The following is a 144179-nucleotide window of genomic DNA, read 5'->3' as shown; positions in this document are numbered from 1 at the left end:
AATATTTCATTCAGAGTCTACCATAAATTGTTCATGAGGAGGGTGACAAAGGGGTCCTTTCCTTTCACTTTACATGCGGCATCGTCAATTGAATCAGCGCCAGGTTTTGGAAAGACTGACTTTTTTCTTTTATTCAGAACAGCATTAGTAGTAAGAACAGTTCTGAATTCGGAGTTGGAATTGTATTCTATTATCTGTCTGCTCCTTTATGAATGTCTAACAGTTTAGCTAAAATTTCCAGTCCAGAAAATATTGCAGAGGGAGGGAAGGGATCCCAGAACCTCTCTCTGGCAGGTTCAATTTGGTTTTCCTCTTTCTATAAAAAGAACTCCAACAATTTAAGATTGACCATATTAAAACCATTTCCCTTTGTTTTCTTTTTTTCTTTGTTGCTTGTCAATTCTTTTTATATTTTTCTTTTTCCTCTAAAGGAATTCCTACAACCTTCTAAATCATCTGCTTATGATTTTGAAATTTAGGGTTTTTAAAAAATGTTTTTGTTTGTTTGTATGAGAGAGTATAGCAACATAATGGCAAAAAAGTAGTTATTCTTTATACTACCTAAGAAAGGTTGCAATACATATATCATGGAGACTAAAAGTAGTGTACTGATGACTCAGGTAAATTTTTTGTCCAAGAGTATGGGAATTTCATTCTCTGAGTAACTTTGTGGGTCAAGCTCCTGGCCCAAAAAGAACCCAATAATTTTTAAATTATCCCTAATAGAAAATATTTGCATAGGTATAGACCGTAATGGTATACAAATTCAAGAGAATTTCGTATTTTGGTCACTACAGTTTTGTATACAGCACTTAACCAGAAACTACATGAACTTTATTACTAAACAGAGAGAGCAGTAAACTAAGCAAACCATTAAATAAACTGCTACAAAAAATATAAATAAACACATTGAAGGCATAATGTGCACAACCTGATATTCTAAATATTTGCATTGTACAATTAGGTTATATGTTTTGATTACCTCATGTACATTTTAAACTTATGATTACTAAAACACTTCATTTGAAAACAACAATAGGAGAAATCTGCATGCTGGGAGGAAGTTATTATTAAAATAAATGCCCACATGGAAAAATCCAGCATAAGGGTGACTTGTACTGTTTTTGCTCTATCTCTTGAGGTAAACCTAATGCTCAAACTCTCTTTTGAAAAATCATCTCCTAGTCTTAAGCTTTAGCCACATTTTGTGACCATTTGCTCCCTTAATGCTGTCCAATGAGTGAAAGTTTTGCATAAAAATATGGAGACTTTATCATATTTGACTTTACACCATTGATTGTATGTGAGAAAGCAGGAAATGAAGACACATTTGACATGTTGGGACAGCAGTCTATGCAGCCCAGAATGAAATAAAATGCTCTTGCCATTGAAACAACAATACTCCTGTGACCAGTTGGGAATCTGGAAAAGTACAACGTGCCTTAGGTGTATTATGAGATAAAGTAACAGCAACATTTTCAATGTTGTCTCTATAGTAAAATTCTTTGTAAAGTATAATTGAATAAGATAATTTTTGCTTTGTGTGTTCTGCAGTTTGGTTAAATAACACTGGTTTCTTTATAATATACTGTTGAAATTTTGGTTACTGGACTATAATAATGGCAGTTACATAAGGGCAAACTTTGATGCTAGCTCATCTGTATACAAATCACTGTGCATATAACAGATGTGCTGATAGTCAGGAAGCAATTATATAACTTCCTTGAAGCCTGTCAGTGGTTGGTTACTATACATCTATTATTAAGTTCATGCCTCCATATAGCCCAGTGATAAACACATGTGAGATTTTATAAAAAGTAGATCATCAAAAAGTGTATCTGGCCAAATACAAAAGTTCATTAAAGAAACAAAAAGTGAAAATACTAGAAATAAAAAATAACTTGAACATAATGGAAATGGAATCACAGAAAAAATAATGGATGTTGGAAATGCTGCCAATACTCCAGTTCCAAAGATGCTAACCTTTACCATGAGAATTTAGTCAAGGTGAACTTGTCAGCCACCAAAATAAGGAAGGTTGCAGTAACAAAGTTATGAAGATGTTCCAGAGATTGTGAAGCTGGGTGGGGGGGGTGTAAAACACTGAGGGAACTCTTAGAGATATTTTGTGACATTTAAGCTCTAAGGATAAAATTTTTAAAGCTGATCTAAACTTAGAAATTAGTATAACAATTCACTCAAGGTATTGGAAAGATAACATACTGCACTGCAAGTTATATAATGAGAAGACAAGCTTTGCTACAACCTATGAGTGGCAAATTTTTAAAAAGTACTTTAAGGCTAAGTATTTGTAATATTTAAGTTACAGCAAACAAAATGAATACTAATTTTACTGATAAGCTATTAAGTGTGAGCCACTTCACCTTTCACCAACATTTTCAATAAAAATGGAAACAAATTCATAAAGTTCATATGAAACAATAAAAGACCCTGAATAATCAAATTAATCTGGAGTAAAAAAGGAAAAAGACTGAAACATCCTGCTACCTGATTCCAAGCATACTAAAACCTACGCTAATTTAAAATAGCCTGGTTGTGACATAAAAACACACATACAGACCAAAGGAACAGAATGAAGTTCCCCAAAATAAATGTATGTATATATAGACAATTGATTTTTGCCAAGAACACACAAGAAAGAAAGGATGGTCTCTTTAATAAATAGTGTCAGGAAAATTCAGGATACACACACAGAAGAAGGAAATTGGACTCTCCTCTCATACCATATGCAAAAATCATCTCAAAATGAATTAAAGTATTAAGAGTTAGAGATAACATGATTTCATCTTTTAAAATATGAGGGTAATATTCAGATAAATTTTTGAAGTCATAGGGGATTTTGGTTAAAAACAGACCATGAGTTCTAGAAGTTGCCACAATCAGGAATAGACAGACCTTTGGAGATATATATATATATATATATATAAAGGAATATATGTATAAGATGGAAAATGGTAAAGGAGTTACATTTCTGTTGTGATGATGAGGTTAAAGAAGCATGTTCTTTGAATTGATTGACAATCAGTTATGTTAATAATCTATTGATGATTAGTTCTATTTTATAATTTCTCCTCTGAATTGAACTTTTAGTCACTCTACAAGATAAATTATTCACTGTTGTTTTAGGAAATCATAGAGGGGTATCTTTGCAAGTGTAAGTTAGGCCATGTAGAGCACCATGGAAGATTTCCTTATTTAGTGTTTGACCTAAGGCGAGAAAGAGCTATGTTGCAAAGAATCGAGAACAATGTAATATGTGCTTATGACTGTATGGAATGTGGGCAAGTCTTCCAACTCAAATAAATTTCTCACATTTACTTTTTGGTTTAAGCATTTTATATCATAAAATATATTTAAAATTAAAACATGCATAGATAGAAATTACCAATTTATGTTCAAAATTTATTTGAAGTTTTCGCTATTACTAAAAAAACAAAATTATTAAATGCAGCATTTCCTATTGTGTTAGGGATGAATAGGGCTTTGGTGTACTCTCTTCTTACTCCACACTTGCCCCATCTGAATAGAACCAAATTAAAAAATTCTAACATAAACTTCTAATTTCCCAAATTGATCAAATGACTGAGCAGTGGGTGCCAGAATTAGTTAAAAGTTTGGATTTTCTTTGTTTTCTTTTGTTTTGTTTTTTGGCCCTTTTGTAAACGAATGTGTTTTTGCCTTCCAATAACTTACCTTTGTCTTATGCAGTAATCAATAAAGGATGTCATTAACCAATAGTAAGGATATCTTCTTGTTCATTTATATATGGTATGGGTTCTTAATTGCACACTAGAAAATAAGATAGAGTTCAGTATTTAAATATTAATAAAAATCATTAGTTGTTAATTATTAGAATTTATCTACACATTTATTTGGACAAATACATTAATGAATAAACCCAGAGCAAATGTAAAGTGGCAATTCTGTGAAGTTTCACAGAACACGTGATTCCCATCCTATTTTGGATGATCAATCTATAAGTTTCCTGATATAATAAAAATTAAGGGCTAAAACTCTAAGGATTTGAATAAATCAACACGTTTAGTTTTATTTTAGGATATAATTGGTAGTTACTAAAGTTTCCTGAGAATAGTACAATGTAAGTTAAACGCCACTTCTTTTAACGGAGTGAAACAAATAGAAGAAAACTTGACTGTATTTTGTTTACTGTATTTTATATGTTAAAGTACTCTTTAAAGAAAGAGATTTTATGAATGAAATATATTAATTTTGGTTGGCATAGATACAGTTATTAACTCAACTCCATTTGGTTCTTTGTGTAGCTCCTCTTTTTCATAAATTTATAAATCAGAAGTTATATTCAATAATATAATGAAATGTATTCTAAGTTACATAGCTTCCATAGTCACAAAAACAATAATATTTTATTCTATTTTATTATATCAACTTTGTTGACATTTGTTTACTTTACCTTTAGTACCAACCTTTCTTCAAGGCTCCAGGAGATATTCATTTATAAAAATTAATTTTTTAATTTAAATTAAATGGTGTTAATTTTGGATGCCATCCTTCAGCAGTATAGCCAAAATCAACCACTCAACATATTGATCAGATAAGAAATACTTCACATTTATATATATTTCATACTTTTATTTTGTGTATCAAATGTTCATAACTGATTTTTTATTTAATCAAAAGTAAAACTTATGAATTTGATATATATTCTTATATTACATTCCCAATGAATAATTTTTCATTCACTTTTAATGAAACCTTTAAACATTGTCACTTTGGGTCTACATTAACAAATGTTGCTTTAAGAAGGAACTATTCAAAATGATAAATACATCCATTATTAAAGATATCATTATGACTACCACTTTTATTAATTTTAGAAGATTCTCTCCAAATTTTGTAATGGATGTTTCAAATTAGCATCTTCTAATGTGTGATTCTGTGACTATTGCTATGACCTGAATGTTGGTGTGCTCCTTAAATTGTTTAAACCTGTCCCCAGTGTGGTAGCGTTAAGACCTGGTCCTTTACGAAGTGCTTAGATTATGAAGGTGCTGCCTTTGTAAATATGATTAGTATCTTTGAAAAAGAGGTTGAAAGGAATTTCCTCATCTCCCACCCTTTCCCTAAGTGAAGCTACAAAGAGAAAGCTCACCTTAGAAGCAGAGAATGGAGCCTTTGCCAGACACCAACTCTGCTGTCATCCTGATCCTAAGTTTCCTAGCCAAGAATGTGAAAAATAAAATTTTATTGTTTGTAAATTATTTAACCTGAGATAGTTTGTGATAGCATCCCAAATGGACTAAGATGGAGAGTAATAAAAGTTTCTATACATTTGCCTTATTATCAGACAATATTTTTTCACCAAAATAAATCACATTAGGACTGTATTCTACAATGGTGATTTAGTAATATTGTGATATTACCAAGAATTTTATCTGACTTTGAATATCTTATACCTAGTATTCATAATGTGCTTTGTGTTTCAGACTCATATATTTAAACTCAGCTTGTATAGTTATTTTATAAATTAAAAAAAAAACCTAAGGCCTTGTTAATTAATTTGACAAAGGTAATTTAGTTAATAAATGATGAGATAAACATCTATTCAGTCTTCTGTGTACAGTTTTATTTAGTTTTCTAAATTCCAAGCTTTACTATTTGCCTCACTGTCTCCAACTAAATGTTCACATGTTGCTACTTAAATTAACATTTTTGAAATGATTTGGAAACGTCTTCTTATGTAAGCCAACAATTAAAATAACATTTCCTAATTAAAGAGATAAATACTCCTTTAGAAGTATGAAAATACAAAAATATGGAAAGAAGAAAATCATCCACATTAGCCAAACTAATTTGTACAGTGTTAACATTTTGAAAAGCAATCTTCAAATATTTGTCTATGTTTGTGTCTTAATCCATTTTACGCTGCTGTAACAGAATACTTCTTACTTACAAAAAACAGAGATGTATTCCTCACAGTTCTGGAGGCTGGGAAGTCAAAGGATGAGGCTCCATATCTTGCAAGGGCCTTCTCATCACATCTTTCCAACGATAAAGGTGGAGGGTGGAGGTCAAGAGAACACATTCATACGAGAGAGAGGGAACAAGAGAGACAGAGAGACAGAGAGGGAATGAATGAGCCAAAGAAGTGGACAAACTGGCTTTTATAAAGAGCCCATTCCTGCTAGAATGACATCAGTACATTCATGAGGGCAGAGCTCTCTTAACGGTCTTCATCACCTCTAAACTGTCTCCACTCTCAACACGGTTGCATTGAGGATTACGTTTCCCACACATGAACTTTGAGAGACACACCTTCAAACCATAAGCAGGTTTTACTAGTAATAGATGTTGGCTGAAAATATTTGCAAGTGGTTTTAGTTTTCTAGGAGTGTTATAATGAAAGAACACTCAGTGAGTGGCTAAATCAAGAGAAATTTATTGTGTCATAGTCCTGGACTAGAAGTTCAACAGCAAGGTATCAACAAGTTCATGCTTCCTCTGATGGCACTGTGGAAATATCTGTTTCAGTCTCATCTACTAGCACCTGGTATTTCTTGAGCTTTTGGTAGCATAACTCCAATATTCACATGACATCTTATTTGTCTATGTCCATATTTCTCCTATTGTTAAGGACAGCAGTCACAGTGAGTTAGGCAGCCAGTCTGAATGCCTTAATCTTAACTAAGCACATTTGTAATGATCCTATTTCCAAACAAGGCCAGAGTTTGAGGTATTGTAGATTAAGACGATAACATACAAATTTTTTTGAAAGGGGACACAAATACACAACCAGTGTGTATTGTGCAAATTTCTGGAAGTGTGCATATTTTTGGTTGATAATAGAAGGTCTCCCTCTAAATGTTAAAAACTATACAATATATACATATGTATATACATTTTCCAATATCATCCCATTAATATAAGGATATTTAGTGGTTGCTATGTATTATATTATACACCTCCATGACGTCTCTAAAAATGAATGAAAGTAAATTTAAAGTCCTAATTTAGCTATAGAAGGGATATTAAAGTGGTAAAGCAGGAGGAAAATTAAGAAAAAGTCTTGTAATATACTTTCATTATTTAGGGAGAACACAGATAGTACATAACTTTGAAATTTAGTACAATATGTATATTTGAAAGTATAAATATATGTTAGATTTTTAGAGTAGCCACTAGAAAAAACATAGATAGGATGAAGCAAATAATGTGTAGCAACCTAAAAATGATTAAAAGAACCAAACCAGTTAATACGTTAATACATTACACTATGAATGTCTTTACTTTTATTTTTCCAGCATTACATTAATGGATACTCTTCTCACGAAGGTGCTATTATCTCTTATTCACTGTATATTCTGGTTGCTCTAATTACTTCTATTCCCTCAGTTGTTAATTATTCCCTTGGTTGCATTTAATTCTTATTTTTTTATGATATGGTTTCCCTTAAATGATCAGTGCTTTCAATTGTTTTATCTCCCCCAGTAGATAAAATGGCAAAGTAGACTTTGTATATAATGTTTCCTTTTTGGTTCCTAAATGCAGATGTTCATTAAAATGCTTGACCTATATCTATGGGAGAGAGGCTGCAACACACAGTGTCTCCATTTTTTGTTTTCTCTTTGAGTGCTATTGTTCACCTCTAATTACCCTCCTTTAACCAATAAAATAAAAATACCCTAAAAATTATTTATGGATCTATAAGCCAATGTAAACTACAGACTACAAATCTTGGAAATTTTGAAATATTTTTAAATGTGCACAGTTTATCAGAAAAATGAAGTTATATACATTATATTTATTTGCAGAGTGTATTCCTAAATGATATAATAGTTAGAGAGGTAGAATATATTTTTGATTTACAGAAAAGTTCAATTACCCATAGAACTCCCTTTTATCCATAATGTACATTTGTTTGTCACTGAGTAATGCCAGCCTGTCTATTTGATGTTGAACTATCTCTAACCAAGGCATCATTTCAACAGAATGTGTGAGTCTTGTAGTAAAAAGTCAAATTTAAAGATTTGCTTTATATTTGCTTCAAAAAATTATGAAAAAAATTAAAATGCAATAAAGCCTTTTCAATACTTACCTTCTTCCCGTGAGGGTCTTTAGCCTCAGTCCTATAGCTCTTCCCCACAGCCTCCACGCTGAATCCCAAGCCCACAAGCAGTCTTACACATGCCCTTAGCCAGGAGACACAAGTATCCTGACCTTAACATTATCCAGTGGATCTTGAAAGTAAGTCATTTAATAAGATCATCTTTTACTGTGAAACCAGACTCAGAGTCCAGTGGCCCAGAGAAGAATCCGAGAAATTAACAAAGCCCTGGAGTGGTAGAAATGTCAACATTTTTAAATCTCATATCCAGGGCTATCATCTTAGCCAAGGATCTTAGTAAAAGTCTGATCATTTCTCATTTTTTATTCTCTAGTTTTATTTTTGCCTCTTCAGTCTCATGTTTTGTCTAAACAAATTTCATTTCCTTCTTCATGATTCTTTAACCAACTACGTATCCTAACAATTTAGTTATTTTTAATGTATATGTCCTATGAACATTTTATTGGGGGTTTTATACCATACAAAACAAAATTAAAGATGCCATTACTGAAGTTTAATAAGCATTAGTTTAGTCTTCGCAGTAGGAATTTCAGTTTCTTAATGACAAGGTCCATAGCTTACAACCCCAACCATTGTGCATTCAGCAATTCTTTTTATTTTTTTATTTTTTTTGTAGAGACAGAGTCTCACTGTACCGCCCTCAGTAGAGTGCCATGATGTCACAGGACTAACAGCAACCTCCAACTCTTGGGCTTCCGTGATTCTCCTGCCTCAGCCTCCTGAGCAGCTGGGACTATAGCGCCTGCCACAACAGCCGGCTATTTTTTTGTTGCAGTTTGGCCGGGGCTGGGTTTGAACCTGCCACCCTCAGTATATGGGGCTGGCACCCTACTCACTGAGCCACAGGGACCACCCCACTCAGCAATTCTTAATGTTAATATTGAACTGTTCAATAAGTATTCATTGATTAATTAGTTAAAGCATTTGAGAGAATATTATCTTGTTCCAGATATGCTTAAAAACAATCACTCACATTTCATATCTCATAAACCCTCATTTCCATTTAAAATTTGAACATTGCATTTATTTTGTTCTAATAAATATGTAAAAGCTCAGTTAAGTGGTTACTTTTGTATAATTGTTCAATATTAGATTAAAAATATTTTATCTTGTGCTTGATCCACATCTTTAAGGCTGCTTAGAAAAAGGGCAAAGCATCAATTAGCAGGGGCCTGCACAGCTTGGAAAATATTTTTTAAAAGATGCTTTGAGCTCCCACCTTTAAAAAAAAAAAAGAAAGAAAAAAAGTTAATGAAGCCATTCCTAAGAAAAACCTAGGGAATGTACGAGAGAAAAAAGCATAGGAAAAGAAAAATAGAATATGACTTGCCAAATTAGTAACTTAATCACTCAGGTAGGCAACTAATCCTTCATGGGCCAGAAATACCATGGGGTCTTACAAAGCTTATGCACAAATAGATTTCTGCAATGTCTTTTCTTTCTCCTTAGAAGAATAAACAGCTAAAGTAAAAAGCCTAATAAGAATTCACCTAAGACACTTTATCCTAGACCAGGCTGCGTTTAATAGAACACACTGTCTATAAAAGCTCTAGGCGATATATTAGAGAATATATCTAAGTCAGGTCTTGATGTCCAAAGGAAACAGCTGAGGCAAATTCAGAGACCTTTTAGCAAACATTCCAATAACTCGAAAGTACATGATACATCTAAGTCATAGATAATTATAATTTGTTACTTTAAATGACAAAAGCCACTTTCATAGATTTTTTTAAAATCCTATATATAATTTTGAGAAGGGTGCAGTGCTCAAGTCCTCAGACCATGCCAGACAGATGTAGATTAAAATAGCAAGAAGATTGGCACTCAGTATTTCCATCATAGTATAATGCTTGAGTCCCTGATTGGGCTTCTGTTTAATATTCTACTGTGTCGCATCACAAAGACAGCTTGTTAACTCCCTGCTTTTCAGGGCGTTGATGTTCTCTATGCACCCTGGAGCACTGTGGCCACCAAAGGAAGAATTTAGACTCTGATGTGGCACGGGCTCCTACCCTAATCCATTCCCACTCCACAAGATCATATATGTCCTTGTATTGACCTATCAGGCTTTTAGCTTTTGCACTTGAAGAGTTTTGAGGCTTAAAGAAAATGACAATTTAGCTCATGTGTGCTATTATTATATCGATATCATTAATAACTATAATTTATTGAACAATACCTGTGTATTAGGCCACAGGTTAAGTGTTTTCTATGTATTACATATTTTAATATTTTGATAGTAACCTAAATGTTAAAATCTCCATTTAATAAATTATGACACTGGCATGTAAAAGATTAAATAATTTGGCCAAAGTTATAAGGCTAGTAAGTAATGTAGAGTGATTAATTAGGTTAAATTTTTAATAAATTATTATTTTTATTTTTTATTTCAGATTAATATGAGAGTACAAATGATTAGGTTACATTGTTTGCATTTGTGAGGTAACGCCCCTGTTGTAGTTGTGTCCCTTACCCTAATAAATTACTTATTCTGCTTACAAAAATGTAAAACCAGCTAGTTTGGGCTGCTATAATGAAAGCACTGGGTGCTTTTATTATATAGTACACAGGGTGGCTAAAACAACATTTACTTGTCACATTTCTGGAGGCTGGGAAGTTCAAGGTCAAGGTGCCAGAATATCCAGTGTCTGCTAAGGGCTCACTTTGGGGTATGCACGTGGCTGTCTTTTCACTGCATCAACGCTTAGAGAAGAGCAGTGAAAAAAAAAAACAAGCTCTGTCCTCCCCATTCTTACAAATGCACTGATCCCTTTCATGACTCTTCTATCCTCTTAATTTGGAGGCCTTACCTCCGAATATCATAACACTAGAGTTTAGGCTTCCTTATGTGAATTTCAGGGGAACACAAACATTTAGTCCATAGAGCTGAGGTACTGCTCATCTAGATTTTTTTTTTATTGTGCACTACGGTGGCAACTTGTTTTTCCCAATAGTTGCTGTTCTGCATGGCAAACACAGTCTTTAGGTCCTTTGGTTTCTCCAATAACTTACCCTTTCATCTTATTTCCCACCTTTCTCTGAGATCATTGAGTACTTGCTGACTTTTTGTCCACTTAAGGCATTATTCATTATTACCAGGAATAAATCCCTGTTGTAACTAATCCTGGAGCATTTGACATAATTATCTAATAACTGCTGAAATTCATAGCACCCATCTTTCAATATGGTGGTCTCTCCAGGCCTCTAGTTTTACCTCAGTTAAAGATGTTCTTATCTCCTTGAAGGATTCTACCCTTTCACATCACACGCACAACCCTATATGTACCTCTCAAAATAAAACTTGAAGATAAAATATTCTACACATTTGGATTATATTGTTCTAAATGTACTCACCAAAATTTGAAGCTCTGTATTGCTTGCTACTTCCCCACAGGTTTAAATAAAAAGGACAGATAAACAGAGGGAAGGGTATAAAACTGATGGCTAATAGCTTCCAACTGATTCAATCTAATAGTAGCTTTCTGAGGCATTCAATATTGCTGATCACTTTGAAATTCTTTTTCTTTTCCAGATTAAAATATAAGGGTACATACAATTAGGTTACATTGTTTGTGTTTGTAAGCTAAGTTGTGGTTGAGTCCTTCATCCAGGTGGTGTGCCATATACCTCTACATGGTACCTGTTAGGTGAGAACTAAAGAATCTCCTTCGTCCTTCACCCCTTTCTTGAATTTAAGTGTGTTTTCTCTTGTGTGGGCCTGTAGTTGTTCATCTAAACTTTCAAATTAGTATTGAGTACATGGGATGCTTCCTTTTCCATTCTTAGGATACTTTCCTGGGGAAAACCTCCAAATTCATCCAGATAAATACAAATTATGCTAAGTCCCCATTTTTCTCAGTGACTGACTTTGAAATTCTCATAAACTTCCTGCCTTGGATTCCATGGCTTTGAGACACTTTAGGAGTTTCCCTTTCAAATAACTTTATCAAAACTTTGCTGCTTCAACCCTTGGTCATTCCCCTTCTATTTGTTCCTAAGAGTGCCCTTTATCTACCATTTCATTTTCTTTTCTTCTACAGAACTCTCAAGGGAATCTCATCTATTAGCGAGTCTTGGCCTAGCAACTTTGGTGTTTATGGCCCCTATTTCTCCTCTTACCAGAACTCCCCATGCTCCAGCCATACTGTTCCTCTTTCCATGCATGGAACTTGCCTGGTTCAGGTTCTACTATTTTGGCTTTCTAGTAGCTGTCTATAATATTTTCCTAGTGCTGCTTAACATTCCCACACACACAGTGTCTTACAACACCACCCATGCCTTTGCTCTCAATTCTACAGGTCAGAAGTCCAGCCCTGTTTGTTAGGCTCTTTGTTCAGGATATTAAAAGGTTGAAATGAAGGTAATGGTCTGTGTTCTCTTTAGAAAGCTTGAGTAAATGAGGCCTAAGAAGAATATAAAGCTCATACAGGTTGTAGGCAGAATCTAGTTCTTTACGGCTCTAGGCCCAAAGTCCCCATTTCTCTGTTAGTTCTCACCCGGGGCCACTCTAAACCTTTACAGGTTGCCCACATTCATCTACACATGGCTCCTATCTTCCAATCCAATAGTGGTACATGGAATCCTTCTCTTGATTTAATCTCTCAATTTCTTTTTATCATATATTTTGGATTCAGATTTAGAAGGTGCATGTGATCAGGCCAGTCCTGCCTGAATAATTCACCTTAGTTCACTCAACTGTGCCATGAAATAAACCTGATTATAAAAGGAAAATCTATCATATTTGTATCCCCAGGGTTATGCAGAGCATATGCATAAGGGGCCAGGGTCTGGTGGTCATTTTCAATTTTCCTTACCATATTATTTTATTTTTAATGAGTTTTTTCCAGTTACTCACTCAGCTTGGATCTCTGATTAAAAGTAGTTATCTCAGAAAGAGGAGATGAGTTCTTGACCCTCAGTCAAAATGCCCTCCCTGCCTGTCACTCTAACAAGTTACTTATTTAACCACAGAATTCGAATTACTTCAGATTTCATCTCATATTTATATTTTCATTTGTATATTTATCAATTTAATTTTATTAAGATCAGAGGAAGATATCTATCAAAACTGGTGTAGCTGTATTCCTAGTACAGGGAATGATGATAAACATTCAATAAAGCCTTGCTCACCAAATAGGCAATACCCAAACTTAACATTTAGGGAAGAAAATTCTGTCCTGAACTATAAGCCAATATTTCCACCTGCTTCCTGGATAAATCTACCCATGGTTCTTCATCAGCCTCCTATATAATCTGTAAGAATATAAGTTATTATATATATCTGCAATATCTTTCCTTATATGACCTACATTACATAGTTTTGTTAGTGGCATGAGAATCCTTCCTGACACTTAGCCATGAAGAATGGCAGGAAAACAAAGAGCAACCTAGAAACAATTAAAATTTTATATAATCTATTGACACAAAACCTCATTTTTCATAAGTGCTGGAAATTCTAATTTTTTCTAATTTTAGAAATACTATGAGACACAGTTTAGACACTGAGTTGCCCCACACTACCTCTTGAGTTAGTTCCAAATGTTAAAAATGAATGTTACTCTCTCAACACAGCAGTTAAATAGAAGACTTGAAAATAGCCTCTGTATGCCATTACTGAAAAATCTTAATGCAGCTATGCTTAAGGCGTACGATTTAGTCATTTTATAAATGCTATTTAACTTTAGAATTCCAGTGAAATAATACTTTTTAAACAAAGTGGTTGTGAAAAAAGGAAATCATGGAAGGAGGAGGTGCTAAAAACAGGGGAGGGAAATGTAAAATAAAATTAGGAAACATACGCAGTCACCCCACCACATAGAGACTTCCCAGTTAAGGACAGACCACATATGGGACAGTGGTCTCATAGATTATAACGGTTAAGCCCTATCTGATTCCTGCTATTTATGCTTTATAGCATTATTTTACTATAAATCTCCACTGTTTAGGTAAATTTAGATACACACATACTCAGCATTGGGATAGAATTACCTCTGGCATTCAGTACATACTGTGACATACTGTGCAGGTTTTCTGCCTAGGAGCCATAGGCCTTCTGGGTGTGCAGAAGGATATACCATCTAGGTTTGTTCGAACTGCTACAAAACAACCTAACCATGCATTTCCCAGACTACATCCCATCATTAAGTATTGTAGAACTGTATGCAATTTTTTTTCAGTGTTCAATAGATGGCCACAACTTTTTCAAATTAATTTCTTATAATAATATAATAAAAGTTAGATTCTCAACAACTTACAGAGGTATATTACTTTTAATTTATAAAATAGTATATAATTATCTCTATATACATAAATATGGCTACATATTCATAATATGCATGTCCCTCCCTTGATGCAAAAGGAATTTCTTTTATAAATAGTTTCTTTTATAAATAGTTAAGGTTTTCAAACTTTTGACTCAGACTTTGAATTCTGGATTTATCTTAAATTTAACAAAGTTAAATTGTCTGTTTAAAAGGTTAATAAAATCATTCTAAAAATCTATTAATTAGCTGGAATCCCACCACTCAATGCTTCATTTCCCTCTTTTTCTCCTTTCCTCTTCATTTAACTTGCTTTTGTGCATTTCAATTGTTTATATTAGTTTTAGTCACAGTATAGCTCTTACTAAAGGTACTTTATAATGCCACAGTTTCTTGACCATGCACAATTTCCAGAGAATAAAACTTTAGAAAGTAAAGCCACAACACAATGAACACCTAAGCACACGACTCACTGATGAGGTTTCAACTTGTTCATCAACTTCCGCTTTACCTTTTTCTCTGTATAACCTGAAAAAGCAATTTTCCATTTCTAATCTTTGCACATAGCCATGCATCAATGATTTGCTCTTTATGCCACAGTAAAAATAGATGCTCACTCCTCTTATTTGTGCAAAAGCACAAAATCCATAGCTAATCCCTTAACCTTAGAACTCTAAAATTATTTTTCATCTTCTCTGTATGTACCTCTGTCTAGGTACATCTCCATCTTTTTGTACCACAACTGCCTGTTTATTCTACAGGGATCTCAGCCTACAAATCACTGTAGGTTATGTCATGAGAATAATGGTCATAAAGAACATATAGCTTTGGTCTGATAAACATATCATCAGCCAAGCATATTTTGAATTGTTCTACAAAGGTTTTCTGACTTATTCTCAGTGCATTTATACATTAAACAATAATCAAAAACTGGAATGGTGATTGTAAGTTATTCTAAAATTACACATGGAATCACAAAGGGGAGAAGTCCCCCTTGCTGATTTCTATAACTAGCTGAAAAACTGAGAGGCACTACTAATTCATTCTTCCTGAAACGAAAATACAAACTAGTGGGGTTTCAAGATAGATACTTCAGCATCATCTACTAATTATTCTTCTTATTATTAAATCATAAAGAAGTAGATCATGTATACATTAATTCATTTATGGGGTACAGTGTGCTGATTTCATATACAGTTTGGAATGCTTACATCGTACTGATTAATGTATCCCTCACCTCATTCACTGAATTATTGTGGTAAGACATGTATACTCTATACTTAATAGATTTGACAAGTACCCTTGCAATATGCACCATAGGGTGTGATCCCACCTTTCACCCTCCCTCGATCTGACCTCTCCCCTCCCCTCCTTCCCTCCTTCATTCTGGGCCATAGTTGTGATCTACCCTTCATATGAAAATGTGAGTGATTGTAAATTGATTTCATAATAGTACTGAATACATTCGATATTTTTTCCTCCATTCTTGAGACACTTTACTAAGTAGAATATGTTCCAGCTCCATCCATATAAACATAAAAGAGGTAAAGTCTCCATCTTTTTTTAAGGCTGCATTATATTCCATGGTATACATATACCACAATTTATTAATCCATTCATGGGTCGTTGGGCACTTGGGCTTCTTCCATGACTTGATTATTATCAATTGAGCTGCAATGCATGGTCTATTAATTATTTTACTTTTAGGATAATTCTTCATAGTAAGATTGGGACAGAGGAAACTGAAGACCTGATTTCTAAGAAGCTCCACTTGCTCAAATTCCTAAACTTCCATCCAGTGAGATGCAGGTTCACTAATTTGTTTTAAGGATTATGTCTTTTAAAGTCTCTTGTTAAGTTTCAATCAATTCCCAGAATGTGATTGTTAGATCACATTGCAGGACCATTAGGGAGTAGATGGCAGGAGAGACCAGATGAAAGAGTAAACCCCAACTATCTCACTTGCTGAAGGTGGGCTACCACAGAGAAATATGCCATGTGACCTCTATTGTGTATCAGGTTTATCATTTGGTCAAGTTCCAAGAAAAGTATACATGCCTATTAATACTACTTACTAGTGGCTTGGTAAGATCCATTCCTATAACTTAAGAAGGATAGGAGCAGTGCCTGTGGCTCAAAGAGTAGGGCACTGGCCCCAGATACCAGAGATGGCAGGTTCAAACCCTGGCCCTGGCCAAAAACCCCCCACAAATCTTAAGAAGAGTGGTTAATGAATTTTAAGCTTAAAGGAAAACTGCAAGGTGGCTTAAAACTTACAAATCTTTGTAATGAATATTATTATGTATGAGGCAGTACAAGGCTATGTCATAAGTGAGAGATCTGTGTGATACAAACTTATATTAAAACTGTTATCAAAATTATTATGTAGACAATTTTTGCTGAATTACTTTATTTCTTTTCTATGTAGTTTTCTAAATGATAAAAGCTAGGATAATAATGTAACTAGATATTTCAAATAAAAACAAACTTAGACCTAAGTAAGGAGAAATTTTATTTCAAAACACTATTTTAACAGAAGGAATGCTCTAACCACAAGATTTACAATCATATCAAAATTAAATAGAAAATGTCCTTATTTGTAGGAACATGCAAACAGAGCTACCAGAAACTCTGTTGGTTAAGGCAACAAGAAGTGGGGTGAGCAGAAACATGGCTGGGGTGTTTTAATAGAAAATATTCCTCTGCAGAAGAGAATATTTGAAAAGCACTTTTATAGAGAGTAGAATATTCCATACATTAGTGCTTTTTTAAACTTAGGGGAAAGCTAAAACGTCCAAGGCTCTATGAGGAGGAGACTGATTTGTTTGGTCAAGATAATTACTGAGTAAATAATGAACGATTGTCAGCATTTTGTTTGGTAACATGAAAGTCTAAATGAAATGTAAGTTTGCTGCATAAGCTTAGCTGGCTATTGTTACACAATGACTTTGAAATCATAGGCGTATAAGAATATTGACACAACTAAAAACGTAAAGTTAAAAAATAGGATTGTGAGGCTGTCATTTTTGTTGTTTGTATTTTTTTCTGGTATTTTATGCACAGAATTAAAGTTCCTCATTCTTATAGCACAGGAATGCTGATTTAGTTGAACTGACTATAGAATAATCAAAAGAAAAAAATATCAAAATTATTTTAAATACCTGACTTAAATATGACATAGAGCCTATGTAACAATGACTTCCATATGTATTGTGGAAACAGAGCCTTTAGTCCATAAAAATATGATTCCTTTTTAGGGCAACATGTGAGACATGATATTAACTGTGTCCTTGTCTAAATATCATGAGTTTTCTCAATGTTTAGATATGTTATAACATATAACATATCTAAACATTGAGAAAACTCATGATATTTAGACATGGATATTTAGAAATATCTTGATGTTTAGATATTTAGAAAACTCATGATATTTAGACATAGATATTTAGAAATATCTTCATGTTTAAAATGAAGCTTTCGAAAGTTACATATTTAGATGAAAGATTGGCTTTCCTTTTCTGAGTAAATGTTAACTATCCATACTTCCGTTCTGCGCTCCATAGTACCTTAAAAACAAAACAATTATTATCTTCTACCATGTTTATGTAGTAATGACCTTCTAAATGAAACATTATAGATGTAAGAGGATATAAATTATTTAAAATTTTCAAGAGCAACACTGAAAAGAGAAAATAAATATACATAGCAAATATATAGAGGAAGTATAATAGTAAAAAAAACAAAGCAGGAGGTGTGAGCCGGGATGGAGATAAGATGGCTGACTGAAGCCAGCTTTCCACAAAGGCTCCCATCCAGAAGGAGAGTTAAAGGACAGAAATTTAGCAAGTAACCTGGTGGATTAGAACTGCACCAAGAGAGAAGGTTGAAGAACACACATCAACCCCTCTGAGGCGACCACAAGGATACAAACAAAAGGTACAAAATCCATCACCAAGCAGATGGGAGTCCCCTCACCCATGAGAACAGCTTGAAGTGCCCCACAAACAAACGAGCAGAGTTCAAAGGTCCTCCCACTACATCCCATGGGAGAGACCCTATAAAAACTGGACCTAACTCCCCTACTAGGGTGCCACGGCATTCTCCTGCCATGCATGAAACTGTATAAAACTGTATATATTCTCTACCTGCAACTCTGAGCTCCCAGCACTCCCCTCCACTCTCAGTCTGAGGTCTGGAGGCCTGTCCCTCAGGAGTACAGATTCTTGGGTGATTTCTCGAGGAGTATGGACAGGGCCTAAACTGCAGCTGGTCAGTGATGACTCTACAGCATGGGAGCGAGGAGAGGATGGTCGGCTGAGAGGGAACCACACAAGAGCGGCGGTGCCCGGAGGCGCAGAACAGCAGCCATCTTTTGGCAAAAACAGGGCTCAGTCCCAGATATTCTGAAGCCCCACCCACTGTCTCCCTGGGCAACCAGAGGAGGCTGGGAATCTACTCAGGTGGGAACCACCATGGAACAGATCTGGGATGTAAATGCAGGCCCTGTGAATAAAGGGTTCGCCTGAGGCGGAACCAGCCTGCGGGGAGCACGGGGACTAGAAACGCATGCGCAGAGCCGGGAAGTTCCCAGGGCAAGGCTGACCCAGAGGTCTGCTTTACTGAGCCTAAGACACACCCGACCCTCAGGGAATCATCAACCTATAGACAAAGGAAGACAGGTGGCTATAACTGACAGCTAACCGAATACAAACCTGCAGGAGCAAATACAGGGCCTGAGGTGCAGGCTCTGGGAACTCAAAACAGCTTCTCTTCTGCAGGAGAATTTAGCAGGGACAGAAACAAATTCCCACAAAGTTGTTCTGTTCTGTTCTGTCAGTAACATCAATCAGGGGCGGGGCTGAACTAAGTGAACACCCTCCAGCCTCCATCAAGCACCCGAAGTTTTCAGACCTCACCTCCCCCTGCTAGATAGAGGCAGAGTGCAGCAGCCTGCCTGAGCAGAAATAGATTTCCTTGTATTTAGGCAGGTGCAAACCCCTGGAGTATCTGTTCACTACAGGCAACAGAGTCACAGCCATGCGGGGGTATCAGTGACTGTGTGTGACAGAGGTGCAAGGTGGGGAAGGAGGCATCAACCTTCCCAGACTGATCTATTTGCTGGGTGGGTCCTCCTGACTCCGCAGAGAACTGGAGCAAGCCATATCTGAGTAGTCACCAGACCCCTGAGATCCAGTCGCCAGAGACCTTTTAAATTCTCCCACCAGAGACAGGTGCTGACTGAAACAATTGATTTTGACTATTTGAACTGAGCCAATCAGGTGGTGCCCTGGCTGTGTGGCTGTAGGAAGGTTTGATTTTCCTTTTCCAATTGTTGCCTGTGGGGGGTGGGGTGACTTAATTGCTGGTATTTCTCCACAGCTGAGACTTCAACCCAGAGTAACTGTTCCACTAGGGTCAAATGGAGACCAGCTAAAAACAAGACAGAACCACTTAGCCCCACCACACCAAACAGGGCCCCAGTTTCTCAGGCCATAGCACTGTACAGGTCCTCGACAAAGCTCCAGGGGAAAAATCAAATGGTGTGAAACAATCATGGGGTGGAATCAGTGGAAAAACTCTGGTGATATGAATAACCAGAGTAGATCAACCCCCCAAGGAAAGATATGGCAGATGTAACTGAAGATCCCATTCATAAATAGCTGGCCGAAATGTCAGAAATCAAATCCAGAATTTGGATTGCAAACAAGATTAATAGAATGGAGGAAAACATGGAATTAGAAATTTGAGGAGGAATTCAAAAGTCAGGATTAGAAATTTGAGGAGAAATTCAAAAGTTGTCTCAAGAATTTAATGAATTGAAAGACAAAATCACCAAAGATTTAGATGCACTGAAGCAAGAATTTATAGCCCTCAAAGATCTGAAAAATCCAGTAGAAGCCCTCAGTAACAGAGCAGAGCAAGCAGAAGAAAGGATTTCTGACATTGAAGACAAAGCCTTTGAACGTGCCCAAACTCTCGAAGAGGAAGAGAAATGGAGAGCATAAACAGATCATTCTCTCCGAGAGCTCTGGGATAATTCGAAGAAGGCTAATATCCACCTCATTGGAATCCCTGAAAGTGATGAAGTGGCCTCGCAAGGCACAGAGGTCCTTCTCCATGAAATTATGAAAGAGAATTTTCCAGACATGCCAAGAGATTCTGAAATTCAGGTAGCAGACAGTTTCAGAACCCCAGCATGACTCAATCCCAATAAGACATCCGCCAGGCATATCATAATTAACTTCACTAAAGTTAATATGAAGGAGAAAATTCTGAAAGCAACCAGATGTAAGAAATCCATTACCTACAAAGGGAAGAATATTAGAATGACTTCAGATCTCTCTGCTGAAACTTTTCAAGCCAGAAGAGGGTGGTCATCGACTTTCAATCTACTAAAGCAAAATAACATTCAACCCCATATCCTGTATCCAGCTAAACTGAGTTTCATTTATGATGGAGAAATTAAATACTTTAATGACATTCATATGTTGAAGAAATTTAACATAACCAAACCAGCTCTTCAGGATATTTTCAGACCTATACTCCATAATGACCAGCCCAATCCTCTACCACAAAAGTAAACTCACTCAGAAACTTTTGATCAAACTCCAACTTCCACAGTGGCAAAAAGATTAAAAATGTCCACTAGACTTTCAAAAAACTCGATACCCAAGATTTTACCAGACTTGTCCATATTCTCCATTAATGTGAACTGCTTAAACTGTCCTCTAAAGAGGCACAGGTTAGCTGACTGTATACAAAAACTCAGGCCAGATATTTGCTGCATACAAGAGTCACATCTAACCTTAACAGATAAATATAGACTCAGGGTGAAAGGATGGTTGTCCATGTTTCAGACAAATGGTAATCAGAAAAAAGCAGGTGTTGCACTTCTATTTGCAGATACAATAGGCTTTAAGCCAACAAAAGTAAGGAAGGATAAGAATGGTCACTCATATTTGTTAAGGTTAATACTCAATATGATGAGATTTCAATTATTAATATCTATGCACCAAACCTGAATGCACCTCAATTTATAAGAGAAACTCTAACAGAAATGAGCAACTTGATTTCCTCTAGCTCCATAATAGTCAGAGATTTCAACACTCCATTGACAGTGTTGGATAGATCCTACAATAAGAAACTGAGCAAAGAAATTTTAGATTGAAACCTAACCATCCAACACTTGGATTTAACAGATATCTACAGAACATCTCATCCCCAAAAAACTGAATACACATACTTCTCATCAGCCCATGGAACATACTCCAAAATCAATCACATCTTAGGTCACAAGTCTAACCTCAGTAAATTTAAAGGAATAGAAATTATTCCATGCATCTTCTTGGACCACCATGGAATAAAAGTTGAACTCAGTAACAACAGGAATCTACATACTCATAGAAAAACATGGAAGTTAAATAACCTTATGCTGAATGATAGCTGGGTCAGAGATGAAATTAAGAAGGAAATTGCCAAATTTTTGTAACAAAACAACAATGAAGACATGACTTATCAGAACCTCTGGTATACCGCAAAGGCAGTCCTAAGAGGGAAATTTATAACACTGCAAGCCTTCCTCAAGAGAACAGAAAGAGAGGAAATTAACAACTTAATGGGACATCTCAAGCAACTAGAAAAGGAAGAACATTCCAACCCCAAACCCAGTATAAGAAAAGAAATTAGCAAAATTATAGCAGAATTAAATGAAATTGAAAACAAAAGAATTATACAACAGATCAATAAATCAAAAAGTTGGTTTTTTGAACAGGTCAATAAAATAGATAAACTTTTGGCCAACCTAATCAGGAAAAAAAGAGTAAAATCTCTAATCTCATCAATCAGAATAGACAAAGATGAAATAACAAGACTCCTCAGAAATTCAAAAAATCCTTAATGAATATTACAAGAAACTTTATTCTCAGAAATATGAAAATCTGAAGGAAATTGACCAACACTTGGAAGCACATCACCTTCCAGGACTTAGCCAGAATCAAGTGGAAATGTTGAACAGGCCCATATCAAGTTCTGAAATAGATCAACCACACAACATCTCCCTAAAAAGAAAAGCCCAAGACCAGATGGCTTCACATCAGAATTCTACCAAACCTTTAAAGAGGAATTAGTATCTATATTACTCAACCTGTTCCAAAATGTAGAAAAAGAAGGAAGACTACCCAACATGTAGAAAAAGAAGGAAGATTACCCAACACGTTCTATGAAGCAAACATCACCCTATGCCCAAACCAGGGAAAGACCCAAGAAAAGAAAATTATAGACCAATATCAGTAATGAATATAGATGCAAAAATATTCAACAAGATCCTAACAAACAGAATCCAGCAACACATCAAACAAATTATACATCATGACCAAGTCGGTTTTATCCCAGGGTCTCAAGGCTGGTTCAATATATGTAAATCTATAAGTTATAATTCAGCCCATAAACCAATTAAGAACCAAAGACCATATGATTCTCTCAATTGATGCCGAAAAAGATGCTTTTGATAATATCCAGCATCCCTTCATGATCAGAACACTTAAGAAAATTGTTGTAGAAGGGATATTTCTTAAACTGATAGAGGCCATCTACAGCAAACCACAGCCAATATCGTATTGAATGGAGTTAAATTGAAATCATTTCCACTCAGATCAGGAACCAGACAAGGCTGCCCATTGTCTCCACTGCTCTTTAACATTGTGATGGAAGTTTAAGCCACCACAATTAGAGAAGAAAAGGTGATCAAGAGTATCCATATAGGGTCAGAAGAGATCAAACTTTTGCTCTTCGCAGTTGATATGATTGTATATGTGGAAAACACCAGGGATTCTACTACAAAACTTTTAGAAGTGATCAAGGAATATAGCAGCGTCTCAGGTTACAAAATCAACATTCATAAATTGGTAGCCTTTTTATATGCCAACAATAGTCAAGCTGAAAAAACAGTTAAGGACTCTATTCTGTTTACAGTAGTGCCAATGAAGATGAAATATTTGGGAGTTTATCTAACAAAGGATGTGAAAGATCTCTATAAAAAAAAACTATGAAACTCTAAGAAAAGAAATAGCTGAAAATGTTAACAAATGGCTGGGAAGAATCAACATTGTTAAAATGTCCATACTACCCAAAGCAATATACAATTTTAATGCAATCCCTATTAAAGCTCCACTGTCATACTTTAAAGATCTTGAAAAAATAATACTTCATCTTATATGGAATCAGAAAAAACCTTGAATAGCCAAAACATTACTCAGAAATAAAAACAAAGCAGGAAGAATCACGCTATAAGACCTCAGACTATACTAAAAATCGATAGTGATCAAAATGGCATGGTACTGGCACAAAAACATAGAAGTAGATGTCTGGAACGGAATAGAGAACCAAGAGATGAATCCAGCTACTTACCGTTATCTGATCTTTGACAAGCCAATTAAAAACATTCAGTAGGAAAAAGATTCCCTATTTAACAAATGGTGCTGGGTGAACTGGCTGGCAACCTGTGTTAGACTGAAACTGGATCCACACCATTCACCATTAACTAAGTAGACTCTCACTGGATTAAAGATTTAAACTTAAGACATGAAACTATAAAAATACTGGAAGAAAGTGCAGGGAAAACCCTTGAAGAAATCAGTCTGGGCTAGTATTTTATGATGAGGACCCCCCCGAGCAATTGAAGCAGTTTCCAAAATACACCACTGGGACCTGATCAAACTGAAAAGCTTCTGCACAGCCAAGAACACAGTAGGTAAAGCAAGCAAACAGCCCTCAGAATGAGAGATGATATTTGCAGGTTATGTCTCCGACAAAGGTTTAATAACCTGAATCCACAGAGAACTCAAACACATACACAAGAGAAGAACAAGTGATCCCATCGCAGGCTGGGCAAGGGACTTGAAGAGAAACTTCTCTGAAGAAGACAGGTGCACAGCCTACAGACATATGAAAAAATGCTCATCATCTTTAATCATCAGAGAAATGCCAGTCAAAACTACTTTGAGATATCATCTAAGTCCAGTAAGATTAGCCCATATCACAAAATCCCAAGACCAGAAATGTTGGTGTGGATGTGGAGAAAAGGGAACGCTTATACACTGCTGGTGGGAATGCAAATTAATGCATTCCTTTTGGAAAGATGTTTGGAGAACTCATAGAAATCTAAAAATAAATCTGCCATTCAATCCTACAATTCCTCTACTAGGTATATACCTAGAAGACCAAAAATCACATTATAACAAGGATATTTGTACCAGAATGTTTATTGCAGCCCAATTCATAATTGCTAAGTCATGGAAAAAGCCCAAGTGCCCATTGATCCATGAATGGATTAATAAAGTGTGGTATATGTACACCATGGAATATTATGCAGCCTTAAAGAACAATGGAGACTTTACCTCTTTCATGTTTACATGGATGGAACTGGAACATATTCTTCTTAGTACAGTATCTCAAGAATGGAAGAAAAAGTATCCAATGTACTCAGCCCTACTATGAAACTAATTTATGCCTTTCACATGAAAGCTATAACCCAATTATAACCTAAGAATAGGGGGAAGGTGGAAAGGGAGGGGAGGGAGGGGGGAGGTGGACTGAGGGAGGGTGATTGGTGGGATTACACCTGCGGTGTGGTGCATCTTACAAGGGTATATGTAAAACTTAGTAAATGTAGAGTGTAAATGTCTTAACACAAAAACTAAGAAAATGCCAGGAAGGCTATGTTAACCAGTGTGATAAAAATTTGTCAAACAGTCTATAAAACCAGTGTATGGTGCCCCATGATCTCATTAATGTACACAGCTATGATTTAATAATAAAAAAAAATTAAAAAAGAAAAAAACTACAACATAGAAAAAAATAATAAATAAATAAACAAAGCATTCTTCCTTGCAAATTTATAATTGGAATATACTTGCTTCTTAGCGAAAATGAAGTTCTAAATACTTAAGGATACTACATGGCAAATTCAATAGTTAAAATTGAGTGTTCTTCAAATGAGTGTTATTAGTTCAGTATTGAAAACATTGTTAAAAATATGCTTTGTATGACTTTTCCGGATTACCGCCAAAACTCAGCTTGTAAACTCCACTGGTGCACTGGTGCAAAAACAAGTCACTACTCTTGAGTTGCTATCTCTTAAAAACTGGGTCTACGGAAATGAGATGACATTGTATAATATTGGAACTCTCCATCTGCCAAGTTATAGGAACTTATTTAAATTGCTAATTGGAAAGTTTTATGGATTCCTGGTTTTATCAGTTACAAGGCCATGTTTTAGAGCTCAAAGCTATTTTTGCATTTACCATTTTCTTCAGAAACAGAAAAGGACAAAAATATTCTCCTATCATAGAACCACCACAATAATACCAAGAGAAAGGAAAGCTCAAAAGGATATATTAAACAGGTTTCCACTAATAGGAAGAGAAGTTATGGAAGAAGATAATTGGTTTAAAAAAAAAAAAAAAAACATATATATATATGTTTTGCATTTGGGAAAAGCCAAATGTTCCCTGGAGAACTTTTAATAAAGAGTGTATTAGTTAAAATCTAATTTTTAAGCAATTGCATATTGACCTTGCAAAGGTCTCCTTTTTAAAAGTTTTTTTTTCAAATGTCTCCTTTTAATACGAGTTTTTTCATTAAAAAGTTTAGATATGTAAAAAGAAAATCAAAGTATTAGGAACACCCCTCAACTCCTTATGCAAATTAGAAGGTAAGAGCTTCAGGCACCTATGAACTAAACTCACAGATCACCCATTAAGGAATTTCCAGCTAAACTCCCCAAAGCAAGGATATGCAGATTGTACCTGTGTCTAGCAACTAAAACTAAAGTCTACCCAGTTCCACACTAATAATGAATTACAAGTTAATCTTTACAGATAACAGAACTGACAAAACAGGATCAGACATTTTCCACCTGCCTGGGGACAGCTACATAATTTATGCTTCCTTCATTCCTATTTTCCCTTTTAACATTGCCCTTATTCTATGTAAAATATAGATTTCTTGGGCCTCACAAGAATATAACCACTTTGCCTCATCAGCCACTCCCAAGCCTTTTAACTTTCTCTCTATATGCATTGAAGTGCTGAAAGTTCAAATTTCCCCTTAGGAACAATAGCCACGGCTTGTTTGTAGTTTGTGTTATCTCAAGATCATCTTCAAAATCTTAGCGTAATAAACCTCCATTGATTGAGGTTTTTGTCTCAATCAAACATGAGTTAAAAGACAATTCCCTGATAAATTTACTCAGCATAAAAGATTGAAATTACAAATAGAGTGAAATTAGGAAATTAAATATATCACTGTTATTTTTATATTTTATGTAAATATAAAAATATTTTATATTTTATATTAAATATTTATATTTTATATTAATTTTTTAATATAAAATTATCATAGATCACAAAATTATTATAAATTTATGTTAAAGGTAAAGATAAGCTGTCAAGATAATTTAATGTGTGCAGCTAAATAGTACTAAAGCATTAAACTACTAATATTCAACATAGTAATGTTTAAATCTGGTATATTTCACACACCTTTTAAATGTGATCATTTTAGAGATTGCGAATTTGGAAAAATATGAACTAATAGATGAAAAATGCAGGATACAAATCGGATATTTTTTTAACTATTTATTAAAATTTTATGTATGGAAAAGTATAAGAAAACAAAGGCCTTCATACATTAATAGCAGCAAGCATTAGTGATTTTCTTTTTATATATTGTCTTTATTTTTTAAATAATTTTAAATTAGTGCACATATTTTCAAATTTGTATTAGACATAGGAGGATAGAAGGTAACCAGGTGCCTAAGACATTGGTCTGCAGAGTCTGACAGCCTTAGTTCAAGCAATGCTATCAGAGTGGACACTATTAATGGTCACAGATACCTTGTCTTCCTTCCAGGCATTCACAATACCACAGTTTTCAGTGTTCTGAGGCTATTTGACTAACTCTGGAAAATGAAATATATGAGGACATAACATGTGTTACTCATGGGGGAGAACACAGAACTGAAAATATGCTCTTTCTTTCCATTCAGTGGTAAAGCCTACTGTGTGTTGAGAAGGTGGGTCCTCTGTCAGCTTTGTGCATGAATAACCATGTGGAACAGAACTTTCTAGAAACATGCATTGAATTTGTTACATAACTGAGAATCCAATCTTTGTTGTTGTAAGGTAATGATTTTTGGAGGTTGTTTGCCACATCAGTTTAAGCTTAAATTATACTTTCTAATAGAGCAATTGGTAATGATAAATGTGCTACTTTTGCTAATAAAATTTAAAATAGGTACTACTGGTGAAGGATCCTGGCTATATAAGTAACTTGCTTTCACCAAACCTTAGCTTTCTCACACTTAAAATGATGCTAAAATAGTGTATTATTTATACTATTGTTACAGCCCAACCAGGGTCATCACCAACTGTTCAAGAGGAAGCCAATACTCTGTGATGGCAGGTGTTACGACAGAGAAAGAAGTTAATATTACAGGCAGCATACAAGGAGATGGGAAGAAGTTCTCTAACCCTTCTGTTGTTTGGCAGGCAGAAGTCTAGGCAATGGGGTCTGTTAATTGGTTGGGTTCAGGGAAGAACCTAGAAATGGTCTTCTTTCCCGAGATGGTTCTTGGGTAGGGGTAGCAATATCAATTGGTGTGTCAGCTATTCCACTGGAATGCAAGGTTTAGAAGTTTTATTTCAACAGCTAGCCTTAAGTCTCACAAGGGTGATGTTATATATTGGAGCAATGAAGAAAGCCATAAGTATTATGATCCTTAACTATAAGAAGGGAGCAGTAAGCAATTATAGAGTTAGAGCACAAGGGCTGGTTTTATATACACATATCTGTCTGTGTATGTGTATTTGTGTGTGTGTGTGTGTGTGTGTGTTTCCACTATGACAATTTCCATGTTTGGCATTTCCTTTATTAATTTTATAAAGGGTGGTTTCACTATTATGAAATTCAAATGACATGCAGAACATTTAAGCATTCTATAAATTTTCACAATTATTTGTAAATTCAGCATCTTGAAATATTTGAGTTTGGCTAAAATTTAGTTTTCTGGGAATACGATGAAAGATTTTGAGTTCAGTAATTGAATAAGATGAGGCTGAAGGTATACAGACAAAGACCAAAATGTTACTACATTCGACTATACCGAGAAGTGATGTGCTATTTGGAATCCTGTTTGTCATGGGTTTTACCACCTGAATTTTCATTTCACCTGGCGTGAGGGAAAGAGCCAAGCCCATGTCTTAGCCTAATAAGACAGGTCATGGATTACATCAGAACTGGATAAAATAGCTTAAATGATAGTACCCAGAGTGATCAAATGAGCCCAAGTCTTTCTATGAAGTCATGAGTTCAGGCTAAATTGACAAAATATAAGCACATTTTCAAAAAGACAAGAGAACCAACACAAATGAATGATAGACCCAACAGAAGGGACACAGCCAGAGTTTAGAAGTAAGCAAGAACATATCCAGAACAAAAGATGAAGGACCCATGATGACTTACACACAGGGCACCTAGCGTATTTTCTTCACTTACATACCTGGATGCCAGTGTATGCAAGACCATTTCATTATACTTCTAGTGAGAGGGCGTTCATGCCATGTCTTTATGTAAAGTTCCCACTACTCTACAACTGAAATGGTACCTGTAAAGCCTTAGTAGATATGTGTGGAAATTCTATGTTCATTTTAAAATATTCTAAATACATACATATGAATTGAAAATAAAATATGATATTATTTAATAAGCCAATTTAAATAGACACAGATTGATACATACATAAAATAGACAAGTCAATAAAAATTCTCAAAAATTTTAGATATAATAATCTTATTTTACTTTTTCTGAGCAAGGAAAACTGGGAAGAAATAGTTTATAGTCCTTATCTTTGAAATTAAAATTGTTGACACTGAGGTGGAATACATGTTAACTTAAAAGAATAAGTAGAATTGTAATCCTGTAAACCCATCACTGTAATCCCATCACTTTAGGAGGACAGGGATTGGAGACTAGCCTAGGCAACACAGCCATACTCTGTCTCTTTAATTAAAAAAAAAAAAAATATATATATATATATATAGATAGATAGATAGATAGATAGATATAGATATATAGATATATATAGCGGCTCAGTGCCCATAGCTCAGTGGTTAGGGCACTGGCCACATACTCTGGGGTTGGTGGGCTCAAACCTGGCCTGGGCCTGCTAAACAACAATGACAACTACAACAACAACAACAACAACAACAAAATAGCCAGGCATAGTTGTGGCAGGCATCTATAGTGGGCACCTGCAGTCCCAGCTATTTGGGAGGCTGAGGCAAGAGATTGGCTTAAACCCAAGACTTTGAGGTTGCTGTGAGCTGTGACACCACAGCATTCTACCGAAGGTGACATAGTGAGACCCTGTCTCAAAAAAAAAAAAAAAAAAGATAATTTGGCTTGTTGCCCACAGCACAGTGGTAATAGTGCTGACCACCTGTACTGAGGTTGCAGGTTCGAGCCTGGCCAGGGCCAGCTAAGCAACAATGACAACTGCAACAAGAAAATAGCTGGGCATTGTGGTGGGCACCTGTGGTCCCAGCTACTTGGGAGGCTGAGGCAAGAAAATGGCTTAAGCCCAGGAGTTTGAGGTTGTTGTAAGCTGTGATGCCACACACTCTACCTAGGGCAACATAGTGAGACTCTGTCTCAAAAAAAATAATAAAAATAGCTATGTTCCAATGAAGAATAAGAAGGAACACATGCATCATCCTTCAAATTAAAAAAATGAAATAAACACATAAGTCAGTTGAAAGAGACTAGATTAAGGATAAAGGCTATAAGAGACCTGATTACTGGATTTACAAAAGGCTACAGGGTCAGACAATACAGGATATGTTATAAAATTGGAACTGTTATCAAATTTGTTTTTTTTTTGTAGAGACAGAGTCTCACTTTATGGCCCTCGGTAGAGTGCCGTGGCCTCACACAGCTCACAGCAACCTCCAACTCCTGGGCTTAAGTGATTCTCTTGCCTCAGCCTCCCGAGTAGCTGGGACTACAGGTGCCCGCCACAACACCCGGCTATTTTTCGGTTGTAGTTTGGCTGGGGCCGGGTTTGAACCCACCACCCTCAGTATATGGGGCCGGCGCCCTACCAAATGAGCCACAGGCGCCGCCCAGTACTGTTATCAAATTTAAATAATAAATGGACTCTGAGGCCAGGTGGGACAGTGTAAGGTACATGAGAAAAAAAGTAGGATACAGATAAATTAAGTAACTGAAAATGCCAACAGACCTAGAAAAAGAATCAAGCTGAAGCCACCACAGTAGATTATCATCTATAAACTATGCCCTAGACCTGAGTTCACTTTTTAATGACCACTGATATTTTATTTGCATAAGCCACCACTATCTCACCTCAATTCATGAAGTCTAAGATTGCAGTTTGACTCTTTCACCCTATCCTGACTCTCTCCAATCCATTTTCCACACGTTGACTACAGAATCATTTTAAAGGCAAACTTAGATTCCAATTTAAGATAATAGATTGGTAACACACATGCTTAGATTTTATTCTTTCTGAAACTGTACTAAGATAAAGCAAAATATTTAAAAACTTCACATCAAATAAGAAAAGGTATTTCAGTGAATACACTATTTCAAAAACAAAATATACCATTTCGAAGACAAAATAAAATTCAAAACATTTCATACTAGTCAAGGTTCTCCAGATGGGGGTGTGTGTGTGTGTATGTGTACGTGTGATTTATTATAGGGAATTGGCCATCACTATTAGGGATTGTGTGAGCCCAAAATCTGTAGTGTGGGCTGACAGCCTTGATTCCCAGAAGAGCTTCTTGTGAAGGTAGTTTCCTGGAGAACTTTCTCTTGCTTCTGGAGACTGTGTTGTTGTCATTGCTGTGTGTGTTGTCGTGGTTGTTCTATGCATCCCTCTTAATGCAACCCCTACTATACACAGCAATCTACTTTACCTAACATTCACAAATCTAAATGTTAGTCTCCAAAAACTCTGGCAAAAAGGACACCTAAAATTAACTATCAGTCATGATAGATAAAAATATACATTGGTATATGAATAAAAACAGAGGACCTAGCAATCTATTCCTCATGGAGATCCTTACAGCTCATGAAGAAAATATGAAGAAATTGAAATCTATATTTGAAAAAGTGAGAAATGGGGGAAAATCAGGTGTATTTATAAAAAATTAGGTACATGAGGGCAATGGCTGTTTCCCTTTCTTTCTCACAGCTAATGTACAGAAAATTCAGCTACCAGGTATTTTATATCCCAGGCAATATAGAAAACAAAACAAAAATATATGCACATGTATCATGGTAAAGATTTTTGTTTTCATTACTAGTAAGATTTATTAATAACGGAACTTACCAAATAGTAGAAATATTTAAGATCAGAAGAGATCAACTGTTGTTATGGATTTGAAGAGCTCTCAAATGATGAGTTTTCTGATCACTCACCTAATAACAGGCCTGACGTTAATGAACACAGCCCCACTCACAGAGATTGCAGGAGCTGTAGTGTACGTTTTAAAAGGGCACCCCAAGATCGACATGCAGAACATCTGCAAAATAGCAGTCAGCCACCTCAATAAACAACAACAGAAATTAGAAGGGAAAAAAATGAAATCTTTCAAGGAGCAGATTGGAAATATTAAAGATGCAAGTTATATGCGTCTGAGTTATGAAATATAAGGTAAAAACAGTGTACACATTGAGAATCAGTGCAATATACAGTCATCTAAGTAAAAAGAGCTTTCAAAATAAACAAAATCACCAAAGGAAGGCAGAGAATTGAGGAAGAAGAAATAGCACAGCATTTTTCAATTCTTCGTGTTTTGAGCATTCTTACAAGAGGAGTTGGCAAGAGATTCTAATGATAAAAGAGAAATGGCACCAAAAAAAAAAAAAGAGAGAGAAAGAAAGAAAAAGTAATAGCACCTAAAAAGTCCGAAGACTCAGATTGCCTTTTAATCAATGACATGACTAATGGTGCAAGGTGATGGAATCCGATGAGGAAAGACTTAACAGTTCCTCAGTTAGTGGCATGAATGAATCTGAATGCCACAGACACATTTTCAGCCATTTGCAGTGAAAGCATAATGAGGTAGGGGTACGAATGTGTGTAAAGTTTAATGTCTCAGGTTAACATCCTGTAATCTCTTCCTTAGGGCATTCTGTGAAGCTATGCTCCTGCTGACTGAGAAATAAGCAGAATGGGAAGAAGACAATATACGGGGCATTGGATCCAGGCCAGAAACTGTGCCCAGCCAAGAGAGCAGCACCTATGCAGAGTGGACAGAACTCTCTGGAAAGGACGAAGCTTGGATAAGAGGACATTATACAGACCAGGTAACAGATGACTATTCAACATGATACAGAGAAATCGAGAGCAAAATAATGAAAGCAATTGAAGCACCATGAATGTTTTTTAAAAAGATATTCAAAAAGAAAATATAACCCTGTATTTTTGTCCCTTTAAACAATGAATATTTAGATCTTCATTGTAACTTAAACTTAGTCATTGCTCATAGATAAAGCAAAACTATTTTAAGTAAGGTTCTGTATCTGAAAAACAAGATTATTATCTTTTAAATTACATTTGGTAAAATATAGATGTCAGATGGGGGACGATCAAATAAGTAGCAGGGGAGAAGAGAGGAAAGGAAGAGTTAATGAGAAGTATGGAAATTCAAGATATAGTTTCTATAATTCCAAAAATGGGAAGTAGATTGTAAATTATTGAGAGAGTCAAAGATAACCAATAGAGAACAAATTGTAAAGAGAAGGAAGTTAGAAAGTAGATAATATAAGTTAGCTAATTTATTATTATTAATTGATAATTTTTTAAATAAACATACATCAAATTATAGTATTCACTGTGGTGGTTTTGTAATGTTCAGGTTGGCTGTGTTGAATTACATTATCCAGAATTTCATTCTTATATGCTATTTATAGTGGATCACAGAGACCTTGGGACATTTGGAGGGATGAAGGGAAAGAAAGATCAGCTGTCCTATAGTTCATACACATTCTGGTGGGTCTGCCACATGAAATCCTTGGCATGAGACAACAGCTAGCCCAAAACTGCTCTGTCTAATCCTGGAACTTTCTTCAGCGTTTCTGAGTCCTGGGTGGGGTTGTGTGCGTTGGAGCCTCGTGATAGAGCAGCCCCACCTACTACAGAACATCCACACCACCGAGTTAGGGGCATTAAGAACAGACATGATTTCAGACTGTCCTCATTCACTCCAGATCCTGCTGTGGGATTCAGCTGACTCTCACATGCTCCATGTATCCGCACATCTTTCCTTACGCAGGGCATGCCCTCCGGACTTCAGACTCCTACATCAGACCTGAATGTGTAGCCTTGCAGAGACTGCTTAACCAACATCAAATTTTCACAAGGCCAAGTTCTGCAGCAAATCAATGCATGTATATTTTTACGTATCTCCAAGTGATTCTTCTTATTTGAATGAACCTGACTGACACATAAATAAAATAATTCAGAAGTATAATTATAACTAAATATTATGATACCTATAATTTACTTCTAGATAAACACTAGGGAATTACATACGTCTTAGTTTGTTTCAGCTATTATATGGAGCAGTTATTTGCCCTAAAATTAATAATTAATCTCTACTTATAATCCATATTCCAAAATGGCAATTTAACATTTAATTAGAATGGTGTTAGAAACATGTTCTTCTTGGTGAAATCAGATACAGTCAAGATATTTGCTAGAGCTAAAATATTTTGTAAAATACAACCTTTTCATGATAAATAGGGTGTGGAACTCAGGTGAGGAGGAGTCTACCCTTTGTCTTTTAGAATGTGCTGAAGACTTGATACGTGTATTGTGTTTAAACAAAATTTTAAAGAATTTGTTTTCCGTGATGTTGAACATAAAATTATCGAACTTTTTTTTATATATTAGTGGCTTTTAACTTTGGCTGATTTTTTTCTTCCAGGGGCCAATTGGAAACATCTGGAGATTTGGAGTTGCCAAGTCTGGGGGCCTAGGAAGAAACACATCTATTAGGAGAAACTAAGGAGGCTGCTGAAGGGGCTGCCTTGCATGGCTCAGGCTCCCACAACAAAGAATTATTCATCATAAACTTTTTCATTAAAGTGCAATGAGAGCACATACAACAACAGTGATTTGGTACTTATTTTTAACTTTAAGTATGAGATCAATGAATTTTCTTTCTTTGGGTTTGCTAATAAGTGTCTAGCTTATACCTACCCATATGAGAAATGAGGGTATGAGTATGAACAAGAAACAGATGAAATGGTGTTGACATTGACAATCATCAAGGAAATGTAATAGAAACCACACTGTGTTATCATTTTACACTCAACAGAATGGCTCTAATTAACTAAGTCACAGAATCTACTGCTGGTGAGAATGTTGAGAAATTGGAATTCACATGCAGCTGTGGGAAAATGAACATGTGCTTAAAAAATAGTCAAGAAGTTCAAAGATAATTAACTAGTTCTGTAGTGGAAAGAACCCATAGATCTACTATCAATAGAAAACCCATATGAATAGTGTTATATTCACATAAAGAACAAAATTCAGGAGTGAAAAAGCACAAAAGGACAGGTGGTTCCTACGAACATAAATAGCAAGCTAAAGATTTAGAAAACAGATGAAACGATACCACATTTTGGGAAAATTCCAGGGGTCTGTATGCATGCAAAAACAGACTAACCTATGTCGACAGAAATCAGCGTGTTTATAAAAACTGACAAGGAAAGGGAAGGCCTATTCTGCCTGTTCGTAATACTCTACAGCTTGATCTAGAAGGTAGTAATAAAGTACATTTAACTTTTAACATTTTCAGGTTGCAAGCTTTATTGTATTAATGCTCCATATTGGTGAGACATGATTGAACAATGAAGCTAACTCCACTTAATTGCAGCTCCAGCCAAAGACCCAACTCCATTGATTTAGTTTTGTCATTAAAGTTCTTTTCTTCTTTTGCTAGTTAAGATTCATCACCTATATTCATCATGGACACGGAATTCTATCGTGTGAGAAAACACAGGCATCAATAACTGAGTGATCCAAATGATACGCTAAATACCACTATGTTTTCAGAAATTTTTTATATTTTCCTTTTTATGTATGACAAGTACCATACATAACACTGTGATTAATGTAACATGTATTTAAAAGGAGTCTACTATAGACAGTCTTTAACCATTGGTTAATGGGCAGTTATTGCTTAAAGATGCATGTAACATGGGTGCACCTTACTGTAAATGGAGTCTTAGGTTTGTGAAAAAAACTATATGTTGTAAATAACCATTACCAGATATTTATTATCTACCTACTTTACGTACTCTGCTAGGCAAGATAAACATTAATGACCAAGATATGAAAAATTTCATCAAAGGATTATATCTGTCATGTGACAAACAAGCACTGCACTGATTAAGTTAGATAATACATGGGCGTGATCATCTCTATTAAGATGTGCTTATTCCGGGCTTTACTTAAAACTTACTAATTTTCTTTGAAGCTTATTCTGTGCTAGGCATCCATGGAGTAGATAGTGACGTTGTATAAAACAGAGTCTGTATGATGCATGAAAACAAAGGCTGGCAGTTCTACAGGATCTCAATATACAAAGATGATCACTAGAATGGAAATGAGGTTAGTTTGGGTGATGAAGACATGATTAGATGAGCAAGAGGTTTACTAAGGAAAGGAAGAAATACAAGATAGAAAGAATCTCAGACTGCAGTTCATGTCCAGGAAAGTTCAGATATTCTGGTGGGGAATCCTTGAGCCAATGCTTCTCATTGGAGGAGGCCTGCCTCTTGAATAAAGGGGTAAGCACTGGAGTACCCATCATGCTCGGCACTGACTGGAAGCAGGCAGCAGGTGGTAAATCCACGGCAAGATGCTGGTGAGTCTAGAATGGACCCCCTGTCAAGGACATTCCTCACAGCAGGAAATCTGCACAGCACAGTCTCATTTTCACTCTGCATAAGAATTGTATGATTCTTCTGCTAAAAACATTTCAATGTCATTAGGCTCAAGATGAAAGTCAAATTCTTTAGAATAATTTCAAAAGTTCTATGGGAACAGACTCTTGTTTTCTTGTTTATCAAGTTTCTCATTTTTCCCAGGATCTTTCCATTTTATCAAAATAGTACGTTTCTTCAAAATAGGCCTTGGCTTCCCAAAGCCATTTCCACTTACTGAAATAACTTCCTTATTTTTTCCTGACCAATTAAAAAGAATATATGAGTTTTTAGATACGTTTACTTCTTTGGAGATTTCAATCACTAACCAAAACTGAATTAGGTATGACTTCACTGTTAGTCTCTTAAACCCTGTTATGTACTTTGTAATGTTGCTTATAATGATATATTGTAGCTGCTATTTGTTTTTCTTTCTCCATAAAAAGCATCCTATCTTGTTCAGTGGTGAATTCCTATATGCTATTGTAGTGCCTTGGCATGTATTTATTAATAGTACATCTTTATTGACTATATGAATATATTGATTAAATAAGTAATATGAAGCTAGTTAAGTTAGTATTTTTCTAGTGGATTAATTTGTTTTTTGAAAATTGTCCTTATTGGATATTCAAAGTGTAACTTAAGTATAATAAAATCCCTTCATTAGATGTGAAACATTCTTTCCTGTATGGCTAATAGTCTTACATAGAATTGGAGAACTCCTATATAAGGTGAGCATATGTCCCAACTTATTCAGGAAATCTCTGAATTACACTTGTTATCTTTGTTTATTTTAAGAAAAAGTAAATAACTACTTTTGTTACAGACAATGTACATGGGAAAGAGTGGCACAAAAATTATAATTCAAATTTTACACTGACAATATGTAGTCCCTGTATAAATAAAACATTCTTCTAATTTTCCAAAATATAAAGGAAAATGTTGAGAAGAGAAAAAGTAGTAATTATTAAAATAAAGAATTGACAGTTGGAATGTCATAGAAAGAAAAAAAATGAGCACATCTAATCCTTAAACTTTCAGAATTGAAGAATTCAACTTGAAAAGGAGTTATTTTACCACCTGTGAAACTGGTGAAGATTAAAGCATTAGGCACTCCCCAGGGAAGGCGGCCGAGGTCACCACACTTGCCTTGCTCTTCTGTGAAGAAGGCATCAAGCAGAGCAAAAGAGGCACTTAATCACTGGCCACGTGCAAAGTGTGGTAATTAATATTAACTATTGACTCTTTCAGTTTGAGACTGGCTTAGTTTGGACAAAAATTGTAGTGACTCTGCCATGTATAACTTTGAACTAGACACTTCTGGCACCTATATTTAAGGATAGGGATAACTAAATTGACTTTAGGCAAGTTACGTGTTAATATAGGAAACTGATAAAATCCTTCATAGGAAGGAAGACAAGATCCCACAGTGAAAACTAAAAGTATAGTCTTAATAATACATTCTTTTTTTTTATTTTTATTTTATTTATTTATTTATTTATTTTTTTATTGTTGGGGATTCATTGAGGGTACAATAAGCTAGGTTACACTGATTGCAATTGTTAGGTAAAGTCCCTCTTTGGAAAGATGTTTGGAGAACACTTAGAGATCTAAAAATAGATCTGCCATTCAATCCTATAATTCCTCTACTAGGTATATACCCAGAAGACCAAAAATCACATTATAACAAAGATATTTGTACCAGAATGTTTATTGTAGCCCAATTCATAATTGCTAAGTCATGGAAAAAGCCCAAGTGCCCATCGATCCACGAATGGATTAATAAATTGTGGTATATGTACACCATGGAATACTATGCAGCCTTGAAGAAAGATGGAGACGTTACCTCTTTCACATGAAAGCTATAACCCAGTTATAACCTAAGAATAGGGGGAAGGGGGAGAGGGAGGGGAGGGAGGGGGGAGGATGGGCAGAGGGAGAGTGATTGGTGGGATTACACCTGCGGTTCATCTTACAAGGGCACATGTGAAACTTAGTAAATGTAGGATATAAATGTCTTAACACAATAACTAAGAAAATGCCAGGAAGGCTATGTTAACCAGTGTGATGAAAATGTGTCAAATGGTCTATAAAACCACTGTATGGTGCCCCATGATGGCATTAATCTACACAACTATGATTTAATAAGAAAAAAAGAAAAATAATAATGATTATGGAAAAAAGATCATAGTTCTAAGGAGGGTGCGATATGCACTATAACTAGATTTAAATGCTTAAAAATGTGTTCTGCAATCTTTGGAAACAAATAAAAAACACTCCCTAAAAAATATTGTACTATATTTAATGATAATTTAATGAGCTTAAATATTAATCACAGATGTTTTATGTAATATTATATTTATATTTTCATAGAGGAACTTTTAAATTCTGTTACATTTTGTGAAGAGAAGTGATATTATAGGGTAGCATCTGGACAAAAGGTATTCTTTCTTAATTCAAGAAGACTCTTATGCTTAAGTAGAATTACTGCAGCCTTTTAGCCCAACGAGGGCCTTTGTGAATCAAAGAAACATTTCTCTACTAGGAAAAATATGAGTCTTACTGATACTCATCATTAAGTAGTCTTAAAAATATGCTCACAGAAAAAAAAAATCAACACAAAGCTTGGGTTAGAAAAAAGAAGACTTAAAAATTCAGCACAGAACAATATGAAAGTATTCAAGCGTGTATGCACTTAAACTACTGATTCTATGTTGTGAGACTCTAGGGAAGAAGAGAGAGTTGTTGACTGGTAATAATGTGCTAGTGAATATTGTATAATATTGTGCTTAACAGCATGAACTTTGAATGCAGACACTGGAATTGAATTCAAGTTTTATAAGGGCATCTACTCATGTACTTTATAGGTATTAAGAGAACTATTATTTGTAAAGTGCTTGAACATCTGCATGGAGCACAGGGTTTATAAGTGCTGTTACTGCTGTTGCACTTACTAGTGAGATAAAACACCAGGTTCAGCTTGCTTTATGAGTAGTGAGTAAAAGAGATAGGCAAACATAAATCTGCTAGGATGGATTAGTGTAATTCCAGAGTTACATTCTGTATAGCTCTTACCAATCAGGGCAGTGATGGCTGCTTAATAGATGATCCATTGCTACCAATGTAAATGACTTAGATCTGTGAGTGTACTTGATGGTCTTTTATTTTCCATATCATTCCAGTTATTCTATTAACTTAAAGAACAAATAAAATAGTTTACAGTAAAGTCCCATGATTCGGTTTCATTGGCAATTTTATTTTATTTTCCTGCTAATAAAAAGAAACACTTTTAGTTTATTATTTGTGTAACCGTGGTTTGACAGAAGAGCCTAAAGTAGTGGTCATGGTGAATTACTCACTTCCAAAATGAGATAAAACAAGCGAGTACATTGACAAGAAGAAATCATTCAATCTGTCAGGAAAAAACAGGATTATTTAAAGTTGTAATATTATACACGCACATACATACACACATGTATATGTATATTTTCATTGGTGGTTCAGTTTTCTTGAAGAAGAGAAAATGAAAAATAAATTAAAAACCTACCAGCTGTTCAAGAGGCTGAGGCATGGATTTTGCTTGAGTCATGGAGTCCCGGGAGGCAGGGAGCTATTTCAGCCTAGGCGACTCAGTGAGACACTGTTAAAAAAAAAAAAAAAATTCTTAGCTTAAAACAGAAGACAACTTATTACTCCATTGGCTTTGATATTAAAATGTTTAATTTTTTTTTTATTTTTTATCTTTTTGCATTTTTTGGATGGGGCCAGGTTTGAACCTGCCACCTCCGGTATATGGGGCTGGTGCCCTACTCACTGAGCCACAGGCGTCACCCTGAAATAATCAATTTTATAATATGAATACACAACGTTAGTTGTATATTCTACCAAATTTAATAGGCTTTATTTCCAAATAGCATATCACAATTGCATGAGATAAATACAGGGCATCCCAAAAGTCACCCATAAAGTCATACATAAAAAGTTACCATGCTTAAGAAAAATTGAAAATTGTAGCTAAAAGTACCTTTATATTCAAAATAGTCATTACAAAATTTTACAAAGAGGTGGCCAGCACATAGAAAATGTTTTGTAAATATTTTGTAGTGACGATTTTGTACATAAAGGTACATTTAGCTACCAGGGCTACTTTATGAGCAACTTTTGGGATACCCTATATGTCTACATATTGTTACTCTTTTACAGACCACACAATTACTAATAAAAAATAAAATGCTTTGGAAGCCATTCTGTTATATTGCAACTCATGCAATTCACACTGAAAATCTCTGGAGGTGTGAGTGCTTTCCACATGTGCTTCGAAACATAAAAATGGCATCAATGTTGACTGATTCTACACTGTCATCTGCTGGGATAACATTAATTTGATGTTGAATTCATCTTATTACTGATCACAAATTACTTTAAGTAGTTATAAGGCATTTCTTATTCCAAATAAGAAGCTTATTGTAACCTTCATAAAAGCAAGCTCTTTTATGTTATGTATTCCTTGATTATTAAATCCAAAGACTAGCCAGGTCTACCTTTGAAAAACCTGTTACATAGTATTTCTCTCTGTTTCCTCTTCTTGACTAAAGTACAAACTTCAACAGGTCAAAAAGGCCCTGAATTCAGGTTACTTATCTGAATTCTTTTCCTCTTTTGGTTCAGTCATTATTCAATATCCTGTTCATTTTTGTTCCTTTTAAGATGTTATAGCTATTTCAAATTACTGTTTTATGAATAAGAATTCTTCCAAAATATCAAGTGTCTATAAACAAAATTATACATTTTTGCCATATATATGTAACTACCATGGGTCATTGCGAAATTTTCTCTAGTATTGCACTAATATGTAAAATTATTGAAAACACTGTGGATGAGTAGTGGAGTGTAAAGGGATTTTTATTTACTGGTGGCCTTAAAATGGATAGAGAACAATTTATATGTTCATATATATGTGTATACATTTGTACACATGTGTGCGTATGTATGCACAGAGATAACATATATTTACATTTCTTTTTCATTTTGGAGACATATTCCACAATTGGGAATGTATCATACAGACATAATCATAGATGCAAACAAATAAATCAAAAACAGTATTCATATTTAATATTAAAGCATGGATTATAGTCAGCCTACAAACTGTTAACAGCTCTTACAAAATATAGTTAGAATATTTCATTTGTCATGAACAGTCTATGAAAATAATCCAGGATGAAAAACTCCACTTTCAGTGTGACCTCTAACTTACTAAAAACAAAAAGGAGAAAAATAAAGAAGAAAAAAAAATGACAACACAATTTACAGAAGTTATACATGGAAAGAAATAAAGTAAAATCGTACCAGTGATTTGGTTGAGTAGTGGGAGATATTTCACTATTTTATTTTGTTTTGTAAGTGTTCTGAAATGTCCACATATTACAAAATAAATCAAATAAAAAAACAAACATACTAACATTAGAATTTTAAACATTAAAGAAAAAAATTTTTTTTTTATTTCACATTTTATTCTCATTACATTGGATTGGGAGAAGGAAGGAGCTGTGCGCAATGTACAGATTGTGCTGTTTTTTTGTCTTTCAGATAGACAGGGATCCAGGTTCCAACCTTCTCTAGGTTCAGGATCTGTGTTAATTACAGGTGGACCACTGCTGCTGGGAGATGGGGATACTGGAGTAATGCAGAGAGAGGCATTGAGCTGACCATGGCAAGTTCATGTTCCAGGGCTGCCATCTGGGTGCCTGAGGATCCTCCCTGTAGATCACATGTGGAGGAGCCCACAGCGGCCAATTGAGAGAAACAGGCATGCCAGAGGCCTGGGGCTGGTACTTAGGAGGCAGGAGGTCAGCCATATCTGCATAGGGAGGATCTGAAAAGATGCTGGCCTTCCATCTGCGTCCCAGAATCCTGTGTAGGGCCTCTCCATAAGGACACGGCAAGGGTTTACTCCTGGGCCTGTTATTGGCCTCGCAATTAGTGTAGTATAAATCTTGCAAACTTATCATCATCAGGAGACATTCCTGCCAGCTTTTGTTTATGCCCCTCTGCTTGAGATGCTTGGCAACCTCTCTAGATACTATGTGATGCTTCTTCACTTTGAAGTACACTTCACATTCATGACATTCCCATTCTTGCAGGAAACTCCAGATTTCCCAGTCACTCCATGGTTTAATTAACTGGTCTGACAGTTTTTCTTGTTTCTTGGTTTCTTTTTTTCTTTACTTCCTGAACTCTGTTTTTAGTCTTTTATCTCACTTTCTCCATTTTCACTCCAAATTCTCTCCTAGGACTCTTCACGCTGCAGCTACAGAACCTAATCCCGGGATGACGGAGAACTAACATTTACTCTTCTCTAATGGAATCCAGGAGTCAGGAGATGTCCAAGCATGGAAATGTGTTTGCTCCTCTCTGCTTCTGGTGTATCTGGTATATCTCAACATTTAGAAAATTTAATAGCTGCATTTTATAATATAAATATATCAAAATCTTTTCCCAAAATAATTTGAAAGGAAAAATTTTCCAAATGAATGGCATGTTACATTATTCATATAGCAAATAATGTCAATTTGTACTCTAATTCTTTCCAGACAAAGACCAAAGTAGATATCAAATTAATGTCCCAAATGCCCATAATCTCCCCCATTCTTATCGCTTTCTCTTGCCCCCATGGTCTGTAGGTGGCACTCTATCTCTGATGCTCGGTGAACACTTCTGCACTCACTTTCCTGTGCTTACAATTCGTATTTTTCTTTTTAGCAGGTCCTTTCCCATCCTCATATGTTTTATTAAAGTCTCACTCATTTTTAAGGCCCCAATCTATGTTTCCATTTGGATAACATCTGTGATTTTTATGTAAAAAAAAAAAAAAAATTCAACCACCTTTTCATTCCAAGACAGTCTGTTAATAATAACTTGTTACACTCTCAAGTCCAATATACATTTCTAATTTTGAAGTTTTCAGGGCAGAGATAATTTTTTATAGCTACTTGTGTCCATTAGGCAATTTTTCACCCAATCATAGATATAAGCAAAGCACTTTTAAATTAAATACATTATATCACATCGAACTTGTGGCCCTCCAATAGTTGACTCTAGTTTTATTCCTTCTAATATGCTATATTTAGGAACGTGGCCCCTGATCAGAATTCCTAATCATTGCCAAGGATTAGTGTTATGTACATGAAACAATAAATCATAATGAAAATCCAAAAATCAGATCCATGATTGAAAGTTCTTTTCTTATTCCTTGTAGATTTGCCTTAAGCATTCAACCTTAAATAACCATTTTCTCCAAAGAAGATCTTTATAATTTATTGTTGTAATTAATTTTCCCAGTATAAAGGCTTATCAATAATTTTTTTAAAAAAATTGTTATTAACTTGCACCTTTTCTAAAACTAGAACTTCCAATATCAAGATAAAGAAATAGATTTTGAATTTATACTCTCATCTCTCGAATAACCCATATTCAGAAGTTTATTAAGAAAAACAGTTTAAAATTATTTTTAAATAACTTTGTCTCATAAAGGTCAGAAACTTAAATGTAAGTTTTGATTCTGTGAAAATAATTCTCCCAGGCAGAGTCTGAGCTCATCTAGCCAGGTCACGTCATAATTTTTATGAGCTTTCATTGTCAATAGCATCAATAAAGCCTGAAATTTTGCCTATCCTGTGAGTATAATTTGTACAGAATATCTTCACTTTTATCAAAATGTTGGAATCTCTGAATACTCCTCCTCTCCCTCTTCAGGGACAACTTTTAATTGTCTCTCAGGTACAATAATTCACTGGTAAATAACTCCTCTCAATGCATGAAAACGCCCGTTTTTCCATTTATCCCTGAATTTATTCTTGAATGTGCACTCTCGAACTTTATAACTCTGTCTTATAAAAGAATAACAAATGGCATCAATTCTATTCTTGAATAGGGCAGCTACCTCATACAAAGCTTCATTAAAAAAATTCATAAATATATACAGCATTTTGCCTGCTATGTTTATTTGTGTATTATCAGTGCCTAGGTCAGGTCTTGACATATATAAGCACACAACCGTTACCGACTGCACTGTTGTTTTTTTTAATTCAGAAACAAATCCAATATGACTTCTCACTACTCAGGGACAATAAGTAGACTACTTTAGACTAAGTGAGAGTGCCCAACTTCATTCATTCATTTGTTGCTTGTATTCTCACCTTGGCGAGCCTCTAATCCTCAGGAACAGATCCAAGTTGAACATATCCATTAAAAGAAATGAATGTCTTTACCTGACCCAAGAAGGAAGGAAGAAGATGAAAGTTAATGTGCATGTGACCCCAGAAAGCCAAAAACAGATAAGTGTTGGGCCAGGCTTTTCCAGACATTTTTAAGTCAAAACACAATGGCATAGATGTTTCTTGAGTAACACTGCCCCAGTCAACTATGGTGTCTTGATCATAAAGCTCATTCTAGCTTATGTTCATCTGTAGCCTAAGCTGCATTAGATTCCTTCTTCTGGAGTCTGAGTAAAGGGAATTAAGGAAAAAAAAGGCCTATCTGTATTTTTTTTTATATTATAAAGAAACATCCCTTAGATTGGATTAAGACCACCACATCAAAAATGTTAGGAGTATAATAAAATATTAGGCAAGATGTAAAAGATATAAAATTGGACTGTGTTGACTTCTTTCTTTTGTGAAATTCTCTTTAATAATATATTTTGGTTTGTGATTCTATAGAATCAGTTACATTGCCAGACACTGTTAATATTTGGAAAACTCAAAACATTCTGTGAATGTTATTATTTGGGTTATTTAGCCTCAGTAAGTTGCACTTTAGTGCTTAAAATAATGCTGATCTCCTACTACAATGTGCTTCCCATTCTCAAAACTACTAGTTCTGATAGAATTATAGCACAGGGAGATCCATAATTGTTCATCTCTTTAATGTAACTGCCATAAGAACTGCCATTCTCAGACCATCAGGAGGATAGCTTGAGAACACACAGGCCTTGTTGGGTCTGTATAGTTAGTTACTTAGATACATATCACCACTCTATATTTTACTCAGGTTTCGAAAATATGAGGAGGCTTGTGAAAGACGGGTAAAAATTGCTGGACAAGCATTAGCACAATAAAGCTTAGCTCAACATATTACCATTAGCCAAGTTTACATTCAACAGAAATTCATTAATTGGAATGAAGAAAGAGTATTACAAAATGAAAACTAATAAAGTCCAAAGTTAGCACTGAAATGCCATAAATCTTCAAAAACAAAATTGCCATTAAATTATAGGAAATAGAGAAACAAATTCAGCCTAAACACAATGGAAATATAAGACTTCAACCTGCCTTTAACAATTCATGTTTTAGAATGTTCCTAAAAATGAGACACGTGGCTAAAGAATGGGATATTTGACTAATAAAGTGTGTTTTAAAAATAAATTATATTTTACATTTCCGCTCAAGTACTAAAAAATTTTAAACTCCTTTCCAAATTCCAAACTCCCCGTCAAATCCTCACAGAACATTTAAAAATATTCTGCAAAGGAAATCTCAATAAAATGTCAAAAGTACCAAATACAAGCTACATTGCCTGATCCAAACAAATGAAAGTGTTAAAAATCATGAAATACAAAGAAAGCAAACAAAACAGAAATAGAAAGTAAAAAGTAGGAGAAAATTGATTGAAAATAATATCAACATAGAAATCACAAAAATTTCTAGACATCTGTTCTCATGCCAAACAAGTTAACAGAATTGTATTAATCGTCCACTATAAGAATATAAATACAATATGAAAGCAAAATATACAAAAGCTGAAAAAGTTAATTAAGAAACAAAAATTGAATAGAATAATAAATGCATAAGAAATAATTCTGTGTAAGAAGAATATATTCTACGGCTGGGTGTAGTGCTACCAAGTAGGGCTACAAAGACTCTATCTCAAAAAAAAAAAAAAAAAAAGAAAAGAAAGAAAAATGAAAGAAAGAAAAGAAAAAAAGAATACATTCTAAAAAATTAAAGCAGGGAGAAGCCATATGGGTACTGAAATAGAAACAAGAAAAGTCATAACAGATGCATAGTATATTGAAAAAGTCAGAGTGCTTTTTAAAACTTACACAAATAATTTAAACATTAGGTAAACTATAAAGTACAAATTTTGAAAGTGCTGTTATGTTCTGGAAAACACACAGTTAAATGTCCTGAATTATATTTGCAAAACTGTAAGAGTTGTACCATTAATAAAATTAACTAGCTTTTACTGAAGGCCAAACATTCTAAGTTAAGAGTAGACGAGCTTACACAGACTATAGCATTTGATTCTGATCAAATTTTCATGAAGAAGGTAAGTGATTTTTTCAACTTATAATAAAGGAAATAATTAATTATAATGTAAATATAAAATGTCAGAAGAAACCTTTGCCATTTATTATTTTAATAAGCCAGTATAATTTTACCATTAATAGAAACTCTGTTTGCATGTGAAATAAAAACCTAATATTCACTTCTGGTCAATTTAGATCAGAAAATGAAGATATTTCCTTAGCAATAAAAAAAAAAAAGCAATCAAAAATCTAACAGCATGCATGACACTGGTGAAAATCTGGATGTATTCCCAATGAAGTCAGTAAGGGAAAATACTTTTTATTTAATATTGTTCTAGGATTAAATAAAAAATTATGAACATCGAGAGAACATAAACTTATATTATTTATAAGTGGTACAACAATATTTTAAAAGAAAGTCCAAATGACTAACCTGAAAACTCATTAATAACAATATTATATTCGAGTAAGAAAAGTGCTAATGCAACTAATGAATACAAGATATCAGTGTTTCTCTATACAAATAATCATTTATAAAATATAATGGGAGCAAATACTCTATTTAAAAAAGAACAACCCCGTCTCTCACATTTTCTCCATCGTGAGAGGGACCCACTTCCAACTCTGTCTGCAAGTGCTCTAAACTTTCTCTCTGTTCTTCCCATGACCAGTAGAAAAGGGCCATACTCTCTGGAGAGGCCAATTGAAGACTTGCAACCAATTTCAAAAGGAGAAGGTATTTATAGCCCTGCAGACATTTGCCTCTCTGTCTCTCTTTACTTTTTCTCCTTCATGAGAGGGACCCACGTCCAACTCTCTTTAGAAGCACTCTAAACTTTCTCTTTGTTATTCTTAAATAAAGTCTTTCTTTGTTACCGTCCCTAAAAATAATAATTAAACAAATAAAAATGTTAACCAATTAATTTTAAGACAAGAAGAACCATTAGGAAATATTTAGTACATGTAAGAAGATACTTGTACAATTTTAAGTTGTATATTGGTTATCTACTGTGGCAAAACAAATTACTACAAACTTCATGACTCAAAATAATACACATTTATTATTTCACAGTTTGTATGGATTAAGAATCACAGCATAACCTCTGCTTTACCAATTTGCAACCAATTTGTTGACATGGGTTGCAGTGTCATTTCAAGTTTAAGGGGAAAGTCCATTTTTGAACTTACTTTGTGTTGACAGAATTCAGTTCCTTGAGGGTGTGACACTGAAAGACTCAATGTTTTATAAGCTATGGGGCCAGAGTTTGTACTGAATACTTCACCACAAAGGGCTGGGCCTCTACATAAAATATTCTGTATTATAATTGGCTTCATCCAACCCAGCGAAGGAGGAGAGGGTCTTTTAGCAAGAACATTACAATCTTACATAACATAATCATGGAAGTGCCATCCCATCACCTGTAATACACACATATTCCAGAAGTTAGAAGTAAATTACAAGTACCTCTCATGCTAAATGAAGTATCTTATCATTTTCCACCAGATTTAATACACAATATTTAAACGATGCTTTGTGAGTTAAAATACTAAACATTTGGCAGTGTTCATTCTCTTAAACTCTCTACCAATTGTATAGATTGTATAGATTAGATATCAATTAAAGTTTCTATATCTTGACGATTGAGAAATTTTACACTAGTTTTTCTAGAAATTAAGCATGCAAGAAGAATCAGAAAATTATCAGGTTAAAGAAAAACAATAGGAGAATAAAGGAATTAGTTATTAAAACATATAGTAATATTAGCCAAAAAAAATAAATTTAAAACTTTATCACTAGAGAGAAATAAATAATCAATATATAGTCCCAAATATGTATTATAATTTATGTATCAACATAAATTCCAAATTATTAAAGTCATACATTAGAATTATGATAGGGAAACAGAAAAAAGCCTGGTTAAATAATTTTATAGATTTGAAATATGGTGGGCTCTCAAAAGGTTGACCTAAAGCCAGAAGATCTTAAAGTAAAACTCTGAAAAAAAAGTCCATAATGTTCTTTAAACTTTTAATTTATTCTTAATTATTTCATAAAAATACACTTAACATTTTAGAAAAATAATAAATTAGGTGAAATATTTACAGAAAATATGGTAAACCACTAACCAGACTTAATAAAAAAATTATTTATGTTAAAGATGCTAAAACTCATAATTTAAGACAAACTATACAAACATAAATGGCTTTACTTGACAAGTCATTAAAATAACATGACTTCTAGTCAAACAGCAGTCCCCAACCTTTTTGGCATAGGAACTGATTGAATGTAAGATGAATTTGCCCGCAGAGAGGTGGAGAGGTGGGCAGAGCCCTAGGGGTGATGTGAGCAGTGGGAGGAGCTGTGAATACAGATGAAGCTGCTTGGCTGGAGGGCCCACCGCTCACCTCCTGCTGTGCCACTTGGTTAATGAATATTAAGGAAGAAAGACTTTATTTTCAGGGATCATTTCTATAGTTTGTTACTAAATTGCATAGGAGACAATATTTCCACAGACAGAAAGGTAGAGGGAAAGGGGAGTTAGGGGAATGGGAAAAGAGGTGGGGGGTTGAGGAATGGGGGAAGGCATATCTCTGGGGTCCGGGGATTGGAAACCACAGTATTACAAGACTCTTATCTCAGGCCATATAGTGAAATGTATTAAAGACTAAAACATAAGACCTGATACCATAAAACTACTCAAAGAAAACATGGGGAAAATGCTTCATGATACTGGTCTGGGCAAAGATTTTTTTTTTTTAATATGACCTCAAAAGCATAGGTAACAAAAAGAAAGCAAAAATAGACAAATGATATTTCACCAAACTGAAACTTTCCTCTTCTGGACAGCAGAGGAAACAGTCAAGGGTGAAGAGTATACCTAAGGAATGAGAAGAAACATTTGCAAAACTCAACTGATAAGAGGTTAATATCCAAAATACATAAGGAACTCAATGCAATAGCACAAAAACAAGTAAACTGATTTAAAAATGAGCAACGGACCTGGATAGACAATTCTCAGAAAAGGTCAAATAGCCAACAGATTTATGAAAAAACATTCAACATCACTAATGGTTAGGGAATGGAAAGCAAAACCACAATGGGATATCACCTCATCCCACTTAGTAGGTCTATTATAAAACACAAAAAAATAACAAATGCTGACATGGAAGGGGTGGAAAGGAAAGCCTTATAAACTGTTGGTGAGAATGCAAATTAGTACAGCCATTTGGAAAACAGTATAGAGCTTTCTCAAAGAAATAAAAATAGAACCTGAATATGATCCAGCAGCCCCACTATTTAGGAACACATCCAGAGAAAGTTAAAACAGTATGTGACACCTGGCGCCGTGGCTCACACCTGTAATTCTAACACTCCGGGCGGCCTAAGCTGGTGGATTGCCTGAGCTGAGGAGTTTGAGACCAGCCTGAGCAAGAGCAAGACCCAGTCTCTACCAAAAATAGAAAAACTAGCCGGGCTTAGTGGCCCATAGTAGTTCCAGCTATTTGGGAGCTGAGGCAAGAGGATTGCTGGAGCACAAGCATTTGAGGTTTCTGTGAGCTATGATGACTCCATGACACTCAACCCAGGGCAATGGAGTGAGACTCGGTCTCAAAAAAGAAAGAAAAAGAAATGTATGCCACAGAGATATGTGTGTTCCCATGTTCACTGCAGCACTATTGATAACATTCAAGAGATATAATCTGTTTATCAGAAATGAATGAATATATATAGCATATTTTCTTTATTCATTCGTTCATATACACATACAGTGGAATACTACCTCCTTAAGAAAAAAAGTGTCATTTGAAACAACATGGATTAACCTGGAGAACATTACGCTAAGTGAAGTAAGGCAGTCACAGGATCACAAGTACTGTGTGAGCTCATGTCAATGTGAGATCTGAAAATAGCTAGCTCATAGAAACAGGGAATAGAATGGTGAGTATGGTGGGGTGAGGTGGGAATGTGTAGTTAGTGGTGCAGCAAGCGAAGATGCTGGTCAAAGCACAAAGAAATTTCAGTTAGGCCAGGGAAATAAGTTCAGGAGATCTATTGTACAATATGCTAATTATAGTTCATAAGAACGTATTGCATACTTGAAAATTACTGAGAGATCTTTTGTTCTCACCATAAATGAACATGTGAGGTAATGCATAGGATAATTAGCTTTACTTAGCATTCCACAATATGCATATATTTCAGACCATGTTGTACATCATAAATACATACAATTTTATCTGCCAATTAAAAAATAAATAGGTAAAATTTACTATACGTAAAGCAAATCAAAAGTAAGCACCTTTCATTGTTCAAAATGTACAATTTTCTGCTACTAAATTGTAATTCGATGATTTTTCTACTGTGCTATACTTATCACTACGTAGGGGCCCAAAAGCTCCCGGGGAGCTAAAAGCAGATGTGGAAGCCTATGCTTGACAGCCTGTTAAAATCAGTAAAATACAGGTCCATTTAATCTTTAAACTGGTGCAATCTTATAGAAAAAAGTCGACAAGATTTCTGCAAGGAAGTGTGCCTCATACCTCTTGAGTACTTGAATTGATATACTATAATAATTCGGAGTTGAAATAAAGACTAAAGGTTTGTAGGGTTTTTTTTTTTTTCTTAGAAAAGAGTATAAGAATGTATTTCTTGATCATCTATATTTTTCAGGTTTTTATATTTGTGGCCTTACAGACCGTGGAGGGACTTTCCCCTCCACTTAGAATCAGCTAATTCCTAGAGGTAGGAAAGGACTCACCTGCAAACTTGACTTTTGTATGCAAATACCAAGCCAGAACCTCACCACCGACCTCTATCACATTTTCCTATTGAGGCCCACTATTCCTCTGGGTTAATTATGCTATGGTAAGATTTCAGACAACTAGAACCAGCTCCTGTGTCCCAGAACTTACTGGAATTACTCAAACCAGCCAATCCTAAATCTGTTTCCCCCGCTTTGTGTGTTCCTTTCTGTGAAACCACAATGACAAATCTTACCTGTTTTTTCCCCTTGTTCCCTCTTTCTCCTGACCAACACCAGTACTTCGCCATAGTACAGTGCTATGCCCTTTTCTCTGGGGATCTGTGTACATAATAAACTACCTTTTCAATTACAGGAGTCTCCTTATCTGCTGGCCCAGATTAATATCTGAATCTATTAATAAAACCTGCATTTTAAACAAGGGGCTTCAGTAAAAGACTACCTAGAGTAGAAAACAGATCTCTGAGATAGGCATAAAAATTATATACATAAGAAATTGCCTTGGTGTCAAGTAATAAACTTAGAAAGGTGTGAAATATACAAATAAGAGCTTTTCAGGGAAAAGCATAATATTTCTCTTCAAGGAAGATTTTAAAACAAATAATATGCAATAATAATATTCAGTACTCTCTTTTAGGAAAAAAAGTCAAACTAATTGTGCAAATATTAAGAAGATATTGAGATGAGTGGACAGAAGGTTGAAATATAATGAGTTTAAGATAAATACATATAATGAGTTTAAGATATATGCACATATGGCCAGGCACGGTGGCTCATGGCTATAACCCCGGCCCTTGGGAGGCAGAGGCGGGTGGATTGTGGAGCTTACAGGTTTGAAACCACCCTAAGCCAAAGTGAGAACTTGTCTCTGAAAATAGCCGGGCATTGTGGCGGGTGCCTGTAGTCCCAGCTGCTTGGGAGGCTGAGGCAAGAGAATCGCTTAAGCTCAGGAGTTGGAGGTTGATGTGAGCTATGACAGCATCGCACTCTACCAAGGGTGACAAAGTGAGACTCTGTCTCACAAAAAAAAAGGAAAGAAAGAAAAAGAAAAGAAAAGATATATGCATATCAGTGTTTGGACCATAATACAATTGTTATTAATGTACACAGTAATAATTGGCATAGAACATTTTTAAAACAGGATTATAGGAGTGCACTTTTGTAATATGAAAGGATTATGAAGGAGTGTTTATAATTGCTAATTGATTTAATCTCTGTATACATATTGAGTGCCTGTTTCCTCCATTACACTATTCTAAAATCTAATGATGCAAAATTAATAAATATAATCTTTGTCTTTAAAGTCCCTGAATCTAGTGACAAACACAGCCGAAGAATAGAAAATTAAAAAAAAAAAAAAATTCTGCATGATAAGAGCATATGATAAGTGCAAAAATGGGCATTTTTTACTTTTTAAATTGAAGTTATATCCAAACATAGGAAGCTATAGGCTTATGTAAGCCTGTTTCTATCTCAAACTTGTGTCATTACTTCACTTGGAAACAATTATGTGTTTGTACGTCATATATTCTAGTATTACACTGGTATTCTAAACCTTTATGTAATTATGATCATTTAATAGTGTATAAATTTACTTTTAAATTATCAACAGAATGATCATTTTCCATAATACAATGGCAAATTCATTCTTGTATCAATTTAGTTATTCTTTCTAAGTAAATTTATACACTTTCTATTATGTAGCATTTTTCTACGGTCTAGCTAGGTAATTATAAATTATTTTAAACAGTCTGGTTTTGTGAAGTAATCTGAATATAAATAAGCGCTGTTTACCATTACCACTAGGCAGATAAAAAGTTTCTAAAAAATATCAAACCTACAGTGTGAAAATAATAGAGAAATTATTAAAATAAGTAGAAATAATAAATTATTATTTATTAATAATAAATAACTGCCTTTTAAAATATGATACTTCAGAACTCATAAGTAAATCTTTTCAATTAGAAAATGGAATCTTAAGTTAGGGACCACAGTATATAATAAAGTACAAAAATCTCACTGGACACAGGCCAAGTAGGGATTGGAAATATGTAAAATCTGCTGAGTTTCAGTGTGATATAATTTTAGTTAGATTGGAAAAGGCACTAAAATTCCAGTTAACAAATAAATTTATTTATTTATTTATTTTTATTTATTTTTTGAAACAGATTCTCACTTTGTTGCCCTCAGTAGAGTGTCGTGGCGTCACACAACTCACAGCAACCTCCAACTCCTGGGCTTAGGCGATTCTCTTGCCTCAGCCTCCCGAGTAGCTGGGACTACAGGTGCCCGCCACAACGCCTGGTTGTTGTTGTTGCAGTTTGGCCAGGGCTGGGTTCGAACCCACCACCCTTGGTATATGGGGCTGGCTCCCTACCCACTGAGCCACAGGCGCCGCCCCACATAAATTTATTTTGTAATGAGCAAAAGATTAATTTCAAATGGATAATCACTGATCAGAGAAACTATGATGTGAGGTAAACAACAGATGAGGACAAACCCCCAAAGCAGGATGTTTTTCCAGAGATTGGACTTAAATGCTTTCCTGTCCCAGCTTCAGAATGAAGCATAAACTTTGTGGTGATTTGTTATATGGAATTAAAGGGATTACAGTTTGGGAGTTTCAATTAACCAAATCCAATCTAAGCAAAAAAAAACCCCAAAGTTACAATAATACGAAGATTATAAGGTGGCCCTCAAAATAAAAGGATATAAATAATAGAAACAAAAAGATAATTTCTATAGGTACCTGAGAATTAGTTCCAGAATGAATTAGCTGTGGTTAATTTATATTTAAATTCTGTAAAGAGAAAATGTCATCGTTTAAATTTAAACCAAATGTTCACTCTTTACTCAATTAAAGGTAGATTTGGTAGACCCATGATCAACATTGTGTTAAATCTGAAGAAGTAGAAAAAAATGCAGTGTGGTGCACTCAATTTATCTTTCCTCTCTTTCATGTTTTAAATAATTATACTACTATATTTTTGCTTGTTCAATAGCAAACCAACCTGAAAGCAACTTCAAACCAAATTCTATTGATTATTCTTTGCAAATTTTAACACTACGCCTGATGTAAGATTTTCAGAGGAACACTATGATAGGCAAAACCAAGGTAAAGTAAAGTAAAACATTTCCTAACAGAAAATCAGTAATTCCCCAAAGAAAAATATAATTCCTGTCATTAACAAGGGATGCTGAAGGGAAAACCAGGCAAAATGATGGAAATTCAGCAGAGATAACTAGTTTACCTGAAACTGAAATGAGTCAGGGCACTCACTTCGGTTTCAAAAATCTTTGTAGCATAGCTCTTCTTTTTTTTTTTTTTTTTTTTTTGAGACAGACTCTCACTTTATCACCCTCAGTAGAGTGCTATGGCGTCACACAGCTCACAGCAACCTCCAGCTTCTGGACCTAGACGATTCTCCTGCCTCAGCCTCCCGAGTAGCTGGGACTACAGGCGCCCGCCACAACGCCCGGCTATTTTATGTTGCAGTTTGGCCAGGGCTGCGTTTGAACCCACCACCCTTGGTATATGGGGCCGGCGCCCTACTCACTGAACCACAAGCGCCACCCAGCATAGCTCTTCTAAGTGAGATGAGGCACTGAACAGTGTGAGGCCTTGCATCCACAGACTGGGTCCTTGACTCTCCAATCACAAGGGAAGATTTTGTTTGAAACCACCTGTCTAAACTTATGTCTACATCACATTAATATATGGACTCTACCCAAGGATTGTTCTTTCCTGGTAATTGTGTGCCAGATTTTTATTTCCAGTCCCACTTGTCTGTTATCTATGCTAAACTTCAAAAGTCAAAGTGCTAATTTATTAATCTTTAAAGAACAAATCCAAATATATAGTTTCTAAAGACTTCTTCTCCCAATATGCACTCCATCCAAACTGATAGTACTTCTCCCTGACTGGCTCCTAAGTCAAGTTTGATATATTTTTTGACAACTTCCTAAAATGAAATGTAACTCTTGGATAACTTATGTCTATGATTCATTCCCTACAACTATGAATTAGACAAAATTTGGTAAAACTGTCATGTTAACGTCTTAATTGTTTCTCATATAAATAGAGTTTCCCTTACTGGAAATCATATCACATTTTAACCGCAGAAGAATTGTTTATAACAGAATTATTTGTAAAAGAAAAATCAAATTAGTCCAGACCAGCCGTGGTGGCTCACACCTATAATCCTAGCACTATGGGAGGCCAAGACGGGTGGATTGCTTGAGCTCAGGAGTTCGAAACCAGCCTGAGCAAAAACAAGACTCCATCTCTACTACTAAAAAAAAAAAAAAAAAAAAAACTGAGGCAAGAGGATTGCATGAGCCCAAGAGTTGGAGGTTGCTGTGAGCTATGACTCCGTATCACTATACCCAGGGCAATAGCTTGAGACTCTTTTTTTTTTTTTTTTTTTTTAAAGGAAGTTAGTCCATTAACTGACACTTAGAAATACTCATCAAAGGTAGAGAGACTTTTTAAAAAGGGAGGACTTGATGAAATGATGGTGATGAATCATAATAAAATGATATACAAGGAGCTGATTTCCCAAGGGCGTCTCTATTGTCCAGGTAGAGGCAAAATGAAGGTAGGCTTTTTATGAACCAGTAATATAAACCCCGTAGTCATCCAAAATCCATGATTTCCCTAACAGTTTTATCTCATGTCTAACTAGAAGCTAAGGCATTTTTTTTTTTTTTTTTTAGCTAGAGTCAAATTCCTCAAGTTTGCCAGGCAATGTGAATGTGACCACTACCTCGGGCTTTCTATAGAACTAGGGAAGTACTAGTCCAGAAACTATAATTTTCTTGTAAAGAAAAAGCACTTTAATAGTCTACCTGCTGATCAACACAAGGCTGCAAATAAAGATCCAGCAGGCAGTATTTCAGGTAAAATGCAGAGTGTTTTCTTCAGAATCAAGAGGGGGAAAAAAGTACACTTCACCAATAAATGTTTCCTTTGAGTCATTGAGAACTAATGTCAGTCTAATTTCTTATCCAATCTTTCATAAATTTATATGCCACAGTAAAGAGTTGAAAGGCACAGAGGTACCAGTCAGGCAGATCTGGGCATAAATTCCACACCCTTTACTAGTTGTATAGTATCACATCTTCAATCTTGTGTTTCAGTAAACAGAAAGTGATCAAAAATCTATTGAGAGGACTCAAATTAATTTACGTGAAGTACTGGTCACGGTGCCTGTGCTAGTAAGTCTGCTGAAGTGTAACTATTAAAACCATGATTTTTTTTATTATTAAATCATAGCTGTGTACATTAATGCAATCGTGGAGTACCATGTTCTGGTTTTATATACAATTTGAAATATTTTCATCACACTGGTTAACATAGACTTCATGGCATTTTCTTAGTTATTATGTTAAGAAATTTATATTCTACATTTAGTAAATTTCACATGTACCCTTGTAAGATGCACCATAGGTGTGGTCCCAACCAATTACCCTCCCTCCACCCATCCTCTCCCTCCTCTCCCCTCCCTATCCCTTTTCCCCATATTCTTGGGTTTTATAGTAGGGCTGAATATATTGGACACTTTTTCTTCCGTTCTTGAGATACTTTGCTAAGAAGAATATGTTCCAGCTCCATCCATGTAAACATGAAAGAGGTAAAGTCTCCATCTTTTTTTAAGGCTGGATAATATCCCATGGTGTAAATATACCACAATTTATTAATCCATTTGCGGGTCAATGGGCACTTGGGCTTCTTCCAGGACTTAGCAATTATGAATTGGGCTACAATAAACATTCTGGTACAAATATCTTTGTTATAATGTGATTTTTGGTCTTCTGGATATATACTTAGTAGAGGAATTGTAGGATCAAATGGCAGGTCTATTTTTAGATCCCTAAGTGTTCTCCAAACATCTTTCAAAAAAAAAAAAACATGACTATTATAGCAGGAACATGGGACATTGATATAAAATGGTTTATGTTTCTAATAATGTAAACTAATATAAAACCAATTTTTAACAATGCTACCTTTTTTGTTCAGTGTTAAACCCAACAACACTCAAGAATAAAACATCTAGCATGAAATTGAAGGTAATATCAACATGGAAGTATTTAAGTTCACTTGAAAGAGAAACTTAAAACATGTGAAAATTATGTTTTGGGGGATAGTAAATAAAATGATATATAACTCACTAGTAACTAATCTCATTTTTACAACTGTACATATATTGAACTATATCAATATGAGACAAAAAGCTTATTTCCTTCCAGCAATTCCCATGCCTCCATCTTGGAAACAAACCTAGGATGCAAATAAACTTCTGCCTTATGCTTCTTTTAATGGCACTATTGTCAGAGATTTGTTAATTACACTCAATTAAGAGACAGGTGGATTTTATTCAAACTGAAAAAGAAAATTCCATGTGATTTGTATCTTATGGGACTCAAACACAAAATTATAACTTTCCATAGTTGAGAATAGGGATCTTAATATATAGTCTTGTTTAATATATTAACTGGAAAAAACCTAGGCTTATTTATACTTTCCAAGATTCCCTTGGAAATCTTGGAATGAGAAAATATAAATAGTAAGTGAATTTGGATGGTCTCTGAAACACTATAAATTTAAATTCCATGTGACTTTTTCTTAATTTTAGAACTCTGCTATACGAAGAACAAATAGGAACAGATTGAAAGAAAGCTTAACTTGGCCTTCATCTCTCTTTACTTTACATAAGAAGTTAGTACAATTGGTTTCATTAAAGCACTATTAATATTCCCTAACTCAGAGGGACAGAGAATAAAGACAAACTTGGTGACATAAATGAAGCCAAATCTTTACAGACCACCTATTCTGAACTTTGACAATCATATCCTATTTTAATTTATTCATTCTATTTTTGTATTATTTTGGTATTGCATTTTAAATATTTTTTCATGATCTCCATTATCAACCATTTGGTAATGATTTTATTGGCACCTGGCTTATTTTTCCAAATGATTTGGTCTATTCAGAAAATTTTTCTTTGATTTTGTATCTAGATCCCAAGGACCATAGGTAATCAATAAACATTTGATGATATATTATGTTTGTTTCCATCCCTACCACCTCAAGAAATAGAAAATCTCCTGGTGGCCTAAAAGTTCACATTTAGCTTACACTTGTGAATACAAAACTACATGATGACTTCATGGATCTCTTAGAGTCTCAAGTTAACTTCACAAACTTTACACTGGTTCATTTTCTTTTAAATGTCAGCAGAGGGTAGGTGATTGCATTTTAAATGTCTGGAGTGACTCCTCTCTAGGCTTTAAATTATTAGCTATTGCTAACCCATGGAGTTGACAACACACACACACAGTCCAGACTAATAAGGATGTCCCCAGGGTTTGCATTACCAGCATTTCCTATCAAGTTCAGCTCTGTGGGATCCTCAAAGTAATGTGCTGTTTAAATGGATTTGCCTCCATGTGTTTCTGTCCAGAATCTTTCTTAGAAATAAATGCACTTTTAGTTCTAAGTTAAAAAGACAATTATGATCTTCTCAATTAGCTGATCAAAATAGCAATTAAAATCAAGTATTTTCATGCAAAATCAAGTATTTAAATAATAGCCATGCTATAGTGCAAGATGCAGGCAAATGATATGATTTTGGAATTTTACAAATAAATTACTTTTCTGAGGACAGAAATATATGGCAAGGTGTCAAAGTCACCCTAAAATTTTAGATCCTAGGATGTTAAATTAACACAATCTGCGTTTTACCGATAAACTCCAAAATAACATTTTATTTTTCTTTGTCAGTGATTTTTCTCTGTATACCAGTATTATAATACTATTTTCGTTAATTGCTATCAAACTTCAGTGGGTTAATACTAGCACCAATAGAACCATAGAGCCATTTTTAAATTTAGCATGTAACTCCATGAGCTTACATTTTCTGTATATTTGAATAGCCACTGGTGGCATTTAAACAACAATTTACCAGCCAGATAATAGTGTGATGCTTGAAAATGCAATCAAATCACAAAGCCCATTAATGATAACATCCAGTAATTCCTAATAGTATTACCTAATATTTTAGCATCAGAAATGTTTATTTTCATTTATGGTTTAAGGAATGACAGTTTTGATTGGAGACAAGAGGGAAATATCATTTCTTGTACACATGAATAATTTACTGCTTTTTTCCCATTAATACTATTTTTAAAAAATATATATTAGTTGAGATAATTTCATCATGCCCCCAAATAAAGAGAAAGGACATTATAAAACTACAGGAATAATTTCAAGTAACCAATTTAAAGAAAATGCTTAGGATAGGAAAAAAGAATGTAAGTATTCTAAATACTTTTTCTCTTCTCTCCAATTCTAAGATCTATAAAAAAAATACAACCTACTGCCTTCTCAAAAAGAAATTTGGATATCTCTTCTCTTTTGTAGAGGATAACTAATTGAGTAACTACAAAATTAAGTGGATATAAGTAGATGAGCTCATAGATTATTTTTAGGCAAGCCAGGAATAGGAGTATACAAATCTTTTTAAAAGTCTGTTTTATATTTTATAATCCCAAACAATAGACTTTATGTTGAGTGCATTACCAAATCAATTGTTCTGTGAGTAAAAATATTGCCAAAAGATTTGTCAGGGCATAGAGTATTGGAAAGATGATTCAACTTGGAGTTGGGAGACCAGGCTTACACTTCAAATTCTGGCACGTATGATACTTACAGCTACCCACAGTTTTGATAATTTTTAACAAAATATTCAAATCCAAAGACACTTGGAAATCTTTTTTTAAAGTTTTATTTTTGAACTAACTTAATAGAGAATACTTGAAAAATTCTGTAAAGAGTTCTCATGTATTTCTCCCCCAGCTGTCTCTAATATTACCATTTACATTACTGTAGCATAACTGTCAATATAAAAAAATAATAACTTTGATACAATGTTATTAAGAAATAAATTTACTCAAATTTTACCATTTTCTCGACTATTGGGCTCTTTTTGTTCTAGGATTCTATATTGCTTTTAGTATCTCCCTTTAGTCTCCTGTCATCTATAAATAGTCCTTCAGGCTTTCCTGTCTCTCATGACCTTGACAGTTTTAAAGAACCTTGATCATGTATTTTGTCTAATGTCAGTCAATTTGTACAGGTCTGATGCAATCTCATGACTGGAGTGATGTTCTGTGTTTTTGTCAAGAATGTCACGGACCTGAGGATGGTTCCCCAGCATCCTATCAGGGGTTTATGATAATGATTCCTCTCACTGCTGCTGGTGCTGACCTCTTCAGTCTCTCCACCCTCAAGGCACTGTCTTTCTCTTTATAATGCGGCCCATGCAAGCTCTCGTCCACATGTACTATTTTTGTTTTATGGTTTAAAATGTTACTGGTATTTCTTCTTCAGTAGGTCCTTAGTCTCAGGGATTGGAAGAATGAATCCATGGACCACAGATCAGTGGTAAGACAGGATCTATTTTACAGAAAGAATACAGAAAAATTATCAGAGCTTCTGTCAGAGGAAAAGACCTAAGTCAGAAAATCTCCCTCTGGGTCCTTCCTTAGACATATATATATGTAGCCTAACAAATGAATGGATATAACCCCATGGTAGGGGCAAAAGGGCAGTAGTTCACAGGCTTTGGAAACTTACATGAAATTGACTAGGCCTGGGAAGTGGGTTCCCTCTTCAGCCCCAAGTGCAAGGTGAGGGAGAAAGGCTGGGGCATAGACACCATGTTGCTCCCTGAGCTGGCAACCTGGAAGTGCCCCCCTACAAGTTGTCTGGCCCCTCCAGTCACTGGAGCCTCCTGTGCCTTCCATCCACTGGTTCCTCTGCTGTCTGCAGGTGCACCAACTGCCCCAGGGCAGAGACGCCAGGTTCTCCCCTCAGCCCCGGCTGCATTGGCTGGAATGCCACCCACTGTATCAATGATCAAGTACCCAGCTTTTATTTTTTTCTTTAAATTGTTAGGCACTACTTCAGGTTGGCTCCTGTGTTTTTCAACAAGCCTACATCTTATTTTGAGCATGTCTGCCTTTATCTTTCAGAAACAAAGAAAGTAGAAATCAGACTCCAAAGAGTTTGGTTTCGTGTCGGGGTGGGAAGGGAATGAGCGAAAGAAGCAGATACTAGTGATGAAATAGCGGAGTCTAGGAAGAAGTGATGTTACTCTCAGTGCATGATGTATATATCTGGATTGCTAGAATTGTTGTAATATTTCTCACATGCTTCACATAACCAAAGAAAAAATGAACCATTAAAATCAACAATGGTATAGGGAACACCAAGATTAGAATACAAACCCTAACAAATATATCTAACCCTATTATCATACTGACTGGGAGAAGAAAAGAACCATTCTGAGTACCTAACAAGTTACAGTAAATAAAAGCACAATTGCATATGGTAAGGATTAAAAAAATAATCCTATCTCGGGAGGCACCTGTGGCTCAAAGGAGTAGGGCACTAGCCCCATATGCCGGAGGTGGTGGGTTCAAACACAGCCCCGGCCAAAAAAAAAAACTGCAAAAAACAACAACAACAAAAATCCTATCTCAACACGATAAATTTGGTCCTTGTATTTTAGTGAGGCTCAGCATTTTTTATTTGACTTGAGACTATATTAATTTCATGATTAAGATTATGTGATCTTTTATTTTGCAAAGTTATATAAATTGTTTTTTGTTTTTTTGAGACAGAGTCTCACTTAGTCACCTTGGGTAGAGTGTTGTGGTGTCATATCTCACGGCAACCTCAAACACTTGGGCTCAAGTGATCTTCTTGCCTCAGCCTTCCAAGCAGATGGGATGACAAGAACCTGCCTCCCACCTGGCTATTATTTGTTTTAGAGATGGGATCCTGCGCTTGCTAAGGCTCTTCTCGAACTTCTGAGATCAAGCAATCCACCCACCTCAGCCTCCAAGAGTGGTAGGATTACAGGCATGAGCCACCATGACTGGCCTATAAAATTGCCTTTAAATATCACTCCCTGGGCAGCTCCTATGGCTCAGTGAGTAGCATGCCAGCCCCGTATACCAAGAGTGGTGGGTTTGAACCCAGCCCCAGCCAAACTGCAACAAAAAAATAGCCAGATGTTGTGGTGGGCACCTCTAGTCCCAGCTACTTGGGAGGCTGAGGCAAGAGAATCGCCTAAGCCCAAGAGCTGAAGGTTGCTGTGAGCTGTGACACCACAGTACTCTACTGAGGGCGACAAAGTGAGACTCTGTCTCTTAAAAAATAGTAATAATAAAATGTCACTCCCTCCTCGTTACATACTTTTTTTGTGGACAAATGTAATCAATTAAAAGTAAGCAGTTCAAATCAATTATGGATGAGATACAAATCTCATCAAAGTTTTTGTGGTAATCATTCCTGATTCCATGAAGTCACTAGCCCAGATGGCTTATCTATTATGTATCTTTGCATTTATATAACTGTACTCTCACTGATTGCTGGTCACTGGTCACTGGATACTTTGACCACATTTCACAATGTAAAAAGTAAAATACAGTACAGAAGACCTGACTATAGGCTGCTTCTTGTAGATAAAATGTTTTTACTCCTTAAATTTGAGTATTACGCAAAAAATAATGCACAGACTGAGTGGCCAGCATTCACGGTAAAATGTTAGATTTTGATCTGTTAAATTATGCTTTTAATTGATTATAGCTCTTATTAGAATTTCTTGTGTGCCCAGACTCTAAGAAAATGTGATTTTCTCATGGTGATATTTTGTTCGCTCTAATACTGCAGCCTTGACTCCTGACAGCCAGCAAACATTGATAGAGCCAGCATAACTTCCTAGAGTATTGGTTTTGACGAAAAGAGTTTCTTGAAAATCTCTCAGCAATATTAACTGAAATATTAAGTCTGATGAAGTTGGAATTTGTTGCATTTTGCCAAAACAGTCCCTCTTATGACTAGGTCTTGTGTGTGTGTGTGTGTGTGTGTGTGTGTAACTTCTAGAAGAATGTTTGGGTTTTCCCTTCAACCCTAATTTCAAATCCTCTTAACAGCTTTGGGGCTGAATGAATGCTGTCATGGTAACTTAGATTCTGAAGTGGTGATAGTGGAGAGCAGCCCTGACTTCCTCTTCATGGCCATAACCACATTGCAAGCATCAGGTGAATTCCCCGTAGCATGCAAATGGAATTAGAAGTGGAATATTCATTACCCATTCACTTATGCCCCACAGTGTTGGAAATCTGAACTTAAGGCTACTTCTGTTCATGAAATAAATTAGTTTTGAGTCAGCTAAGGCTCCATTGAGAACAAAGAACCAAAGAGCTGTCTGTCTCCACACAATTTAGGCCTAATCCCTTACCTGCATTATGCCTGGGCTTTGAGATTCTTGTTGTGAAGAAGTGAAGAAAACCTTTCATCTTGTGATTGAAGGAACAGCCTTCCCTCAGCTCCACACAGATAAGATTCCTTATCCTCACTCTTCATGTTGTCTTTCCAGGACCAGTTTTATTTCCTTATAGCAAAATGAAAGTGTTAATATATTAAGTCATATTAATCATGGAATGGAATAAAAAAGTTTTCTTAAATTCACTTATTAGCCCAGTCCCTAAATTCATATCTATATTGGATGTAGAATGGTAGGCACTTAATCTAATGTCTTGAGTTTTTTTGGTGAGCAAGACAAACCTGGTCCTTTCTCTCCTGGTTTTTTTTGTCTAATAAAAGAGTTAGGACCAATTGATTTAATCAGCAAATACAATTGTGTACAAAATAGTGTATAAAAAACAACAAACTTGGATTTGCCCAATGAGAAAAGCATAGGAATAGAGTTGAAAGAGAAAAAAAAAAAGTTGTATATTAAAATCCCTTGATGCATGGAAGAGTTTGGCAAGGTTAAGAAATTTAAAAAGGTGGGGGGACGCTTGTTGGGTGGGAGGTGGAATGTTTTCTGAGTTGAAAGAAGTCTCTGATAATGAAGTAAGTTATACTATCACCTCATTGGCTAAACTTTCTCAGTCATTTTTCAGACTAATGCTGATTGGTGGCTTTCTTAACATTGGTTCATAGACCATTTTTTATCTAAGCTACTTGAGGCAACAGCACTTCCAAATTTTCTTTTCAAAGGCTAGGGGTTCTGAAGGGATGTTTCAAAAGCCTGACCTTGAAAACACTTGCTTTCATTTATGTTCCTTTGGCCAATTGAATTACAAAGCTCCAAACCTAACTACATGAAAGACTGGGAAGTAAAATGTTCATGTCTACCCAGAAAGAAAATAATAATAATAATAATGTGACACGTAGCATTGTCTTTGCCTCAAAACAGTTAAGTTTAGGGAGGCACCTGTGGCTCAAGGAGTAGGGCGCTGGTCCCATATGCCGGAGGTGGCGGGTTCAAACCCAGCCCCAGCCAAAAACCACAAAAAAAAACCAGTTAAGTTTAAATGTGTGAGTAGTATACAAGCCTACATAGTCTGGTAGCAGTTGGACATAGTTCGTAAAGTCTCAAGAAAGAAACCCCTAAAAAATAAAAAAAAATAAAGAAAGAAACCCCTAGGGTGGCATCTGTGGCTCAAAGGAGTAGGGCACCAGCCCCATTACCAGAGGTGGTGGGTTCAAACCCAGCCTCTGCCAAAAAATGCAAAAATAAAAGAAAGAAGGAAAGAAAGAAAGAGAAAGAAACCCTTAGTGAAAAGTGAATATTCATTCAGGAAATCCAAGATCATTGCATAAAGGAGTTTGTATTAAGGTAAAAATCTCCTAGATGACTTATGTTTTAGCAGAAAATATCTTTAAAATGTTAGCATTTATTATATCTAAATCCATGCTTAAATAAATTAAATTAATAGATAAATTATGTTTATTACAGGTAAACAATTAATAAAAAGCCACTTATGGTAGACTAATTTTACTCCTTGGCTTAACCTACCTTTCAAGGGGGGAGGAGCGTTGGAAAAGAAGAAATGAAACTGAAATGTTGCTATAACATTAAACCAGAGTAGACTAGGTCCGAATATAGCAGGGGTATGTGGAATATAGGAGAAATCACTTTACAAAGTAGTATGAACACTCTGAAGATGGAAGTGATGGAAATACATTTCCAAAAAGCTGCCTAATTTATGGACTTTCCTAGGCTAATAGCAATACCCTGTAAAAAGTACACCTTGCCAGACAAAATTCAAGCTGTTATTTTAAGGGTATTAACCAAGGGTAACTATCATGTTTATTTTTCTTCATTTAAATGGGTGACTCCAAAAGTAGGACTGCCATTAAGGTTATGCAAGAACAAGAGTCTCTCTTCCATTCCTAATAACTGTTATAGCTGCTCTGTTATTAACTGTCTGCCTGCTCCTAATGGTTCCCCAATAAAGAGAAATACATTCTTATTTCCTGGTGACACTTCAAACGACTCTACAAACTGAATTCAAATTATTCTGTTTTAAAAATGCGTATTTTCGGGCGGCGCCTGTGGCTCAGTGAGTAGGGCGCCGGCCCCATATGCCGAGGGTGGCGGGTTCAAACCCAGCCCCGGCCAAATTGCAACAAAAAAATAGCCGGGCGTTGTGGCGGGCGCCTGTAGTCCCAGCTGCTCGGGAGGCTGAGGCAAGAGAATCGCGTAAGCTCAAGAGTTGGAGGTTGCTGTGAACCGTGTGACGCCACGGCACTCTATCTGAGGGCGGTATGTGAGACTCTGTCTCTACAAAAAAAAAAAAAAAAATGCATATTTTCCCTTTGGTAGTAAATTGATGATTGTGGACATCTGGTACAGTATGTACCGTGTGCAGAACTATGACTAGCTGCCGCCTGGTTAATCTAATGAGACAAATACAGGGGCTGAGGCAAATACACACTTTCTGAGTACTTTGATGTAAAAAGACTTCAAAACAACAATAAGACACAAGAAAATGGGAATTCAAGACAGTATAATTCAAACAAATGAACTCCTAAATACAATTTTAAGAGTTGCCAGTATTCATCTTGGGTTGGCCAAAATAAAACAAAAAGCCCAAAATTTCACATTAAAAGAGAAAGTTTTATCATTCTCAATCATTTAACACATACTGTCCTATTAAACTCTTATAGTTCCTACGAAATTCATTAACTGCAGTTCCACTAACTACAGTAGCCTAATCTCCTTGATGTGAATTTTAAGATCTTAAGTTATCCAGTTTTTTTTTTTTAATCGATACTTCTATTGCAGTGAGTTTGACTAGCCCCACAAAATTTAAACAGATTATTAGGAACATATGTAGGCTCAATATTCATATGTCTTCATATTTCTTCCTGATGTGTCCAATGGAAGAAATGTTCTAAAGCACTAAATACTGTACCATATTTTTTGTTTTTAAGTTAACCACAGCACATGTTAGTTTCTTCATCAAACCATTGAGAGACAAAAACTGAAACCTTTCAAAACTTATACTTTAAATTATCAAAATTGAGTGATTAATATAATATCCTTTGCTGTGATTGTTAATGCAATACAGATGTCTCTGACTACAGATACCTATAAATAACAGTACCAGCCATTATTCTTCTACCTCGGGTAGAGGCCACAAGAAAAAAATGAAAATAGTAAGGTAGGGGACTTAATATTTGGTATATAGAATAAATGATCCTATAAATGAGGAATGATTATGTTTTTAAGGATTGCCATACAACATTATTCTAAATTACCAACAGATTCCCCTTTTTACCGAAATGGTATACCAATAATGGGATTCCAAATATACTACGCATTTACAGTTGGTCCTCTGAATCTGAGGGTCCCACATCCATGAATCTAATGCCATGAACCAACAGCTGATCAAAAATATTAGGGGAAAATGGGCTAGTTGCATCTATTCTGAACATTCTCAGACTGTTTTTCTTATTAGTATTCTCTAGCTAATATGGCAGTAATACAATAACATTGTATTAGTTATCATAGGTAATCCAGAGATAATTTAAAGTGTATGAAAAGATATGCATAGGGTATATGCTAATAATACACCTTTTTTTGCAGTTTTTGACTGGGGCTGGGTTTGAACCTGCCACCTCTGGCATATGGGGCCAGCGCCCTACCCCTTTGAGCCAGAGGCACCACCCTAATACACCTTTTTACTTTAGTGGCTTGAGTATCCATGGATTTTGGGGTTCTGGAACTGATCCTTCATGGCTACCAAGGGACAAGTGTATAACGTTTGCCTTTACAAACTGTAATTACATTACAGTTCAGTAATTAATTAATTACTTTAATTAATTCAACCCAGCTATATGTGTATGCTCAAAAAATTTTAATCATATTCTTACAATTCGGTGATATTATCTTATTAATAATATCATTGAATTAATTATATCATTCAATTAATATTAATTCAATAATAATAATATCATTGAATTACTAATAATTCAACCCAGCTATATGTGTATGCTTGAAAAATTCTGATCATATTCTTACAATTGGGTGATATTATCTTATTTTTCCTTCTCTCTCTCTCTCTTTTTTCTGACTGTAGAAATTGCTTGAATTATTTGGCTTGTGTCTGCTTCCAAAAAGTGCTCCAACCTCTTGCTTCACAACCAACTTGTGCCACTGTTATCTCATCTCCTCTTCTATAGAAGCATATTCCCTTTACAAAGATACTTGTGATTATGCACAAGACCCAAAAGGTTAATCCAGGCTAACCTGTTGATTCCTTATCTTTTCTATAACTAATAGCACTGCTGTAAACATGCAAGTGCAGGTGTATTTTTGATACAATGATTTCATTTGCTTTGCGTATACATGTATACCAAGTCATGGGATTGCTGAATTGAATGACAGTTCTATTTTTAGTTCTTTGAGAAATATGCATAATATTTCCCAAAGAGGTTGTACTAATTTGCATCCAACACACCAGTGTATAAATGTTCCCTATCCTCATCGTCACCAACATTTTTTAATGTTTTTTTCTATTTAAAATAGTCATCTGGTAAAAGATGATGCCTTATTGTGGCTTCAATTTTAATTCCCCTGATGATTAGTGATTCTGAGCACTCTTACTCTACTTACTGGTCATTTGTATATCTTCTTTTTTAAAAATATTTATTCATATTACTTACTCACTTTTTAATGGGGTAATTTGTTTTTGTTGTTATTGAATTGTTTGAGCTCCTTGTAAATTTTATATATCAATCCCCTGTTTTAATGGAAACCTTGAAAATATTTTCTCCCATTCTGAAAGTTCTCTGGTGTGTTAATTATTTCTTTTGCTATGAAGAAACATTTTAGTTTACAGAAGTCTCATTTGTCTAATTTTATTTAATTTTTTTCCTATGCTTTTGAAGATTTAGTCATGAATTCTTTGCTTAGGCCAATATCCAGACGAGTGTTTCCCATTCCAAGTCTTAAATTTATGTATTTGAACCACTTTTATTTTCATATATAGTGAGATTGAGGAGTCCAGTTCATTCTTCTGCATATGGTTATCCAGATTTACTAGCATTATTTACTAAAAAGAATATTCCTTCCCAAGTGTATGGTTTTGTCAACATTGTCAAAGACCACTTGGCTGTGGGTAATGTGACCTGATTTCTGTGTTCCATGTTCTATTCCATGTGTCTTATCATTATGCTGATGCCATGTTGTTTTGGACACTGATTGAGTCTGAATATTGAGTCAGCCATGCTTACCTAAAATAGTTTCTTCTTGGCCATATGTATATTATTTATACATTGTTGGAGTCAATTTGTTAATATTTTATCAAGGATCACATATATATGTATGTACATGATCAACTTTGAACTCTATTGTTTCCTTCTTGTAATTTCTCTATTTAGTTCAGGTGCTAGATTAATACTGCCTTCATAGAATATATTAAGAAGTATTGTCACTGGGGTGGCACCTGTGGCTCAAGGAGTAGGGTGCTGGCCCCATATACCAGATGTGGTGGGTTCAAACCCAGCCCCAGCCAAAAACTGCAAAGAAAAAAAAAAAAAAAGTATTATCACTGCTTCTATTTTCTGGAGGAGTTTGTGGAGAGTTGGTGTTATGGTCTCCTTTATTTTCAATGGAATTCACCAGAAAAACATGACCTGGTATTTTATTTTTCTAAATGTTATTATTGAATTATGCAGAATATTGGCTTCTCATATTCATGGTTTAATCACGAGTACCTGTGAAGATGTTAATATTATATGGCCAAAGGTAATTAAGTTTCAGATGGAATTAAGGTTGCTAATTAGTAGATTTAAAATAGGGAGACTATTCTGGATAATATGGTGGGCCTAGTATAACCACAGAGATCCTTAAAAATGGAAGAAAGAGGCAGAACTAGAGATCAGCAAGCTACGATGTGAGCAGACTTGAACTCTCTACTTTGGGTTTGAATAATAAATAAGGGGATATGAGTATGAGTATGAGTAGCCTAGACACTGACAAAGACTAAAGCAAATTATCCCACCTACCATCCAGGAGGTAATTTGCTCTGCTGACAATATGACTGTAGTCAAATGAAACACATTAGGACTTCTATCCTATAGAACCACAGGAGCATTTTTTGTAGTTTTAACACACTAAGTCTGCTGCATTTTGTTAAAGCAGGAATGGAAACATAAAACTGTAACTCAACTTCTTTCACAAGTTATTTCTGCTTTTGTCAGTTTGTTGTGTTAGTGTTTATTGTTCTTTTATATTGTATTATGGCTTATGTATTCATTCTTTGGTAAGCTTTGACAATTTGTGTCTTAGGGGGATTACTTCCTTATCATCTAATTTATCAAATTGGTAAGCATAGATTTTTATTTTATTTTATTTTATTTTATTAAATCATAGCTGTGTACATTAATGCAATCATGGGGACAATGTGTTGGTTTTATATGCAATTTGAAATATTTTCATTGAACTGGTTAACATAGGCCTTCATGGCATTTTCTTAGTTATTGTGTTCTGACATATTCTGCATTTAGTAAGTTTCACCTAGATTTTTAAAATAATATTTCTATGCTATTCTTTTAGTATGCGGGTGGTAAGGACACATATTTTATTTCTGATATTTGCAGTTCAGATATCAAGTATTATTTTATTGATATTTTCAAAAAACATCGTTACTTCCACCGATACTCTCTATTGTTTTCCTCTCTTTTCAATTTCAGTGACTTTCACTCTATTTTGTTTTTTATTATTATTTCTTTTTACTTGCTTTAGAGTTGGATTTCTCTGTATCTGTTTTTTTATCTAAACTGAAAACTTTTATCTTTTATTTAGTATACTTATGACATTCGTATGTAGTGATTAATAATATATTGATTAATATCTGTGACAATTTTAACTTTTTTGCCTTTTCTGATGTACGTTGAACATTTTAAATAATTCCATATTATAAATTTTCTAGTACATAAAGTATACGGCTAAAATATTTGTATTGAACATGGCAGAATTCACAATATGCATCTTCATTTATTCGAAGTCCACCTTCAGATAATACTATTCCACTTTATCTGGAGTGCAGGTACCTAAAAATACAATATCCTTGAACTTTCTGCCCGTGTATTACAACACTGCTATCAAACATTTCTCTTCAATATACCACTGTAGCCATCCAATAGATTTTTACAATTAGGACTTAAAGAAATAATTATATTTTAGATAAATTAAGAATAAGGAAAAATAAAGGATTTTTTATTTTTTATTTATTTATTTATTTTTTTTGTAGAGACAGAGTCTCACTGTACCGCTCCGGGGTAGGATGCCATGGTATCACACAGCTCACAGCAACCTCTAACTCTTGGGCTTACGCAATTCTCTTGCCTCAGCCTCCAGAGTAGCTGGGACTACAGGCGCCCGCCACAACGCCCGGCTATTTTTTTGTTGCAGTTTGGCCGGGGCTGGGTTTGAACTCGCCACCCTTGGCATATGGGGCCGGCGCCCTACTCACTGAGCCACAGGCGCCGCCCAATAAAGGGTTTTTTAAAATCCTGATTTGCTCTATCTCTGTTTTCTTTTAGTACAGAGATGTAACTATCTAACTATAATATTTTTCTCCTGCTTAACCTAATCTTCTCTTACTATTTTATATTTTGTATAGGTAAATTTTTCTATCAGTAAATTTCTTCTGGTTTCTGTTTGTCTGAGAAAGTCTTTATTCTTCCTTCACTTTTAACAGATTATTTTACTGGATATTGAATTCTATGATGATTGTTTTTCAGTAGTCTGAATATTTCTCTGCAATCTTTTCTTGTGTCACTAGTTTCTAATGAGAATTTACTATAAGTGTTATTTTTCTCTATATATATGGTGCCTCCAATTATGGTTTCTTTTCAAATTTTTCTCTTTATTATTCTTTTATGTAGTCTGAATATAATAAACATGGATGTATATGTGAGAGAGATATTCTCTGATCTTCCCAGATCTATGCTTTAGTATCTGTCTTTAATTTTTAACTTCTTATGCATTATTAACTGAAAATATTTCTTTAGCTAACTGCTCTCTTCTAATATTCTAATTACATGTATATGGCACCTTCAAAATAGTGCCTCATTTCTTAGACATTCTTTTCCCTCTCTCTCTTTTTCATTCTTGGAAGTCTTTTTCCTTTTTCTTTCTTTTCTTTCCTTTTTTTTTGAGACTTAGTTTTACTATGTTGCCCTCAGTAGAGTGCTGTCGCATCACAGGTCACAGCAACCTCAAACACTTGTGCTTAAGCAATTCTCTTGCCTCAGCCTCCCAAGTAGCTGGGTCTACAGGCGCCCACCACAATGCCTGGCTATTTTTTTGTTGTTGTTGCAGTTTTCATTGTTGTTTAGCAGGCCCAGACCAGTTTCGAAGCACTAGCTCTGGTACATGTGGCCTGCACCCTAACCACTGAGTTACGGGCATTGAGCCTCATTCTTGGAAGTCTTTATTAATCTACCTTTAAGTTCTTTTCTTTTCTCAGCCACATTGAGTCTACTCATGAGCCCATCAAAGACAATCCTCCTTTCTCTAACATTGTTGCTTAAATTATCCATTCATCCTTGCATGCTATATACTTTATCCATCAGAATCTTTAATATTAATACTCACAGTTATTTAAAATTTCCTGTTTTAATTCCAACTTCTCTCCTTTTGGAGTCTTGGGCTAATATTTATTTTGTCTTTTGGGTCCATGTTTCTTCATGTTTTCCAGTTTTTTTGTTGAAAACTAGGCATGTGGTATTGAGTGATAGAGACTGAAGTACATAAATCTTTAACGTTAATACTTGTGTTGATTTGAGTAGAATTTGGGTTTGTGTGATGTCTGCTGTAGGTAGATATTCCAGATGCATCATTTTCCTCTAGTGTCATTGTTTTTGTTACCGTTCTCAACTTTTGGCTTCTCTTAAATTTTTTTAAATGAGTGAGTGCCATCATCTGACAGTTTATTTCAGCTATAATCCGTTATTCTTACATGAAAGTATAGTGCTAAGGAGTAGAGGAAGGAGTGGGTGTTTGACAATCTTACAATTAATTCTCAGTCTTTCAATGCCCTTGTTTGTCTCTGGGCTGTGCCCCTCGCAAATGTTTCCCTAGTCGTGTTGTGGTTTGCTTTGTTTTTCCCTCTCCCCGTCCCCTCTCGACCCTCTTTCCTGACTATACTCAAATCTCTTTTTTTCTCTTTCTTTTTCCCCCCAAATCTCTTTTTTATTGAAACTGTAACTCCTGTTGACTTTATTTTTCCCCCAAATTTTGAGTCTAACAGGAAGTAAAAGAGGTTGGTTTAGAAAAAATGCCTGTCTCCTAGCAAAGATTTTAGCAAAGCCTACCTCTCAAAAAGTGCATCTTTATTGTGGAAAGGGTTCTGGACTTATAAGAATAAATTTTCCCCTCCTCCTGTTGGAATTATGAGGACATTTTTCTCAATCCTTCACCAGGAGAACCCGATAGAATTTCTGGAGGTGGGCCAGAAATTCAAGAAAAGTATAAGAGTATACATTTCTGCAAAAGTGTAAGAGTTCCGTAACCTATGTCAACTTTCTTAATCTTATTCTAGTTTGCACCTAGTCTCAAGCAGCTCATCAAAACCACCATTTAAATCTCCCTACTAGTTTATGATCCCAGCATACATCATTCCAGATTGGGGATAAAACTCTCTGGACGATCTGTTGCTCAGCTTTGGGGATTGGTGATTTGCTCTGAAATCTCTTTTATAGATTGAAGAAAAGTCAGTGAGTTTCAGTTTGTTGAGATTTTTCTTGTTGTAAAAACAGACATGAAAACTTCCAAGCTCTTTACTTGATGGAACTGAAACTGACTTTTCAATTTTTAATTAATTAAATAGACAAAATGCAAAACACATATGATAGAATTATTGCCTGGCTTAACTCTACATATTACATTTTTGATTTAAGAACATAAGAATACCATAATCAATATCACTTTTTATAAACATATTTCATAAATATTGGCTTATTTTGTTATTTTTTATTAAATGGTATAGTGGTTAAAATGTCTATGCTTTTAGATTCAGTAACAAATTCATATTCGGCACATTTCTCTTCCCATCCATAATTATGTACTATTCCCTTGCCTATGATTTCCTTTCATTATCATGTTCACCACTTGCCACAAAATTAATATAACTCCCAATAGAGAGTGCCAAATTGGCAGGAGGATGTCCACCAAAGCTATTCATCTACTTCTTTTTAAATTAATTTGTGCATCAATTTAATAAGTCCTTAAACCTCTGCCATCTGCAATGTAACACTCTCTCTGGTTTTGGATGATGAGGTATATATTCTCATTTTATTACATTTAGACTCATGGGCCCACTTCCAACACGGCAAGAAGAGAACACAATCCTGGGTCTGGTACTTTAATCCACTTTGGCAAAGGCAGAAACCATTTGGAACAGCAGATTGACAGACTTGCTACTAAGTAACCAGTCAGGGTACATGGAGGATAAAAATATGCCTGGGATAGTATGAGGATAGATCACTTTTTGACTTCTAGAAGGGTTGTTTTCCATACTACTTTATTTAAATGTGTATACTCTTCAAATATAATACATAATATATAAATATGCAGTTTCATATATGCACAGACATACACAAAGTGAGAAAAAGAGTGAGAAAAAGACGTACAAACTCATAAAATAAACATGGGCAAAGCAATAAAAAATAATCTTACAGGAAATGGCTTGCCCTAAAAGAAAGAACCACATAAAACCCAGCTAAATGTGAAACTCTACCTTTTGGTTTGCTCCAGTGATTCCATCTGCAAGAGGCAGACATTTGGGGATTTTGAGGCAATGGTGAGAAAAGCAGATTTATGAGCCTAGGACTTCCCTGCAAATGGACTGAATGCAGTATACGGGCACGAAAACCATTCAGTTCTTAGTAGAAAACAGCAGTGCACTTAATGAAGAAGAAATTAAGGTGATCCAATTTCTTTCTCTCTCTCTCTCCCTCTTATTTTGTTTTTAATTGTTCCAGTGGAGCTTCCCATAATATTAATGAAAAAAATGGAAGAAGCCAAAAAAAGGAAAAAAATACAGCTAAAAATGACAGTAGGCTTGAATGGGCCAGCTACCTGGATTTAAAAGTCCAGTGCGCCATGACCGCAGCGTAAACATTTTACATCTTTCAGGAAAGAAGAGTAAAACAATTGTTTTAATTATGCCATTTTTATTTTACATTATATTTTTTATTTTATTTTAATTTTGAAACAGTCTCACTCAGTTGACCTGGGGTTGTGTTGCCACGGTGTCAGAGCTCAGTGCAATCTCAAACTCTTGGGCTAAAGTGATCCTCTTGTCTTAGCACTCTAAGAAGCTGGGACTATAGGTGCACGCCATGACACCCAGGTAGTTTTTCGTTTTTCTATTTTTAAGTAGCGACAGAGTCTTATTCTTGCTCAGGCTGGTCTCGAACTCCAGAACTCAAAGGAGCCACCCACCTTGGCTTCTCAGAGCACTAAGATTCTAATAGTGAGCCATTGCGCCCAGCCCTTGATTTCATCTTTTAAAATAGTATGCAGTCACCTTTATGTTCCTTATTACCCTTCAATATTATGAAATTCTTTTCATTTATCTCTGCTTATAAAACAGCATCAGAGGCCTGCTCAGCACGTGTATTCCCCCAAACATACACAACTATCATATATCAATAACAAATAAACAATAAAAAATCCAAATGACCACAGAATAAGAAATTGAAGGACAAGGTAAAAACAGGCATTTTATTTAGTTTCTAATAATTTATTCCATAAGTAAAAATTCTCAATTGGTTATTAGGCCAAAGAATTTTAATTTAGCATTTATAAAGGAAGAAGAAAAAAAGTAGATATTTCTTAGAATTAAATAATTAAATTTCTGAGTGAGTTCGTGTTCCAAGTTTCTTAGGACACAGTAGAAGACATCAAGATCTAAACCAGAGAGATAATTTGCTTTGTTCTCACAGTCAATAAGTTATGGTTTAATAATTCAAATACCTCTCTGTTGATTCTTAACACACTGTTCCTGTTGTCATCATACTATGGTGCTTTTTCATCCTCTTTAGCCATCTGACTTTCCTTCATGCCTTTAATGCTCTGACCTTCAGCTGGAGCACAGGATGTTGAACATGACGGTGCATTGATCATTATTTTTCCATGTTTTTTTTGCACTGTTGTATCTGAGATCAGTTCACTTGAAAATTATGAACTATAGTACTTTGTCCACATTGTAAAATACAATTTGCTAAAGCTTTCCAAAGTCTTTTCCCAAAACCCTGTACATCTCAATCCAAGGTAATGATTTAGCTGATGAAACCAACAACTTTTCAGAGTAAGTTACTCATCTGTTCTTTGTGCTCTACTGAGAATTCTAGGAGTGTCTCAAATCTGAGTATTGACAGAGTCTACACAAACTACATGTTTTTCTAGGGCAGCTGAGATGGCTGTCCTGGGAAGGGGGAGAACAAATTGTTTTGGTATTAAATTAGCTACTTTCTTTGAAATGGGGTCTGTGATATAATAAATAAAAATACATTTGAAATATCCCTTCTCTCCACTAAGCAATCATTATGCCAAACTCTAGTTTGATACTGATTTTTACAGCCATATTGCAAACATTTTGAAACAAGTGTTTTCATTTAAAATGCTTACAATGGGTGGGGCCACACCTACAGTGCATCTTAGAGTGGGTACAGGTGAAACTTACTAAAGGCAGAATACAAATATCTCCATACAAGAACTAAGAAAATGCCATGAGGGCTCCGTTGAACAGTTTGATGAGAATATGTAATGTTTGATGAGAATGTGTAACAGTTTGTTGAGAATATATGAAACCAGCACATTGTACCCCTTGATTGCACTAATGTACACAGCTATGATTTAACAATAAAAAAAGAAAGAAAAATAAAAGTAATCATAAAAAATAAATAAATAAAATAAATAAAATGTTTACAAATATTTAATTGTTTAAAAAAGCTATCAGTAGCTGGGGCGTTGTGGTGGGCACCTGTAGTCCCAGCTACTTGGGAGTCTGAGGTAAGAGAATTGCATAAGCCCAAGAGTTTGAGGTTGCTGTGAGCTGTAACGCCACAGCACTCTACCCAAGGAAGCAACATAGGTCTCAAAATAAATAAATAAATACATAAATAAATACATAAAATGAAAAAATAAAAAAAGCTATCAGGTACCTAAATAAAACGAAAATATAAATCTCCATAAATGATCCCCTTTTTTAAATGAGAGTTGGGAATTTTAATAATTGTTTTTACATGATACATAAGATTTGGTTCATTTTCCTTAAACATTTTCTTAGATTTAAAAAAAACAGGAAAATAAATGTAAAATAGTAAAACAAATGTATTAATTTATTTTACTATTTTAAGAGTAATGGATGTAAACACACTTACATCCATTACACTTCCACAGGGATAATTGTGAAAATTGGATCCTTTTTTCTTAGACTCTTGGTTAACTATCACCCACACACAACAATTCCAGATGTCTCTTCCCTCATATTTTCGTTATGTCTTTTAATAAAAAGAAATGGGGCTGGCTAGCTCATGCCTAGTATCCAAAGAGCTTCCTTTATTTAATTGGTTTCCACATACAAAGTGGCAGAAGTTTTGAGCAGTACAACTGCCACATAGCTACCAGAACAATGCACTGGATTATATTTAGCTTTCCTTCTTTACTCCCTGTTACAGCATATTCTACCCACAATAGCCAAGTCTCACAAAGCGAGATGTCCATTACTGTGAATTTCAAATTGCACTCTGCTGGAGTCTCTGCATCCTGAAGTGCTATGTAACTTATCTTAGGCAATCATTTATATTTTCCCAGTCCATTTTGCTTTTCAATCTGCCCTGTGACTAAGTGAAGGAACAAAGCCCAAGTGAAGCATGATACCTGCTTTACTGATCAAGACGTCATAAGCAGGAATTTTCTGCAGCATTCAGCTATAAATCAGTGGCTACAAATTCTGGCTTGTAAACAGCAGATCATGCTGCCAATGAAACAGAGATTGTTACTGGTGTGGGGGGATGGGGGAAGTTGAGAGTCTGGGAGAAAGCATTTTATCCAGCAAAGGAATTGAACTTGAAAATAGAAAAGAGATTCGAGACTTATGGCATATTCGATATTATATTAAGCATCTTAGAAGAGAAATGCCGTAAGAAATCTTTATCCAAAATGCAGTGAGAAATATCTACATCCTATATTTCTACCTTGGAATTCTTTCGGTTACAAAAAAACCAATAAAATTGACACACTCACTTAGTAGTGTTGAGTTATGAAGTCAAAAGCACAGGGACTTGCAATAAATGGCTAATATATAGACATTATTATTACTTACACGAGTCTTCAAATTTTTAGGGAATTTTTAGTTATACTCATTCACCTGTGTCTTGTCATACCTCAGTGTGATGATAGGCGTCATATAATTCCCCTGAGGAAAGAGAACCTGGTAGCTTGAGTAAGTTCAGAAGTGTACATCGTAAAATATAAACAAAGATTTGGAGACAGACATTTAATTTCACGATCCTCTAGTTCTGCTTTCAGTTACTTTTGAAGAAACCTGCTTTCCTTATTTAACTTCTTTTCGTGTGTGAATTTTGACAATTCAGGACTTCGTGTGTGGAACAAGTGTGTGATTGTCACACGTGTGCTCACTGGGACTTTGTAAATGTTCACAAGGTTGAAGAGAGAGTAAAGAATTAAAATGGTAAGCTATATATTGAAGAGTGAAAGGAAACAGAGAAAAGATGGAAAAGTATAGGAGCCTTTGTAACTGGCAAGATCTGGGCAGGGAAGGAAAAATGAAAGAGTTAATGGAAAACAAATTTAGACTATTGTATAATATTTGGTGTGTGTGTCTGTGTGTGTGTGTGTCTAGAGGTTAAGATGTGGTCCAGCGGTATTGAATGCTTTTCAATTCACTTAACAGTCCTATAGCAATATGTAATAATGTTTAACCAGACATCATGACTTCCAACCCTGAGACGTTGGTGGGTTGAAGACTGCATGACTCCTGTTACCTACCCTAGATGTTTGCTGTAATCATCTTCAATCCTTGCCTCCTTTTGCAACATTGCTGAAAAATGGTCTAATTTTGACTAAATATTCTAATCACTACCATTTTTTCTAGGGACTAGAATGCATATCAATAATTTCTGGTAGCAGGTGCCCTTTCTCAGGGGTGCCAGTGCTTTCTTGATCTCCAGCCAAAGACATACAATCTCCAGGAAATTGTGTCTTGCTCTTAAAAATACACACACACACACACATACACACACACACACAGTCAATTTCTCCTTCTCTTAAATACTGAATATAAAATAAATATGTCCTTTATATTAGTTTGTGTATAAATTCTTCCTTCCCTATTCTTGCTTCCCAATTTTCTGAATAAATTCTTGGTTATAATCCCATTAATGAAATGTTATTGCCTTGAGTGCACTTGCTTTCTTTAGAAACAAGTTTTGCCCTACTAAAGGCAGAATACAACTGTCTACATACAATAACTAAGAAAATGCCATGAAGGCTATGTTGAACAGTTTGATGAGAATATTTCAGATTGTATATGAAACCAGCACATTGTACCCCTTAATTGTACTAATGTACACAGCTATGAGTTAACAATAAAAAAAAGAAACAAGTTTTGAAGGGTCTGATGTACCAGTGTAGCAAGTTCTTCAGAAAGGTTTTGAAAGGTGTGGAGTACTAGTGTTGCATGACTGACTTCAGGCAGTTTTCACACCTTGCTCTGACATTTAAATTGTAACCATGTTGGGTAAATTTCTCCTTTCTTATAATATGAATCCAGCAGTTAGGTAGGCATGGTTAGCATTTTGGAGCTATACTAATTGATAAGTGCTAAAGCCCTAACTAAAGAATGATGCAGTCAATTATTGAAAATTTATAGATATTTTAACAGTATGTTAGTTGAGACCCAAATTGCATACTTGGTGTAGCTAGGAGCCCCAATGTATGTTTTTCTGATGTCATGGTCTGTGAAATCCCAAGCTCCTAAACCCTGTCTCCAATTTCCTTTCATTACAAAAGAACATAAAGTTTTCAAATCCCTTCCTCTGTGGTTCTTACCCCTACACCAGGGATTCATGTGCTAAATATTATGATTACACCCTGAATACAATTAAGCTCCTTAATTAGGCCAATTAATCGGGATGTTAATTTATTGAAAATCATGTGATAGCTAGGATTCCGGAATAGCTTTTTATAGAAGAAGACAATCATTTACCATCTTCCCAGTTATTTTCTTTTTTCCTCTCTTATTCTCTTATTCCTTCCTACACTTTCCAAACAAAAGCAGTAACTTGCCTGGAATAAATTTTCTGAATAAGAATTTCTCAAATCCTTTTACAAGTAGTAATTATATATTGATTTGAGGAGAATGAGAAAAAAAAGTAAAGAGGAGTGATTAATTTTACAAAAAAATTAATAGATTAAAAATTATAGAGAAGTAAAAATGTCAGAGATTATGTATAGTTTTATATAACCTAAAAGGCTTGACATCTGAATGTTTAACTACCAAGAGAACAAAGTTGTGAATACCTGAAGTTATTCAGAGTCAGTGAGATTGATATGGCTCATTGCCTCATAGTACTTATAATCCTGTGCTGGAGACAAGAAAGCAACTGATTAGAATTTTTCATGTGAAGGTCCTACATTAGTTTCATAATAAGGGTGAGTACATTGGGTACTTTTTCGTATATGTGAATCCTAGTAAATGTGGAATGTAAAGGTCTTAGCAAAATAACTAAGAAAATGCTACGAAAGCTATGTTAACTAGTGTGATGAAAATGTGTCAAACGATCTATGAACCAAGTGTATGGTGCCCCATGATCATACTAATGTACACAGCTATGATTTAATAAAAGAAAAAAGAATATAAAAGATCTCAAAAAAAAGAATTTTTGTTAATTTTGATTAAGAACTGAAACAAATAAATGAGGGGATTCAGGAAAGACTATTATGAGGTAGGAAATGATCATGGCAAGATGATAGGGAAATCTAAAGTAGGGAAGGAAAGACTGAAAAGATGGCATTTAAAATGGAGAAAACACATATGAGAAAAGGAAAACCAAAGGGGAAATATGTTTCATCAGATGGAATAAAAAATTCCATAGACCACAGAGAAGGCAAATATCTTAGAATGTCAAGATTGCAAAACAAAAACAAGCAACAAGGGACAGAGTTGGGGTACAGCTCGTAACTCATAATGCTTGGTTAAAAATTTCAATGTGAGCCCATTTCGCTGTGTTACACAGAAAACCACAAAATTATGAGCAATTTTGAAAATTTGATTACCTAATAGAAGTTGTTGATCAGATTCAATATTTAACTAAATAACCTGCTGTAATGCCTCAGGCATTTCACTACAGCAAATGCCTACAGCATTTTCACTCAAGCAAATTTGTAAATTTTAACATATGAAATCATTATTGCCTCCATTTCTTATATTCTGCATTTGCTTCAAGTTTTATGTTATTACTATCATTATTATATCACTGATGGAGCTTCAATTACTTTTATGTCAATTTCTGTGGAGCTGTATGTTTAGCTAAAAATCAGATTGTGTTAGAGGAATTCGATCACAGGATAGCAGCTCAATTGTTTGAAATTAAGAAAGTTTACAGCCTACAAAACTGAAATGTCTACCCAGACATTCTGAGAAATGCAGCCAAACTGCAGAATGAGAGGAGGTACTCAAACCAACAGGAAATATTTTCAGGAATCACACAGAGGAAGAGGGAGAAATACACAACCATGAGGGGGAAACACCACCCTAATGACTTCAACAGCCAAGGGTTATAAGACATTAAGTATTTCCAGACAATATTAAGGATTCAAAGCTTATTTTAACATCTTCAGTAGACAAGGAGCTATAGTGCTACCAGAAGCTTTATTATGTTTTGAAGCCTACTTTAAAGCTGAGTATGTCATGAAAATTCATTTAGTATCCACATTTTACACATATCCACTATCATAAGTATTTCATATGCTTCTAATTCTTCCATGTGAGTGTTTATTATTTCTATGTCCACAATGAATATAATCCTAACGAGAACTGTCCAAGTTGCAGTTTACCAATGAGTTCGAAATGAATAGTCTCTGCCTATGTGAACATAAAAATGCTAGTTTACAAGGAATATACATGGTAATTCCACAGTCGTCATTTTTCTCACAAAGAATGAGGCCATGGAAGTAATTCCAGATTTTTCATGACTATCTCTCTATATAAATTCCCTATTTTTATCTTATATAAGAATAAAGTTCATAAGCAAATTTTTTTAAATAATTATTTTGGTAGATAAATAACCTTAACACAAAGAGATGTGAAATTTTTAACTCACACTTCATCTCTACATAAATTATAAATAAGCAAGAAATATTTAAGTGTATCCTGAATGGAAGACAGAAATCTAAGAAATATTACAATAACGGATAAATTATAAACTCTGAACATTAGCCATTTTCATTTTTTGTGTTTCGAAAGTGAGCTTTTTCTTTTTGAGATGTATTATGTTATTGATACTATGTTCTTTAATATTAATATTATGTTTAAAATTAATTTGGATTAATGCTCAGTGGTTCATAGATGGATAAGTTTTTTTCCTACAGATATATCATTGATTTATGATTTTAAGTCATAAAATAAAGGTGACATTAGAGAAGTGTAGGAAGACTAATGTTCCTGACAGTGCTAAGTGTTTTAAATGATTTTATTACTATAGACCAGGAAGGACTGCAGTAAGATTTGAGTCTATATAAAATCTAAATCCAGCTTTTACTATTTCCTTGATCATTTCATTCATCAAAAATGTTGAATAAAATTTATATAAATATATTTATAGTTATACCATCTGCATTATCTAAAACATCTTTCAAATACAGGCAAAGAACATTTTTTGAGAAAAATATAATTTTCTAATAAAATAAAATTTAATTTTTAATAAAACAACCATCCAAAGATCTCAACATGAATAAACATTAAATTAATAACATTTTCATAGTATCAAACAAAAGAGATTTATGCTTATTCATTTTTTTAATACCCAGCATTTGTGAAATCCCAAGGTCTAAGCTTTGGAAAACAATAGTACTAGTAAGTACTATTCAGGTTGTTACTCCTGTCTCTATCACATCCTCATATGGCATCTCTAAAGTGACTATTTTGATTCTCACCTAACCATCACTTTTTATATATTTGTGCTTATTCCAAGCACATATTGAACTTACTCAGTAATGTGGATTCTGTGAATCAAGGCCATTGAAAATATTTTCTTGAGTTCTAAAAATGTGTTCCACTTATCCTATTATGGCTTGGCACCTGTGGCTCAAGCGGCTAAGGCGCCAGCCATATACACCTGAGCTGGTGGGTTCGAATCCATCCCAGGCCTACCAAACAACAATGATGGCTGCAACCAAAAAATAGCCAGGCGTTGTGCCAGGCGCCTGTAGTCCCAGCTACTTGGGAGGCGGTGTTAGGAGAATTGCTTGAGCCCAGGAGTTGATGCCACAGCGCTCTACCCAAGGTGACAGCTTGAGGATCTGCCTCAAAAAAATAATTAAATAAATAAATACAAATGTGTTCCAATTTTGTGTCACAGGTACTTCATGATGAGAAAATGGATTTCTGATACTCAAAAACGTCAACATAAATATACAGCTAAATTGCCAGCATTTGACAATGTAACAAATATCTGTGTACAAACTATCTTTCTGCCTGTATCCATCCACAGAGTATATACACACAAGATACAGGGCATTTTTCAAAAAAGTAACATTCTAATATATCAGTAGTACCCTATAAAATTAACAAGTAGATTAAAGAAGGAAGAAAGGAGAGGTCTGGGAAGTTCCCACCGAAAGGCAACAATGCAAGGGCGTGTGGCACACTCCTGTGTGAAGGAAACTGGCACAACTCTGACTTCACCTACCTTACGATGAAAATAATGTAAGCCATGTTACCCTCATATTAATCTAAAATTAAAAAAAAAAGAATGTGGGTCCCCTATGACCATCACATTTGAGGACATCACTCCATCCTCCTTAGGCTGTATGATTGCGAAAATCCAGCTCCTCTCTGGCACAATTGGGTCTGGGCCTCTGCAATATAACAGAATCTGGGGCGTGAGCACCACTTTAGCACTGACTCAGCATTATCTCCTTACGACCTCAGACACAGACGATTTCCAGAGCATTTTACAGAAGTGATTGCCACTCAGCCTACTTGCAAACTTCTCAACGTGAGTTCTCTCAATTCTCTATTCTCTCCTAAACTTATTTTCACTAGGCTTCCCTCCCCCCATCTACGTTTCCCTTCTAATAAAGATGTCTTTTCTCTATTGTAAGAATAACTATTAATGGGTTATTTTCATTCCTGGCTCTCTTGCCATCTTACCTTCTTGACTGGCTAAATATTTACCAGGCAGTCTATCTCACACTTAGAGTCATTCTCAATTCTTTTCTTCTAATGTTGTATTAGTCTTATTACACATGTGATTGTGTATTTCCTTATCCTCTACCTTATCATTTACTATCAAACTTCTTCAGAAAGTACATATTCCAAGAGATTCTAAACTTTGAGTTACACAACTCACTTTTTGGCCCACTCAAATTATTCTGATGTATTCTGGTACATTATTCTGAAGAAAATCCAAGAATCTCTATTTCAGATCCAAGAGGGCTCTTGACTGAACTTTGGAAAATACTTTTCATCCCTAGAATGCGATCCTCTGCCTTAATCTCCATGCTAACACTGCTCAATGGACACCAATGGTCTTGTAAGCAGTGAATTCATCATCTAGTTCTTGATTTTTCTGAAATATTTGACACTAGATTTTCTTAATTTATAGAATCTCTATTTGATTGTATGATTCATCATCAGTCCTCATTTCCCAAGTATTTTAAGACTCTTTCTTGATGTCCATTAATATACCTTCTGTTTTTTTTTCATTTTTATTTTGTTGTTTCTACATATTCTTCCTACATTTTTATTATTGTATTCATTCTATACTAGCTATCTTAATGATTTCACCTCTCATAGTTTTCACTATAGTCTGGACGTAAATGTGTACCAGATCTTTCTTATCTCTTTATTTTCTTTAAAAAACGTTTCTGATCTCTTTAATAAAATCCAGACTTACTTTTTTAAAACTCTACTTGGAATTTTAGCTTATAAAATGCCTACTTTAGTTTATAAATATCAAAGTTAACTCACTATATCTTCCCATAAAACTATTCTTTTTTTTTTTTTGAGACAAATTCTCATTTTGTCACCCTTGGTAGACTGCCGTAGTGTCACAGCTCACAGCAACCTCCACATTCTCTTGCCTCGGCATCCCAAGTAGCTGGGACTACAGGCACCCGCCACAACGCCTTGCTATTTTTGTTGTTGTTGTTGTTGCAGTTTGGCCGGGGCTGGATTCAAACCTGTAAACCTGTCACCCTCGGTATATGGGGCCGGCACCCTACTCACTGAGCCATAGGCACTGCTCTCCATAAAACTATTCTTTGTATAACTTTAATTATTTGGACTCAATTAAATTTTCCCAGCTCCCTCAACTTCAATTCTATTTATTCTTTCTCTTTTTTATACTCTAGTATCTAATCAAGTTTGACATTTTAACAAATCACATGTTTGAAATCTCGATTGCATTCATTATTTGTATTAGCATTCTCAAATTGAAGTCACCCTCATCAATGATAACATATTTGCCTTTTAACTCCTATTGCTTTTTTTTTTTTTTTTTTGTAGAGACAGAGTCTCACTGTACCACCCTCGGGTAGAGTGCCGTGGCGTCACACGGCTCACAGCAACCTCTAACTCTTGGGCTTACGCGATTCTCTTGCCTCAGCCTCCCGAGCAGCTGGGACTACAGGCGCCCGCCACAACGCCCGGCTATTTTTTTGTTGCAGTTTGGCCGGGGCTGGGTTTGAACCCGCCACCCTCGGCATATGGGGCCGGCACCCTACTCACTGAGCCACAGGCGCCGCCCTCCTATTGCTTTTATTTGTCCTTTTTCTTACTGTAGTGTACAAGGATGTACACCACTCAGATATCTCTTCTGGGCATGTTTAATGTAAAGTAGCTAAGCTATGATGTTTGGTAGTTTCAGTGTATTAAATATATTTTCTGATGTATGAAATTTTAAATTTTCAACAGGTTTTTCAGCACATTACCCCATTATAAGTCAAAGAGCATCTGTAATATTAACAAAGATAAAAATAAATCAAGAGAGACATTGTTACTTCTAGGATGACCACTCAAAAGTAAAATAGAGAAGTAAGTCTAAGAAGTCTTCATATTGGGAGAGTTACCTAAAATACTTTTCTTTTCCTTTGGAGGGGAATTTTGAGCATTTTGCCATAAACATTTTACGGATGTAGCGGCTCTCTGGTTCTTTGTTTATTCCCACCCTCTGAAATTCATGTCTAAAAAAGGGCTATTGCTCATACCATCCTGTTTATTTGGTTTCATTATTCAGTGTACCAGTGATATTATATGGGATGTTTAGATACTCTAGATATCATTGGATTCTGTTATAAAAGGGAGAAGAACGTGTATACATCCCTGGAAAAACTATAACAACATCCATAACAATATCTTCCAAGGGAATTGGAGATTATTCTCATTCTCTTTCCCGAAAGAGAGGTAAATAAATGAATTTGATAAATCTATAATCACTTACAGTATATCTGAGACCATGTTAATTCTCTCTAGCACACAATACCACATTTGGTAGTGCTAAAAATTAAATATCATCATCTCAAACACTTGCTTGAGATAATGATATTCAACGCTTATGCTACAGATTCTTCCTCGTTTTTGGAGGATCTGAACTTGAACTAAATTGAGATATGGTAGACTACAATATTCTTTCATCCTTTAGTTCTTTAAGAAGCTGTTAATTGCTAGCATTCCATTAAACATGTGATTAGTTTTTGATTAAAATCTCAGCTGTGGCAAAGAGCAGTTTCAAAGGCTGTTTCTCATAGACTTTCAGACTATAATAGTTCCTCTCACACAAACCAAGTTCTACTAGCTCTGAACTCAATTTAATGTCTACCTTTTTTATTCCCCAAATTTATAAGGCAGGCATGGAGAGTATAGGTTACCAAAAACTAAGAACTTGTCTCTGCTTACAAGTTAATTTTTCCTGCCACAAGTTCATAGATACTGGCAGAAGGCAGGATACTCCTTGGCTAAAGACAAAATATTTTATTACTTATGACACAGGAGAAAACTTGAGTTTCATGATCACCTTAGTTCCCTTTGCTCTCCATGCCAATGGTAACCCATGTGCAATAATCCAGGTGGATAATGCACACACAGTGACTCTGTGTTACAGCTGAGGGACCTGTGCTCAGAAAACCATGATGTGTGATAAACAGCCTATTAGAAAACTTGCTCGTGTATCGCCCCAAAGGGAGACAGTTCATGTATCGTTATTATAATAGTCAGCAAACAAATCTGACCTCTGTCCTGGAAAGAAATATTATCTTCTGAGGTTTTTTTTTCTATATAAAAATTTCTTAAAAATATATTAAAGAATAAAAAATGATTCAATATGTGTAGAAGAAATTGAGAGAACCATGGAGAATTGTGCACTAATGGTCATGACAGACATGGAAAATAGCACCTGATATCAGCTGTTCTCAAAATATTTAGATATTTCCCAAATTTCCCTTCCTATCAGTGTAGTTACTAGAGTAATTATTTCTTAGGTTTCTTTGTTTTGTTGTGTTTTTAATGCTTTTTTAATGAATGAGGTCATCCTTACTGTATATAATTTCAATATGAAGTCTTTCCTCGTGGGAACTGGACCCCTAGTTCAGACCTTTGGTCTGAGTTCAACAGATAACCTAGCTCTAGAAATTAAGCAAAACACCATGATATTTTGTTGGGAATCTGCTCTCACACTCATATCATTCGTCTTTTTTTTTTCTTTTGATAATGCAAAATAAATTAACTGCTGATATATCTTCACCCTTGTAATACTGTGTTCTACTAAATATTCTGTAACACTTTTGGGCCCTGGCTATCATTCAAACATTGAATTAAGGTAATTAAACATACCTAGCTTGTGATAGTTGAACACTGAGGTTTATATAATTTTGTGGTCCTAATAGTCTTATTATTATTAGTGATCCTGATTAACAGAATTTTCTGTTAATTTTAGTATAGATTTCAAGAGGAAAGACATCAGTGAACAGCCAAGATTCTGGTGCCCCACTCACCAGTTCATCCCTTATAACTTTGGAAAGGGAGTAACCTCCAAGCCCTTCTCTCGTACATGAGCATATGATGGATTTTGTAGAGTAGGCAAGACATTCAACTACAGCAAATACATCAACCTCATTACTATAGATCATTATACCTTTTGGATTTTAGGAACCATCCATTGCAACATATTTATGCATTCTTTAATGATAGATACCATATGGATTTTTTTTTTTATTTTTTAAGACTACTCTACCTAATAAAATCTTTATAAGACTAATAAAGGAGAGAGAAAGCAAATTGACAATATTATCAATGGAAAAATGGATACTGATACAGATATCACAGTAAATGATAGAATAATAAGGAACTATTATACACAACATTATACAAATAAATTTGAAAATGTAGATAAAAATAAATTTTCATGGGAAAAGCAAAATCAGAACAAAATTCTACTTATATACAACAATACAAGAAATGTAAATAACTCTATATCAATCAGTATGATTGAATTTAATAAGTTTATGAAAAAAAAATAGGCCCAGGTAACTTCATGGGTGAATTTTATTAAGCATTTAACCAAAAGTTAAAGATCTTATAATATTTTATTCATAAAATTCAACAGAATAGAACAATTTCTAACCCAGTTTGTAAGGACAATATAACCTCACATTAAAATCTAAAATAAAATCTCAGAATAATGTTTTATTACCACAAATGAAAAACCTTTTAACAAAACATTAGAAAATTGTATTAAGTAACAAAAAAAAATAACATATCTTTACCAAATGAGTTATCTCAATAATGAAAAACTTATTTTACATTTGATAGTCAATTTACTTAAAGGCATTAACAATATAAGGAACAGGGATGGGTGTAGTGGCTCACCTCTGTAATCCCAGAACTGGGAGGCCAAGGCAGGTGGATTGCCTGAGTTCAGGGGATTGAGATCAGCCTCAGCAAGAGCAAGACCCCATCTCTAAAAATGGCTGAGCATTGTGGTGGATGCCTGTAGTCCCAGCTACTTGGGAGGTTAAAGCATGAGAATCACTTGAGCCTAAGAGTTCGAGGTTGCTGTGAGCTATGATGCCAGGGCACTATATTGGGGGCAACAAAGTGAGACTCTGTCTAAAAAAAAAAAAAAGAAAGAAAGAAAGAAAGAAAGAAGGAGGGAGGGAGGGAGGGAGGGAAGGAAGGAAGGAAGGAAGGAAAGAAAGAAAAAAGAGAAAGTCCCAACAGTATAGAGGAGAAAAGTACCCTGTATGATCAACTTAACAGATATAAAATAAAATTTGATAATATTCAGCATAGTCATGATAAAAACTTTCAGCAAATTGGATTAACAGCATTCTTCCTCAGTCTGAACAAGAAAAACTTTAAAAAAATACCATACACATAAAAAATCATTAAATTTAACAAAAGTAATCAACAAACTCTATAATTGTACTCTACTTATTTATTTTTACGAAACCTAAGAATAAGCAAAATATTAAGGTTAATGTCAATCAAAAAGTGGTTTCTTCACAAGTATGAAGTTGGGAGGGGCTGGGAGAGAAGCATGCAGAGAGAGATTAGAAATTAACTAGAAAAAAACTTGAGGGGACTTTCCACGATGATTTCTATGTCTGATTGTTGATAGTGATAGAAAGGTGTACACAAAACTTATCAGTTAAAAATCTAAGAACAGGCGGTGCCTGTGGCTCAAAGGAGTAGGGCACTGGCCCCATATGCTGAAGGTGGCAGTTTCAAACACAGCCTGGGCCAAAAACTGCCAAAAAAAAAGAACTTTGCATTTCATTATATAAGAATTATACCTATAAATATTAAAGAAAATATATTTTCTTGCAACATTCTTTTTTATGGCTGGGTTCTGAAGCAGCCAATTAAATGGGCTTATTTATTTTTATTTTGCTGGCCTGTGCAAATATGAATCACGATACTAATGATTTACTGTCCTGTTTGCGCTTCACATAATGAGTGTATAAGTAACCTTGTTAATAGGACAGTATCAGGAAACTCTAACAAGGGCTTTTATCGATGTTTTATATATTGAATTAATTTCACAACCCAATTAAAAATTCATCTGCAGCCAACACTTCTTGGATAATTCATTTAATACATCAAATATCCAGAGGGCCTACTATGTGCCAATCATGTTTTTAGAAAACCATAACATATTGGTATGAACAGATGAAACTATGTTACCACCGAGCTCACAGGCTTAATGTTTTCTCTGCTCATTTGAGCTAGTCTCCTGTATGGTACTACTCCCTTCTCTTTTCAAACTCTAAGAGTTGGACTTAGCCAGAGCTCCTTCTCAGATTTCTTTTCCATTTATATTAATTATCTTAGTAATATTATTTATTCTCATGGGTTTAAGCAACATCTATTCACTGATGGCTTCCAAATCATATCTACATCAACCTCCTCACAGAATACTAGACTCTGTTATCTGGCTCCCAACCTGAATTATACAACTGAATATTAAACTAGCATCACAAGTATCTAAAAATAGGGTGGTCAAGAGCCTGTTTACTCAGAACAGTCTTTATTTACACTTATTGTCTTTGTGAAATTACTAGGTTTTTTTTTTTTATTGATCTTCAAAAAGGTCTTGATTTGGATAATAAACATGGACATTCTGTACAAACAGTACTTTTGATTCCACTCCCTGATTCAAATTTGTCCATGGTAGCAATGGCAAATCAATTGACCCAAAAACTTGGGTCAATCGTATTCTCTAAAAAATAATAGGTTCTGTTCTAGACCTTCATATTTATGCTCCACCTTCCAAAAAATATGTCATCTCTGATTTCAAAATATGTACCAAATCTACCCAAAGTATCATGTGCCATAATCATTTCAGGTTTCTAATACTGTCATGTTCCTTACCTAGTCCTACTTCTAATTTTACAATGATGTGTCATCAGAGAAATTTATTGAAATCTAACATTTTGTCATCCTATTTCTCAAACTCTTAAGTAGCTTCCCAACATGCCCAATGTGAGTATGGAATAGAAACCTTATAATCAACATTCTACATAATTTGCCCCCCCCGCCTCTCTGAGTTAACACTTCCTGTCATTATATGCTTTATTTACTCAGCTCTGTCACATGTGAATTATCATTTTCCCTCAAATATGTTATTTTTTTGTGACTCCAGACTTTAAATTTGTTGTACCTACTTCCTGGAGCACTTATTTCCAGATCTTCTAATGCTAGCTTCTTTGCTTTCATTAAAATCCTTGCTTAGGAGTTCTCTTTGTTGGGATATAAAAATCCCAATAAATATCTTACATTTCTTTATTCCCAAGCATTCATGATATATTTTATCCCCTTTAGAAAATTTAGAGATTTAGATAATGTCTCCTTCCTCATTATATTCCAAGATCGCAAAGATAAAAATCTTCTCTGCCCAGAAAAAAATTTGCTTGTATTCCAACATAATAAAGATAATGAAAAATAATATCTCTTTCTGCAGAGCAATATGGAAAGATTTTCCAGCAATTATTTTGTGAGATTGAGAGTGTTTAAGGTCAGTATCCCTCATCTGTGACATAGACCATTGTGCGACATCTAGTCAGGCCACCCCTCTGTCAGCCATATGGGGCTTGATAGGTTAAATTAAGGGATATAAACAAGGAACACAGACTTATCTGTTGTACTGTGAGTAACGTACTTTCTAACTGGACTCATTGACTTTCTATCAGCAGAATCTATACAAGTGTGATGAATCATACTAGACGTTGCCACTGCATTACTCTTAGGAGCAACTTGGCTGCTTCATAGTTGTCTCAGAGATTGGATGATTGATTCCCTTTTTCAAGTCCTCCAAATGTTTTCCATTTTAGTAAAAGCGATGTCACATTCCATAAGGTTCTTCAAAATTGGTCCCTACATATATCTATACATTCTTTCCTCCCCTACACTTTCTTCCAAGTTCAATTCAGACTCAGCCACTCCTGTTCAGTTTAAGATAATCATATCATTCCTCACTGCTTCCCATTCTCCTCTACACTTCATAGGATACATTTCCATCTTATCTATCAGCGAAAACCTATTGATATTTCTAAATTGACTTTATTATTTATTTATTTATTTTTTTAATTTTGAAACAGAGTCTCACTCTGTTGCCCTCTGCAGAATTCTGTGGCACCATAGCTCACAGCAATCTCAAACTCCCAGACTCAAGAGATACTCTTGGCACAACCTCCCCAGTATCTGGGACTACAGGTGCCTACCACAACGCATGGCTATTTTTAGAGATGGGGTCTCCCTCTTGCTTTGGCTGATCTCAAACTTGTAAGCTCAAGTGATATACCTGCCTCGACCTCTGAGAGTGCTAGGATTATAGGCATGAGCCACAACATCTAGCCTTCTAAATTCACTTTAATTATCTCATCTGTTAATAATTCCTTCCTCAAAAGATTTGGATTCTTTTGTAACAACTGTGTGACAGTATTTCATATTAGTATACCTATAATCTTTAGATTATATATACATTTGTATCCCCAACTTTCCTTTATAGACCCAGGTCTTCCATAGTTGCTATTGTTCTAGCGTGTACCTCCTGCCCAGAAATGCCCCTTTCAGCTAAATATGTACCATAAACCTGTGAAGTAGACGCTATTTCTATTTTATGCTTATGAGTTGGAACACTGCTCTAAGACAGGAAGCTTTTAAGTAGAAGAGGAAGGACTCTAACCAAAGTCTTTCAAACTGCAAATTTCCAGTAGACATAATTTTGCCAGTAGGGGTAATTTTGACATGATCATTGTGATATCCTTTATCCAGGTAAGAAAACTGAGCCTCAAAGTTTGTGAAACTTACCTATTATCAATAATAATATTTGAATTTTGTATAAATTCTAGTATATTGTGTGTATTTTCTACTCAGTGAGAGATTTACAGATAAATGAATGGGTGAAGCTTTCATGACCACAAGGATTCATAGCTAAAGGGATAAAGAATATTCAGAAAATGAAGTCTTTCCCCAGGCCAATATCTTCCAGTGTTTTTCCTATGCTTTCTTTGAGGATTTTTATTGTTTCATGCCTTAAATTTTGCAACAACAACAAAAATAAACAAATGGGACTTCATTAAACTGAAAAGCTTCTGTACATCTAAGGAGACAATAACCAAAGCAAAGAGACAACCTACACAATGGGAAAGGATACTTGCATATTTTCAATCAGACAAAAGCTTGATAACTAGGATCTATAGAGAACTCAAATTAATCCACATGAAAAAAGCCAACAATCCCATATATCAATGGGCAAGAGACATGAATAGAACCTTCTCTAAAGATGACAGATGAATGGCTAACAAACACATGAAAAAATGTTCATCATCTCTTTATATTAGAGAAATGCAAATCAAAACAACCCTGAGATATCATCTAACCCCAGTGAGAATGGCCCACATCACAAAATCTCAAAACTGCAGATGCTGGCGTGGATGTGGAGAGAAGGGAACACTTTTGCACTGCTGGTGGGACTGCAAACTAGTACAACCTTTCTGGAAGGAAGTATGGAGAAACCTCAAAGCACTCAAGCTAGACCTCCCATTTGATCCTGCAATCCCATTACTGGGCATCTACCCAGAAGGAAAAAAATCCTTTTATCATAAGGACACTTGTACTAGACTGTTTATTGCAGCTCAATTTACAATCGCCAAAATGTGGAAACAGCCTAAATGCCCACCAACCCAGGAATGGATTAACAAGCTGTGGTATATGTACACCATGGAATACTATTCAGCTATTAAAAAAAATGGAGACTTCACATCCTTCGTATTAACCTGGATGGAAGTGGAAGACATTATTCTTAGTAAAGCATCACAAGAATGGAGAAGCATGAATCCTATGTACTCAATTTTGATATGAGGACAATTAATGACAATTAAGGTTATGGGGGGAGGAAAAGCAGAAAGAGGGACGGAGGGATGAGGGTGGGGCCTTGGTGTGTGTCACACTTTATGGGGGCAAGACATGATTGCAAGAGGGACTTTACCTAACAGTTGCAATCAGTGTAACCTGGCTTATTGTACCCTCAATGAATCCCCAACAATAAAAAAAAAAGAATATTCAGAAAATGAAGCTTAGCTGCCAGGATGTCAGGCCCAGCAAATGAGTGATAAAAACATGTTTACTGAGTGGAGGAACCTATGAGGTTCCATATGGAAGGTCTTGTTTTAATTATTGTTAAGTGTGAAGTGATGATGAGGCTTCTAGGCAACATTTTTAACCAGCAATTTGGGCTAATTTCAGTATAAACTCTAAATCTGTTTGCAGCAAATGGTTATGGAGCTAACTTAATTTATAGAAAGCCTGTTTAATTTCTCACTTTCTGACCCACATCTGTCAATCAAATTCAGTAGCTTTTAACACCAGGCCCTGAAAAATGTGGCAAAATCTTATTTATTGAGTGCCCTCAGAGATAACAAAAGAGTAATGGCACGATTGATTCATTAATTTAACAAGTAATTATTGATCATGCATTGAAAAAAGACATTGAAAAAAGAAACTTATGCTGTATAGTGGAATACATACAATTAATAGGTGCAATAAATATATTTATATGTTACATATGGAGTACTATGAAGAAAAGGAGCACAAAGCCAGAATCACATATAGACTAGAAACAATTCCTGAGTATGTGATGGGCAAGGGGAAATTTCTTGATTGGGTAGTCAGGGAGTTCCTCTGTGGACATGACAGTTCAGCTGATTTTAGAAGGTTGTTTACATATGATGTAGATTCCAAGGAGCAGCATCCTGAAAGAGACACCAACATATACATAGATCTGAGGCGGGAGAGCTGGGGATGCTCCACGATGGAGTGAAAACATGGAATGAGGAATGAGATTTTAAACCTAATGCATCTTATAAACATGATGCTTTCTATAGATCAATCCTAAGAAACTGCTAGCCAAGTTCTAATGATAAAATAAGCGATAGACTGTGTTGAGTCTCAAATCATTATCCTGGCAATCAAAGTATGTCAACATTTGTTCCACTTTGCAACTGATACTCTGAGGTTAGTACTGTTGCCCAGTACTAACCATCAGGAGAAGACCAGTCAATTGGATTTTCACACATAAAGCCAATATATCAAAACTGTACATATGAAAGTATTTTTCATTGATTTAACTTCTTTATAGTTTTTGCTTGCAAAAATAGTTGTTGGAATCAAATAGAACCAATAACATGTTCACGCCACGCCTATTGACTGTGCTACCATGTTCCAATTTCTTAATTCCCCAGTGCCTCATTTACGTATAATCTAGAAAATGAATGGCAATAGAATAAAGCCTGCAGGATTTTTGAGAGATTTTAATGAGATAATTCACTTAAAGCCTTTAGCAAAATGTTTAGTGTGCAGTAGATTTTAAATAAATGTTAAGTATGATTGCTTAGTCAAAAAAGACTTGGATCTGCTTACAAGCAAAACAATTCTATAGCCATATTGTGCTAACTTATATAAAAATATCTACTGTTTTGTAGTTAAAGTGATCTTTAAACATGAGGCAAATTTGTATTTCACATTTCTAAAGGTGGGTATAAACAACATAAATTTGTTCCATAGAGAACATTTCCCTAACCCAGGTTTATATGTACTTTACCTTTCTATCTCAACAATAATTATCTATAAACGCAAACATAATTTGAAGACCTCTCTCTCCCTTCATATATATATAGATAGCTTTACTAAAGCTCAATTAATTTTAAATATACACATATATACATACAAATATACACAAATTAATTGAGCTTTAGTAAAGTAAAATAGTTCATATTAAATAATATTTCATACCATAAAAACAAAAAGTGAATATTACTAAAAATAATTTAATACATATGAGAAGTATGTGTGTTTGTGTGTGTACCCACACACACACTACTATGGGAAAAGTGTAAAAGAATGAGGTGGACATTCAGGGGTTTTATTAGGATAGAGATTATTTAGAACCAAAACAAAAGGCAGTGGTTAATACAGATTTACTTGGGTGAGGAATGTTAAAAGGTGATTACCTCAGAATCCAAGCTCAAGGAAAGTAGTCAGTGGTTTTATAAATCATCATTATTAACATATACTGCACATTTAGATAATCATGCCCCTAACATTCTATTCTCCATCCAACATCCTTGAAGATTAGGTATTAGCACATTTCTGGTCAAAACAATTAAGTAGCTTCCTTCTTCACATTTAGCCTATTTTTTAAAATATTTATAAAGCCACAGTATGTCACTGAAATCATTTTCCTTTGTACCACTTGTGATTCAACCCACTTTGTTCTATTCTGTAAAACAGTTATTACTACCCAATATGTAGTGATTTATATGTTTAACATCTGTCTTTTCTTCCCATTAGATAGACTCCATTTGGTAGTTTATTTGGTACTTGGAGAGAGAGCTGTGTTTATTAATATAATCTTAGTAACTTAAGAACTGTACACAGGTATGTAGTAGGTACTAGGAAATTATTTTTTGATTAAGAAAAATGAATCAAGGTGAATTATTCATATAAAAATAGATATGTGAAGAAATACAAATAATGAACTTAAAAATAAGCTACAAATGAGGAATTCTAAGCCTAATTTGACAATCAAGAAAGATAAATGTAAGGTATTGTGATCATTCCTTAAAACTAATTTATCTAATATTTTGCTTACAAAATAAATTTTAATTCACTAAGAAGAAGAAGAAATATAATACAAACTTTATTCTGATCATTCGTAAAATTATGTTGTTTTCTTACCAGGAACACAGTTTGTAATATTAAACTATGTATTTAATTCCTTGTCAAAGATAGAAAGAAAATCACAGCAAGTACAGATAAGGGACTAGTTATAATGGTTTTCAAAGTAGGATGGGAGGACAAAATGCATTGAAAGAATTTAAACTGTTTACTAAAGTCCAATCTCCAGCCATATCTAGATCCTCTGAAAAATGATCTCTGAGAATAAGGTCCATGAATTTTCGCTTCTTTTTTGTGTGTGTATTATTGTTGTTGTTTTGAGACAGAGTCTCACTCAGTTGCCTGTTAGAGTGCTGTAGTGTCATAGCTCACAACAGCCTCAAACTGTTGGACTCAAGCGATCCTCTTGACTCAGCCTCCCCAGTAGCTGGAACTCCAGGCACCTAACACAATGCCTGGCTACTTTTAGACATGAGAGTCTCACTCTTTCTCAGACTGGTCTCAAACTCCTATGCTCCGGCAATCCAACCACCTCGGGTTCCCAGAGTGGTGGGATTACAGATGTGAGCCATAGCACCTGGCCTTAATATTCACTTTTTCAAAACAATCTTCCAGATTTTACCTATGCACCCTAAATTTTGAGAAACATGGTGTTAAAAAAAGATCTACCACTGGACTTGTGTTGGCATAAGCCTACTTTGTTAAATGAACCATGAGCCTGAGCCAACATTCCAAGTCTTATTATCTTGTGCCAAAGTATAACATATAAATTAAAATTACAAAGGTTTAACGTCCTTTACATAATATGTATTAAATTCTACATTTTGAACATTATTAAGTTATGCTTTGATTTAGCAAAAACATTATTTTAATATTTGAATGTATAGTTTTTTCTTCCCATAAAAATAGTAACTAAATCCACCAATAGAAATTTTAGTTGTCTATAATTATGGGTGTTTCTACCTAATACAGTAAGAAAGAAATGCAAATTTGGGTAAAAACTTTATAAAATTAGTCTTGTGATATTTACAAAATGTATTTGTAAAACATATAATCTCTAAAACTAGATTAGAAATCACTGAACCTTCCTAACCTATGAGCAAATAGCCAACAAAGATTTGGATATATGTTTTCTTTGATAGCAATTTGGGGTAAATAAACCTGGTAAGAAGTTGAGTTTTAAATAAGATTCTCTTATTTAAATGCATATCTGGTTGTATTCGAATGTGCTCATATCAACCTAATCTGTGGTATTCCTTACAAACAGTGACTAATTATGAAAACAAAGGCACACATATTTTAAAAATAAAGAAAAAATAATAAAACAAACAATATACTACATATATATGCTATATATGTCACATTAAAGAAATGACTGCCAATATGAAAATGAGTAAAATGAGTAAAAATAAGGTAATGTCCCTAGTTGCATTATTGTAAAAGGTTGCAACAAAAATAACTAACACCAAACAATAGCATTGTAGGTATACATAGAAAATACAAAAAGATGCAATGTAATCATAATGATCACTTAGGTGGTAGACAGCGAAGAGAGGGCAATAAGGATGTGGCACCCAAATACATATAAGTTTTTATAAATTAACTAGATCTTGTATGGGTTTATGTGTTTTCATTGAAGATTTAACTTTTGTCAAAGTTTGTATCTGGTAAGATTACTTAGTAATTGATGAAATTTACCTGTACCTTTCATGAAAAATTATTGTTTGATTTTTGAAGAGGGGATGGCATTCTCAAAATTATAAATTAATTTTAGGATGTTGAAAGAGATTTTATTCTGAAAATGGTGCAGAGTTTACATTGGACACTGAAAACCATTCACTGTCAAATATTTTATTCATTAAGAGACACATCACTTAAAAAGAACAGTGATGGCCAACACAGGTATAACAATTGACTATCAAATAATAATAAAATCTATCACCTATGTGTATATGAAGATATTCAGGATTTATCTGCTCTTTTTTTCTAAATTATAATTCTGGAAGGTTCTTAACAAACTGTAAATTCCTTTACAAAAAAATTCATCAAGAAGACGAATGTTTCCATGGCCAAGTAAAAGACTGTGTTCACCCAGAGAGGATTTAGTAACATCAAAAGGAGACAGAGATGTATTTTAACATAAAATATGTGAAGGTTAAGGAAACTTAATTCAAATAAATACATACATATGGTTGAATATGAGGATACCCTCCTAAGAGGAAAAAGAATGTCCATTTCTTCTGAGAGTTTGGGTAAAATTCCAGCTTTTCCTTTAGCTAATTTCTGCTGGAAGAAGTTGATTTTCAGTATAGGCTATGAGAGTGTTCAAAAGAAATTCATTTTTGTAATACATTAATCAATTTGTCTGTAATCTTTAATGACTCCTAATTATTTTCTCTCGTATTATACTTGCTTGAGTGGGGAAAAGAATAGCTAACTAAAATAAGCATGCTAATGACAATATATTATTGACTAATTTAAATATGTGATAAAACCTCAATATATTGAATTATTAAAATGTACCAGAAGTTGTTGTAAACAATTTGTACAAAACTCTTTTAATTAGCAACACCTTATGATCAAACAACTGTTATCTTCACTCAAAGAAGATTATAAGTCACAGATGCTTAGATCGTCCAGGGTCACACAGCTATTACAGGGATCACTTGGCTAGTAAGGGGATGGATCTGAGGTCTGTAGCAACTTAGTTTAATCAGAGACCCTAAACTACTAACCATTACACTGTAACATCAAGTTTAGTTTTAAAAAAAGATTTTCAATTAAATTAATATCTTTAAAGTGTAGCACAGCTAAATATGTGATGCAGTAAAGACATTTTGAAGTGTTTAAAACACTATTAGTCATCCAAATTTAAAGTCAACACAGTTATTTCATTTTGAAAAACATTTAACAGAATTCAACTTCCTAGTCATAAAACATGCTAGAGTTTTAAAATGCCCAGACTTTGCAAATACAGAGAAAATAATGTGCTGTTTTTATTCTTACCTTGTGATAAACAAAACAACACTCTTTTGTGAGCCACTGAAATGCCTGTGAAATTTTGAAATCTGGGTAACTTTAAACATTGGGCTTCTCTTAATGTATGTTCAGAAAAATATTGGGAAGAAAGAAAATCGAGTTGTTTTGATTTTGTGTTCTTTCTAGTGCTCTGATAGAAGAGAAACGATGTCACTATTTTCAGTCATTCATACAGGCATACAGGCATTCTATAAACTTTTTTGAGTCTGTGAACCACCATAGCATGAACAAATAAAAAAAATCTATTAGTTTCTGTCAAATAGAAAAGAATAGAAAGCTGAGGGAAAAAACACATTGCTCCAATCTTAGGGATTCAGGATCTCAGAATCCAGGGAACTGGAATTTATCTTGTATTTGTGCTGCTGCTGATACATGTGTGTGTGTGTGTGTGTGTGTGTGTAATCAGCAGCTCAAACACAAGCTAAATGTGTATATTTACACACATGTACATATATATACACATGCATTATATACATGCGTGTATATATACATATATATCTCAACACACACAAAATATAGTCTTTACCCTCTAATAATTACTTCTCAAAACACGGACTATTGTGTCTTTAGATATTATTATTTTTATTTTGATGTCTCTAGTGTTAAGATAGATTAGATCCGGACAAAAGGCTAATGTCAGGTGGTTTAACTATAGTTGGCATTCCTCAAGAGTGATTTGTGTGGGTTTTTTTAACCTGATTTTATTCACGCAATTTCTTTGCTTGCTTTCTTAGAAAAGTTTAATTTTCTTGCAACTGATAATATTAAAAATAAAATTAATAATGACAACCTAGAAAAAAATAATATGTTTCCCCCAGGTAAGCTATTGCTCTATAGTATGGTATAAATGGATTCTATGCTAGTAAGACAAAGCTTTCCATCCAGACTTACTATTTCATTAGAACATTTTCAGGATTGATACGTATATATGAAACCTGCGCTATTAATAATCCTAAAGTTCAGGTTGACATCTAAGAAAGAGTGATAGAGTCGTTGTATGTTAGTGTGAAACTTTTATATTAACCCTAATTGTATGATGTAAATTGTCTATGAAGTAAGTTGTCCATTTAATTATATGGTAGCCTTAATGATCCTTTCTCACTGTTATTTTTTTTTTAATTCTTAATGACTACTCTTGGTATACTCTTGGTTTCTTTTATAATGTATCTTTACATTGGCAGCTCCAATTCCCTCTTGACCACCAACTTGAACATCTGTTAAATATTGCCCCCGTATGTTTCGTGGGCAACTAAATCTCCTAGTGTCAAAATCTGAATCCATTTGGTTTATTTTATCTTGAGATTCACTTCATATTCAGCATTCTTCAACCAGTGAATGACATCAGAGACCTCTCAGTTTTTATAAGTCAAAATGTCAGGATCAGGCTGAATATTTTCCTCATCTTTCCTCCTTATGACCATTCCTTTCTTCTTTATACACCCTGAAACAATTAGAGACCAACACTTACAAATTTTCTTCTAATTATCTCTCTATACTCTCTTCTCTACATTTCAGTAATCACATGCTTAATTTAACCCATTGTTTTCAATGCTCTTGATTTTTGTGTGTCTTTCACAGGTTTTGTGCCTATGTCAGTCTCAAACCACCCAACCTTCATGATGTTTACAGAAGTGAGTTAACAAATCTGCTTTAAACTGTTCAGTCCCCATTACCCAAATTAAAGTCAAATACCATATCAAGGTATAAAGGTCTGTGAGCACCCCTTCTGTCTCCTCTGAAAAACATGTCTTTTTACTCTTAATTGCACAATATTTTCCATTCTTACTAAAACTAAGGGCATTTTCCAGTACGCGCTATGGTCCTTGTGTTTCTAGGCCTTGTTACACAAGCTTTTCTCTACCTGGCTTGTTCTCTTACCTTTTCTACCTACTAACTGTTCGTTCTGTCAAACTTTGCTCAGTTGTAACACTGCCTTAAATCATTCTAGTGTTGTCAGTGAAAATAGAAGATGGAAGAAATCTGGGAGTTTATAGGCTCCCATAAAGGCTATAAAACAAGTGATAAAAACTGGCAGAATCAAGTTTCTTGAAACTCCAGAAACTAAGCAGAAGCTTGTGATATGGAGGGCAATGCTTAAGAAAGAAAAATCATCTGAATCACAGTATTAACAGAGAGCTTTGTGGCATTTTAATTTACCCAGTTCCTAGTATCCACTCCCCAGCATGCAATGTCTTTGAAGAAAACACTAACAAATCTCTGTACTGATACCAGTACTAGACGGAGTAGAACTTCTTATTTGCAATGAATATTGATTGTTTGTTTTGACTTACCTGGTGGTTCTTTGGAGGACCAGCTCAAAGGGCTTGGCTTTATCTCAGCTAACTAGAAACTTTGTCAAAGTTTATGCAGCTAAATGGGACATTTGTCAAACAAACAAACAAAACAAAACATTTGCAGAGAGTGTATTAGCCCTTTGCTATCTGGGACAAGGGATAACCCTTGCAGCAAATGACTGACTAACAAAATTTTGGGGGGGGGGAGGCTGGTGAATGAGATGGTTTGTGGAACAGATATTTGAAAAGCTCCAAGACAGTCTTTGGAAGCTGGAATGCCATGAATTCTGAGAACGGTGTACATCCTCAGCTAATAGCACAAGGGCCCTCAGCTTTTCCCTGTCTCCTACCCTCAGGCTCTGCACAAGTGGGCAGTAAAGGCTAAGACAGAGTTGTAAACTGTTTGGCTGAACCTTGATCAGCAAATATTAGAATTCTGTTTCCAGGTTTTTAAGGAAATGTGATGGTTAGTTCACCACTAAAATAACAGAACAAAGACCTTAGTGTCCATACATGATGAAGAATGCAGACTTTATTAAAATTAGTTCAAAACAGTGACAAAATAAACAACCCCTACAGCCATAAGCATCAGTAATCCATGAGGAGGAGAGATGATCTGATTTTTAGTGTTGCCACTTTGTAATATCAAAAATTTTATGTTTCAACAAAAAGGCATGACATGTACAATCAGCAAGAATGAACAAACAGAAGAAAAACATGGAGACTGTCCCTGAAGGAAGATCAAACATTGAACTTACTAGACAAAGACAGATCTACTTGTAGGATCAGCTCTTCCTAAAACTGCTGTTTCCCTGCATGTCTTCTCATCCAGACTGTGAGTTCATGGGGGTTAATGACAACTCGTGTCAGCTCATAGTTAAAACACTGCTTAATGCACAGAGAAAACTTACAGTGCAAGCTCATAGATGCCTACTAGGGATTTCTCTATGTTCACGAAGCTATGAATCAGATGGCAACTGCCCTGAAAAGAAGTGTCAAGAAAGAATGTGCTAGGTAGGAACTGCTGCAGGGTCTTATCCCCAGAGGGGACAGAGAGCCTTGGTTTGCGACATCACTGAGCTGACTTCACCCCTGAGGAAACATGGTCAGCGCAAGGAAGACGATTCAACTACCATACAAGATTTATAAAATGAAAATACAGGGGATTAAGTATTTTGTTGGATATCAAGGAAAAAGGCAAAAGTAAGAGTGAATGCTATAAAAGAAGCTCATGGGGAAGTTGCAAATGGATCTGGGCCTGAATAGAATGGTTTACTTAAATCTTCCGTGTGGAAGTGACTCACCGACTCCCCATCTGCATACTGAGTTCTGCCACATCCCTTGAGTTGTTATCAAAATACAAGTGTTTAACAGATGTCCTTAAAGTCTCAGACAATTAATTGGATATGATGGAACAGGACGAAGTTTATAAATTATCAGAAGTTTGTAGAATTTGATGGCTGGAAAAATTACAGTGTGTCTAATAGGATGTAGACGACAATGGCTTAGTTCATTTTGAATGAGAGATGATGAAGTTAGGATTACACGGGTTATGGGAGGAGCAAGTGAAACATAGATTCAGTAAGTCCAGAATTCAAGAGTGAAGAATGAGCTTTTCTTAATATAAACCCAAATGTTATGTAGGTGCTTTTTACATTTACTACTGGATTTTGTTGCTTTAGTGGACATCCAGAAATTCATGTCAGAATAAGGAACATATTTTTAGGAAATTTCCTTCTAATTTATATTTGTAATACTTGTTTCTAAATGGATATAATACACTGATCAATTAATCCATTTAATTAATATTTATCAAGGACCTAATATTATAGGAATAGAGGCTGATAACAGGTGGCTAAATACTCTCTACAAAGCTCCTGCCTTCTATGGAGCAAACATCATAGCAAATTTAAATGTATGACAGTCAAACAAGTTCCTAAAGTTTGATTTGAAAATATCAGTATGTTTCTGCTTTGCAAAGATGTAATTATATATTTTTCCCTCCAGTTTCTCAGTAGATTAATTCACTGTTATTATTAACTTCATAGCAAGCCCCATATGCTGCCACCAAGTAGAAGCATTTTTTCTTCCTCAGATAGTCATATTGCTTTCATAGCTTTTAACTATTTTATGTACCAAATACGTGCTGAGTAACAACTGAGTGCCCATCACTGGGCATATCTGGGAAGACAAGTACACCAAGGTCAATATGATGATATCTGATGCCCCAAAGATTTTACAGTCTGAGAATACAGCAGAAATTTATACAAGTATGAAAACATTAATTAGGGTACAGGATGAGATATATGGGCTATTCTCTATCTGTCAAACTTTTCAAACACAATATTTTAATTGGAATTCTCAAATTATGTAGAAATTAAATTCCAGTGTCCCAGGATCATAGTTAGTTTTAGAATATCCTGAGCCAACAGTCTAGTGAGTCGGCCATCATGAGTGGAGGTAATGGGCATACCATTCCGATAGCATGGTGTATAAATAGATTTGCCATTTTTGAAAGTCAAAATGGTAGCATTTTACTTAATTAAAACCATATTTTTAATCATACATTTCTCCATATTTCAAATTTAATCCCTTTAAGAATACAAGCATTAATGTGAAATAATATTTAAAACTTTACGTTATAATGGCTATGTTTACATTAAAATTTAAAGCCTATAAACAGAATATGCATTGATTCATTTCAGATGAGCTTGGAGTTTGTAAAGGAGGAGTTAAAAAAATATCATGTACTAAGCTAAAGAGACACTTTTACTTAATTCCAAAAGAATTTAATTTGCATGATGAGTAAGATATAATAATCCTAGGGATTTATTTTGAATCTTTAAGCAAAGACATATAGAGGCAACTGCAATTCAGATCATTGTAGAATGAATAAGAAAGATGTCCAGGAGAGTATACACATGGGAATTCATTACAGCAGAAGAAACATCGTGAAAAAAGGATGCAGGAGTTTAAGGGATGAGTTTGGGAAATGAGATATAGTTACATTTAGCCAGAATTAAGTGATTATCCAGGAGATGCTGCGGAAAATTAACAGGCACAAACTCTTAGTTTTGTTTTTGCAGTGACTATTCTGTTGGCCATATATTTCTTCTTTCTCTCCTTCTCCATCTCCTTCTACTACCCCCCTTCCACTCCCCCTTCCTCTCCCTATATTTTTAGCTACATGGTGGTCTTGCTCTGTCCCCCAGCTGGGAAATTCTGGGGTGCAGTGACAAGTCATTTCTTCCTGATGCAACTTGTGGGTTCTAGAGTGCAGAAGATTAATGGATTGCAAGCTGGTTGTAGGATAGCAGAAATATACCAATCTTTTCAGTTTTTCCATTCTTTCCAGGTACCATGATGTCTGGCATTTAAAACTGTAACAGAAGATGTTATATCTGCTCCAGTATAAATCATAATGAGATTTTTTACTTTGAGAGAGACTAGTTCTTTCTAAGTCAATTTTTCTGACTGTGAGAACGGAGTCCCATTTGGTTTGACCAAAGTTATACCACCACCATCACTCCACCCTGCTCTCAAAACTGTTCAAATGGCTCCTATCTGTTTTCTATTGCTGAATAACAAGTTACCACAAATTTAGCAGCCTAAGCCAATACATGCTATTTGCTCACCATTTACGAAGTCAGGAGGACACGCTGGTTTGCCCAGATCTTCTATTCAAGGTCTTATAAGGCCACAGTCAGGTGTTCGGCCACACTGTATTTTCATCTGAAAGCTAGACTAGGAACTTATCTACTTTGGAGTTCCCTGGATTGTTGACAGAATTCATTTCCTTGTAACTGTAGGACTGTGGTCTTTGTTTTCTTCCTCGCCATCAACCAGGGACCAGTCTCAGCACACAGACACTAGTTCCTTGATGTGTGGCTCTCTCACGATATGGCAGATTACTTTTTTCAAATTCTGCAAAAAAAAGCTTCTTTTTCTTCAATTTTATACTTGTTTGATCAAATGACTTTTTAAAAATGTTTTTATTTCAAAATATTAAAGGGGTACAAATGTTTCAGTTCTGTGGATGCCTTTTATGAGGCTTACGTCTGGCCTTTTAATGTGCCCCTCTCTCGAGTACAGTACATTGTACCCGGAGAGGGGAAGTAGGTTTTAACCCCTCCTCTCCTCCACCCTTCTTGATTTCCTAAGACCTTCACATCTCTTTGTGCCCGTAAATGTCCATAAATTAGCTCCCCATTATTAGACAACACATGTGGTCTTTGTTTTTCCATTCCTGAGATTCTTCATTTAGAATAACATCTCCAATCTCATCCAAGTTCTGCAAAATATGTAACATTCCATTTCATGCTGAGTAGTTCTGCATGGTATATACATATACCTAATTTTCCTAATTCACTCTTGAATGGATGGTATACACATACCACATGTGGTTAATCCACTTATCAGATGGTGGGCACTTAGGGTGAATCCACATCTTTGTAATTGTGAATGTGCTGCAGTAAATGTTCAAGTGCAGGCATCTTTTGTATGAAATGACTTCTTTTCCTTCAGGGAGACACACAGTAGGAAGACTGTCAAAGTGTAGGTCTACATTTATTTCTGTGAAGAATCTCCATCTATGTGGTCTACCAACAGTGTGTAAGTATTCCTTTCTCTCTGCATCAATGCAAATATATTTTTTTTTTTTTTTACTTTTTAACAAAGGCCATTCTTATAGGAGTAAGATGATATCTCACTGCAGTTTTTGTTTGTATTTCCCGATGATTAGTGATGTTTAGTATTTCTTTATATGTTTTTTTTCTTCTTTGTCTATCTTCTTTTGAAAATTTACTGTTCATTTTTAAAGAAATGAAAGAATCATTGAAGGAACAAATGTCATTTCTTAAAGTGCTGTAATAATAATTATTTCTTATTTTATCAAGCATTTAAAATTTTTGTTTTAAAAATAGTACCAAAGGTGTTCTTAAACTTATCGAGACTGACTTGTGTTCTTCATTTTTCTTGGAATTACTACCTCATAGCCCTCTCTCTCTCTCTCTTTTTTTTTTAGAAACAGAGTCTCACTCTTTCGCCCTCAGTAGTGCGCTGTGGCGTCACAGCTCATAGCAACCTCCAACTCCTGGGCTTAGGCGATTGTCTTGCCTCAGCCTCCCGAGTAGCTGGGACTACATCATAGCCTTCTCTTAATGAACATCCTTTTCTTGTGCACATGTATGTTCCAAAAGCAGTGCCTAATTTGCATAAACAACCCTTCTCAACCATTGTATACTGGGCTTGTTCAACAAAAACAATTCATTGATTAAAAACACTGTCCAGAGGTAAATGGCATAAATACCTCTCCCAACTAGTCTTTGACCATTTAAAAAATGGACACATTTCTGAAATTCTAATTCAACTGTCTTATCTGTAAAATGTATATTTTGGAGAGTATATTTAAAGTTTTAGATCTTCTTTAAGGTAATTATTCCCATTTGGATTAATTTAAAATTTTATTGCCCGTTTAAAATATCACTTCTAATAATTGACTTATCATTTCTGATATAATAAACAATTATGAACAATAAACAATGGCCTAATTTTATATAACTATTTTTATTTTTTTCTGTTGCAAAACTTTATAAGTTCATATGATGTATCTAAAGTCGATCAGTAAGTTTATACCATGATAATATTTACATTTTACAAGAAGCAAAATACTTGGAGACATTCCATGGGCCTGCCTAAATACTTGTTATTTATTTGCATTCAGATTAATTCCTTTTTATTTTAAATAAATATGAGGATACAGATTTTTAGTTTACATTGTTTTCACTTCCAAGATAAAGTTCAAATTATAGTTAAACCCTTCACCCAGGGGCATGCTGAATACACTGTACATTGTGTACGTTAGGTGAGATCCCTCCCCCTGTTCTCCTCCTGCCACTCACCCTCCCCCTTCCCCACTCCTTTCCCTCTTCTTCCCTACCCCTCACTACACTATGTTTGTGGTGTATTATTGGTGTGGATGTACAATTGTTTATATATTGGTTTCATTTTATTAATGAATACATTGACTTTTTTTTCCCATTCTTGAGATACTTTACTAAGAGGAATGTGTTTCAACACCATCCTGATAAACATAAAAGATGTAGAGTGATCAACTTTTCTTTTTCTAAGAAACAAAAAACACAGACAATCAATGTAAATGACAATATAAATGTAAATATGGCAAAGCCAAACATGCAGTCATGGAGACTTAATATTGAGCTGAATCCTCAAGTTTGACTTTGACCAGAGAGTCACCAACTTTTTTATGGCTGTATGCATATGCCACAATTTGTTAACTCATCATGGATTGATGGACATTTGAGTTGCTTCCGTGACTTGGCAATTATGAATTGAGCTGCAATAAAAATTATGGTGCAAATGTCTTTGTGGTGTATGAGTTTTGTTCTTCTGAGTAGAAACCTAGTAATGGAATTGCAGAATCAAATAGGAGGTTGACTTTCAGTTCTTTGAGAATTCTCCATACTTTTTTCCAATAAGGTTGTTTTATTTGCAACCCGTCCACCAGTGCAAAAAAGTTCCCTTCTCTCCACATCCACACCAGCATCTATAGTTTTGAGCATTTCTTTGATGATTAACAAAACTATTTTTACTCATAGATAACCCCATACAGTATTGAGCTTGGGGTCAAGTAAAATTTCAAATATTTTACATAAAATTTCTGTTTAGCTAGTTCTCAATAATACTCCACTTATGAAATCATGGTTGGTTTGTTCGTTTTTACATTTTACATATTTAGGTATTTATCAAATTCCTTCTTAAAAGAACATAAGTAAATAACTTAGTTTGCTGTTTTTTAATACTGTGTTCATAGCACCTAAGAAATTTCCTAGAAAATAATAGACACCCAAGAATATTTGTGGATGAATTCATTTGTTAATTTCATTAATCATAATATTTTAAATTAAAAAGGAAACTACCATAATGCTTTTAGAAAATCTAAAAATCTTATGGTAGTTTTATGATGTTTAATTAAAAAAAAACTTTTCCAACATGAGAACTAGTTTAAAAAAAAATTCCTTCTAGAAGTTTCCTCAAGTCTTACAATTTATTTACTTTTGCAATTTCTAGTCTGATTTCCATTGTTTCTTTTCAGATATTTTCTTTTACCCTGTCTTCAGTAGGTCTTTAACTGCAATACTGTAGAGAAATATATTTCAATTCCAAATCAAAATCTGTTTTTACTTTTTATACTGATTATATATAATGTATATATAACGCTGATTATAAACAATGTAAAATCTCAAAATAGAAGCATATATTACTGAAAATGGATTTTACGAAAGTACCCAATGCCATTTTACATTGTCTAATACATTTTCAAGCTTCTAATGTTATTACAGGCATAGAATCTGAATTCTTCGCCTATGTATTAAACTTCAATTAAACAGATATTAATAGACAAAGAAACGAAATATTTCCTTTCAGAACCAAGAATAATATTGGCATTCAGCTAGTGAAATTCTGCATAAAAGAAAGACCTGTTAAGGGATTTAAAATGTTAGAAGAGAGCTTACATTTATTAGAAATGCATACTAAGAACCTTGCTGTATCACATTTTGGAAATTAAAGTTCAAGAACCATTGCAAATGAAAGTAAAAAAAAAAAAAAAACTGTGCCAAATCATTTGCTTTTAGTGCCAAAAATTAATATAACTTCACATTTGACCTATAGACTTATATTTTGGCCTATATCTATGTAATGTAATTTTTCTTATAAAATTTAGTAAATTGTCTTATTTTACGATCAACCTTATTTTAAAACATACTAAAAATAGGCTTACTCATTGGTTTTCTAATACGTTACAATTAAAAATCCTATTACTTACTAATTATGAATTCTTTTTTTAGATTAATATTAAAATAGTCACCGCCTACTTCTGGGTTAACGTATAGCAATGTTACTCCCTCTCTGACCCCTTTGTTATGGACTAAATGTTGTGTCCTTAAAAATTCATATATTAAAGCTCTGAACACCAGTATAACTGTATTTTGTGGAAGAAAGTAATTTAGCTTAAATAAGGTCATAATGATTCTGCCTTGATTTCTTCAGATTAGTATCCTTATAAGGAGAGACTGCATAGAACTCATTCTTTTGTGCGTGCACAAAGAATAGATCATATGAAAATACAAGAAAACCACAGCTGACCACAAGCCAAAAAAAGAGAATGCAAAATAAAACCCTCCCTGCTGGTACTTGAGCTTGGACTTCACAGCCTTCAGAACTGTGAGAAATAAATTTCTGTTGTTTAAGCCACCCACTCTTTGGTATTTTGTTATAGCAACCTAAATAGACAGATATATCCTTGAGCTATCATTATATCCCAACATGTTTCTGGTTTTTATCTATTAGAAAAGCAGTAAACAACAGAGGATATATTCACAAAATATAGAGAATATTGGTTGGTTTGTTTAGAATTTAATGTGAAACTGCTAAATATAACTGACGGGACACTTTTGCTATTTTCATTGCTACTAAAATTTGAACCATTCTCAGTGGCTCAGAAATATAGCTAACTAGTTATACTGAGCAATATTTGATAGCACAATGAAGTGACTATTATCAACAATTAGTAAAGTAATGCTTCAAAATAACTGTAAGAGTAGAATTGGAATGTTGTTAATTCAAAGGAACAATTCTAAGAAAGGATCTTACTATTTCAACCCCCTCCATTTGAATATCTAGCTGTGTATAAATTTCTGGTTCCACTGAATATTTAACTCTTGTTTTCCTTCCTTTTTCTCCTCTATTCATTTGTTAAAATTCTCCATAATAGATTTTTTTTTTTAACTGGTTTTTGACTTTACCTAACAAATGCAATCAGTGTAACCTGGCTTATTATACCCTCAATGAATCCCCAACAATAAAAAAGAAAAGAAAAATAGCAACTAGAGTTGGAACTGCTTTGAATAAAGCTTTGTTTCTGACCTTTGCTGACCTTTAAAAGCAATTATTTAATTTGAATGTTTATTATGAATTTCCACAAGATGGATGTGATCTTAAATTATTCTAACCATTCTAATTATTTTTCCTTTACATTACATTTGGTGGAACACATTTTGGAAATGGTGGAACAGACACCTTCACCTTTCTGATATCTGCATCAAATTTTAACTTCAAATGGTATTCCTAAATAGATAAGGACTAAATTTCGGCTTATAGCATATCACTAATAACTATAGCTTGTGTTAACCACAGTTCATCAACAAATTTCTTCATTGGTTGTTGAAAGACTTACTCTTGGGAGTCCAGATGAAATAGTCAATGATAGCTAATTCTCCTAAAGTACTAGGCTGGCAGTTAAAATATAGTTTTCTAATCTTTCTTGAGACACTAAGTAAATGATCTTCTTCAGGATGAGCAATAGTTCCTACTATGATATAAATTATTTTCATATACCTTGTTCTATTTTCATTTTATTTCCCAAAGTAACTATATGACCTAAAAATAGTTATGTAAACCATATTTTATTAGTAAAAGATCTGAAGGTTAGAAGGAAATGAAATGACTAAATTCCCACAACTTGTATATGGGAAAACAAGAATTAATTTAGGTTTTCTGATTCCAAGTTAAATATCTTTATACTAAATATTTAACCTATAAAATTCTATTCAAATTTCAATTCATCAAGGGTCAAAATCAGTGATATTCATCAGCCTAGACCTATTTGGTGCCTTTTCCTTAATAAAAAAATTATGAAAATCCTAATGCATTTAATTTTAGTTCAACATTTATTCAGTATCTGTTATGTACCAGACAATATTCTGCAGACTAGGGATTCAAATATAAGTATATGTGGCATGTTTTCTGAAGAGGCTAACAAATTAGGACACTTAGACGCATATGTAAACATATGAAAACATAATCCATGCATATAAGGCACAAAGAATCCACAAGGTAAGGAAGGTACATAGTTAAATAAATTCTCCTTTTGTGCAAAATGGTGGTGGCTAAGAAGGAATTTATCAGGAGTTCATAATACAGAAACACTATTTAAAGAAAATGGGAGTTAATTAGGTATTTAAAAATAGAAGGAAGTTTGACATAAACTAAAAAGTAAAAATGTGTAAAAGGTAGACATGAAAGTTCTTGGGATTTACAGAAAACTGGTATATTGTTATATCACTCAAGTAAAAAGTAAGTTGGTAATAAAAATAGTTACGATATAATACTGAAAAATAGATAGGCAGTTTGGTAGAGAGGAAATGACCTTAAATAGCCTTAAATTAACATCACAATAATTGTATTCTGATTCTGCCATTTATCAAAGGTGTTACCTTGGGAAAGTTACTTAATGTCTCTAAACCTTATTTTGTTTTTATAAAATTGGGTTAACAAGGACTCCTATTACCCATTATGTACGAAACGATTCTAGCACTGGTATGTCAATAAGTGCTTGCTAAATACATGTGAGTTTTTAGTAAACTATAGTTTAGGAAGGGAAAAGACAAATTTTAAACTTGCAATTTAGCTACAGATTACAAATTTTGTCATGCCATACCCCAGAATGTTTTTAAATTATAAAGTACATTATAGGGCAAATAGATTCTGTGTTGTGTAAACTCAGTTTTATGGGATTTTTTTTTTTTTTTGGGAAAAAAATTAAAATGGCTGCTTTTAGCTCTTGTTTAAGGATCCATTTTCCAAATGTGTTATGTTTATTTTGTATCATTTTTCTAGCTTCAGGCCTTATTTCCATTACAAAATTTTAGCTGAACTAATTGAGTGTTTTTCCACTCCATTCGTTGTGTACCTCTTATAAATAATTGTGATGGTGTCATATTCTTCTTGTATTGTGCAAAGATATCTTAAATATAATCCAATATTAAAATTCATATCTGAATATTATGCTGTTTTTGTAACAAAGCTATTTTCTTAATGTTTAGTGTTAACTTCAGAAGTAAAGCAAAGGGCAATAAGCCAAAACACATTGCAATACAAAGTGTTTCATAATACACTGAAAGTGACAATTTATATATTTTATGAAATACACATCAGAACAAATATGAAACTCAGACTGCTTTCATATTTGCACAAATACATATTTTTGTTAAAATAGTTTTCTAATAACATTTTCAGGAAACATTGGTCATTCATAGCAGTTTGTTGGACATACTGATTGTAAGTACGATGTAAACAATTATTTCATTTGGCTTACAGAAATCCTTGAACATTATATCTTAATTGTAGGAGAGGATCACGAGTTTCATCTTCCCCTTTACCTTTCCAACACAATTTTGAGATACTATAGATAGAAAATTTTAAAAAGAAAGTAAACACAAATCTACTACTGAGTTCATAATAAATATATACATGAGGATATATATTTAAAAATTTATATTACCATTAAGTATATTGCTTGTATTCAATCTTATAAAAATACAGTCCCCTTCAGATGCTCAGGCTGTTTCTAACAGTTTTCTTTTAGAAAGTTAAAAAAGTCTGCAGAAGATCTTAAACCTAAGGAAGCATCTTAATTATCAATCTATCATTTGTCTTTACTGAGGCCTCCCTGGGATTTACCCATCTCAATGCCTGAATTTTATCTTTCTCTACAATCAGCTTTGGGGTTCATTTTATTCATCAAAGATTAGCCAAATCTGTATCCTAAATGAATTACAAAATTTTTCACTCTTACTCTCATCTAGTTCCCTAATTTTACAGCTATGTCTTGATCTTTTAATGACTTAAACTGAAATGTGTCCTGTAAAATGATAATTAAAATTAAAAATGAAACCTATACATTTATTTTTTAAAAAAAATCTTTCGTCTGATTTTTAAATAGAAATGTCTCAGTGATCACCCTGTACCATATGGATTTAGTTTAGATACCCCTCCCTGGTATTTCTAATTTGAATCATCCATAACTGTAATGCCAAGGTTCTATTTTTGAGTTTCTCCATATCACTCTGAGTTATTTTCTCACTTAGAATCCGAGGCCATTGTATCAATACCTTAATTCTGAACTTGTTGAAATGTGTGTTCCTCAAATACAGAGTCATCAAGGTCAATCATGCTGTCACTTAACTAATTTAATTTTTCTTTTGTTAATTCATTCAATTGCTTACTAATTCATTTAGAGAACATTTGGTGAATACCCTACCATGGGCCAGAAACTACCAAGTCTCAGTAACTAATATAGTTGGAAGGAAATAAATTGTGAATACCAATATAATGTGATTTAAAAGCCATGCTATGGATAAACAATTTCCTTAGGCAACTGGACGGAGAACCAAACATAGTCCACATAGAGACAAAATAACATTTCTTGGAAATGGAAAAGGTGGTGTAGAACCTAATTCAAAGTATAATGCTGCATTAGCATGTCATAAGAGCACTGGAGTTGCTTTTTACTGTGTGATTTTCAAGTTGTAGGTCAAGTGCTTTGAAAGTATTCTCTATGCTTATTTTTTAATATTACATTGTTGTACTGGCTTTGGTAATGCCACAGCAATTAAAATCACCATACCAGATTCTCAGTTCAGACACTTGGCAAGATAATCTCTGTGTCAGAATAAATATTCCCAAGAATGTCATAAAAAATTTGCTTTTTCTATTTTGCTACAAGGTCAAATTTCATCTATGTAACTTTCATTCTTTCATCATATATGTTCATGTAATCAAGTTAGGCATCATAACAATATTACTACTAAACATACTAGTTATGATGCATTTTAAATAAAGCCAAGTTTAGTTAGTTTGTAAAGGCTTTTTAGGTTTATTTTAAATGGAAATATTACAGGGTAAGGAACAAGGGTGGATATGGGTTTAACCTGGGGTCTGTCATATTTTTTAGTAAATCACTATGTAAAATCTGAGTAAATCAATTGAATAAATTCCTGTGAATTTCAGGATGCCTATCAGTTAAAAGGAACTGATGGAAAACTATATAAATGTATTAGCTTGAGTAAGTGTTATAGATGCTATTGAAAAGCAGGTGAGAGACAACAGGGTTAGTTTTTAAAAAGATAATTCAAATACTTCATGTAGAATTTTGGTTGTAAATAAATTACTTTCTTGGCAATTCTGAGCAGTATAATTCTAAAAAATGTCAAAAACATGCCTTGGTAAACGGTCTGTGAAGCTAGTGAATGATGCCCCATGATTATATCAATGTACACAGCTATGATTTAATAAAAAAAATTAAAAATAAATAAATAAATAAAAACATGCATATAGCTGGTAGATACTGAATTTACTTAATGACTGAAATCAGTTTGATACCTCTTTATTCCTCATAATTACGATAAGACTATGCAAAAGTACATTGTATTATTAATTCCAATAAAGCAGAGGCAATTTTTATTTAAATGTTGACTGCAGAAATTTATTGAAGACAAAAAAATGTAATAAGAAGTTATTATCACATTGATTTCAAACTGTCTTACATTTTAAAAATCAGGTTTCTAAAAAAACAACTTTAAGGGCAGCACCTGTGGCTCAAAGGAGTAGGGTCATGGCCCCATATACTGGAGGTGGTGGGTTCAAATGCAGCCCCGGCCAAAAAAAAAAGAAACTTTAATTTCAAAAGTCACTCTTTTATCTGAGTCAGATTCACTACATAAAACAATTTTTAAATATTACACAATGAATCACTTCTGCTTTCATTTAATTTTCCAAAAATAAGAATAATAAAAGCTCAAGAAAGAATAGTTGTTAAATTTAGCATTACAGATGAGTAGACATTATGCTAATTGAAGGTAGTAAGGATGCAAATTTCATTTAGCTGATGCTGTAGTGAAAATCTATCCATCCTTTCTAATGGAGTCACCTATAGGCATTTGGCATTTAATGTTCCAAAATAGCTGCAGCGTTATCGTCAATGTTGGTTTCTATAATTCATCTTTGTACTAATACTTGGCAGGGTGGAAAATTGAAATAGTTCACTAAATAGTACATTTGACATATTAAACAACTACAGCTTTCAAATCCTTAGTCAGAAGCCTGCTGAGTACATAGCAAGGAAAAGTTTTTTCTTCTAGTTTGTATGAAATGAAGAAAACTCATCTTATTGCTAAAAATTATTTTTAAGTCTTACAGTAATATAATTAACAGGGTGGAGAATGTCAAAGGATATACAGAAAATAGTTTCATTCATTCACACAAATAATATTCGAATAGCTACAAAATGCCACCATGTGAGTGGTGTTCATGGTCCATACGTAGTCCCTTGTCCTTAAAAATTGGGATAGTCTTATTTAAGTTCAAAAATAAAACAGAATAGGGCGGCGCCTATGGCTCAGTGAGTAGGGCGCCGGCCCCATATGCCGAGGGTGGTGGGTTCAAACCCAGCCCCGGCCAAACTGCAACCAAAAAATAGCCGGGCGTTGTGGCGGGTGCCTGTAGTCCCAGCTGCTCGGGAGGCTGAGGCAAGAGAAACGCGTAAGCCCAAGAGTTAGAGGTTGCTGTGAGCCGTGTGATGCCACGGCTCTCTACCCGAGGGCGGTACAGTGAGACTCTGTCTCTACAAAAAAAAAAATAAATAAATAAAACAGAATAAATAAGCAAACACAAGATGTAAAAGGAAATACAGAATTTTCTATGGTAGAGAATATGTCCACATCCTGTATATAACTAGTTGACAATAAGTCATTAAAATTTGGAAGAATTGTAAATTAATGCAATCACAAATTGAAAATTTTTTTATTAAATTGTAAACACATACATCATGTATACATTAATGCATTTGTGGGGTACAATGTGCTGATTTCTAAAACTAATCAAGTAAATTATGTTGCTTAACACTACCAGATCTCTGTTCACTAAAACTGTGGCTCACTCTGCTTCCCAGCTGCCCTAAAATGGAAAGTATCTGGCTTAGCTGTTGTCTCTTCTCAATTGTTTGTTATAATTTAGAAGTCTAAGATGGACTCATATTTCCTATGATCTAATCCAATCAAATTGTGTATTAAACATCAAGAAGTATGTTTATAATATTTCATCATGAAATTGTCCTCTGATCGTGGTTGATTAGTTTCAGTACAGCTATTTTAAGCAATCGAAGCACATGGTTTTAAAAAGATTTATTCTTTACTCTTTTCACCCTTAATTCTTTTAAGACATGCTGCTTATACGCCTTCTCTAGGTTAAAATCCTAGAAGTGTGATAGTCTCCATGATTTGCCATTACTTAGTACTCTATAACAGAACTGCTTTGGATAAATATTTGTGATGTGAGCCCAGACTGTTCGGGCCTTACAACCAAACCTCATTTCTGTAACAATAGAATACATAACATTTATTGGAAGATTTCTGTGATCATAACAGCATGAACAATCACTATGTACTAGCTTAATTTATCAACTGATTCCAAGTATATTAGTTGATTCGACACCTACACCTATGTAAAACCTGAATACATAAAAAAAAGGATCATTAACTTAGTGTAGATAACACAATGGTGACATTAACAATGATAACTTTAAGAAATAAGACAAAGACCTAAATCTATGTTTCTTTTTCTTTAATGAGTTACCTAAATAATTTTAATTTCATTCATTGGTTGTGTATTACATTCACATAGTTAAAAATTTGGAAACTTTAAAGGGTATACAAAATACAAAAGTGTCCCTGCTGAACATGTTCCGCATCTGCCCAAGGCCCATTCCCCTCTGCAGGTAACCACTGTACTTAGATTCTTAGGAATCAGCCCAGTGGTTCTCTCTGTGAATAAGAGCGTATACAAACACAGACTCACAATGGTCTGCTTTCTGTTTTCTGGTCTTCTCTGCGTGAGTGACTCAGGCTCATCGTGTTCTGAGTGTGAAAACTCTCACTCCTGGGCTCCTTTCCTGGTTTCTCCTGTCTTTCTGGGGCTCCTCCCTTATCCCTGGTGGGCATTCTTTCTTCTGTGTGTCCCTCACAAACCAATTATTCTACTTTTAATTTTTATTATAATTTTTTTAATTGTTGGGGATTATTGAAGGTACAAAGAACCAAGTTACACTGATTTGTTAGGTAAAGTCCCTCTTATAATTGTGTTCCATCCCCTAGGGTGTGTCATACCCCATGACCCCCCCCCGCCCTCCTCCCTCCTTATCCATCCCTGTACCCCTTCCCCAGCCCTCACTGTGAACTAGGTCATCAATGGTCCTCATGTTAGAATTGAGTACATAGGATTCTTCCTTCTCCATTCTTGTGATGCTTTACTAAGAAGAATGTGTTTCACTTCCATCCAGTTTAATACACAAGATGTAAAGTCTCCACCTTTTTTTATTTATTTTTATTTTTTGGTAGAGACAGAGTCTCACTTTATCATCCTTGGTAGTTACACAGCTCACAGCAAACTCCAACTTCTGGGCTTAAGTGATTCTCTTGCCTCAGCCTTCCGAGTAGCTGGGACTACAGGTGCCGGCCACAATGCCCCGCGATTTTTTTGTTGCAGTTTGGCCAGAGACGGGTTTGAACCCACCACCCTTGGTATATGGGTCCAGTGCCCCACCCACTGAGCTACACGTGCCGCCCAAGTCTACACTTTTTTAATGGCTGAATAGTATTCCATGGTATTTACCACAACTTGTTAATCTATTCCTGGGTTGGTGGGCATTTAGAGCATTTCCACATTTTGGCAATTGTAAATTGAGCTGTGGTAAAAGGTCTAGTGCAAATGTCTTTATGATAAAAGGATTTTTTTTTTCCTTCTGGGTAGATGCCCAGTAATGGGAATGCAGGATCACACATCAGAGGTCTGCATTGAGTTCTTTGGGGATTCTCCATACTTCCTTCCAAAAAGGTTATATTAGTTCACAGTCCCAACAGCAATAAAGAAGTATTCCCGTCTCTCCACATCTACGTTTCTAACCAACACTATTTCTGCTCTGCCACACTGCCTTAGGGCTATACACAAAGTTATAGAAAATATGTATAAATGAAAGAGTTATATGATATGGTCTACATGTGGATGGTTGTGCTTAAAATAGTAATATTATCCAGATAAGAAAACTGGTAAGCATGGCTCAGTGGCTATACCTCAGCGGCTAGGGCACCAGCCACATACGCTGGAACCGGCAGGTTTGAATCCAACACTCACCTGCTAAACAACAATGACAACTATAACCAAAAAACAGCTTGGTGTGGTGGGTGCCTGTAGTCCCAGCTTCTTGGGAGGCTGAGGCAAGAGAATCGCTTAAGCCCAATCGTTTGAGGTTGCTGTGAGCTGTAATGCCACGGCACTCTACCAAAGGCACTCTACCAAACAGCTTGAGGCACTGTCTCAAAAAAAGAAAGAAAGAAAGAAAGAAAGAAGGAAGGAAGGAAGGAAGGAAGGAAGGAAGGAAGGAAGGAAGGAAGGAAGGAAGGAAGGAAGGAAGGAAGGAAGGAAGGAAGGAAAAAAGAAAGAGAAGAAAAAAGAAAACTGGCATACATGAATGAAAAAAACCAAAATTAATATTAGGTATACCCTCTTCTAACCACAAATTGTTGTATTACCAATGAAAATGTGGAAAGCAAGTTGATGAATTTAATCAAAAGGGTATCCAACATAAGAATCAAAATATATCCTAGTAAAGAAAAGCTTATTGTTAAAGAGACCATCATCAGATAGAGATCACAATATATTCATTTGTTCCTTACTAACAGGAATAAGTTTTAAGAAATCATTAGGTGATTTTGTCATTGTGATAAGGTAACAAAGAATACTCAAACAATCCTGGATGACGAGACAGGTGTGTAGCCTGCACACCTGGTTTTACGTATAGCTTGACCACCAACTTGCATGGTACGTAGTATACTGAGTGCTGAAGGCAATTATACCCCTATGGTAAGTATTTATGTATTTAAACATATTGAAATGGAGAAAAGGCACAGTAAAAATATGGTATTGTAATTTTATAAGGCAACCATTGTATTTTTAGTGAATCTTTGAACCAAATATCATTATGCAGCCCATGACCGTATTTTCTATAAAACTACATACGGAAAGTACAGCCTGTGAAAATTAGACTCATTGTTGTGAAACATTCTTTAACATACATATGTCTGTGTGCATTTTCTTTTCTAACATTAAAGGAGATAAAACAGAGCAAAGGCACTTTGAGGGATACATTTAATTTACCTGTGGTTCAAACACTAAAAACAAGTCAAAATAAACAAACCTGACAGCAGCTGACCCATCCCAAAGGTAATCATGAATAATTAAAATTGTTCCTGGACTTATAAGAAGATAAGAATTAGAGTGAAATAATGTGGCTTTATATGCCTGCAGAAAGGAGTAGTTTAAAAAGAAGTTCTAGGACACATTCTTTCAAAGAGGAAGAATATTGAATAGTAATATTTAATTAATGTTATATTAAAATCAAAAAATAAATAAATGACTAAGAATAATACCATAAGTAATATATACATTTTGAGGTTATTTTAACTAAAAAATCTCCATTTTCATCTTTGAACAAATCCCATAATGGTTAAGGACTTAAGATTTTAAGATTCATCTTTGAAAATATAACCATGGAATGATCATAGAACAAATAGGTGTAGGTAAAATTGCTTTACCAAATTAAAAAGAAAAAGAAAAAGAAATTTAACACTAAACTTATTTTTTAGACTCATTAAACCAAACAATGCTATTCAGTGTGTTTTCATTTTCCTCTTTATATGCACCACTATGTTTGAAACTTGAAATAGTGCAAGTAGAAAAAAAAATAGATATCCAATAACCAGGGATACTATAAAAACAGATTATATTACTTGAAAAGAAATTCTAAAAGTAAAAATAATCAACATAAAGTAGTTTTTATAAGTGATCTTATTTAATAAGAAAATAGTTTCTGGTAAATCAATAGGTCTCGAATTATCTATTCCCTTAAAATTATAGATGTAAAGTTATGTTCTTTTAGTAAGAAATGATTAAACAATTAACTAACTTCATCTAACTTTTTTTTTTTCAGTGTTTAAGCTTCTTACCACTGGGATCTTAATAGATAGGGAGTTTTAGACTTTTGACATAGAATGTCCAATATTTTCCTCTACTGACTAATAAAATTGTTTTCATTAGCATATGTTTTTGCCATACTTAATTTGTTTTAAATTTCTATTACATGTAAGAGTATAGTCAAATAAAATTTCGCAAATGTTTTGTATACCAAGTTTTTCTCTCTAGTAATTTTTATATTCCCATAATTATGTAGTATGTTGCATGTAATGGATACTCAAGGTATTCTGGTGAGTTAATGGATGGAGACTGTGTCCCTGAGTTTAATATTATTTTTATATGCTATAATAATGGTCTTTGGGAGAAAGAATAATTATATTAGATCAAAAATTATCTAGCTTCTTAAACATCATATCTAGGTTGTTCATTAATTCCAGTGTCTTCTATTTTGAGAGTGACATTTTAGAAATCTATGGCATTTATAATATGAACAAGAATATAAATATATATGTAATACAGTGCACACCTTGAACTTTGCAAGGGGGAAAGTGGAAGTAAATGGTAAATAAGAAAAGTCACATGGTATCAGAATGGAGTAAATTAAGAATATATTTCAATCATCATTGTGTTGGCTGCCGGCCTCTGGGTAAGGCTGCTCTCCTCTGTCAGGTCACAGTTTAGCCTCGTGCACTGGAGTTGCCCCCTGTCAATGATTAGGAGAGCTCATTCAAAAACAGTGTTGCTCCTTGACACGAAATGTTAAGATCAGACTTGTGCTTAAATATCATTCACATAAAAAGAACGTGTGATAGGAAAATATGACTATACAACTATATTATGTGAATCATTCTGATGGGGGTTCACGGAGTATGGCACACCTCTTGGGGGTGGGACATAATTACAAGAGGGACTTTACCTAACAACTGCAATCAGTGTAACCTAATTCTTTGTACCCTCAATGAATCCCAAACAATAAAAAAAAAAAACCCATAAAAAATAAAATACATGTTAAAAGGATATCCACAGATTGTATAAATACCACATTGTGTAATGTTCCTAAATTCCATAATTCATTTAAATGTTATTCAAATTATAAGTACCATAAAATATTCTGTCAACCAGGTCTATGCTAGAGTTTCAAAAGATTATTTCACATCACTGATTGAAAAATGTAAATGCAATATCTTCTCATCTATTTAAAGTCACTAAAAAAAATTAGATTATAATCAGTATGGTGGATCAACAAAAGAAACAAGGAAAATGAAGCTGCATTAATTTATTCTAAGTGACCAAGTAAGATAGAAGTGGAGTTAGATAATTAAAAAAGAGACCATTATAGAAGAGTAATGTTACTAAATTTGACAGAAATACTAATACAAGCATAATAATAATTTATATGAATCAGAAAGGTTTGGCTCTTATATAAGAAAACAAAAATTGTTTCAAAATGGTCTTCTTTTAAGAGATCACTTAAAATAAAAGGGAGGCAAGGAAACTATGGTAGAAAACTACTGATAACTGTAGGTAAGCATGGCAATATCATTATCATAGAAAGTAGCATTGTACGCTACTGTCATTAAATTAGCATGCAGCAGCCATGAAAATGTCCCAACCTGACATTCTGTTACAGAGAGTGTGAAATAACAAAGGGCAATTTGAGCTTTGAAACTCATCACTCCACTTGCACAGAGACTATGCCCTTTGGGAATGTGTCACAGATATCAAGGCAGACTAGTTCTTGGGAGAGACAGGACTCCTTTGTCATGTTACTTTTGCTCAGGGATTCTCTGATAGCATTCCAGAATCTTCCTTACACTGTACAAAAATCTGGGATACCTTCACTAATGTTCTCCCTCTATTCTTCCCTCAAAGTTTGAATTGAACCATTATCTGTCCCTCACTCATGCTTCTCCAGAGCCTTCTCTATTCCCTGTAACAAAGGCATTTACTCGAGTATAATTCTTTAACATGTAATTCTGCCTTGATATTTGCTTCCTGGAGGACCTAAAGGTAAACAGATAAAAAAGAAATATTTTATATTCATCCAAAACCACTCTATCCATAATCAAAATATGTGAAATTGATGTACCTAAGCAGATAGCCTCTCTATGTAGAATGCAAAAGATAATAGCAATACAAGAAGAAATATAAAAATATATAACCATGGTTAGAAAATTTAACAAACATTTTAAAACAACATATGAAGATAATGAAATATAAAATAGCTAAAGTTGATTAGAATAATGCAAATATTAGCATAGATATTCATTCACTCCTTCATTGAGAGAACATGTTATACCCATAAAGAAAAACAATTTATTATATACTGGGTATAATTTTTTAAAAATCAATCACATTACATTAGAATGTCTTCCCTCATAAGTAAAAAAAAAAAAAAATCTTTTAAAAATAATGACTTCGATAAAAATTCATAAATCATAATACCTCAAAACATATAAAAAAGAGATTTTCCATTTTAAATATAGTCTATTCTAAATAGATTTAATGGCTGATAAAATTACAAATTAATTAGAATTCTATAGTAAAATCATATAACACATGAAGGAAATATATATCCTATAATTTTACGTTAATTTACCTTATAAAAGGGAACGACTTATTTTAATGAATTCAATATGTAACACAGATAGTTAAACATTTGAGGGAAGAAATCTTTTTGTTAAAATGACATCTTTTCCTGTAAGTAGATAACCATTAGTGGGATTTCTGGATGGAATGGTAGGTTTACATTTATCTTTTTGAGGAATCTCCATACTGTTTTCCATGCAAGTAGAACTAATCTGCAGTCCTCCTAACAGAGTGTAAGAATTCCTTTATCAGCTCAGCCCCTGTGGCTCAAGCGGTTAAGGCGCCAGCCACATACACCTGAGCTGGAGGGTTCGAATCCAGCCCGGGCCCACCAAACAACGATGGCTGTAACCAAAAAAAATAGCAGGCCTTGTGGCGGGTGCCTGTAGTCCCAGCTACTTGGGAGGTGGAGGCAGGAGAATCGCTTGAGGCCAAGAGTTGGAGGTTGCTGTGAGCTGTGAAGCCAGAGCACTCTACCCAGGGAGACAGCTTGAGACCGTCTCAAAAAAAAAAAAAAAAAAAAAAAAAGAATTCCTTTGTCTCTGCATCTGGGCCAGCAATTATTGTATATTGACTTTTAATAATGGCATTCTGACAGGGTAAAGTAGTATCTCATTGTAGTTTTTATTTGCATTTTCTTGATGATTAGCGATGCTGAGAATTTTTTCATATGCTAAATTCTTTTTTTTACATTTTCCCATGTCTTGAAAATTGAGTGATTTTTGTAATGACGTAAATTTTAAATACACATGGAGCAAAAGTCTTTTGTCAGATTTAGTACAGCAAAATCTCCCAGACTGTGGCTTGCCTTTTAATTTTCTCAATGGTACATGTGACATCAAAAACTTTTAAATTTCCATATAGTTCAGTTCTTTTATTTGACAGTAGTGCTTTCCATGTTCTGATTCACAAAATGTTGCCAAACCAATGTTAGGAAATTATTCTTTTGTGGTTTTTTTTCCTGGATATATTATTCTTTTACCTTTCATTTTTATGCCTATAGTTCATCTCAATTTTATTTATTTATTTTATTTTATTTATTCATTTATTTTGAGACAGAGTCTCACTATGTCACCCTCTGTAGAGTGCTGCAGCGTCACAGCTCACAGCAACCTCCAACTCTTGGGCTCAAGCAATTCTCTTACCTCAGCCTCCCAAGGAGCTGGAACCACAGGCACCTACCACAATGCCTGGCTATTTTTTATTGCAGTTGTCATTGTTGTTTAGCAGGCTTGAGCCAGGTTTGAACCCACCAAACTTGGTGCATGTGACTGGCGGTGTAACCACTGTACTATGGGCACCGAGCCTCAATTTTATTTTTGTATATATTATGTGGTAAGAGGTCAAGGCAAACTTCTTACAATATTCGGCTGATTACTGAAAATTACCTATGGATTCTCTTTTCTGTTCCTCTGGTCTACGTGTCTGTGTTTGCTCAGACACTATAACATCAGCAATTACTATAACTTCATAGTTGATTATAATGTCTGGTAGTGTGTGGTATTTTCTTGGCTGTCCTGGGTATTTTACAATTTCATAAAATTTTAGATTCATGTTAAATTAAGAAAAGCTGATTCTTATTAAGGTTGTGTTATGTTTGTTATCTGATTTGGGGAAAACTGTTGCAATAAAAATATTCTGTCTTCAAATCTATAAACAAAGATTATATATTAAGTATATACTAAATAAAAAAATTACTGGAACCTTTTCTAAAACCCTTCTATTTATCTTATACCGATATTAACTTATATTAATTTTCCTCTGGAATATTTATAATTTCCAGTCAGACAACTTCTATGTATGAAATGGATATATTTTGAAAATATCATATGCTTTTGTGCCATATTTTTTTAATTTTATTTTTTAATTGTCTATTGTTAGTATATTAAACTACAAGATTTTGATTGTTCACTCTTTTTTTGCAGCAAACTGATTAAATCATACTGACGTTCTCAATGCCACTCAGCAAATTTCTCAGATTTTTATGACCACAAAACCCTGATGTCTGTGTCTAACGAAAGTTGTTTTATTTCCCTCTTTCAAATCTCCATAACCTTTATTCTGTTTTGTTTTCCTTTTTTCACTTCTAGAGATTCTATCACAATAATAAATATATGTGGTGCTATGAGGGACACTCATTATTACTATATTTTTCTTTCAATTAATAATTTATGGGAAATTAGTCAATTGGACTTCATCATAATTTAAAACTTTGCTGCTCTTCAGAAAATTATATTATGAAAATTAAATAATAATGCAGACTATGGTCTGGGAGAAAATATTTGCAAGGCATAGATCTGATAAAAGACATAGATACAGAATATGTAAAGAACTCTCAAAACTCACTTATAAGAAGGAAAAATCCATTAGGTAGGGAAAAGATTTCAATAGACATCTCACCAAAGAGATATGTTTGTGAATGTAAAAATAAGTTTATGCTACAGTTTGGAAGACAGAGGGAGACCCTGTCTCTAAAAATAAATAAATGAATGAATGAATAGTAAAAAAAGAAACAAAAGAAGGAACCAAACAGAAGTCCAGAGAACCTATTTGCAACAGAAATAAGATTATACAAAGCAACTGGACTCAATTGAAAGAATGAGCCAGTTTTCCAGCAGCTGAAAATATCACTTGCTGACAATAAGCAGACCTGACTTACTCAAGGTTGTAGCTTATCCCCACGGAGAATCCGGGAGAATCAACCTAAGGGACTGATTGCCTTTTATCAATTAAGGTAGGTCGTTAAAGTATTATCTGGACTTCAGAGCCTCCTAAATAGTTACTGAGCCTCTGTTGCAACTGTTTCATTTCCCCCCATCCTCCATTCATCTTAGGTTCTGTAGCTAAGTCCTCACTTCAGATTCATGCTCAGATTACCAGACCTAGGACTGGGGTAAAGCATGGTCTTCCATCCAGACATAAAGGCAATGGAGTTAGTACTTCTACACCTATTGATAGACTCAAATATCTTTCACTGGGTTCCCATACTTGAGAGGAAAAGGGTGTAATTAATTACAACTTGTTATCACATTGGAGACAGTACATTCAACAAATTAAGACTGCCATAGAGAGGCAGTCATTTGTGACACTTGCCTTCCCTTGTGGCCTCTGGATTAGAAGACTAAATAACAGGGACAGATGACACAGATCCAGAAAACACGTTAACTAGACCTACATCTTGACTCTGCTGTTGGAAAGAGACAAACTCTGCTTCACAGAAGGTCAAGCAGTGACCCCCTTCTGCCCTTTGGAAGTCTGACAGAGTATTTTTTCTAAAAGATGGAATAAATTTATTGAAAGAAAAAAGTTTCCAGCTGATGTCAACCGAGGGATATGTAAACTATTGTAGATAAATTCTAATCTAAAAATGCTATTTTCCCAAAGCACCTTATGTGGCAAGGTTCACGGAATGTGTTTTGTTTTCCGTCTGTACTTCCTGAATAAAGATGCACATTACAGGGGTGGGATTCTACTTCTGGCACCTTTTTAATGGTGTAACTGACATGCCTCTCCATGAGATAGTGGCGGGTGTGATCGTGGAATGCACACACCCTTCTCTGTAAGAATTCTTCCCAAACAAAAGAATAACTTTCTTCCAACCTATAATGCATCCGCTTGTGTGTGTGTGTGTGTGTGTGTGTGTGTGTTTTCCTGCCCCTTGCATGGCATACTACAAACTTTGCGAGACTTCAGCTTAACTTAACCTTTGTCACAGTTTCTACTTTTATAATAGGATGATAACCTCATGGGATTGTTGTGAAAATAAACAAATACATATTTTGCAGCAGAGGAATTGTACTCATTATTGTATAAGCGCTTAAAAAGTGATGGTTATCTAATTTTGCCTCATACTTCCTTCAAATTCTGTCACTCACCCCTGCTACTACTCTCATTCACTATTTTAATTCTTGTCTAACAATAAAATGCCCTTCAAATATATTTCTACAGTTGATTCCTCTCCTATTTTTTTCCACACCTTTTCCAGGATAAGATTTTTTCTGAAGGCACATCTGAATATATAGTAACAGCACTGAAAAAAAATTTTTTTCTTTACAGTTTTTGGGTGGGGCTGGGTTTGTACCCACCACCTTTGGTATATGGGGCCGGCACCCTACTCCTTTGAGCCATAGGCACTGCCCTGAGCATTGAAACTTTTTTTTTTTTTTTTTTGCTTTTTGGCCAGGGCTGGGTTTGAACCCGCCACCACCGGCATATGGGACTGGCACCCTACTCCTTGAGCCACAGGCGCCACCCAAGAGCATTGAAACTTTTAACTGGCTTTACTCATTATCAGAATTACATATTTCAAAAAAAATCCTGTAACATCTGATATAGATGTGTCTTTTCAATCCTGGGAAACTCTACCTCTTCACTCTCTGATCTAGCTACAATGACTTCTCAGTTATTTTAAGAAACACAGCTCCTTTCGTATCAGGGCTTTTATGGCCTTTGTTTTGAATCCCTCAATTCCCCATCCCCTCACACACTAACTCCTAATCATTTTCAATTACATTTAAAATTTCATGCTCGTGGAAGGTCTTCCCAGACCAGGCCAAATGCACACTGCTGTAACTTTCTCCTTGCATTCTAAAGTTTTTCTTCTCTTCTAAAGCTTTTTTTCTTCATTGACAGTTCACCATTAAATTACTCTCACAATTATTTCCATAGTTATTTCCTCAGTTTCTACCAGACTATAAGCTCCAGGATGACAAAAACCATCATCTCCACATGGCCCAGCAGATTTTCTAGAATAACAGTCTCTCAAAATTTTTTTTTTTTTTTTTTTTTTGGTAGAGACAGAGTCTCACTTTATGGCCCTCGGTAGAGTGCCGTGGCCTCACGCAGCTCACAGCAACCTCCAACTCCTGGGCTTAAGCGATTCTCTTGCCTCAGCCTCCCGAGTAGCTGCAGTCTCTCAAATTTTGTCGAATGAACAGATGCATGGAAAAGTGGGTGGAAATATGGGCCAAGGGGGAACTTTCTCAATGATTATTTTGTTTGAAAAGACTGATTTGACATGAGAATCACTGCTTTATTTGATTTGTTACTTCTAAAGGTCTTACAAATTTGGAATGCTGTTGAGTTGATATTAGGCTATAAAAATGTTTTCTGACAATTCTATAGCACATTATCTTCTTAATGCATTTACTCAACTAAAATTTTTTTAGCACCAAATATCTACCAAATGCTATATAGACACTAAGAAAATACTAACATAAAAAAAAGTTTAAAAATTTTTTCATAGAAAAAATGTTTTGTAGATTTCACAGGAAAAAATAATTGTGATATAGAAATATGCTTAGTGTTCTAGCAAGGATTAAAATAGAATAATATGCTAGATTATAAGTGAGTACCAATTTTTTAGTGAGAAGATTTTTGTGTGTGTGTGGTTTTTGGCCGGGGCTGGGTTTGAACCCGCCACCTCCGGCATATGGGACTGGTGCCCTACTCCTTGAGCCACAGGCGCCGCCCTAGTGAGAAGATTTTAGGAAGATATTTCGGACCAGGTAAATTTTAAACTGAGTTTTGAAAGGCTGTTGGAATGGGGTAGGGTGATATCTACAGTAGTCCCCACTTATTCCCACCCACTGTATTCACACCCTTGGGTAATAACCCCTTCCATTCGATTGTTTTAGAAAGGCAGTGACTTCCAGCTTTAGAAAGTCTTTTATTAGAAGACTTTCTCTATTGCCTTCTTCACTTGTGTGCTTTAATGAAGCAAACTGCCATGAAGAAAGAACCACATAAAAAGAAGCTGAAGGTAGCCTAACCCAACAGCCAGCAAGAAACTGAAGCCCTTAAGTTCAACAGCCTGCAAGAAACTGAGTCTTACCTACAGCCATGGGAGCTTGACAGGAGAGAGATACTTCCCCATTCAACCCTTCAGATGAGATCCCAGTTCTGGAAGACATTTTGACTGTAGCCTTGTGAGATTACTGGCTAATCTGTGCCCAGATGCCACAGTCACAGACACTGTGATATAAGATGTGTTATTTTATGTCATAGAGTTTTGGGGTAATTTTTTGTGAATAAGTAGATAACTAACAGAGTTAGTTGTGAGATTTCTGGGAGGATAATTATCTGAACAGACAATGTGGTATTGAAAACTTCTGAGCTCTGATGAAAGCAGATTGTTGCAGGAACTGTACAACAGCTAGTGTGGCTGATGGATGGTGAGTGAGATAAAATGTAGTAGTAAAAGGTAGATTTGGACACATGGCCAGGGACAAATCAAATATGATTCCATAAGCCAATAGGAGGAGGTTGGGTTTTACATGAAGTGCAATAAAAACGTTCAGAGGATTGAACCCAGGTGGATGACACAGGCTAATTTCCTTTTAAAAAGTTGACTTTGGATAATTAGGAAAATGGGTCGTAGAAAATGAAAGCACTAGTATCTTTCAAAAGCTTATTGGAGTAGTCTGAAAAGGAGGTTGTCTGCAACTTGGATCTGATGTTTTAGTAGAGTTTGAGAAGTTAGAATATGTGCTGGGAATGGAATTCACAAGACTTACTACTATTTAATTAAGTCATGCTATGAATTACTGATATAAAAATTTCTAGAAAACAAGCAGGCTAGGGAGATGAACAAGAAAGCACCAAATAATGTTATACATTGACTATTTCTCACATCGAGTTTGTTTCTTTACAAATGCAATTTTTATTTTATATTTAGATTTTTATTATGTAACTATATAAATCTTATTCAAAATGCTTCACTAAAAATTAGTATTGATATTCACTCATTGGAATAGATTAGATTTTTTTCCCCATTGTCCTCAGCATCATTATCAACAACAAAAAGCCATATATATTTGCATAGTGTTTTGATAATAGTTTTAAATCAGAGACTAGAAGCGATAGGCATCGTTTTATACAAAATTGGGTGACTTAAAATTAGCAATGGAGAAAGGCAGTTTTCCTATTTCTGGATAGTTTGTGCATATTTACATGAAAAACAAAGTTATTTGCAAACTTTATTTTATTCAAATCATACTTTGCTGGATAATTTTCTTTTATTTGTCTCAGAAGTGACCTGATATAATGTACATAGAGAAATTATGCAGGTATCTAAATGTAGCAAGGGCTTGGTATCCTAGGTAACACTACAGGAATATAAAAACTCATCTCTGAACTCGAAAATGAGTTGGGTCAATGTCCAATTTGTGCTAAAGGTTAAAAAGTAAAGCTGCAGTCTATATTTCACAAAAACAAAATCCTTCAATATCATTTCTTTAAATGTCATCGATGGAATAACGTTGGCAAAGCAATTGCTAAATCTGACCATTATTTTATATTTACCTGTGGGGATTAAAGTGAGATCAAGTAGGTACTGGAGGAAATGATCACAATTAGTCAGAGATGCTCATATTTATTTTAATTAACTCCTCTTTGGACTTTCTATCCTTGAGAGCTTTCCAGATAAATTTCAAAACTGAGCCTCTTATTTAACCACTGAGTACATCCATCTCTATTTCCTCTCCACTTTAATCCACACTTTCCTCCTTCAGATATTTAATTCTTATCTTTTACTAAAAGAAATATATTTCTAAATATTTCTTTACTAAAAAGAACATATATTTCTTCTAAAGATTCATTTCTGAAAATGAGGACAATTTGCTCATGAGGAAAATGAGAGTAGGCCATTAGATTTTCAAGAAACATCTTGAAATATATATATATTTATGATAAATCTATTATAGAGTTATGCTTAATACTATGAAGTAAAATTGTAATTTTTACTAAATATAACAACATTGATGCTGTCATCACCATCAATTAAATTTAGACTGTGGGCAGCGCCTGTGGCTCAGTGAGTAGGGCGCCAGACCCATATGCCAAGGGTTGCGGGGTCTAACCCGGCCCCGACCAAACTACAACAAAAATTAGCTTAGCCTTGTGGCAGGCACCTGTAATCTCAGTTACTCAGGATCTGAGGCAAGAGACTCACTTAAGCCCAAGAGCTGGAGGTTGCTGTGACACCACGGCACTTTACCAAGGGCAACGAAGTGAGACTCCGTCTCTAAAAAAATAAAATAAATAAGATTGCATATGTTCCCATAGTCCTATGAAGGGAGAGAAAAGTTAGAGGGTCTTTTACACACTGAGAGAGTGAGGGAATGAGAGAACATGTAGCAATAATGGGAGCAAAGTAAAATTCAAAACGTTGAAAATCAAGTTAAGCCAAAAGTTAAGTATATTAACCATCATTGCCAGGGTGATTGAATTATACAATCAAAGACACACAAAAAAATCAAGAGTTAGTATAGATATCACAGATTTATTTAGTAGATAATGTATAAGATTTGAGTTCAATCCTGAGATATGGTTGTTACATATATGTGTATTAATTATTTATGTCTTCTTGAATTATTTTGTACATCCTGGAATGCCTGGAGAATTATGAAGAATAGGTAAAGGAAAATCATTTTACAATCTACAAATACTTAAGCAGATATTGTTCCCTAATTATTTTTCTTTTCTTTCATGAATTGCATGTGCATGTATGTCCTTTCAAACATAATGTGTTTGACCACTGAGACAACTTAAAAAATGACTAGGAACTGGAAATGATTTAAAAAAAAAATGACAAATGTTTAAGTTAAAAATTCATTTCATAAATTATTTTGAGTATTAATGCCAGAACAAAATTCTTGGAATTTACAGCATAATTAATGCTAAGGAAATAAAATATTTTATTGATGAGGAGACAATTGTCTGTAAAGGATACAAAAGGAAATTTATTACCAAAGTACAACAATTAATCTTTTAATATAAATATTTTAACTGTCAGAGATTGAATAAATGGATGTCTTTTATTGGATAATGGGAATACATTTCACAGAAATGCTAATAATTTTTCTGTCTGGGGGCATGGATGAGGGAAGCACCAATGTTTTCTGAAGTCTACTTCATGGTCCATTACTATAAAAATTCCATAATGTTAAGTTATTTTTCCTCAATCTTTATTTTTAAAAAGAGAACATTTTGATTGTTTTTTCCCGTCTTTTTGATGGCAGAACTCTAGCTTACAAATTCCAGTTAGCAGACCTGGCTAGCTGAATCAATCAGGGCTTAATCAGAAGCATGTTTACTTTAAAAAAAAGAGTTTCATCAATAAAATTATGTTAAAATATATTGAAAGTCAGACTTTTAATTTAAATTATCTTGATGATTTAGAAAAAACAACAAGCATGGAAAATATTTTAATACTGTGGAGAATGCTAGTTAGCCCACACATACAGAGTGAGAAAACGACAGAGAAATACAACCCAATAATTTTATTATCATAGATTTAAACTACTCTTCCCATACACGTAGCGTGTAAAAGAAATTAGGTGAAAAAATATTTTCATTTAAAGCTAATTTTAAAACTAATAACTTGGTAAATATATACAAATAGGCATATGATATGACAATTTCTGAGTACTTGTTTAATCCTCACTAACATTAATAGTCTCAACGATTTTTTAAAAATTGTATATTCTAATTAATCTCTTATAAAGAGTGACAGAAAAGATCTTGAGAAATCGGCCGGATGTGGCGGCTCCTATCTGTAATCCTAACAATTTGCTAGGCTGAGGCAGGAGGATTGTTTTAGGCCGGGAGTTCTAGACCAGCCTGAGCAAGACTGAGATCCTGTCTGTATAAAAAATAGAAGCAAATTAGCTGAGCATGGTAGCATGTGCCTACAGGCCTAGTTACTAGGGAAGCTGAAGCAGGAGATTCACTTAAGCCCAGAAGTCTGGGGTTTCAGGGAGCTCTGATGATGCCTCCGCTCGGCAGACTAGGAGACAGAGTGAAATCTGTCTCAGTGAAAGTAAAAATAATCTCTAGAAACCATTTGATTCAGACTTCTGCCTCCTAGACAGAAGACAGTACTTATGGCAATGAAGTTGTTTGAAAGAGGCACTATGTATAATTTGAAATTTAATGCTAATATTTATTTAAAATTTTTAGAGATGAAATAAGCGTATTTGTTTGTGTTTTCAAAATTGACTGAGTTATAAGTTTTCAGTATAGTTGTTCTATCACCTTGACTGTTAGCCCATGAAACATTATGATTTGAAAAGAATTCACATTTTCTATACAACCACTTTTCTATGGGTCAATACATGAACCTTTTCTACTATCTAAATATAGAAAACTCCTTTTATGCATAAAGTACATAGGGTTTTTTAACTATGGAACTTTCTTTTTATTAAAGTAACAGTGTTCCCTCAGAATGAAATCCTATGTTAAAACCCATATTAGCTGATACGTATTAAGGGTCACTGAATGTCAGAATGTTCAACATAAACTATTTTTAATTCTCTAAATTCTTTAGGGTACTGACAGGAAAAAGTAAAAAAAAAAAAAAAGTAAATTCATCCATACAGTAATTAAGAGAAATCAGAGTAAAAACCAAAGTTATCAGGAAAACCCGTGTTCTATACTCACCCTCTATCAAAGTAGAAAAAGTTGCCTTTAAGTGGTGAAGATTCCCCATTCTGTGAGTGTTTTTCTGACCATTTCATGTTACAACTACTTCTTTTAGGAGACTTTCATACCTAAAATACATGTGGTAAATGTTTTCCTAAGCACCACTTCCAGATTAGCTTTAAACACATCTGGACGATGAAACATATTTTCAGCAAGAATTATGATGTTCTAACTCTGTAAAAGGTGCTGTTGATTCTAATCCAAATAAGAAAATGTTCCTACTTTCAGAGAATTCTGTATATAGTTAGAATACACATATATCAGAGAAAGTCATTTAAAGTTAAAATTTGGCCATAGCAAGAAAAGAGAAACAACTATTTAATGGATACTTTCACACATGCCATATTCTTCATATCCGTTGCTTTCACTTAAGCTGCACACGTTTAGTCTCAGTTTCCTCTTTGTGCCTGTAGAAGGTCAAGTTACCTACCTAGTGTTATATGAATATATAAGAAGACAAGTTGGAACATTGAACCAATGATGTGCATTCCTAAAGTAGGTACTTTTAACTCCACCACACAGCTTTTTTATAACATTTAGACTGAGAATGGTTCCGGTGGAGACTTTCAGTTTCAGCTCAGAGATGATGTGAGCTGGAAAGTGTTGCTTCTGTGCTGACACAAGAAAAAGCTGAAGAACTGTAATTAAATTACTGTACATGAGGGCACAGATATTTCAGGACAAATAGCTGACTTGAAATCCAGAAAGGCACAGGTAACTAAAGGGAGAAACAGGAAACAGACATTTGATTACCTACGGCAAAAATTATCAAGTGCCATAGAAACCTTCGAGGAGATTTAGCGTAGATATTTTTAACAAATTGCTAGGGGTCAAAGGCCGACTAGCATGAGCATGGGAAGGCCAGAGGTATGTGGATGGATACACTCTTGGGTTTTTCTCTTTGAAACCCCAGTGGGCACTAATAAGAAGATTAAAAAAATATTCTGTGAAAGAATGTGTTCGGACAACAGCAGTCACTGCGGATACCTCACCCACACTCATCTCTCCTATCTCTCTTGGAACAAAAGTCTTAATATGCAAAAGGAAGAGTTAAAAAAGATCTATAACCTGAAGGCATTGGTGGAGATACACTGTTTCTAGGGAAGGAAAAATAGAAGACAAAACAAAGACAAGTCTCTGCAATTTAGATCTGAGCAGGAATACATGCTCGAATTCCTACTGTAAATGCCAACACCTGTCCTCTGCTGCACCAGCGTTCAACAGACCAAGCTCTGGGACCATCATTTACTGTCTATCCTATTCCTGCCGAGAATAGCCAGTATTAACTTTCTGCAATGCACTGATGATTCCTGTCTCTAGTGTTACATATTGATTCAGTGTCTTCTGGACCTTCCAAAGGACTTATGCTAAGACGATTTCAGTTTCACACAATAAACATATTTTCTCAGGCTCACTGACGTGACTTCTTTCCCCAATACTCTCTTAAAGAAGTTCTGGCACCTTCACAGCGTTTGTTTTAGTCCATGACTGCATCTCAGATTAAAGTAGTCTTCCCAGCATCATATCAGAGTATCTGCAGGTGTTACATAGTATATGTTTATGTCCCTGGAGAGTGCTTTTAGGTAAAAACCAATAAATAAACAAACAAAACACACACACAAAAACTTCACGTCTCTAGCCTTCTATTCTGTACTGACCTAGGAGACACCTTCAATTCCTACTTCTGTATGTGTTTCCTCATTTCTGTTAGGATATTTCTACCTATATCCTAGTTCTAAGGCCTGAATAGTGAGATATTTCTAGTAGAGGCTGTATTTCCTTTCCTGAACTATGCCAAGAGTTGAGCATATTCATAGATTTGAATCAAATACTGGAGATATTAATGATCTTAAGGAGGAAAACATGACCCTCCAAGGCACTGTGATAATTTTTCATGTTGTTCTTAGATAAGTGGAGAGTGGATATCCTGCAACAGTGACAACGCTGGTTCTCAAGTCCAGAAGGAACAACAGGGCAGTCATATTGTCAGTCAGTCTTTCCAAATGATTCCTGAAGGAGTTCAGGGTCCCACTCATTCACTAACACTTCTTTGATGTCAGAAAACTGCCAGAAATTGTGCTTTTGGTATATTTTGCATTTGTTCGCTTGTTCAACCCTGACAATTAAATTGTAGGCCCGCTTTTAACACCATCTGTCCTATTACAGGTAAAAAATCCTACAAGGGAGGCCTTGACATTCTAGAGTGTCCTGAGCTAGTCATTGGCTGAACTGTGCCCGTCATTCTCTTACTTCTAGATAATTTGATTACCTGCGACAAGAATTATCAAGTGCAATAGAAACCTTCAAGGTGATTTAGCTTAGATATTTTTAACAAATTGCTAGGGGTCAAAGGCCGACTAGCATGAGCCTGGGAAAGCCAGAACACAGTGACACAAAGGGCAAGGCACCTCCACAGCCTTATCAACATCTTGCCCCCCACAGCTCTCTAGTGCAAGACTATAACATAAATCTGTGAGTCTCCTTCTGACTGATTCTGATTTAACCACCCACAGTAAAATCTTCAAGAAGGCATTATAATGAAAACCAAAGCTTAGGAGCCTCACCTCCGTTATCATCAGCAATGAGGTCTTTATTGCCATTTGACCTACGAGGGAACCTGTTTCAGAATCTCTTCTTGCCAAGCGACTTTCTATTCTACTTTCTGCTTTCTGTAGGTTTAGGTTCCTACCTGAAAGCTGATCCTGAACAAGCACAAGCATCATGTTGGCTTGTTGGGTAACAACATAAAATGGAGAGAGTGGAAACATAACCCAGGGAATAAATAAAAGCCAATGACTGAGCACGAATGAGCTGGTCACTGCTGTGAGAAATCGGTTGATGACTGTGCAGAATGCATCTCACAGCTATCCTCATCATGAGAATGTGGAGAATGAAACCTCTACCCCTGTCTCTTGTTGTTGAGACTCAGTCCCAGAGCGTTACATTCCCCTCACTTCCTCATTTCTCTAAATGTCCCCGAGTGGCAGGCCATTCCACATGAGACAGACATTAGAGACAGCACTGGAAGTTAGACACTGGACACAGTGTGTGATTATTCATCACTGCTGTGCTGAAACCAGATGGGATGAAGGGATGTGACATGGAGCCTGACCGGCTGCTCCGGCTGCCCCACTATCTTTCTACCCAGGACCCGCCACTCTGCAGGATTTCAATCATTATTTCTTTTATAATTTAGAAAATGCTTCAGATAGTAATACAGTTGCACTTTATTGAAACCACATATATACTTGCATAAACTATAAAACGATTTAATTATTTCATTTTACTATTGGTCCCATAAATGAGTAAAATGCTTTTCTCCCTCCACCATTTCTTTTGCTGTCATGTCTCAGCAGCTGGGAGCTATCTCCATTACATCAACTAGAAACACTTCCCTTTTTCTATGTTGCCTTGCCTCATACGTTGGAAATGCTTTGCCTCCCAGATTTGTGTTGTGTGTTTGTAGGTAAAGAGAGTGGCTGAATTCCGGTGTGCGTTAATGTGCGATGTTGATGGTATTTTAATCTTTTTCAGGCAAGTGCCTGTGATATGTCTTTTGACATTGATGTTCTAATATAAAGCTCCTTCATGTCAGATTCCTTTAATCCCATCATCCTTGGTGACAGAGGACAACCTTGTCTGGTTCCAGTTCTAAGAGGAAAAGCGTTCAGTTTTACTCCATTCAGTAAAACCATCTGAGGAAGGTGGGTGGAGGTGGGGAGAACATTTTTATGCTTGCTCATGCTATAATTATTTCAGCGGCTGAGGAATTTAACAACGTGCTGCACTTTAAGCACTTTGTGATAGTCATCATCTTTGATCAATGTTTTAAAGCTTCAGTGCTGATAGAAAGGATGAAAAGCAATTATGCAGCATTACCGTTGAGCAGTTATTCAAGGTCCATTCTGGTTCTCATTTTTTTCTACCCCTCTACTCTTAAGATGAATATATTTTATAACACTCTGACACAAGCCATCATATTTAATTTTGAGTGGTTGCAAACCCCCTTTCTTCCAGTTAAAGCCATTTAAAAAGCACCAGTATCTTGGACTGAACTAAGTATTCAAAATAATTTGTGTTTACACTGTCTATGAGACACTTTTTTTTCCCTTTTTCTAGAAATTATTTTGTATACGTCTGACTTTGCTGTTCTATAATATTTAGATCTGGTTCTAAAATGCAGTTAACAAGCTCTGAAGCTGTTTTGCTTTACATAAGCAATAATTAATTGAAAAAGAGAAGTACATTGATTTTCATTATACTGGAGTGAAGATGATTCATTGTATACACTGACCTTTCATGCACATTAAATGTAAATATGCATTAAACAAATATTCCATATTGAGTACATATTTGACCATCATGTAATCATGAACATAATGGAACATAGTTTAGATTAAGGTTTTTATTTTTATTTTTTTTTATTGTTGGGGATTCATTGAGGGTATAATAAGCCAGATTACACTGATTGCACTTGCAATCATATCTTGCCCCCAAAAGGTGTGGCACACACCAAGGCCCTACCCTCCTCCCCCCTTCCCTCTCTCTGCTCTTCCCTTCCCCACCTCTCCGTCCTTCTTTCTCTCTCTGCTCTTCCCTTCCCCCACCGACCTTAATTGTCACTAATTGTCCTCATATCAAAATTGAGTACATAGGATACATGCTTCTCCATTCTTGTGATGCTTTACTAAGAATAATGTCTTCCACGTCCATCCAGGTTAATACGAAGGATGTAAAGTCTCCATTTTTTCTAATGGCTGAATAGTATTCCATGGTATACATATACCACAGTTTGTTAATCCATTCCTGGGTTGGTGGGCATTTAGGCTGTTTCCACATTTTGGCGATTGTAAATTGAGCTGCAATAAACAGTTTAGTACAAGTGTCCTTATGATAAAAGGATTTCTTTTCCTTTTGGGTGGATGCTCAGTAATGGGATTGCAGGATCAAATGGGAGGTCTAGCTTGAGTGCTTTGAGGTTTCTCCATACTTCCTTCCAGAAAGGTTGTACTAGTTTGCAGTCCCACCAGCAGTGTAAAAGTGTTCCCTTCTCTCCACATCCACGCCAGCATCTGCAGTTTTGTGGTTTTGTGATGTGGGCCATTCTCGCTGGGGTTAGATGGTATCTCAGGGTGGTTTAGATTTGCATTTCTCTAATAGATAGGGATGATGAACATTTTTTCATATATTTGTTAGCCATTTGTCTGTCTTCTTTAGAGAAGGTTCTATTCATGTCTCTTGCCCACTGATATAAGGGATTGTTGGCTTTTTTCATGTAGATTAATTTGAGTTCTCTATAGATCCTAGTTATCAAGCTTTTGTCTGATTCAAAATAGGCAAACATCCTTTCCCATTGTGTAGATTGTCTATTAGCTTTAGTTGTTGTCTCCTTAGCTGTACAGAAGCTTTTCGTTTAATGAAGTCCCATTTGTTTATTTTTGTAGTTGTCACAATTGCCATGGCAGTTTTCTTCATGAAGTTTTTCCCCAGGCCAATATCTTCCAATGTTTTTCCTATGCTTTCTATAAAGATTTTTATTGTTTCATGCCTTAAATTTAAGTCCTTTATCCATCTTGAATCAATTTTTGTGAGTGGGGAAAGGTGTGGGTCCAGTTTCAGTCTTTTACACGTGGATATCCAGTTCTCCCAATACCATTTATTGAATAGGGAGTCTTTCCCCCAAGGTATGTTCTTGTTTGGTTTATCAAAGATTCCGTGGTTGTAAAATGTTAGTTTCATTTCCTGGTTTTCTATTCAATTCCAAGTGTCTATGTCTCTATTTTTGTGCCAGTACCATGCTGTCTTGACCACTGTGGCTTTGTAGCACAGTCTAAAATCTGGTATGGTGATGCCCCCAGCTTTATTTTTATTACTAAGAACTGCCTTAGCTATATGGGGTTTTTCCGGTTCCATACAAAACGCAGAATCATTTTTTCCAAATCTTGAAAGTACGATGTTGGTATTTTGATAGGAATGGCATTGAATAGGTAGATTGCTATGGGAAGTACAGACATTTTAACAATGTTGATTCTTCCCATCCATGAGCATGGTATGTTCTTCCATTTGTTAATATCCTCTGCTATTTCCTTTCTGAGGATTTCATAATTTTCTTTATAGAGGTCCTTCGCCTCCTTTGTTAGGTATATTTCTAGGTATTTCATTTTCTTTGAAACTATGATGAAGGGAGTTGTGTCCTTAATTAGCTTCTCATTTTTTCTGTTATTGGTGTATTCAAAGGCTACTGACTTGTGGACATTGATTTTATATCCTGAAACATTACTGTATTTTTTGATGACCTCTAGGAGTCTTGTGATTGAGTCCTTGAAATTCTCCAAGTATAAGATCATGTCGTCAGCAAAGAGGGAGAGTTTGACCTCCTCTGCTCCCATTTGGATTCCCTTTATTTCCTTGTCTTGCCTAATTGCATTGACTAGAACTTCCAGAATTATGTTGAATAGTAAAGGTGACAGAGGACAATCTTGTCTTGTTCCAGTTCTAAGAGGAAAAGCTTTCAGTTTTACTCCATTCAGTAAAATGTTAGCTGTGGGTTTATATTCGATAGCTTCAATTAGTTTTAGAAATGTGCCACCTATGCCTATATTCTTCAGTGTTCTAATTAGAAAAGGATGCTAGATTTTATCGATTGTTTTTCTGCATCTATGAGAGGATCATGTGATCTTTATTTTTGCCTCTGTTAATATGGTGGATAACGTTTTTGGACTTGCGTATGTTAAACCAGATTTGCATCCCTGGGATGAAACCTACTTGATCATGATGTATGACTTTTTTGATGATAAGCTGTAATCTATTGGCTAGGATTTTGTTGAGAATTTTTGCATCTATATTCTTGAGTGAAATTGGTCTGAAATTCTCCTTTTTGGTTGGGTCTTTTCCTGGTTTTGGTATCAGGGTGATGTTTGCTTCATAGAACATGTTGGGGGAAGATTCCTTCCTCCTCAATTTTTTGGAATAATTTCTGCAGTACAGGAATAAGCTCTTCCTTGAAGGTTTGATAGAATTCTGGTGTGAAGCCATCTGGACTAAGGCATTTTTTTGTTTGAAAGCTTTTTTACTGTTTCTTTAATCTCAGTGCTTGAAATTGGTCTGTTCAGGAGCTCTATTTCTTCCTGGCTAAGTCTAGGGAGAGGGTGCGATTCCAAATATTGATCCATTTCCTTCACATTGTCAAATTTCTGGGCATAGAGTTTCTGGTAGTATTCAGAGATGATCTCTTGTATCTCTTGTATCTCTGTGGGATCAGTTGTTATTTCCCCTTTATCATTTCCAATTGAGGTTACTAGAGATTTTACTTTTCTGGCCAATGGTTTATCTATTTTATTAATTTTTTCAAAAAACCAACTCCTTGTTTCATTAATTTTCTGAATGATTCTTTTTTTTTCAATTTCATTGATCTCTGATTTGATTTTGGAGATTTCTTTTCTTCTACTGACATTAGGCTTAGATTGTTCTTCTTTTCCAACTTCATAAGATGGCATATAAGTTTGTTGATGTACTCTCTTTCTGTTTTTCGAATTTAGGCAACCAAAACAATAAATTTTCCTCTCAAAACCGCTTTTGCAGTATCCCACAGGTTTTGGTAGCTTGTGTCTTCATTGTTGTTTTGCTCAAGGAAGTTAATGATTTTCTGTTTTATTTCTTCCTGCACCCATCTGTTATTCAACAGAAGATTGTTTAATTTCCATGTCTTTGGGTGGGGTCGAACGTTTTTGTTAGAGTTGAGTTCCACCTTTAGTGCCTTATGGTCTGAGGAGATACAAGGTAAAATTTCAATTCTTTTTATTCTGTTGATATTTGTTTTGTGATCAATACAGGATATGATCAATTTTGGAGAATGTTCTATGGGGTGATGAGAAGAATGTATATTCTTTATCTTTGGGGTGGAGTGTTCTATATGAATCTATCAAGCACAGTTGTTCTAGGGTCTCATTTAAATTTCTTATATCTTTGTTTAATTTCTATTTAGAGGATCTGTCCAGCTCTGTAAGAGGAGTGTTAAAGTCCCCTGTTATTATGGTATTATCAGATATCATATTGATCAGACTGAGTAAGGTCTGTTTCAAGAATCTGGGAGCATTTAAATTCGGTGCATAAATATTTAGAATTAAAATGTCTTCTTGTTGTATTTTTCTCTGACCAATATAAAGTGACCATCTTTGTCCTTTTTGACTTTAGTTGCTTTAAATCCACATGTATCTGAAAATAAGATTGCAACTCCTCTTTTCTTCTGAATTCCATTTGCCTGAAAAATTGTCTTCCAACCCTTGACTCGGAGTTTTAATTTGTCTTTTGAATCCAGGTGTGTTTCCTGCAGAGAGCAAATGTATGCCTTGGGATTTTTAATCCAGTCAGCCAATGTATGTCTCTTCAGTGGGGAAGTCACGCCATTAACATTTATTGAGATAATTGATAAGTGTGGTAATGTTCTTTTCATCTTATTTTTTGAGAATCCATTGCTTAGTTTTATCTTTTGCATCAGTGTCGAAGTTAAGTTCTGTCCTTTAATTTCTGAGTTCTTACTTTACTGCTGATCCATTGTGATGGTCAGTGTGTAGAACAGGTTGAAGTATTCCCTGTAGAGCTGGTCTTGTTGTGGCGAATTTCTTCAATGTTTGTATCTCCATGAATGATTTGATTTCTCCATCAATTTTAAAGCTTAGTTTAGCAGGGTATAGAATTCTGGACTGGAAATTGTTCTGGTTAAGTTGATTAAAGGTAGATGACCATTGTCTTTTTGCTTGAAAAGTTTCATTACAGAAATCTGCAGTAACTCTGATGGATTTGCCCCTATTGGTCAACTGGTGCTTACAACTGGCAGCTTGCAGAATCTTCTTTTGTCTTGACTTTGGACAGGTTCGTCACAATGTGTCTTGGAGAAGCTTGGTTAGAGTTGAGGTGACCTGGGGTCCGATATCCCTCTGAAAGCAGTGTGTCAGAATCTTTGGTGATATTTGGGAAATTTTCATTTGTATTATTCTCTAATATGATTTTAATTCCTCTGGGGCATTCTTCTTCCCCTTCTGGGATTTCTATAACTCGTATGTTGGAGCGCTTCATAAAGTCCCATAATTCTGACAGTGAACATTCTGCTTTTCTCTCTCCTTTCTGCCTCTTTAACTATCTGAGTTATCTCAAGAACTTTGTCCTCTACCTCTGAAATTCTTTCTTTTGCATGGTCTAACCTGTTGCTGATACTTTACATTGCATCTTTAACTTCCCTAACTGACTGCTTTAGTTCCTTTAGCTCCACTATATCTTTTCTATATTCTTCATATTGTTCATCTCTTATTTGATTCTGTTTTTGGATTTCCTTTTGGTTAATTTCCACTTTATTAGCAGTTTCCTTCATTGTTTCCATCATTTCCTTCATTGTTTTCATCATGTGTATTCTAAATTCTCTTTTTGTCATTCCTAACATTTCTTTATAGGTGGAATCCTCTGCAGTAGCTACTTCATGGTCTCTTGGAGGGGTTGCTATGTACTGGTTCTTCGTGTTGCCAGGAGTTTTCTGCTGATTCTTCCTCATGAGTGATTTCTTTTATCTGTTTCCTTGCCCTAATTTTCCTTTCACTTCCTCTTGCTCTTTAAGTTCCCATTCCTGTGGACTAAGGTTTTGATGAGTCCTTTTGGTACAGGACCAGAAGGATGAGAAAGTTGAAGAGCAAGAAGGGATAAAAGAAAGAAAAGGAAAGAAAGAAAGAAAATGAAATAGAGAAAGGAGAGAGAGTGGGCAAAAGGGAATATTGAAAAAAAGAAGAGAGGCACAGAAAGAGGTAGACAGGGCAATATAGGTGTACAGTAAAGTACTTTGACACAACCTTTAAAAAAACCCAACCTATGGGGTTGCCCAGTTGGGTGGTTCCCTTGAGATCAGCAGCTCTTTGCTAACCTGATTGGACACGGTACCCCACCTCCACCAAGTAGAGAGGAAAGACAAAAATGCTATAAATCAAACCAAAACAAGCAAACAGAAAACTTTACAGGATAAAATTGGGTGAAAAACCAAATAATAGCGGTAGAAACACTAGCAAAAATGAAGTTCTAATTATTGAAAAAGGCAGCAATGGGAAATTGTATTTAAACTAGAAAAATGGA

At 34.8% G+C, this 144179-nt stretch overlaps 1 protein-coding gene across 1 annotated transcript; it reads right to left on the bottom strand.

The window, feature by feature from the left end:
• Positions 1-42038: 42038 nt before the first annotated feature.
• On the bottom strand, positions 42039-136789 carry LOC128563425 (putative uncharacterized protein MSANTD5). The gene is made up of 2 exons (XM_053558686.1): positions 136631-136789; positions 42039-42608 (listed from the first exon to the last, which is right to left on the bottom strand). The coding sequence occupies exons 1-2, from the start codon at positions 136787-136789 to the stop codon at positions 42039-42041; spliced, it is 729 nt and encodes a 242-aa protein (XP_053414661.1).
• Between the last annotated feature and the right edge of the window lie 7390 nt (positions 136790-144179).

This window comes from Nycticebus coucang, chromosome 13 (assembly GCF_027406575.1).
Source record: "Nycticebus coucang isolate mNycCou1 chromosome 13, mNycCou1.pri, whole genome shotgun sequence".
NCBI lineage: Eukaryota > Metazoa > Chordata > Mammalia > Primates > Lorisidae > Nycticebus > Nycticebus coucang.
Note: the sequence above shows the minus strand (reverse complement) of the source record. Positions and strands in the feature narration are given on the sequence as shown.

Excerpts from the sequence above, each read along its gene's own strand:
- LOC128563425 (XM_053558686.1), bottom strand. The coding sequence starts at position 136,789 with ATGATGCTTGTGCTTGTTCAGGATCAGCTTTCAGGTAGGAACCTAAAC. Across the intron at positions 42,609-136,630 it reads CATTGCTGATGATAACGGAG|AAACAAGAAAAACTGTCAGA; the intron begins GTGAGGCTCCTA and ends AAAGAAACCAAG.